The 144,179-nt window shown below is 34.9% G+C and overlaps 2 protein-coding genes across 2 annotated transcripts in view; one reads left to right on the top strand and one right to left on the bottom strand.

The window, feature by feature from the left end:
- The first annotated feature begins 8,157 nt into the window (after nucleotides 1–8,157).
- LOC150105608 (sodium-coupled monocarboxylate transporter 2-like) lies at nucleotides 8,158–84,916 on the top strand. Its single transcript, XM_090393996.1, has 5 exons — nucleotides 8,158–8,454; nucleotides 75,450–75,794; nucleotides 79,708–79,862; nucleotides 80,828–80,968; nucleotides 84,736–84,916. The coding sequence occupies exons 1-5, from the start codon at nucleotides 8,158–8,160 to the stop codon at nucleotides 84,914–84,916; spliced, it is 1,119 nt and encodes a 372-aa protein (XP_090250122.1).
- A 36,658-nt stretch (nucleotides 84,917–121,574) lies between these two features.
- Nucleotides 121,575–144,179, bottom strand: part of LOC150105609 (putative sodium-dependent multivitamin transporter) — a 40,184-nt gene continuing 17,579 nt past the window's right edge. Inside the window, exons 4-12 of the mRNA XM_090393997.1 lie at nucleotides 142,741–142,895; nucleotides 138,517–138,657; nucleotides 137,194–137,329; nucleotides 136,653–136,857; nucleotides 134,699–134,853; nucleotides 130,350–130,564; nucleotides 124,431–124,528; nucleotides 122,592–122,676; nucleotides 121,575–122,252 (exon numbers count right to left, since the gene is read on the bottom strand). Of these exons, the coding sequence (XP_090250123.1) occupies nucleotides 122,249–122,252; nucleotides 122,592–122,676; nucleotides 124,431–124,528; nucleotides 130,350–130,564; nucleotides 134,699–134,853; nucleotides 136,653–136,857; nucleotides 137,194–137,329; nucleotides 138,517–138,657; nucleotides 142,741–142,895 (1,194 nt within the window). The 3' untranslated portion in view covers nucleotides 121,575–122,248. The remainder of the gene's footprint in view (nucleotides 122,253–122,591; nucleotides 122,677–124,430; nucleotides 124,529–130,349; nucleotides 130,565–134,698; nucleotides 134,854–136,652; nucleotides 136,858–137,193; nucleotides 137,330–138,516; nucleotides 138,658–142,740; nucleotides 142,896–144,179) is intronic.

Below are 144,179 nucleotides of genomic sequence, written 5' to 3' on the forward strand. Positions count from 1 at the left end.
CTACCGTTTTTTATTATTATTAATTATGGGAATCTCCAGGGAGTTCATAGAATCATAGTAGGAGGTCCAGTAACATTCCGAAAAACCAAATAATATCAATCATTTTCATAATGCCTGTCATACATTTCATACTTGACTTTGAAATCATTTACCCATACAACACAGATGAATAACTCTGGGATGCTACTCACGCCATCCAGGCAAAAGCTACATTTCTAATAAAATGCTAACTTGCTACCTAAATTCTTTCTTAAACTGCAGGGAGTATACCTCGTTCTTCTTACACTCGTCATGTACCTCTTTATCAATCCTTTAAGTAAGTGAGTTCTCTATTATATCCTTTCTTCCTTTTTAAACCTAACAGCCAATTTTTGAAACCAAACCAATAAACGGTGATAAGTCTACGGGATTCTCCCAGAATTAGAATCCTGTAGACATATCACCGTTCGGTCACTCGACCCTATATCCTTTTCACATCTTCCGCATTTGAGGAAGAGATGAAATCTTTGCACATTGATATTGGGCTACTTTTTCAGTAGAGCATCTGAACTTTGACCTAGAGTTTAACATTAGCAATCCCCCAAATTCCTGTTAAACAACTTTATAATGTGTATGCATTTATCACCGCAAAGCTGTATAACTGAGAGGAGACCTCCACATAGCCTTTAAACGAATGCGGAGAACCGACCAGGGCTTCTGACCTAATGTCCAATTCTCACCTTATCGTGGTGCACCGTTGGGTGTCTACCTGGATACTGAACGAATGAGGATGGGCTGGCAATTTGGAATTTAGCTGACCAAATTGTATTCTTATTGGCTTAAACCAATATATTAAAATGATGGTACAACATAACAAAATTTCATGCCAGCTGGGGCGTCGCCCGGTTAAACAAGGACCCAGTTGTTTTTGCCAAGGAACCAGGGGGAACAGCGAAAAGTCAGTTACTTCAACAAATCTGAAAACACACCTCAACTGAACATCACCAGAGTTAAAGATCCGTACTATCAACATAAGAAGCCTGAATGGCAAACAAATGGAAGTAGCTGAAGAATTAGATAAATACCAGATCGATATAATAAGGGTGACTGAAACAAAAAGACAAAAACTGGTGAGATCTTTCTGAGCAATAAATACAAAATGTTATACTCAGGAAATGACAATCAAGGAAAAGAAGGAGTAGCCATAGTATTCAACACAAAATACGAAGTTAATCTTCTTGAATGGCAGGCAGTCTCAAGTAGAGTGATGTGGGCAAATATCAGAATGGGGAATTGGACAATGAGACTTATTTGTGCCTATGGTCCCACAGAAGGTTCTACTAAGGTAGAAGTGGAGGAATTTTTGATGCTTTAGAAAAAGCAACTGACACAGTGAAAAAGGAAAAGTTGGTACTTGTTGGGGATCTAAATAGCAGAGTAGGAAATGATTGTCAGACATACAAAAATAATTTGGGAAAATTTGGAGAAAAGAGCAAAGCTAATAATAATGGCAAATATCTGTTGGATTTCTGCTTAGGACAGGGACTGGTTATTACTAACACCATGTTCCAACATAAAAATGTGCACAAATTTACATGGAGAGAAGAGGCAAGGAATAAGAAAAGTTTCATTGACTATGTTATTGTTAATAGTGATGTTTTCTCCCTGGTGCAGGACACCAGAGTGTACAGAGGATTTGAAATTGGAAGCGATCACTATTTAGTCTTGAGCAGGATAAAATTGAATTTCATATTGAAAAGAATACCATGTGAGAAAGTTTCAAAGCGAATAAAAGTTGAGCAGCTCTCATATTTGAACTGTAGACTATAATACACGAAGATTATTGAAGAAAAAATGAAAGAGTTTGAAAACAGGAATCAAATTTTGGAGATTCAGTGGCAAGCCTTGAACAAAACCCTGATTAATTCAGCCAGAGAGGCATGTGGTTAGGTTGTCTGTAAGGATAGAAAAATCAGAACTCCATGGTGGACACAGGAAGTTAAAGAGGCAGTGAAGGAAAAGAAGAAAGCATATCAAAAGTTCCTGGTAAATAAGTCAGCTTGTGCTCTTAGAGAATACAGAGACCAATGTAAGAAAGCTAAACACTGTGTAAATGTAGCTAAACAAAAGTCATTTGAGGACTTTGGCAAGAACATAGAAAATAAATATCAAGAAGGTGGTAAGATATTCTGGAGGTTGTTAAAGAAGCTTAGAAATGGAGGAAAGAGTGCTGTAAGAGGAGCTATAGATGATAAAGGTGATATGAAAACGGTAGAAAAAGATATCCTTAAAGTATGGAGTAATTACTTCCAAAAATTGCTGAATGAAACAAGCAGAGATAGCACAGTGGTAAAAAACACTCAACAGGCATACAGTCAGGAATACATAACCATACTTGTAGTAGAAAAAGCCATCAAAGATGTGAAATGTGGAAAGGCAGCAGGAGTAGATGATATTCGACCAGAAATGCTGAAGTATGGTGGTATAAAAGTCTTACAGTGGCTGAACTGCATTGTTCAGAAGGCCTGGACATAGGGTCGAATTCCTGATGATTGGAGTAGAGCTCTAGTAGTACCCACATACAAAAAGGGAAATAAACCTGAATGTGAGAATTACAGAGGTATTTCCCTACTGAGTGTCCCTAGGACAATTTATAAAAGTATACTTGGGAAACGGTTGAGAATTATGGAAGAAAAGCTTGGTGAAGAATAAGCTGGATTCAGGCCAAATAAAGGCTGTCAGGATCAGATCTTCACTTTACGATAAATAGTTGAGAAAGCATGGGAATATAACAAAGATTTGTGTTTATGTTTTGTCTATCTGGAAAAGGCATATGACAAGGTGCTAAGAGAGAAGCTATTGAATACGCTGCAGTTATATGGTGTCAATGGGGCATTATATAAAACAATACTTGGTCTTTATTTGAATTGTAAGTCAGCAGTTAGAATTGAAGGAAATACATAAAGATGGTTTAATGTTAAATCTGATGTGAAACAAGGATGCACGTTATCCCCTCTGTTATTCATTATCTATATGGATCACATTATGAAGGAAAGTGGTAGTAAACATGATATCAGAATTGGAGATGCTAATATCAGTCCTTTGCTTTATGCAGACGGTGTTATACTTCTAAATAAATCCGCTACGAGTTTGTCTCCTTGAGTAAATTGAATAATTGTAGGTATGAAGATAAGGTATGAAGGTCAGCAATAAAAAGACAATGAATATAGGTAGATTCATTGAAAATGTCAACTGTGTTGTGAACGGAGAACTTGTGGAACAAGTAAAACATTTCAGCTACTTAGGCACGATGTCTAATGAAGATAGTAAATTAAAAATGGAAATAGACAACAGAATCAACAAAGCTGGTATGGTAGGAAGTCAACTGAATAAATTTATATGGAGTAAGAAAGAGAGAAATTAATCGGAACACTGAATTAGCTGTATACGAGACAGTGTTCAAACCAGTTTTAACTTATAGATCTGAGAGCTGGGTCAGAAGTAAAACACTTAACCAAAGACTAAAGACCGCAAATATGAGAGTCCTGTGAATGAATAGAAGCGTGAACAGATGGCAGAAATGGCAACATCATATTTAAAACAAGGATATTAGGAAAGAACGTGACATTGTCAGCATCCATGAGTGCGTTAGCAGAGCTGATCTCAGGTGGTATGGTCACTTAAACAGAATAGGAGAGGAAAGATTAGCAAAAGAAGTGGTCTCTGCAGCTTGGCAGGAAAAAGACCAAGAGGAAGACCAAGATATAGGTGGATTGATACGGTACAAAGTGCCTTAGACGATAGAAATATAAGATCTTATAATGTTGGAGTCTTGACAAGTAACAGACTGATTTGGAGGAAAATTGTGGATAGGAAGTTAGTAATGATGTAATTTTTTATGCAGTACTATCATATCCTGTACACCCCGTGAGGGTAAATGTCAAGAATTTGATGATGATCATCATCATCTACGGCACTTTCTTCTTCTGCAGCTTGTGTTTAATGATATTACTCACCCATTTAGCTCCTATTCGATTAACCCTCCTTACCGTAGGTTATACAATTTAATATTGATTCTTCTAGATGCCCCTTAACTATTTCCCATGCACTACTAACATCTTTCTCTTCCACTGTTTCATTGCAAGGCACAGATTCAAGATTTCTCCTAAGCTTGTCATTATTACCTGCGTGTAGTTTCACAATTACGCGTTCCTGACAGAATATTTCTCATGTTTCAATCTCCCAAGTCAAGACCGCATGGTCAATTTCTACAATTGGAGGCAATGTTTTTCACCTTGGTTGGATTAGCTCCTGATCCTACGACCAAGTCCAATACTCTCCCACTCCTAGTCTCCATCACATGCTGCCTCACGTAATTATCTCTCAGTAGGTGTATAAATTCCACTTCCTTCCTACTATGTGATCTTTCTTCCTTGCATTCTATATCTCCATCGTGAAAGTTCCATCCTCATAGAAATCACTTGAACTGCATTCATTGTACTAATTTGGTGATGCATGTCTTCCAGATCATCTGTGGAACTTCCTGGCCTATAGCAAAAACGAACTGTATATTTTGTTTTACTGGCCTTAATCTCACACTACTGCTTCAAATGAACAGCCACCCTTTCTCTCCTATCTCCTATTCTTTTTGGCTGCAATTCATCCGCTATTACCATTTTCTCTATCTTCCCTGAAAATACTAAACCTTTCATATTCAATCCCTGTAACTACATCATCTGCTGTTAGCCAAGTCTAACTAATGCCTATAACTTTTGGCAAGGTTGCATTAACAATGCCAAAAACTCCTCATTCTTCTTCCTGATACTTCTAGCATTCGTATGTATAGAAATTGCATCATCCCTTTAGGTTCCCAATCAACTTTAATTCCTTAAATGACTACCCTGTGCAATATTTTCGCTTGAGAGACTAGATTCCACACTTAGTCATTCTCTCAGTCACACGCCTCATGGGTGCCTTCACACAAAGTCACTTGCTTTCACCCTAATTGATTACGTTTTCCTGAATTTGTGTTTTAGCATGATCGGGTAACAAAACTCTCTCTCCAGACAATTAATACCAAAACAATTTAGATGCAGTCCATCAGCATTATACAAATCGTTCTTTCCATCAATCACAGATCAACAAATCCTACATCGTTCCTTCTACAGAACCTAGGTATTGATTCTTTAGCTACCAACACCCTCCTCCGCCTTCTCAGTTCGTCTCTGTCATAGCGTGTCAGGTTACATACAAGTTTTCAACTTCTCGCTGTACAGTTTTCCTGGGACTAACAACCCCTTTATATTCTCCCTCGTAGAATACCTCTCGCCTCTCAGATCATTTGTGCAAACCAAAAACTTATTTTTTCTTGCCTTACGTTTTTTTTGCATCCGGTTGGTTTGACTAATGTGAATGTTTGCATCTGGAAAACACTATGTTGTTACACTTGCATTAATTATTCTCGTGATTATTGTATCTTCGTACATAAGTTTCTCCTCTAATTGTTTTTCTTGTTTGTTTGCTCTGTCTCTACTTCGAACTACCTGCTTCTTTCTCTTCTCAGCCCTTTTTATAGCAAATTTTCCCTATAAATACAACTCATACACGCTGCACTACACTGCCCAAAATTTCGATAAAGTAGTGTTCCCTGCCATTGTTCTACCATAATCACTGGCTCCACACCGATATTATCGTATATAAACATATAATAATAATAATAAAAATACAAGGCTTACTTACAAACTGAATAACTCAGTCAATAACTCACCCGTTTAAAACAATAGCTGAAATAAGTTAACTATATATTATCAACTAAAATATGCAAACAAAAAACTTAACTTTCAATTGCGCTGATAACTACGCCACACACACACACACACACACACACACACACACACACACACACACACACGCACTATGTCATTTAACGGCGATTATTCAAAGATATCGAAGACATCAGTTCATTTTGACTATTCTGAAACGACTATGGTTAAAATAGTTGTGGTTTAAATGGTGGTTAATTGTTATTTAAATGGAAATGACAACTTTTAATTGACTGAGAATAGCAGCAGTAACGGAATTTAAATTTCTTCAATTTCTTTCATTTTTTTACTTTAATTGATTTTGTAGGATTTATCATCATAATATGAGGTTTGAATATTTAGTACGAAGTTAAATAGAAAGGTGATAATGTAAAGTAAGTGTAAGTAATAAATGTACTTTTCCTTTTTCAATCCCCACAATTAGGAGGCGCCCTCTCACTAGGAAAATTCCGATTTGGAACCTCCTCCACTTAGGTATGAAGTTGAAAGATGAGTTAAGCAGCTTAACACCAAAACGTCCGCGGTAAATATGGAATCTCAACAGAGTTAGTTAAAACCACAAGAGATGGTGGGATAAGAGTGTTTCATAGATTGAGTAAAAAGATATGGGACAGAGGATCATGGCCTAGTGACTGGAAGAAGTCGGTTTTCATACCACTGCATAAAAAACAGGAGGGAGTTATGAAGGCTTGCAAGAACTATAGAATTATTAGTTTAATATCTCATGCAATAAAAAGTTTATTGAAGATAATGCTAAATAGGATTGATATCAAAGTTGAGGCAGAGATGTTCGAGGAACAAGCAGACGTTAGTAAAGGTAAGGACGCCAGAGACCAGATCCTTTGCTTTAGACCAGGTTTTCCCAAACTGTGTTCCGCGGAACGCCAGTGTTCCGCGGAAGGTGAATAAGTGTTCAGCGAGAAGTGGTCCTGGAATTTTTCATTTTAGTTTTCTAAGCAGTTTTCATGAATAAATATTTTATAGTGGAAATATTCTGAGGAGAATAATATTCGTGAATATGTCGAAAAGCTCAGACCCAGAACGCCTAATAACATCTGTGTTGCAAGTTAAACGTGGAAGTATTCATGAATTATCGTTAATTTTCACACATCGAACCTTTGAACATTTGAGAAAGGGAATACCGTTGTTGATGACCTATCATAGAAATTGTCTGCAAGCGGATTATAACAATGGGCGGCGCATCCTCTGTTCTCAAAACTGAAGGAAATGATATCTGTGTAGTAAATGTCAGTGACCAAGCGGCATATTTTTAAACATGGATATATTCATGAATTATCGTTATTTTTCACACATCGAAATCTTTCAGCAATCGGGAAAGAGAATACCGCTATTTATGACCGATCATACAAATTGCCTGCAAGCCGATTATAACAATGGACGGCGTATCCTCTGTTCTCAAAACTGAACGAAATAACATCTGTGTTGCAAATATTAGTGACCAATCAGCAAGGAAGTATAAAGAAAATTTTTCCACTAAAATTGAAGATCAAGGTAGTCTGAATTCGGTTCTCAAATCTAGTAATACTGAATAATTGCTTCGCAAGTTCGTATTGTAAGGTGAAAAATCGAAACAGTAGTGCCGTGATTTTTTAAACGTAATAGGCGTGAAGATTTAAATTTTAATATGAATAAGAGACAAGGGACATTATTTAATTTGAGAATTAAGAAATCTCTTATTGAAGGTGTTGTTTGTGATGCAACAGATAGTGAGTCATCCACCACCAGCCTACAAAGCGATCTTCAGGATGTACAAAAGGAGGGGAAAACTCCAGCACACAGGAGAAAAAGTCTACATTCACTCTTAAGTACTTATAATAATATTATAAATTATTGGTGATAAGATGGAATATGCTATTGAAAATCAGCACAAATGAATTTAATATTGTTTATGTTTAATTAATTATTAATTAATAATTAATGATCAATTATTAATTAATTATAAAAATCAGCTAAATTAACAATTAATTATTAATTAATACATTACAAAATAACCAAGGTGTTCCGTGAAAATTTCAGGATTTGTAAAGTGTTCCGTCGTAGGAAAAGTTGGGAAAACGCTGCATTACACAGATCATAGAAAAATATACAGAATTTAGACCCCCTCCTGTGATGTGTTTCTTAGACTACTTTAACTTTTCGACAGCGTTTAGCATGTGAAACTGTGCGAATTAATGAAAAGAATGGGTTTTCATCAACATACTATCAGGTTGATATCCAACTTGTACCGGGAGCAAGAAGCCACGGTTATTATGTTAGATTAACTGACTTGCTTCAGGTTGGAAAGTGAGTTAGGCAAGGATGTTTACTTTGTTCTCACTTGTTTACGGAGGACATTATGCTTGAAGCATTAGATAAACCCAAGACAGAAATTAGAATTGGAGGTAGATTCATCAGTAATCTGAAGTGTACTGATGATACCGTACTCCTCTGTAATGACAAGGAAAAACTAGGACAAATTATTGATAAATTAACAAGATCAATCATAACAGAAGGCTTCAACTCAATCCTAGCAAGACAAAACTTATGGCTCTCAAAGGTAATACAAACAGGGACGTTCTTGAGAAACAAATGTGCCTTAACGGAGAAAGAATTGAGGAAGTCAGCAAGTTTGACAGAAGAAGATCAAGAATGGGTAAGACAACAGTCAGAGATTTGTTTAAAACTGGAGGGATGGATCTATCTCCATGGAAACAAAGTTCAGGATTTTGGATGCAGTTGTTTTTCCAACAGCGACATATAGATGTGAGACTTGGAACCTAAAGAAGTCTGATAAGAAAACATGGCTGCTTTTGAGATGTGGTGTTACAGAAGGCTGTTGAGGGTATCACACACACTGAAAGCTGTACAAATGAATGGGTGTTAGAAAAGATCAGTAGAATTTTAAGACTCCTTAACACTTTCATTGCCAAGCTGAAAATTGGAATTTCATGTGGTGGCCAATTTTTTTTTTATTTTTTTATTTAGTTAGCGAAGTCCACGCGATAACGCGTGATCGGCCGTTTGGTGAGAACTAGCATCGCGTGATCGCGGGATATCGTTCATTGCCAAGCTGAAAATTGGAATTTCGTGTGTTGGCCAACTTTTTTTTTATTTTTTTATTTAGTTAACGACATCCACGCGAAACGCGTGATCGGCCGTTTGGTGAGCGCTCGCATCGCGTGATATCACGTGATTGGCAATGAACGTGTTAAGGATGTTGACAGAAGAAAGTTAACATAACGTTTGGAAACATTGAAAGGATGGAAGGAGGATTTCTCAGAACAATAATAGAAGGTAAAAGTTCCTGGAAAAAGAGGAAGGGGGTAGATCTTCAATGAGATGGATGGATGGCGTGCGTGGAGTGACTGATCTTCAGAGTGTTGCAGCCTCCAGAAAAGCATACAACAGGACTACATGGCGAGGCCTAGTGTGGCACATCACCGAGCATCGGAGTGACCATACGGCATCTGTGGATGCCTATTGAACAAATGGATGGAAGTCTTTTTATCCCTAAAATGTTAGATATAATCAAGTAGGCTATTTCCATTCTTATTACATCGGTATTATTAGTATTATTCTGCGAAATAATGCTAAAAAAGTTCCACGGTAGACGTTTCCTCAGTTTTTCAGTTAAAATTTCACGTTTCAGGAATAAAAATCGCATTTTGTGCAATAAGGGCTGCCTAATTCGGAGGCCAGAGAGAAGGAGAGAAGAAAAAGTAAATTAGGTAACCTTTATGATAGCCAGGAAATAGAATCGATCCTATATCGGTCTTTCTCCTACCGTCATAACACAATAGAGATTGTTACAAATGCATGAACAAGCATTCTTTAGTTTAAAATTCAAGACTGCCTTTTAATTTATATGCAGTCAAATAGAATATTTCTTGATAGATATATCTTCGAAATGAGAATTACGTATTCTGTCTGATTATAATATAAATACATACGTTAAGCTTTAGTGGAAAATTTTCGGCTATATTCAGAAATATGACAGTACATTTATTGACTTTGTTAGACCTTAACAAGAGTTTAATTCCTCTTATAGGATGCTTTCAACCATGTCTCCAAGTAGATCTTTCATGAAACAGGAGCATTTGCGTACAGACAAACCGATGGCAAATGCATACACATGGGTAATATATGGATCTCTTAGCCTTAGTTGCCGTGGATGTTATTTTAAATAAACTCTCTTAATTTTAACAATAAAATGATCAAATATATTTCAAGGGAAGAGCGAGAGAAGTTAACAACAACAACAACAATAATAATAAACTATGAATAGTCAAGATATTCAAGGATTAGGTAAGATGTGATTTCAAATAAGCAGCTTAAATCCTCATTTTTTGTAGAGTTGTTTAATACTCCTTCGCCAAGTAATCAGAAGACTTTCTTTACTGGTAATGAGTACGGACTAGAATAAAATTATTCGTTTCAAAGTTATACTGATGATAAATATATCTCTTCTTATCAACCGATATATGCATAAACAAAGATGATATAGGATTACCTGCGCCATTTCTAATGTACAAAAACCGTCCCAGAAATACCATAAGATTGCTTCTCAAGAATCTGTACAGTTTTAAAGAAGACTAATTGTATTAATCTTAGGGATAGTCGGAGAATCAGTTTACCAATTTGACATGCTTGAACATAATACTTGTATTCGTGTTATTAATAATCTTAATCATAAAAGAAAATTTAAAAATTTAAAAAAACGCAGAAGAAAATAGTTTCGTGCTGTGTAAATAATAATTATTCTTATTTAATTTACAATGACGATGTCACTTCTGGTGACTTTTGTTCAAATTATGTACATCTAACTAAAGAAAACTCTTACCTTAATGCTTTGCTATTAATGGCTATTACATCCCTCAAGAGTGTCAGAAGACGTTTCTTTTATCAATCCAGAAGTATCGTCAGCATCACAATATTTAAAATTTGTTTTGTACGCTCATGAATGTGAACGATTGCGTACAAAAAGCTAGTAATAAATGTGACGTCTTGATGGAAGAGGGTGAATGATGCTGCACGAAATAGACAAAACGATGGGCAAATGACGCTGCATGAAACATGCCTTTCTTTAATTTGAAAGGCGTATTACCGGTTGCTTAGAAAACTGAGGAAAGCTATTAAGTGGAGTACTAAATCACCTTGAGTCAGCAGTTATAGTGTGGTGGTGGTGGTAGTGGTTCATTAGTAAGGAAAAAAAATAGCTACGCCTACGATGCGTTTTTATTACATCTATATCATGCATCTAGGGCTCTCATTACATAAAAATTTCCATTTCTGTAATTACAATGAACTTTAATTTATTACGACTTTACTTAGTAGAATGCTACAATAAGCATTTCGCATGTTCCTTTAATACTTATTAAATATAATTAATACGACACGGAATATTGTTTAGTTGTTTCACGTTTTGCAAAGTCAATAAACTATGAATTAAGATAATGCCCTGCCATTCCACCAATTTGCCATATTTTAACAAAACAATTATTTGTACGAATCACATACTCTTTTTCTATTAAACACGTCACACTGCCAGTGGTATCATACTGCCAGATATCTATGTTTTAAAGCATATAATTAAAATATCCTTCACGTTATGTATTTAATTATGTTGTCCTATTTGTAAGTGCAAGTCATTCTATGTAAGCAAAAGGATAGACATCGTGTGTTATGTTGTGTATATCGATTGCGTCAGATTACTTTGTCAATAGTCAATGTGACAGTCTGGATCCAAGGAAGCTAGATCTAAGAAACGTTTATCTGATAACCCGCTTGTATATGTATAGCAACATTCCATCTTCCCTTTCTTTTTTTCCCATCCACAGTAAACATGATATAGGGTTTATCATCATAAGGAACAGCATTGTTGAGCTGTCTTGCCAGTTGGTCTGCATTCCTCACTGTATGGAAAAGTATCAATTAAACAGCTGATAATCTGGTATTCAACATTAGTCTAATGTGTGCAATTTCATGTTAATGGACTGACTCATATGCATTATCGAAAACAAGATCGATTGCATTCGGTAGTCATACAGAATAATTTCCTATTTTGTTCTGTAGGAATATATCCATAAGAGCTGTACTGGACAAGATTAGATACTCCATTACATACAGTATAATACTCTGATATCAAAACCTTTTCCAGCAGATGAATATTCTTGCAATCTGTTAACCATTCGGCGAACTGTAGTGTAAAGCAGGAAGCCTTTCGTTCTCTGTTAAAAAACGGTTCGACACAGTTCCATCCTGTAACAATTTCTGCATAAGGTCTCAATACTTCTAAACCTCCTTTAGTTTTGAGAGGATGGACCCAGGATTTACGAGAAAATACATCAATCATAATGAAGGAGATATAAATCTTTTGATGTTTAACTGCCAGTAAGCGAAACTCTAAGAACTCGGACTAAGATCTATGAATTTCATATCGAAAAACTATCGGCAAATCCAAGTGTAAGTAACCACTTGGTAGTACAACACCAAGGCAACTCGTATCAAAGGTGGTTCAAGCTCCCTCACCCCCCCTGATATTTTCTCCTAATGTAAAAACACAGCCCCTAGGGGATGAATACTGTAATTACATTATTAAGGAGAGGTCACTACCTAGACCGGTTTCAACCTTTTTTTGACGTCTCATCAGTGAGTAGGTAGATCTGGAAGATAACAAGGTTTAAGTGAAAAGAACTTACATACCTTCATTATACGAATGCCATAAAGGTTGCTTGTATTATAACATAGATTAAAAGCCAAACGGCTATTTTTCTGGCAACCTTAATAATAATTTTTCTAGATATACAGCCAATCTCGATTAAGCTCGAAAATGTTCGAATAAGTGCAACTAGCAAATCTAATTTCTGTCTAAACTCATACTTAGTTTAATATAGATTTCCTTCCCACAGTGAAATGTATATGGTTACAAGGTCACGAAATATTATCAGGACATTTTCCCTTTCAGCACAACCAGTCATCTTTTCGGAAAATAGACATCTAAAGATTATATTATGATACAAAATAAAGCATTACCAAATCTAGATGAAAAATAGCATCAAAAACATCCCAAACATAGTCTGGAAGAATGAATTTCTTTAAGACAAAGAGGTTTACTTTACAAAGAAATATGAATTTGACAGTTCACGTGTCAAGATCATTGTTTCTTTTCGACGCAACTGGAATTGTCAAACCGCGAATTTGTTCCTGAGGACACCACAGTGAACGGTCAGTATTATTTAGGAGTAATTCAACGTCTGGAAGCCCGAATGCCACGCGTTAGGAAAAAAAACGGTTTCACAACAATTAGTTTTAGTCGCAGGACAACACGCCTGAGCACTTTGTGCTGCTTGTGAAGTAGTTGGAGACTTCTAGGTCGATCGAGCCAGATTTGGCTCCCACAGACGTTTCCTCTTCCCAAAGATAAAGTGTGTGCCTTGAAAGGGGAGCTTTTCAACTACACTGAGGACATCCAATGCTGGGCGATCAAATAATGAAGGAGGTGCCAGTTCAGGACTTTCACCATGCCTGCGCAAACTTATAAGACAAATGAAAAACATGTGTGTGGAGTTGGAGAAAGATTATTTTGAATCTTTGTAACTGACATTTCCAAATATAGCTGTGTTTGTTTTGATATAATAATTGCTGTCTCGTTGCTTAACGGACGCACTGTGCAAAATGGCTTAATTCACGAAATAGAAAAAAAAAATAATCGAAAATAATTACTGTCGTTGGATTTACTTTATGCAAATAAGATACACTAGCAGGTTACACAACACTTGTTTGCTGTTCCTGTAAATGCTTTCTTATTTCACATGCATTACATGTTAAGGTACTTGAAATGTGTTGCAACGCAAGACCCTTCATGTCATTCAACATTTCATTTCAGACATAACATGAAATATTATGTCTGAAATCATGTAAGAAACGCAGGATTTATTTCTTCCTTCAAATGATGCTGATTCACACATTTCTACGACTAGATATAAGTTGTACACCTACAAGAAGACGTATGTGAAATCCCACTTAGTCTCAAAGAATTCTGTTTATTCAGTAGGTGATTGAGTTTATAATTAATACGATTTAAAGCCCAAGTAATTCGAAAGGAACGCTAATTTCATTTTCTATCCGTTAGGAATTTCACAGTGTTCAAAGTTTGTATTATACTTTTATTCAGAATTGCTTTTTTGTTTCAGATTGTTATGAAGGAACCTGACACTTATCCACAGCGACATTAGAAAGGGGGAAAATAGTTAATAAGAATATATTTAGTTTATTTAAATAAATTAGTTATATTATTTTATTTAGTCAACCCTAAATATTCGTTTGTTTTGCCTAAATAATTTTTATGTAATTATTTCCTTGTATGAGATCATAAGGCAGATCATCTCTAGTATGAATTGAAAAGTTAGTAATTTCATAGAACATTACACATATTTCGGATATCACAAGTGAAATTATGGCATACGAACACTAAAAACTTTAGACTTCCTTCGTGCAGAATACGGAGATGAATCTCCTTGTAATACCTGTTCTGTCTTGTTAGCAACCTAATGAATTTTCCAGGTCAATATCTTCAGTATTGTTGCATTTAGGCCTTTAATTTCTTTAAAGCTGTTTAAGTAAAGGTATTTTCATCATCCATTTATAGGTGATTCCAGACTTCTCTAATTCTGTTCTAAGGAAAACTTTCAATTTCTGTATATTTCGTCAAATGTGTACATCCTCCAGACATCTAATAACCATAAATTAGCTTATTACTAGACTTCCATTTCCTCAGATCAATAGGATAACTTATGTTAGGAATATATCGACATGTGAAGGCAGTGCCGTAGCTAGAGCTTTTGCCTCCCAGGGCGGTCCCTGAGTTTTCCGCCTCTCTCAATACACATCAGATATACTACAAAATGTCACAACGACATATAGGGAAATAAATTAAAACACTATGTTTATTGTTGAAGTAAAACTTTAATTCCAACATTCTAAAATGTTATTTTTCTTGCTTTTCCGTTAGCAAAATTGTCGACAGCATTATCGAAGTCTATTTCGTCACTCAGTTGCTGTTCTATAGACAGTATGGCAAGATTTCGTAAACGCAAAGTTACGCCCGGGGCGGACTACCCCCTGTAGCTACGCTCTTGTGTGAAGGAGAATGTCGACAACGCTTTGAAGATCTATGGACTCAAATATGTTATGTGGTTTGTGGGCATTTAAAGAGATCACAAAAACTGATTAAATACTTTTGATACGCAGGAAGAAGAATAGTTTCAGAATATAATTTTAATTCGTTATCAATAATATATAAATTTTATTCATCGCACCACAAATATTCGCATTACAATTTGATCATATACTTTATGCTTCTATCAAAGAAAATTTCTCGAATCGGATAGTGTAGAAGAATGACGATCTAATATTTTTGATAGCTGCAATCTTTGTAAGTGTTCTCCACTCGCTGATGTAATGGACGACAAGATGAATGTTTCTTCCATATACTACGGATGACATCAATGATGTCAGACTCATATCTCCTAACTGAAGGAAGCACACTGTAAAATTACAAATCCTGTCAGAAACAAACCAGGAAATGGGAACAAAGTTTTACTGTAAAATATCACTGTATCAAATTAGTGGAAGTTTCTTTGCTGTCTGATATATATATTATTTTATGCGCTTCTTCTGTCCAGCTTTGAGCCTGGGTGAAATGGTCGTGAAATGTAAGATGAAGCGAAAGACGAATGCATGTGACATTGAGTTTTCAAAAATGGTCAGATGCCATGAATGCAGGATGTATCCTTCGGCAGATATTGAAGATAATTATATAGAGAGATTAATACAAGAGAATAGAGAGAGTCTGGGTGTATAAGAAGTGCAGAATACTTTATTATATTTATTCCTGTGTGGGTTTCCCCCGTTCTTCGACTGACCTTAGGACTGGTTGAGCCCTCCTCGTGAGGGATTAAGTATGTGTTTTATTAATGTAGATCCGTGTGTATTCACGGACCACAGTTAGCGTCCGTGAGGGTAAGACAGCGAATATCCAAGGTACTGAAAATGCGATTTGCGTAGATGACACTGAAAAATTAATTCAAGATATAAAAGCGGAATTGGTATAAATGAGAAAAGAGATCAAATTCATGAGAAATGTACTGAAGAGAATTATCGATTTGCAGGAGAATATGAGTAGGATGAAAGATTTGAAACTCATGGAATGATTTAAGAGTGGCAATGTATGGAGATACGATGTTGAGAAATGTGGTGAATGAAAAGGTGCACAAGATCTGTTTTCCGGATGGTAGAATGGTTGAAGCAGCATTATATAAGAGGAGTACGCAAGCAAAACAGTTGAGGAGAGTGAACGATAACAATGTGGTTAGTAAGTTAGTCAGCGTATTGCTTAGGTATGATAATGATAAATTGAGAAGGCAAGCGAAGATTATGAACTGTATCCAGCAGAGTTGTGTGAGGAGAAATGAGTTCATTTTCTCCGAAATACTGTTGGTATAAGTGAGACATGGATGACCGAAGACGACATTCTGACAGGAATAAAGATGGAGGGATGTGTATTCTTTCAGACAAAACAATAATGGATTAGCAGTGTTATCAAGGATGAAGATGCAAGGATCAAATACTCTCAGTGGTTTTGAAATACTGCCAGTGGTTTTGAAACAGTGTGAGAGGTGGACAGGATGAAATATTTAAGAGAGTGTTGCTGTAGACCTGGTAATGTGGATGACAGTGAAAAGGAAATGTTTAGACAAATAGTTATGGCTAATAAGGAAACGGTGCTCATTATGGGGCGATTTCAATTATGGTAATATAGACTGGAATGAAGAGATAGCATCAGGGAAAACAAAGGAATGAATGAATGCTGCGAGGTTTCAAGGGATATTACTTTAAGCAGTACCTGACAAAGGACACGCGTGGGTCGAGTGTCTTGGATTTGATTATCACATCTTCCTGCAGTTGGTGAAAGTGACCAAGAAATGATCATTTGGTTGGAGGCCCGCCATATTAGGACTATTTTGAGAGAGTTACATTTAGAACTAGAAAAGCAGGCGATTATGGCAAACTCCGGTGGTGGCGACTTGCAGCGATATCGTGAAGTGAGGAATCGTGGGAAGTAAATTACTGCAATTTTATCTCTATTTAGGAAATACCTGACAGAGGATATCACTGAGTGTATTCTAAAGTTCAGAAGATTAAATAAAGTAAGCATAAAATGGATGATTGAATAAGTGAAGCGTGGAGGTTGGAAAAATTGCATTGTGGAGGCGGCACAAGATGAGTGGAGATAACAGCTTCATGAGGAGTACAAAGAGCAGGAAAGAAAGGTGACTCGATACGAAAAGCAAATAAGCAATATTAGAAGCAGTTACAAATTACGCTAAAAGATATTTTGTGGAGTTTTTTGTATATGTGGCTGGAATAAAAAAAATTATAATGGGACGATGATAATGGGCAGTGATAATGTGAGAATGAAAAACACTGAGGAGAATATTGTAGAGGTGTTAAATGAGCAGTTTGTGCAAGTATTTGATTCTTGTGATTTTAACATAATGCAGACCATGAGAGTAGTGGGAATGGGGAGGTACCACTGACGGAGAGTGAAAAAAAAGGTATTTGAGGAATAGAATAAACGAGACGTCAACAAGGCCATGGGACTTGATAGAATATCACTATGTGTCGTGAGGAAATTTTTATTCATAGTTAACAACAGCTTTAACATACATTTTCAACATGAGTATTAGATTAGTCCGGGTCCCAAAGGAATGGAAAAATTGCAACATTTTTCCGTTTCATAATGGAAGTGATAAGTTTAAAGTTCAAATTATGGGTCAATTGCTTTTCTGGAGTTGGTCAAGGTGTTGGAGGAGACATTGAGGACAAGGAATCAGAAGTGGGTCAGCAGTAGAATTCTCTTTAATGGGAAGCATGGGTTTTCTAAAGGAAGATCGTTATTTAATAGTCTTCTTACTTATTATAGCAAGGTGATAACGTTGTCATCATTCGTAACATATGTAGCACAGTACCTTCATCTTTAATCCATCATTGTGCTCCATTATACAGTGCAGTTTTCAACACTTTTTTAATATTGCAACAAAAGTATAGGAAAATACAACATCTGCATTTTGCAATATGAAACGGTAACTGCCGTTTCGCTGACTTTTATTAAAAACAGTACAAACACGTGTTTTTCTCATAATTATGAGAAAAACACGTGTTTTATGAGAAAAACTGCAAAGTATACTCTATTTAGTCAAAAGAAATGAAGAAATTATGAAAGAATTAAACCAGGAATCAGTGATAGAAGAAATTAAAAAATATAAACATATAAAATAAAAAACATAAAAAATATAAAATATAAATGGATGGAACACATTCAAAGAATGAAAACAGAAAGATTACCAAAACAAGCCTTAAGTTACAAACCATTAGTAAAAAGAAAACTAGGATGTAAAAAAAGATTGGACAATGACTCCTAAAGCCGGAACAGGCCAGGCCTAAATCCCTGATAGGCATGATGGTGATCATAATTGACTAAATAAATTTATTGTATAGTTTAAGCAAGTTTTATTGACCTAAAGATAACAATTGCATCTAAAATGTTTTTAAGTAAAATAGTGATAACAAATTCCATGTTATTAACTTCTTATCACTCATTTTTACTTTTATTCGAATAACAAAATTGGATATCTGAATTATAATATGGATAGCATGCATTTTAATTCGGTGCTTTAATTTTAATCAATTCAAAAGATCGAGGTGTAATGCGCTTCTTACTGTCCCAGACAGCAGTTGTTTACCAGGAAAATCTGAAGACCTTCACTGTTGCTATACAGACCAGAATAAACTTATTAATTTTGAGGTTATATGGAAAATAAATATGACTGTTCTTATCAAATAACATCCGAATAAACACCAAAGTTGACTCTGGATTAGATATGATGTAATTTCTATTCCTTTGTGTTCATTTGTAATGAGTCCACAACTATCCTGATATTAATAAAATTATTGAAGCGGTTGTCTTCAAAGTACAATGATGATTTGGGAAGTCTACATTTCGCAGAAATTAACCAGATTGTGGATATTTCCAAAATCGCTGAGCTTTAAACACAACTGCAAGAATAATTGTCTAAACGTGATGACAATTATAGACTTACTATGTCGACCTGACATGTTATAAATGATTATTTTCATTCATATTTTAAATGCATAATCTAAATAATGAAAGATTATGAGAAACTGGCACAATAAAACCTTCTCCTCATATGTAAAAATGGTTTGTAAATAAGAAAAGGCTTTAATCAATTTTATAAAGATGAACTACGACATCCCATTCCTTACATTTCCAAATTATGCACTTCTAATTGAGGAGAAACATACCTGAATGTTTTTCTATAAAAAACTGAGACACCTCTCAAGAGTTACAGAGATCTCATGTTAGTAGCAGCAAAAAATGTAATTCCTATAATTGCTTTTAAAATTGTGAAAAGCTGTTAGCGAGAATACAGACCGGAGACTCATATACGTATAAGAATGTTTGGCATTTCACTTTATGCTGTAAATGGAAATGTAGTAAGATAAAACGAATGAATTGAGTGTGACGTTTCTAAAGAATGACATTGCACGAAATTTCTCTGCGGGTTTGAAATAAGCAAAGCATTTTGCCACGAAATATGTTAATACGTCTGAATTAAAGTCTGCAGTGTTGCAACGTCGGGTAACTGATGAGACAAGGTGACCTTGTCTCATCATCAAATAACTACAAATAACAATCAAATAAGTACACCTACGTGTACTTATTTGATTGTTATTGAGGCACTACTGCAAACTTGTGACCAACACTAAGCACAACAACGGCTATTTATCAGAGTATTTTTGACGACAGTTTATCTTGTGACCGTTAGATTTGCAGCTGAGAGGAACTACGAAGATTATTAATGCCAGTTAATCAGCGACCATTAACTGATTAACTGGCATTAATTGATTAACTGGCAGTTAATGTTCGCTGATTAACTTCAATTAATAATGCCAGTTAATCAGTGAACATTATTCTCCTCATAATATCTGCAATGGAAACGTTTCGAACTGGTATTGTGTTCCACCACCGATTGTGTAATAAGATGTCCAGTACTTCTCTGCACGTTGGCTCCGATAGACAGCTAGTTATTCACTGTTGACACACGTCGTGAGGCAGTTGATTAGCATGCTTTTCTACAGATTGTAATATTGCAATTTTCTGGTCAAGATGAAGTTGCCGGATATATGTATGAGTTTCAGGTCGACTGCAGAAAGCTGAATCAACACTTGCTACCTAGCTGTCTACGGCGCCAACATACAAAGATGATCTGGACATCTGATTACACAATCGCTGATTTACCACAATACCAGATCTAAACTTTTCCATTGCAGCTGTTCGGGGGAGGTTAATGATCGTTGATTAACTGGCAAACCTGTTGTCTGCCGGTTGAAAATGAATAATCTTCGTAGTTCCTCTCAGCAAAAAGTCAACCAAAGTTAACCCTCTGAGCCCTAGTTTAAAAATCGTATGCTATATAAAGTGTGGCTTGCGCAGTTTACCACATAATGTTTCCAAAAGCATCTGGCTTGACGTAACTAGCATCTTATCGCAAGCGTCACCGCCCAAAAGAAATATCGCCGATAGCCAACTGCATGCCAACTCCGTTCCATAATCATAATTATTACTAGAGCTGACAAAGATGATGCTACTGTTTTCCTCAATTCCAATGATTATAATAGGAAAATATACAGTATGTTCTGATCAGAGACTGCACCACTGATATAGCGCTCAATTATGATCGTACTCTCTCAGAAAAGACATCGAAATGGTTTCTATAACATTTCATGTCTTGCCTCCTGAAGTTGTTAAAAAAGTAAACCTTTTATTTAAAGCTCCCCTGGATATATGGATCCCAAAAATTCATCCCAACAACCCTCTCCGTTTCATAATCGACCCTACTGACTCTTCCCCTCTCCTTTAAATTAATCAAACAGTTCGCTAAATCTTTAATTACACTTACTGGCCACACTTCTTCTTATATAAAATATACAAATTTCAAATCCTTAATCCAGAATTTTGTTTCAATAATAACGATATCATGGTGAGCTTTAATGTACCTTGCTTACTAAGAAATATCCCCTTTCTTATAATCTAATTTGAGTGAAATTTTTTTGCCTACTCACATTATTGTTCTTTATAATTTTGCTATCCATACTGGTTACGTCTCTTGGAAGAACCTTTATATAAACAAAGGGAATGTATTTCCATGGGTTCTCCTCTCTCCCCACCCCTCCTGGACAATTTCTGTATGGAGCATTTTGAAAACATGCTCTTCCTACCGTCATTCTCAAATATTCTATTGGGATAAGACATGCTGATAATGTGCTCTGTATTTGGAAGTATGGCCCAGACACATAACAGCAACCCAGAATCTAGTCGATTATTGAAAAAAGAAAATAACAAATTGCCTTTTTTTTATTAAATTCACCAGTCACTGCTCTGATTAATGGAATCCTTTCTTTTTTTTATATAAAGGTTTCTGAGGGGAACTTCAGCACTTACCATAAAATGAAGGTTATATTTTATAGTAAGTGCTGAAGTTCCCCTCAGAAATTATGAATTGCCTTCAAATTCACTGATGGGGCGAAAGATGGAGAAAAAAACCAAAGTTGTGCACTCCTGATACACCTTCATGTGATTCCAACATGGCATCGTAATCCACTAAACAAATAAAAAGTAGCCACTTTGAAGGATGGCAAAACAGGTAAAATTATAAGATAAAACGTGTAATTTTCTTTCTTTCTTTTTTTGTTGTATTTTAACTCTTTTCTTGAATTGCGGAAAGCAAAACAGTAATTGCATGGATCGCATATATCCTAACAACGGTTGCCAAATACGTGGGATTCTATAATGCACGGCGATTTAAAAGAAAGCAGTATACTTTTCCTCTATGAAACAAGCTATTTTTTCAGCAGATCCATTGTGATAACGTAGTAATTTCCCCACATGTTGGTGAAAGTTTTGCTGAGAAGCTGATGTTTATTTCTCAAAGAAGAATTACATCTACGTAATGGCATTGGATCTTCTGAAGAAATAACAGATAAAACAGGGACAGATTAAACGTGTAATTGATTCCCTTTATATGATTACTCGCGATACGTGTTGAGTTGCTTATTGCATTGTTGATTCATAGAGGAGAAGAACTTCTTAGTAAAAATTGAATGCAGGATATAATCCCGCATATATATCCTAACCGTAGTTAGGATATATATCCAATGTTCCTCATAATTGTTGTTAATTTTCCACGGTTGGTGGTTGATTGGTTGGTATCATGTTTTGACTCAGGCTGGTCTTCGTTACTGCCATAGTAGATGTGTACCTTAGGGTCTTCTTGGTGGCATTTTGAGTTAGGAAGTTTCTTCCTGCCTCATGTAAAATATGGGCAATGCTTTTTGTAATTGCACTTCTCGTGATGGAATCATTTTGATGAAAGGGACAGATAAAACGTGTAATTGATTCCCTTTATATCATTACTCGCGATATGTGTTGAGTTGTTTATTGCATCGTTGTTAGCGAAATACTTAATCGCTTTTCATCCATGGTCCTGATACCAACAAACTCAGGCTTATCTATGGCTGCTAATAGTTGTCGTATTTTTCCAGTAACTGAACGATGTTTTGTTAATAATAGTGGGAAAAGGTGATGAGAATTTCTGGAGAAGTTTTCAACGTAATTTGAGTAAGATCGGCAGTGATACGAGTTGCTTCTAGCAGGTAGAACCTATATCAATGCACCTTTGAAGCACTCTCCATGCCCCCATGAAAGTTTGACTAAAATATACCTGTATGGTACCAACTAAACGAGAAGCACTAGTGATGGGTTTTTCTCCCTCCAGTATGCTAATGTTATAATGATGATGCAGTACTACTGATACGCCGAAAAATTGTCTATATGCTCAAAGTCCATGTGATATTATCTACTTGCTATTAGTAATCGGAGTGTGTGTAGTCTGACACCAAGTTATGGTTATTTCTCAATAAATACCAGCACTTTTCCTTCTATAATATGTGAATCCCTATTAGAATCCTGTTCATACTGTAGTACAATATTGTTAAAACCAATCATCATATTCACTTGCTGAATAATTCATATTTAAATTCCGAAGTACAGCAATATGCTGAATTCATTTTTTTAATAACATCGATAGGAGTCATGAAATTAAATAGTGCTAAAACAGCTAAGAATTTTACGGTGTGAGGTACGAAACGTTATCTGATGGAATAACGGGTTCTAATAATAATTAGGATGTTTACATCCTTCGTTGGGTGCTCTACCATGAAAAGTATGCAGTCACATCATCCCTCCCAGACTCCCCTGTGGAACTCCTGCATGCATTTAAAATGGGATTGAGGAGACCTTGAATATAATATCGAAATCTGATGGGAGCCTGTTCAGATAAGAATTTCGCAAACGACCGTTCCGCCACACGGAGAAAATTTGTAATGAGTGCAGAATGCTATAAGGCAATTTTAGTTTCAAAATACTCCTAGGGTGTTATGGTTCGTGATTTAATAGAAACGTCTTCACTGCGCAATTGCTTAATTACAGTTATTCTCTGCAGTATAAAAGAGTTTCATTCACATGTAATGTAAAAAATGCATTAATATTTAACACAGTACCAGTTAATTATTTCTTTATTATTTCACAATTTATTTGAACCGACGATATAAACTTTCTTCGCTTTTTATTAACAAAAAGGAAGTCAGATGAAGAAATATCATGTGGACTGAAGGGGAAAAGTCTCTGTAAAATCAGGAATTGTTAAGAAATTTGGAGAGAAATGTTAAAAATGCTCATTATGGATAATTTTCAAATACAATGTTATCATTAGCATTTTTTAAAGAACTAATCAATATGATTAAAAGTAGATTAATCAGCAAAATATGTCTTTTAAAATACTACCGTGAATTGACTGTAATATATAGCATTATTACAAATATATAAAATGGGAAGTACAGTCACATCATAAGAAAATTTGCGAATAACTGAATATCAAGTAACTTACTTAAGAAATAATATTGCCAATTTTTTAAATGGTTCCTTTCATTAAACGAAAAACATTCTAAAGAATAGTAAGTGGAAAAGAATAAATCTAATAATTCTATTATTTGGATTATAAAATATGCTACATTGAGTATTTACGCATATAAAATAATTCTGTCTAGGAAATTGAATATTGAATATTTCAATATTTCACATTCAGGCCAACACTCATGAAAAATGCAGAGAATAGAAATGTATGTTTTATAAATGTGTAAATTTTTATGTGGGAGCAAAGTGTTGATTTAAAAACGAAGGAAATAAAACAAAAATTGCAGAAAGTAGAGAAATATGAGAAAACAAATTCTTTTAGATTAAATGTAAAATGAAATGAAGACAATCAAGACGGAATTTTTGACATCAGCCACCAATAAAATAATTAGAAATGCAGAATAAATGAATATATCTTAAAATTCTAAAAATAATCCCGAAATGATAATGGAATAGAGAAAAACCGTTTGCGAGTAATATATGGAACATACAATATATAACAAAAATTCTATAAAAAATCTTCAGAGATTCTATAACCACGTATAACAGTTGCTATATTTTAAAAGCACTTTAGAGAGAAAATTAGAATTTAAAGAGATTCGGAATATGAATGATGTCTCTTGTTCAAGTCAGTCACCCCCTAGATATACAACAAGGAATCTGAACCCAAGTACGCAAGTGAGAATGGGAGGAGTATTTGTCGAAAGAGAACACTTCTTCGTTCGTATTGCCAGAAGAAGAAGTAGATGTACTTCAAAAGAAAAGTTCCCTACTATCGACTCAGAATGCTATATAATAAAAAACGGAAGTCTAGAATGCCCGACAGACTCATTTTCTGAATTCTATGTGAAACAGACAACTATCAAGGAAATGAAGATTCAAAATAGAAGTATAAAAATAAGTGTCAAAATGCCTTAAAAGAATACTAAAAAGAAATCGTTAGTGTTAAATCTGATATACGAGACTTTTCCTATTATCATTAAAATAGGTGTTGGTATTCAGGTTAGTATGGAGATTTGGTTCCCTGAAGTATTTTATGTCAGTAGATGTGAGTTCAATGATCTCGTTTGCCTGTCTTTGATTAACGAAAATTTCTAGTTTCTAAGAGAAACCTGGAGAGATGATGTCTTCCCTCAATGTCTTTCCGACCAAAGGGCTTTCTTTATACCGAATCAGAGGTTCCTATTAAAAGCAGTTCATACTATATGATGAGCACGTTAGCATTTTAGATTAAATGAACAATTAAAATAGTGCACGAGCAAATGCCATTTCCCGAATTCTATTTGTATCGGTGATATGCTTTATTTCGAAAGGCTTCGGTTCGAATTCCATCTATGAAGAGAATATGATAATCCTGCAACTCTTCATATAAAATAGATATTAGGAAAGTAATCCCTCCCTTATAATCCATGTAAAAAAATCCTTTAAGTGAGTGATGTAAAAATCATCACTGTGCACTTTGGCTATCACAGAGTGAGCTGCTACATGCAGATCCCGAAATATTTAGTCTGATGTACAAAATCATCAGGAACAGCTCTGAAGAATGCACTCCTCAATCGGAGAGTATCTTTCAGAGGCTAAACAGGAAGCAGTTGAATAGTGCCAGATGTAGATATATGGGCGAAATAGGAAAGTTCGCTCCAGATTGTATTTACATCCCTTTTGCGCAAATTGGTGAGTTTCGTGTTTCTAGTCGACCAAATTTAAGGCTGGGTTATTTAAATTTCTAAAACGCATCGCTCTAAATTTATTGTTAATTCTCTGTCCAATATCTACAAACCAGATACATTCTTCTTCTCAGAACACCACTGCCATGTCTTCGCACTAAAGGCTTCTCCCTCAAGCTGTTCGAATTAATAGTCTCTATTTCGACAACGATAAAGTGTAAAACATTCATAGTCATTCGAATCGAAATAAAAAATAATAATGACATAGGTGTATTTTCATACCCTTAGATTTAACCGTAAATTGGTAATATTATGTAACTACCATAGGCCATAATAATCCTATGATGAGAGGTTGCAAAAGTTATAAATACACTTGCCAGTAACAAAGTGGCAATATATAATTCATATATTTCCACTTTGTTAATGGCATACATAAACAATTATGTTGTTAATATCGAATGAAATTACAAATATGCATAATATTTCTACTTGCTATATTTAACACAGTCCTTGAAACACTTGCCTTTGTAATTAATAACTCGCCATCTATTTCATTATGCGAAATATCACGCGACAGATTGTTTTATATCCAAAGAACCAGTTCTTATTTTTAAAATCATGAAAGCGATTTGACACTCTCTCCGCTGCACAAAGTAAGCAAGCCCTTCATGTGTTCTAATAAATAGTCCACCAAAATTGCTGTCTTATCTAGACAGTGATTTTGGTTAGTGTGATTTTTTAAATCAATTACCCCATGATTTAGATAAAAGAAAGTACTATAAAATTCATTGTGTCTTCAGCTAACAGCTAACACGTACATTTATATATTGCTACATATGCACTAGCAACGAACCCTCTAAAATAAACAAAAAAGAGTTAAAACAGTTTAGAGATGTTTAAAGTGAAAATTTTAATAAATCATGTATAGAACTTCGTCACCTGAACTTTGTTACCTGAACCTGAACTCAGACCACTTCATGATAACAAGCAGTCATGAAGTGGTCTGAGTCAGAATACCCTCTAGGTCAGCTGGATTGTAACAAAACCACATTAATTAATCAACATTAAACGAAATAAAAGTAACAAGCCTTTGATACGCTTGGTTATGTCCATTTCTGATAGGGGCATATCACTTCACTTCTGAACATATATTTCTCCTCTGCGATACTTTAACAAACCGCATTCATACTTTAATGAATATTAATCATTAACATTGGTAGTAGTAAACATCCTCATGGACTACTAAAATTCTTCAGGACAATAATGATCATTTCACATAACTTTCTTATGTCCGCAAAATATTATCTGTTATTTGTCTAGTGCAGATGTAAACATTCTGCAAAAGAAAAAAAAAAGGTTTTATATGACAATTGTGAATGCGGACTCTCAATGTACAAATGTTTGAAAGAGAAGCATACATCTGCTTCAGATTGTGTGCTTTTGCATATCATGCAAAAGCACACAATCTGAAGCACACAACTGGTTGATCTCTCCTTTCCTGACTATGATGAGGTAGGAGTAGAAGCTCGCTGCGGAGACTTTCTTCTTTTTCTTCAGGAATAACTGTCTCTGGGGTCTCGCTGAGGCAAGGCAATGGAGTACCGATCATCGCCACGATAGAACAGGAGCGGATACTGCAGGGCGTCATACGACCTGTGGATCTCGCTGATGCGACGCTGTGTTGTTGCTGTTGAGGCTCTGAAGCACGATGTCTCGCTGGCCGAATTGTTGAACAACAATCGCCCGAGCTACCTAATTTGTTGCTGGTGCATTGAAGTGACCCCCATATACGTCAGCGGGATTTCTATCTGCATGGATGACGACTTGGAACTTCTTGCGGATTAAAGGTACAGATCTTCTCCAGCGCAGTCTTTAGGTCTTTATATAGCTGTTGATGTCGTGTAGCACCCTCTACAGTTGTTTGACCAATCCTGTTTGACGTCAGGAAAGTTGCTGCACCTCAAGCGCACATATCTTACGTGGTGGCCCCCAAAATAGATTTGCACTAATTGTGCTTCGTATTGAGGTGCTGACAGCAGATTTCCTATTAGGAGACAACATGCCACTGAACTTTGAATGTCGGAATAAAGCCGTCTCGTAGAATCTGCTTAGCCCCGGCTTCATGGACCGTGTACTTCCGAATATGGTCCATGAAGTGGGTGTAGTCGGTATGGCTTTCCATTACCAGGCTGTAGAGACTCTCGGGCAGGGGTTCGAAATGCAAGGCTGCACTTTTCCAGTGCTACAGCACATGCCTGGATCATCATTCCACTTGAGGATATTACAGTGCTGACATTTGTGGCTCATGGTACCTAAAGTTACAGTGCTGTCTGCTTGATAAGCCACGTCAGGATTGCATGCCATGCTTGAGTGAGCCTTGACCTTCCACAGAAGTCCTCATATTTCTACTCCTCTTCCAGGATTGCTTTGCTCATATCGAGACCGAGACTCTGCCGCTTTGTGCACATCGGGGTGATCGCGCTGGTACTGGTCACCGCTACTCTGTGCATCGCGTGGTTAGTTTGTTGGTACTTTGCCACCCCAGGTGGACTGCATAATTACTCTGCGCATATTTCTATGTCGCATCCTTAAGTTGCTTTCTCCTTTTAGCTTCGGTGTATCTGGCACGACGTATGCCGGAGGCCTTCTTGGGAACAAGATGAGTTGATGGCTGTGGGAGGTGTGGTGTATTGCACACTTTTCAGGTTCACATGGCAGATACGCATCGAAATGGCCCCTAGAAAGGACCTGCGCAAAGCATAGCCTTCTAACGGTATGATCTTTAGCACAAGACTCTAATAGAGCTAATCATTAGGCACGTGCTGGCAACTGGACGGAGTTCTCAATCATGTCTCACGACAGCGAGAGGGGACAACTACACCATCTGCGCTCTCGCTAACATATCCCGACCCTTTACGTATGGTGGATTAGGCGAACTGGTAGGAAGACTGGGCAATTGTTTGAATTCGTCTTCGACGTTTATCGAAATGATACATGAGATACGAGGGTGAACTGAAACATTCTCGACCTAGCAATGAAGAAACGAATTGGTAATTTCAAAACAATTTTTATTTTTCAACATAATTTCACTTAAGACTAATACATTTATTCCAGCGATGCTCGAGCAACATTATGCCGTCCCTGTAGTGGTTCTTAGAAAGATCTGCAAAATACCCCTCTACAGCTGCAATCACCTCTTAATTCAAAGAAAAACGCTGACCAGCGAGGAACAATTTTAGTTTTAGCAAGGGACGGAAGTCAGAGAGAGCCAAATCTGGGGAATAGGGTAGATGTTCCAACAATTCATAGTGCATATCCCTTAATTTTCCCACTGCCAAAACACCTTTGTGGGCAGGTGCATTGTTCACATCAACTATGATTTTTTTCTTCTGCAAACAGGGTCTTTTCTCACGGATTATTTTGTCTAGAATGGCTAAAAGATTGGAATAATATTTCCCGGTTATTGTTTTACCCTTTACAAGATAATTAATAAATAAATGTTTTACCACGCAAAACATCTATTCACACCTGCTGCTGGTGGAACAAACATCCTGCTGGTGGAACCGACTTTGTTTTCTTTGGCGCTGAACAACCGGTTTCTGTCCACTGTTTTGACTGCTATTTGGATTCTGGTGTGTTATGGTGAATCCAATTCTCATCCATAGTAATAAATCGATGCACAAAAAAATCACTTTTATTCTTTATAAAACGCTCCAAGCACTGCTCAGAGATTTTCATGCAAATGCATTTTTGATCTGCTGTGAGCAAGTGCGGCACTCGTCTTGCTCAAAGCTTTTTCATTTGCAATTATGCAAGCAAAATATATACTTCGGGTTCCTTTGAAATTCCTTTCGCCTCCGTAATTTCACACACTTTGATTGCCCGGTCATATCGTGCACTTGATCAATGATTTCTGGTGTTGTTACACTTTTTGGACATCCCTCACGTGGATCATCTTCAAGGCTGGTACGGCCAAGTTTAATCTAGGCAGCCCATTTCTTAATTGTCACAAAATAAGCAAAAGAGTGTCCATAAACGTTTATGAACTTGGAAAGTTTCTTATGGTCTTAAACCCTCTTTTACAAAGAACTTTATAACTGCATGATACTCGATTTTATCCATTTTAAGGGATAGACAACACTTTTTCTTCCGACAGCTGTATAAATCAAACTACTTGATAGAAGTGCTTGCAATTTCACACGATTGCTTAAGACAGATGTTCCAACTTAAAAAAAAAACTTGCCGATAGTGTTGCCATCTATGCTGGAGGTCGAGAACATTCAGACCACCTGTCTTAGGAGAGCACCGGAACAATAGGCTCCGTCTCCTCTGATGGGGACAATAGTGTGACGCACCATCTCCCCTATTAACATGTAAAAACTGAATTGCCAAAGCGAATTACAATAAAAAAATAGAAGGGACAAAACTAAATAAATTAAAAAAAATAATCCTTTCTTAAATATATGAACTAAAGTTTTTGGAGTCGTTGCCAAATTTAACGCAAATTAATTGCATAAATTTTGAATTACGCGATAACCTATTTAATTGTTCGAATATTAGTAAACGTTTTGAAAATAACTGAAACAAGAAGTAGTCCTAAGAACAGATAAGTATTCACAGAACACGCATATGTATCCACGGATTTAGTCCCTCAGCCACTCATACTCATTAACACAAAAGTCACAACTTCTCTTGCGAGAGCTGTGTCACTTATGTTGCTAACGTGCTGCTTATATGCCTACTCGCCACCTACCGGATACAGATGTAACTACAAAAAACAAGGAATGTGTACTTTTGGAGAATAAACATATTTCTTATTACAGAATGTATGAAGTAATGATAGGTAACTTTCCATACACATACTCACTTTTTTGTTAGTGTAAGTATAGCTTGTAAGTTTAGCGTATAGCTTGTGAACTATAATTTGTATATAGTTAATTTGTTTGCGTTAAATTTGGTGCCGAATCCAAAACAATTTAAATTCTTATATTTAAGAAAGGATTACTTTTCACTTTTAGTGCATTTTGACCCTTCACTCTCTCTCTCTCTCTCTCTCTTTTTTTTTTTTTTTTTTGAAGTCGGTGTTATTATTATCATTTTTTTTAGTTTCTTAGCTTCGTTGTTTCATTACTATAAAAAATATAGAAAAGCCTACAAAAAACTGTTAGAGGACCACCAGCAGTATCTCTTAGTAGCACTACAGGAATACCAAGTTGGGTATCAATAGTGATAGTAGGATTCGTGTGTACAGTTTATTGCGCAATTGTAAGTATTTCTACCATTGAAAAACTTGTCAATTTAAATTGTATGCCACTGGTTTAAATTTGAATACTGTAAAAACCACATCTACTCTATAATATAAAATGGTAAGCCTTTTTATGTCACGTTTTTGTGTCACGGTTTTTGTCAAGTTATTTGAAACGTTTTGAAACTCAATTTGCTACCCTGAGTGTCGAGTCTTCAAAATTCGAGTCACCAGAATTCAAAAGGAACTGGCCTACCTGTTCGGAACTCGGGGGGTTGGGAGCCGTAGGCGCCAGGGGACGAAGCCACCCCCTTTTTTTTTTTGAACACTCGACACTCAGCGGCTACTCTGAGGTTCGAGTCATCGCAATTCGAATCATCAGAATTCAAGGAGAACTGGTCTACCACCCCGGAACTGGCGCGCCGTAAGCGGAGCTCCCTTGTAGGCATATGAAGTTTTAATTGTTGAAAAATAAATTGCGACTCACTATTATGACAAGACGACTGCAGGGAGATGTAGTGGCAGGTTCAGATTTCTGTAGCTTGTGCAATGGTTCAGGAACAAAGCCTACTTGAAACTGGAATAACTTAATTATTTAATTAAGAATGTGTGGTCACACTTCTCCAAGATAGCATTATTAAAGGAACGTCAGCGTTAAACGATCCGAAATGACCGGAAACACTAGGAAGGAAATGAAATGACCTGGCAACAAGAACAGTCACGTGTTTGGAGGACGGAAGTGGCGTTCTTTGTGATAACTTCAGTTATCAATGCCAATCGCAAATACGTCGGTAGGCCATCACCTATGGTAGGTTACATCATTTCCTGTTACGATTCACAGGGATTTTGTAGAACTTGTACCGCGAGCAGAAAGAGATTTGCTAATGTAAACTCGAATTAATTAAAAGCGATGGTTTTCTTTCATTCACTGAAACGATTATTCTCCAAAGCACATTGTCCTATCCCTTTTGTGATTGTATACCGGATGACTGTGTTCTTTTTGCTGATCAGGGTAGTCCCTCCTGTGTTTCCAAAAGATTGAGTTCCACATCGGCAGGAGGTGCTGCAAACCAGTCCTTCCCAAATGTATGGATGCCCCAAGGCCCCCTTTGGAAAAATTGAAATATTTCTCCCCCTCTATCGAAAAAAAAATCGCAATACAGACATATATTATTATAATATTTATTGTATTTATATTCAATACAATTTATATTCAAGATTTTGGTTTGTAATCTTTTTTGTGTTTCTTATCAATACCTTTGAAAGGAAACTTATATGAATAAGCATATATTTACAAATATTCATTAATCGCCGAAATACGCAAGAAGCAAAATTTGTTACCCATCACCAATGTGTGATTGTTTCCATTAAAATATAAAAAATAGCAAAAAAGAAATAATAAATAATAAAAATAAAATACGTTTCTTTTAAGATTAAGAAAAAAATCTACTTAGTCTTAAAACATTTTAAATTTGTTTTCATTATTTCACGCCCCCCCCCCTCAACATAACTTACAGTCCCTACGACGGCCGAGGCCCACAGTTTGGGAAGCGCTGCTGCTGCTGTAGACACATAGGAAATAGAGAGGTGGGAAACTTTAGTTCAGAAACCCTGCATACTTTTCTAACTGATGCTGTTTACGGAGAGAGAGAGAGAGAGAGAGAGAAAGAGAGCGTGATATGAAGTGACATGCAGACAATTATCTGGATGTGTATCAACTTTCGCTTCTCTGAAGGACTGCGAAATAACTTTGCTCTTCAAAAGGACTTTGCTCCTTTAGTAGAGATAGGCTAGTCTATCTCTACTAAAGAACACTTGGCGGCTCTTTATGACCATCTCTTGAAAACGAATCCAAGGTGTGGCATAAACAAATGTCATAAACAGTTGACAGAACACTAATGAAGGTTGCTGCTTTTGACAACAAAAAATGCAACAGGTGGCGCCAATATTTTCTTCTATTTTCGAAAAATTCGGTTTCTTTTTGGACAGTGGGTGTATGTATTGCGGTAACCTGTGCCCTTACACAATATGACCTTTGATGTATTTGCCCCATAAAATAAAAAATATATAAATAAAACTGACGCTAGAGTGCCGCGGTTTCTTTACTTGTACATACCACAATCGTTCTCAAGTCCTATTCAGCATTTTTTGCTAGCTTCATTATTCCTGGTTTGTAAGAGCCTACAATACTCAACCAGTCGAAAAGTATTTTTTGTGCATTACATAGCAGTATCATTCAGTGCTTAGTTAACATATAGTATATGTCTAAAATTGATTATCATGCTCTGTTCAACACTTATCTTCAATATTCGTTAAGATTTCTGACAAAAAAGGGAGCTATTTCTTGTGAAGCATTATGTCTAAAAGACATAATGCTTCACAAGAGGCGCTCTGGTCCAACCACTCTGCTCTAGAAGGCAAACGTTTGTTTGTCTTCTGGAGCAGAATGTTCGGGGCAGGTAAAAATGAATAAATAACACGAATATAAAAAAATATAAAAATCGTTAACAAATCGTGAGTCACAGTTATACAAATGTTAGTTTTCCATTTTCAATTCTTTTGTACTTTAGAAATATCGCTAATATCAACTTATTAAAATAAGTTAATAAATAATTAAATTGACAAAAATAAATGCCGATCCGATTTAAATTCTATTAACAAACTAAGTCAGTTTTTAAACTTCGTTCTTTAATAATTTACAATCAGTTAAAATCAAATACGGCTAAACTATTAAAATTGTTTTATTTCTACTGACATTCTTCTTTATTGATTATAAAGATGGAAAATTAAAATTGTAATTTTACACTTTAAATGTCAATTTGATTTTACTACACGATACCCTGTTTGGAACATATTGTTCAAGTTAATTCAAAATATTTTGATCACCAATTCCTATTATCATGCAAAATGGAACGTGAACACTAAATATTTAATTTGATGAAACCTAATCGTTATGAACAAATTTGAACTGAGTCTAGTCCTTTTAAAATGGATTTCACCATTGCTTAACCCACCGTTAAGGGACATTTAGGATAGATAACCTTCGCTTTCTCTTTCTCTACTGTTGCTGATTAAAATATAACATCTCAACCTATTTCTATAGGGATGCTTCTCGTTTTTATTTTAGATATAATATTGTTTCGTTTGAATTCTTCACTAAAATTGTGTTACTTTAAGTGAGGTGACGTGTAAATCACAGTATTCTTCTTACTAATTTTAACATAATACAAGAATAGATTGAACTAAGTGGATATCTAGTATCTAAAGCGACATCATAGTAGCATTACATTTTAGACTATAGGAAAATAATTCCTTGTATATATTTTAATATAAATAGGTTCGGTGTAATAGAATTTCACAAAATACGTTGCTCTCAGTATACGTACCTTTTTCTGTCTATTCGTATAGTATTATTTCTTAGGGTAAAGCTTTAAAAACTATAAGACTGAAATGTTTTTCTAAGACACTGAGTAAAGAGTATTTTCATCATAGTCAGGATTCATAATTTTTTTTGAAATAAATGATTAAATTACTAAATTAACAATAATTTGCAAGTTACACAAATATTGAATTTCTGACGATCCATCCAAGTATGCATTGGAATTCGATCCTGCACATTTTGCTTGGATAAAGGACCGGCTGGCGTCCAAGCAGGCCGGAAAATTTGTTTTAATAAGGAAATACCGTGAGCAGACATATGAATTCAAAAATATAATCACGGAATAGCTCACGTTAAATATTATTTAATATTTTACGTGAGATATTCCGTGATTATATTTTTGAATTCAGGCCGGAAAAATTGTCGCGGTGACCAGGCCTACTAATGTAGCTGCCACACGATCCAAAAACGAAAGAATGAAAATGTATTATTTTTTTCATACAAATTAAACGTTCTGAAGTCAAACTTCAAAGCATCAAAAATATCTAGAGCTCTATAGAAAGCGTGCATAGGGTACATAAAACCAGTAACTAAACGTCATAGTTCGGTCTCCTGGCTTTTGCACTATAAATGGCTAATAGTGAAGCTCTGAGCCGCATTTGCTAATATTCCAAAATATCCCATGTTAATGAATTCACACGAACGGAACACAAACTGCAACATTAGGTTGTTGAATACTATTCAAACACCTGATGCTGTTGTTCTACAATATATACAAATGCTCCTAATTACATATCATTAGTAACGAACGTAAGCTTTTCACGCCTGTCATTAAATAATTGTTTTATTTGTTTAAGGATATTCTGTTGGGAGAAGATATAACATCTCTTTTTTATGTGTATGTGCATCATTGACTTAATCTTATATGCGAACTCTTATGGATTCGACCCACTACAAACACCTGATGATCCCGTAACAAGACCCGGAATTTAAATCAAAGGGAATTTAAATTACGGCCTTCTTTTAGCTCATTCAGACACTGAATGTTCAATTATCAGTTCTATTTCCTAACGGTTTGAATAAAAATAAAAACTTTTATGTAATCAAATATCGTTGTAAGAATACAAAAGCTAATTTATTTAATTCTAATTAATTTAAGTAATGTTTTCATTGCCGAAATGAAGCTTATTAGCTCTTTATACTTAAGTAACTTAATGGTTGCACCTGTTTGGAAAACTCGTTCGCAGAGTAAGTTCTTTTCGCTATACACTTTGGTATTAGATCTAGCTACTCACTGATGAAGCCTCAAAAAAGGCTGAAACCGGTCTGGGTAGTGACCTCCCTCCATAATGTAATAACAGCATACATTTCCTAGGTTTTTTATGTGTATTTTTTATGTGTTTTTACATTATGGAAAATACCTAAGCATAGCGATCTGAACTTCCCCCACCTTTGCAACGAGTCGTCCGGTATTGTACTACGTACTAGGATCACTTGCATTGGCTAACGCTAGTGTCGCCGATACTTTATAGTTTACTATATTCGGCAAGAAACTCTCTGATTCCAATCTTTGAGTTTCTTATTCGGTTTTGAAACTATGTGGGATTTAATATCCCCTTAATTTAAGTAATGTTTTCATTGCCGAAATGAAGCTTATTAGCTCTTTATAGTTAAGTACAAAAGCTATATTATTTAAATACATTTAGATTTAATATTCATTTAAGTCCAACGATAAGGCGTCTTCTACTTCATAATGATATATTTAAATTAATTTTTAATTTTTTGCAGCGCTTTCTTTACTTTATTATGGAAAGATTCAATGCGAATCTTGGTCTTCTTGGGTGTGTGTGTGTGGGTGTGTGTGTGTGTGTGTGTGTGTTTCCGAGATATTTTGCTGCTCCCTAACTACCGTTTCTTTTTCCGTGAATTTCTTGGCTGTAGTGACAATGAAGGATATTATCCCGCCTTGCTATTCCTTTCTAAGTATCTTAAAGCATACTGATTTAATATCAAAGTTACTTGGTAAATATCAGCGCCTACTTATTCAACTAAGTTACGTAAATTACTGCTTGATTTTTACCAATACCTTAGGCTTTAATTTTCCAATACTATATTGCAGTTTTCGATTGTCGTAAATTGCATTGCAACCTCGTTTTCCATTTTCATAAATTTAGAATATCATATTGCGTTTTATGAGTTTCCATGGAAAATTTATAACGTAATATAATTAGATTCTTATTAGCATTAATACACGTGATCCAATACAAGATGAGACAAAATATTCGACAAAATTTACAGTATGAGATTACGCAAAATACAAGAAAAATTAACAGCATGAATTCAGATCAAACAGAAGAAAATATTTACAAGATGGGATCATGAAGATAAAGTAGAGCTCAAGATATATTTTGACAATATCGATTATACAAAATGCATGACTAGCTTTAAGACAATAAACCTAAATATATGTGTCTAAATAAAGAGGAACTGTATTGGTTACCTATCTGTATTTGTGAGTAGTAAATGACAAATCATTTGACACACTTTTTCATGCACGCAATTGTTTTATCAGTTAACACTCTTAATTTGGATTAGAAATATGTTTCAACAGGATTTCCTGGTATAATTACTGAACTTTTTTAAAATATATAATGCCTGCAAATGTTATATCGTCAGGTACTATTTCATGGCCCTTAGTCGCTATGTGTTGAAAATATTTCGGGAATATCACCACCTTGCTGGTTTCTGTATTACCCAGGAGCGTTTGTTCGAAGGCGCAGATTGTAATCCACATTATATCCGAAATTTTTTGAATGTTTCTCCTGTCATCTAGTAAATTGTAGCATAGGCAGAGTTTTCGTAATGATAAGATATCAAGGAAGTTATTTAGTTCTTCAGTGAAGTAGAACACTGGATATGAAGTGACCATAGCTGTTATTGTTTTGTTCTGAATTCTTATTAGGGAAGAAGGTTATTATAATAATCTCCACTCCAGCAATTGGTGCCAGTGGACTTAAGAAGTTATCCATTAATAGTATTGGAATTTCAGGAATCCTATACTCACAAATTTTAACATAATAGATTTTTTTTTTTGATGACACATTTTGTGTTATTTTTCTGAATCGTTCATATGACAGCATTGTTCAGGCAACTATCATTATCTTGAGCATCGTAGATGGCCCCACTTTAGGAATATTTGTACTTGGTATATTCGCTACCAGAACAAACGAAAAGGTATTTATCAAAATTGTTTACTGTAGCACAAGAAATTAGTTATTACAAGTATACTAAAAAAAAAATCAGTGTGCGAACATTTATGAATGATCACAGGTCCTATGATTTCATAAAAGCTCAGACTATGGGATATTAAGTCACTCAGACTATGCATCTTTCATGGACCCCCCTTTCTGCAGACTCCAGTTGATTATTGTCGAACAGTATATGCAATATATGCTCAGCTAAGAAATGTTCATTCGCTGTGTTCTCTGTGTTCATCATCTATATAACAAAGGAGATGGCTGTCAACCAAAAGCATGAAATTCATAAGATCGACTTTTCTGCAGTCGATCTGAAACACATAAATGTAACCGGCAACTTCATCTGTACTCTTGACCACAAAAATATATCATAATCTATAGAAAAGCACGCTAATCAGTTATTAAATAGCTGTCTATTGGTACCAACATGCAGGAAGATCTGGACATCTTATTACACAATCGGTGGTGGACCACAATATGATGGAGGTCGAAACGTTTCCATTGCAGATATTTTGAGGAGAGTAATGGTAACTGATTGTTCAGCCTCCATTATGATTATGAGTTTTGCTCCCATCGTCTTTATTTTGTGACACATTACTCCGTCACTAACAACCGATCCACTCTGTCTGTAACAACGCTCTACTATATATTCGATCTTGCAAACCCTCCACCGCAATCAAGATGTCTTCGAACTCATTGGTAGATGAAACACTCTAGTATTACATTCACAGGTCTTAATACTAAATGGATTAAAATAATCCAATGTCATTAACAGCACGCTCCCTCCTCTCCTAACCTTTCTATCCTCTCTAAATACACTATACTATACCCTTTGCACTAGATAACAGTTAGTATGTCTGCTTCTGATGCCTACAATATTAGATATCAATACGCTGATATCTTATATTTCAGGCTATATTTCCTCTTTTGACAAAGACAACAAAGTTTTAACATTTTCTGACACTCCTAAAATATTTGTACAGACCTAATAAGCTATCTGCATGTTTTTTGCATATTGTTGTATGTAGTCTGAGTGACACAGGTGGAAAACTTACGGGTTCTTACCTGAAATCTTATTTATGCAGTCATGGTTTATGCACATGCAAAATATACGAATACAAAATCAAAATCGTTCATTCCTCATAATCATTTCCATAATAACAACCATTCCCATTATTTATACAGTTACCTAATATTATCATTCTTACATACAGATTCTCACCATTCCTCTGATCATAATATAATTTCCCCGACTCTGGGTTAGGGCTATCATGAACATCATTATCATCTACTATTATTGACATTTTTCTGTCCTTTGGATATGAAAGCACCACACCTTGATGATTCCAAATGTCGTACAAAACACAAAAACTAAATTCCCCGAATCTCCTTGTTAGGTCTCAAACCAATTATTAGTTTTTCAAGACTCCTGATATCAAGCATATCAAAATAGGCCATCTATTTATTTCTCACTCCTCGCATCCAAACGCTCGCATCAAATCCTTCTACATAGCATACCCATCGACCTCTTTGCCACCATAGCCCTTCTTAATTCAGTTTTTAGCATATCTAAGAAATATATTTTGAATTTCGCTTTCTTAGTCTTCACTCTCGTTCTTCCAACACTTCTTTCATATCCTCTCTCTCATAGTGAACGTCTCGCAAGTTACGTCATTAGTGCCTACTACATTTACGATCTCTTTTACTTTTTGTTTCTGTCCTAGCAGTTTTACAGTCCTAGAATTGCATTCAGACTAAATGTATTGTCTTAATTCATCGGTATGTTAGATAAGGGTAATACATAAATTGCCTAAACTTCCTCTAAATATATATGTTACATTTAGGGGAAGTGCATATAATGTATATTTTACATTCTCTGTGTGTGTGTGTGTGTGTGTGTGTGTGTGTGTGCGCGCGCAAGAAGGATAATCATGTCTGATATCAACGAATTGTAAGGAAGGATGATTATTACATTTTCTAAAAAAAGTTACGACGCATTTTATAAAATGAAAAATACAAGGGATAATGAACTGCATTTATTTTTTTTAAGTACAGTAATAAAGAAGTGTAAAATTCAGATTTGCTTTAAAACGGTGTATCTTTCAATTATCAAAATTAGTCTGTGTTATTATTCTCTGGAAGGCTAATGAGGCTCTGGTTTTTCATCTATTGTTAATTTGCCTGTTTAATATGAATATGTGATGGCGTCATGGAAATAAATGGACACCGCTTACTAATATGATGTCTTTTTTATTAAAGAGATCGATGGATTAAAAAAGAGAAAAATATTAATTAATGAACGGTAATTATTACACTTGTGTGTTTCTATTCATTCGTTATCCTTTTTATTAAAATATAAACTTTTCTTTAGTACAAATGACTATTCTTAACTCCGTATTTCATAATGTTATGCAAATTTAACGTTATGTAAATTTGAAATAATATAATGTGTCTTAATGTCTTCACATCGATTGAATGTCTTTGAGAAAATCAAATAGAGGAAAGACGTATTCTTAAGGACGCCCTAGGTTTATAAAAATACTTGTGCGCAGTCATTAGCCGTGGTGCATATCCTAATATAAACTCTTTTCAAATTAAATTAACCCTAAAATGTATTTTTATTTATTTTTTAAATAGTGTTTTGGGTGAATACCAGAAGAACTTTTACCATTAAAGATGTAAAAATAGGTGCCGCTAGTATTTTCACCTGTTTTGCCATCAATTCAAACAACCCAACATAACACAAGAAACTTGTAACTTACGAGTTATTATCCGATGTCTTATAAAGACATCCGATGTACCGGGTTTCGTCCGACAATCGGACAAATACAAAATCGTAATCGGTCTCTCCTCACAATCATTCCCATGATATACCCATTCCCATTCTTCATACCGTTACCTAACTTTGTCGCCCTTACACAAGATTCTCACTATTCCTCCGATAAGATTTCCCTGAATCTGGGTTATGTATATCATTACCATCTACTGTCATTAATATTTTCTTCCCTTCGGATATGTAAGGACGACATCTCGACGATTACAGGTGTCTTATAACACACAAACCGACTTAATAGAATATGCAAATTACAAAAAGAAACTCATTATTTGTCTTCCATTTATTAAGAAACAGAATTCATAAATGCTATCCATTTTTTTCATATTTTGTTCTCAAGTTAAGGTGCAAACATTTTGGTTTAATATCATTTGATATATTATAATAATCACAAATGTTTTCAATGAAATATGAATGAGTTAAATTTTTTTCATAATACATATCGTCTATTAGTTGTAAAACAAATCATCTGCTTCTATGAAATTTAACATTGTGATGTCTCTCATGAATTATTTAAAGTATCTTATTCTACTATCATATCCATTTCTTAAAAATCTATTAATAACAATATAATAACAGGCTTCATCATCATCATATTTCATTTGCGTTTTCTTTATTTGTTTCATTACCTTTTTATATTTTTCGGAAAGTGTAACTTCTTTTACGGAGGAGGAGAAGGTATACGAAATATAAGTAGGTTCCTAAATATCATTAAAAGTTAGTATCCATTTAATAAACTTTACAGAATAAAAAATAAAAATATTTAAAAAACATTAAAAATTAGAGTGATGAAATTTATCACCCTAGATTAATTCCAAAAAGATAAAAATAAATAAAGATAAAAGTTATTCATCTATTTGTGTTCATAATTCGCATTTATTAAATATTTAATTTCTTCTCTAGTTCATTAATTGTTCCTTTTAACTCGTTAATTTCTTCTTTTAGTTTATCAATTGTTTCTTTTAGCTCATCTATTATTTCTTTATGCACATTTAATATGTCTCTTATACCTTGTTTCATATTCTTAATTTTTTTTATCTCGTCTTTTAATTGTTTTGTGAACAACTACGAGGAATCTTTGGTCTTCCATTTATATAGGATTATTTTTATAAGTACTTTTAAACTTTAAAAGAAGCTAGTCGTTTAATACCAGCTTTTAAATCTTCAATAGTATGATCATTAGGGATTTTAGGATGATTCAATTTAATTTCTATGTAAGATATATTTTCTATAACTCTGTTAATAAATGAATGGCATTTGGATTGTATTTTATTTCATATACTATATATTTAAATTTGATTATCTAGTTTTCAAATCGTCTGTAGTTTATATCATTTTTTCTCTTCGACATCGAATTACATAATAACAATAATCTGAATCAGATTATTATTGTAAACATGTTAGAATTGACAATTTTAGGCGTTATATCTTCTTCAACTTCTTTATATTTTTCAACTTTTAATTTTTTCTTTTTATTTTTTCTTCTTTTTTATCTTATCTTATTTCTTATTTTGTTTTTTTTTTGTTATTGTATTTTTAATTAAATTCATAAACATAAAAATATATAATGATTTTATTAACTATCATAAAAATCATTCGACTCCAATGAGGATATATTTAAAATTAATTCATGTCTAACATACATTCCATTAAAGATATTCTTTCCAGTTTCTTCCCTTACTTTATACGTTTGATAATTTTTATCGTGGCAATAATTCTGGCCGCCACGATAACAATAATTATTTTTGATTTGTTCATAACATACATCTTTTCATGAAGTCAATGTTTAGAATCACTTTTATTAAACAACACAAATCATTTACTTTCTAAGTTGAACAGCTGTTTATTACATAATAACTGTTTAGTTCTTATATTTCTTGGCATCCTGCGAACAACTTCCTCTCCGAACAGCTATATCATAGCACTAAACAACCACTGAGTTGGATGAATGCCAAGCTCCTCAGATAGGAGGACTTTCTAGGAATAAAGAAAAAAAATATCAAAATTGATATGATAATAATGATATCAATTCATTAGACTCACAAAGCAGGAAATACTATATGGGTGAAGGTCTTGATATTTTAATAAATTGACTGATAAAAATGTAAAGGAATTAAGAGTAAGAAAGTATATATTCAAGAAGTTAAAATACTAGATTTATTATTAAGAGAGGGTAAAATGGACGACGAGCAAGTAAAACAATAGTATTCAAAGTTTCTATCTTAATAAATGAGTAATTATATTAAAACTAGTTCATTTGAGTGAAGTTCAGATAAATAAATTAAAATCGGCATTGAAAAAAGATAAAGAAATTAAATTACAAATTGATAAAACTAAAACCTTTAATCATGATATGTATTCAACAAAAACTCAGATTAATCAAATTAATAATGGATAAAGAATTATTATAAGACGCAATTAAAGAAGACTGATTCTTGTGATTGCAATAAAATTAGAAAAACGTATTCAATGACATCGTTTACTTTTGGATGCTTTGGATACTTACAAAGATACAGCTTGAAAAATTTGGTGGATTTCTTCCGTTTTTAACTTCTGTTCATACAGGTGTTCTATCTGCGGGTTGGGGAACAAAAAAATACTAGATAAGTTTTGGGTGTCTGGATATCCAAATATTTTGCAAGATTTATCATCTGATATAAAAGACTAATCTGCTATTATAAAGATTTGAAGTAGTATATTCCTTTACTCAGGAAAAAAGTGATTATAATGAGGAGTTTATTAGCTTTTCAAGTTAATAGGAAACTGATGTTGTGATCCTCGGTTCTGAATATTTTATGTAGATTCGTGGTCCAGTCGGTGCCCGAAACTCTGTTTTCAACTTTTCGCCCGACGATGGCATTTTTTCACTATATGCTCGCGTAAGGTGCGGGTGGTGGGTTTTACACTGCGGATAGCTCTTGCAGTTGATTCGCTGAGCTTCCACCTGACTATGGTATCACTGATTGTTGACCAGGGATGGCCTCATTTGTTGACAATTTTCTGAACAGATAGGCCTGCAACATGGGATTCTCTAATAACTGCTCTTTCAAACTCTGTCAGTTTCTTTCTCGCAACGATTTTACCTGGGCACAGTCGCAACATCCTTCAAATTATACCGGCTACAAACATCTGACTATTTACATGGCATTATGCAGCTTGCCCATGTGGCCGTCTTTTGGCTTCTTGGCAGGCAGCGTATCTTTCACAACAAAAAAAAATTGACTCGTTTAATTTCTGTCAGTTTAACTTCGAATCCTTTAAATTCCAGGTGAAAGACCATTTGAAGAGAATATCATTGAAACTTTACTTGGGATCACAAATACATTTTTGTTCATGTTTTTGTGAATATCAAGACTACAGTGATGCAGCCATAGTACTTAAAATTCTCAAGTACATTTCTATGTGACAAGGGATGTTTTGGTCGAAAGGTCTTCAGAAAACTGTTTTCTAAAGACAGTTTCATTATTGAACAGGCATCAATTAGGTGTATCTGAAAAACTAAACGATGACTGTTCGTGTACTTAAGGTATTGCTTATAGTTTCTTTCCTTTTTACCAATCTGCAATATTTGCTAAATTGCTTTTAGTTGCTTAGAAATGTATCACCTTCAATCTTTTTAAGTGTTTCTCTTTTCCAAAATACTTTACAACTCAAACACAAACGGGGTATGATTCTCTATTTACAAAACCCCCGTTAGTGTATCAAGAAAAACCTTCCAGTACAGAAACAACACAAGAGTCGAGATCTTATACAATGCAACTCTTTCTTTAAACAATGGATCAGTAAAATAGTCTTGTCCCATCCCCTTTGTTTGTCAAAAAGATTTCATACTCTACCTTATACATAATAAGTAAATCACCAGATGAGATTAGATCTGTCTTCTTGGACTGATAATTATTTCTTCCCTGAAGTGGGAAGTAGGTGTCCTCTTTAACTCAACATTTCTTTCACCCAACCATCTACACGTATTAACTTCGAACAAACCCCACATCTTCCCAAATTTAGAATACTATTCGTATGTGTGGAGTTGTGCACTGAAACGATTCTTCAAACATTTTATTCTGTCCAAATGAAGACAATTTCACAATGATTCGGTATCAATCTTTCCTCTCATTTCCTCAACAAATAGCATTCTTAAGATTTTTATGGATTTTTAAGATTTATAATGGAATTACGAATAACCTGTGTTTCATAAAGTGCAGATATTGTGTAGATATCAAGAGTTTAATACCCCTCCCCAAAAAAGTAACACATTTATCAGACATAGCAACTTGTCCAAGCGCAAAAGTGAACACTGTCTACAAATTATTATTTTGTACTTCAAGAACAGAATTTGTATAGAAAATATGCCTCCAGCAATGAGCCAACTGTGTTATTTAATTTGATAACTGAAGCTAAACTTGACCGCTGCTTAGCGAACATTATGAACAAGAATGTATTGACGTATCTGTAGAACATTATTCTGGTGGGCATGTCGAGTTATTGTTGTGTTGGTTGTGGGTTTGATCCACTGATTCTGAACGAAACAACTACGAGCATAGATTTACATCCACGATATGGATAAAACACAACTGAAATAACGATTCTACAAAAGTTCTCTGCTACACATCAACTATTCTTAAGCAGTCACCAGCTCAGATTCAAGACACAAAACAGACTTTGAAAGGAAGTACGTGGAATTCTCTCTGAAGGTAAAATTCCACTGGCAGAACTGAACATACTGCTGGGTGAAAAAACGCTGAGTGAAAAAATTTCCCTTAAAACTGTCGAAGCGTAACTGCCGATTGGTCGCCCAGTTGTAAAGATACTGTCATGCATGCCAAAACCATCATCTTAAAAAAAAGTGATAAACTGCTTTATCTTTCCATTTCTTTAGTAATGGTAGTGAAATATTAGAGACATTAGTGTTGTAAGATATTTTTGTTTACTCGAACTGTATAATTGGTAAGAACTGCTGAATATAAGCAGGTCCACAGTTCAACTTTCCGTTGGAAGTCTACTAAAGAGAGTGTTGCAGACTAAAGCAAGAGTGAAATCTCTGGAACATTAAAATTCGGTATAAATTTTGCAACATGGTATTCTTCTTAATCCGCAGTGTTATTTTCCTCTCAGGAATTGCAATTAACAGTTGCATTTCTAACTATACTGAGTGCAATTTGCATTGTAGAATGTGATTGTGAAGTTTTTTTTTCTATTTCAGGTATGTTTTTCCGTTGTACAAAGTGGCTTTCATGTGGTTCTATGCTATTTCATTTGTAACTACTGTTGTCGTTGGTTATGCATGGAGTCTGATATCAGGTATTTTTTTCCAACTTATTTACTCAATTAAGCGTTAAATTTCCATTTATGATCTACATATATCGAAATAAATTAACAAGTAAACTGCCATATCACTCAAAGGAAGGGTGATGCATTTCAAAATAACAGCTCCATCTCTCATTCACCAGTAAGTGGCAGTGACAATGCATTTGCAGAATAGCCCATAATTTACTGAGCAGTAGATGTCGTATAATGATGCATTTTTGTTAGCCTCCAATCCAAAAAACATTCTTTCAGAGGTTTTACTTGACAAATAGCTTTTCATTATGGTAATCAACGTGTTAACGGATGTCAACTTCCATGAAAATCAATAGTAATCGGATACCTTCGTGTTCTAAAAATTGAAAAGAGATGTATCCAGAACAGTTGCTCAGAAGCATTCCGACATTAATTTATTGGTATTAATTTAGAACAGTAACTAAAAATGATAGCTAGTCATTATTGCGAAATGGTGACTTTCTATAGTGTTTCAACTTAACTATTTGATTTTTTAAATTTAATTTAGAAGTAAAACAGGACCGCATTCTAAAATTGAACCCATTTGATAAGTGCTAAACGTTTTCGGTATTTTACCTTGGTAATATTATTAGCAAGCATGTTCGAATAACAAATTTAAATTAATAAAAGATAGAATAAAGCAATGAGATGCATACTACTTTAATTGGTCGTCTAATCCTGTCTCCCTTCCAAATACACAATTTCAGAAATAGTACACATTGAATTCAAATGATGCCATGTAATATTTTACTTGAAAGACACTTTGCAATGGGTTGGAATACGTACTACTTTTTGGAAGTGCATTCATATTCTAAGTTTCTTTTAATCAATGTTCTCTTTGTAATCAAATACGAAAGAGGACTTTTTTCAACATATTTTTCACCTTTCAATTTGAAATTTCGACAAAGAGTGTTTTTGCCCCAGACTCTTATTAACACGCCCAAAATATACACTCTGTTATTCCCATATCCTCAATTTAAAACATTATAATAAAGAAAACCTTATTTTTTGTCTTTTCCTGCATGTAAAAATCTAGGAATCATAGGTATAAACATACATTAACGAATCAAGGTTTTGTTTTTTGATTTTACATTGCTATATTTTTTGGCCTTCTTAAAATACTGTATTTGTATAAAAAATGTTAAAATGAAGAGTATGTCAAAGTTAACATGAATATTACTAAAGGCTTTCGATATAACATGTTCATACCACGTAGAAATAAGGTGATGCGGGTGACAAAATCTTGAGATATGAAGAGACCACTAAACATGAATTTATCGTAGGCACCGTGTAGCTCAGAACACGAGCTGATAGTTTTGTACGAGTCCCTCACAAAAATAAATCCGAACTTCATTGGTAAACTCTATATGGCAATGGCATTACGTGCACTCAATGAAAGATACGTTCAGTGACATTAATTTATCATAAAGGGGAATTTCGAGTAAATTTTATGAAATTGTGATTTATTTAAAGAATTGATATTTTTACTCATGGACATAAAATAAAATACATCTTATTATGCATATATCGTATTACACATCTTATGTTATAATTATTTTGAAACAATTTAAATACACGAATGAAGATAAATGACGATTCTACACAGTTTTGCTTTAGGAAAGGGCTATCTCATTAATTTCCATGAGAATGTATTTATTTATTTTTAAATAGATATTGTAATTAATGATTTCTGTGCAAAGATAACATGAATTTAAATTGTGAATACATCCTTTCTAGGATCACATGAAGAAGTTCTTCCGGATGTGTTAAGTCCATTTATTACAAAGACATCTAAATATATAGTGTAATACTTTATGAAATTTATTTCGTTCATATTTGCTATTTTTCTCGACATAAAAAATACCGAAGGAAAAAATCCTGTGCGATGATTATTCTTATCAGAAAGGTTATAATATTAATATCAAACTTCTTTCTTTTACAGAGACACGAGGAATACTGTTTAACCCCTTCAGGCGTAGTGATGATTCTTCATGTTCGGAGCAAATAATAACACCTGGTTTATTCTGTGTTGTAATAAACTTTTATGTGCAATCCGTTTTATAAAGTGTCTAATAATAACACTAAACAAAAATATTAAATGTTAGTGCATTTTACAAAATACGATGTGAATGAAATACTTTGTTTGATTAAAGTCAGTAGTATGGGTGACGGTTTGAACAAGATCAAGATCAAGATAAGATAAGGAATCGTGACGTGATTGGTTGATGACGTCATTGTGTACGTGGCTTCATGGGTGTGGAATGTTTGGAATTTCCATGTGGGCAAGTGTGTGAATGGCTTCAGTTCTTGTGTTTTGGTTCGCGTATGGGATTATGGGGGATTTTTTTGGTTCGCCTATGGAATTATGGGTGATGATAGAGATAAGGATTCGTGTTGTGATTGGTGGGACATTTTAAACCAAATGCTTCCGGTGTGCGTGGCTTCCTGAGTCAGAAATTTCCCTGGGAGCATATGTGGTCACTGGCTTCAGTTCTTGTGTTTTGGTTCGCGTATGGAATTATGGGTGATGGTAGAGATAAGGATTCGTGTTGTGGGTGTGTGTTGTTTTCAGATGTAGATACGTGACGTCATTTGTTATTTGTAAATAAATATCGTCATTTGTTATTTGTAAATAAGTGACGTTGTTGTTTTGAATGGAAAGGATGATATTAGTGGATAAGAAATCGTGTCGTGATTGGTGGGACACTTCTGACCAGATCAAGATCAAGATAAGATAAGGAATCGTGACGCGAATGTTTGTTGTTATTGAGTTTGGAATGATAATTTAATTTAACTATATTCTTTGTCACACAAACATACAGTTTTTTTTTCTTCTCTAGATGGTTGTACTAATTTTCCAATACATTTTGGGTATTGGAAAATTGGGTGATGGTAGAGATAAGGATTCGTGTTGTGGGTGTGTGTTGTTTTCAGATGTAGATACGTGACGTCATTTGTTATTTGTAAATAAATATCGTCATTTGTTATTTGTAAATAAGTGACGTTGTTGTTTTGAATGGAAAGGATGATATTAGTGGATAAGAAATCGTGTCGTATTTCAAAATAACAGCTCCATCTCTCATTCACCAGTAAGTGGCAGTGACAATGCATTTGCAGAATAGCCCATAATTTACTGAGCAGTAGATGTCGTATAATGATGCATTTTTGTTAGCCTCCAATCCAAAAAACATTCTTTCAGAGGTTTTACTTGACAAATAGCTTTTCATTATGGTAATCAACGTGTTAACGGATGTCAACTTCCATGAAAATCAATAGTAATCGGATACCTTCGTGTTCTAAAAATTGAAAAGAGATGTATCCAGAACAGTTGCTCAGAAGCATTCCGACATTAATTTATTGGTATTAATTTAGAACAGTAACTAAAAATGATAGCTAGTCATTATTGCGAAATGGTGACTTTCTATAGTGTTTCAACTTAACTATTTGATTTTTTAAATTTAATTTAGAAGTAAAACAGGACCGCATTCTAAAATTGAACCCATTTGATAAGTGCTAAACGTTTTCGGTATTTTACCTTGGTAATATTATTAGCAAGCATGTTCGAATAACAAATTTAAATTAATAAAAGATAGAATAAAGCAATGAGATGCATACTACTTTAATTGGTCGTCTAATCCTGTCTCCCTTCCAAATACACAATTTCAGAAATAGTACACATTGAATTCAAATGATGCCATGTAATATTTTACTTGAAAGACACTTTGCAATGGGTTGGAATACGTACTACTTTTTGGAAGTGCATTCATATTCTAAGTTTCTTTTAATCAATGTTCTCTTTGTAATCAAATACGAAAGAGGACTTTTTTCAACATATTTTTCACCTTTCAATTTGAAATTTCGACAAAGAGTGTTTTTGCCCCAGACTCTTATTAACACGCCCAAAATATACACTCTGTTATTCCCATATCCTCAATTTAAAACATTATAATAAAGAAAACCTTATTTTTTGTCTTTTCCTGCATGTAAAAATCTAGGAATCATAGGTATAAACATACATTAACGAATCAAGGTTTTGTTTTTTGATTTTACATTGCTATATTTTTTGGCCTTCTTAAAATACTGTATTTGTATAAAAAATGTTAAAATGAAGAGTATGTCAAAGTTAACATGAATATTACTAAAGGCTTTCGATATAACATGTTCATACCACGTAGAAATAAGGTGATGCGGGTGACAAAATCTTGAGATATGAAGAGACCACTAAACATGAATTTATCGTAGGCACCGTGTAGCTCAGAACACGAGCTGATAGTTTTGTACGAGTCCCTCACAAAAATAAATCCGAACTTCATTGGTAAACTCTATATGGCAATGGCATTACGTGCACTCAATGAAAGATACGTTCAGTGACATTAATTTATCATAAAGGGGAATTTCGAGTAAATTTTATGAAATTGTGATTTATTTAAAGAATTGATATTTTTACTCATGGACATAAAATAAAATACATCTTATTATGCATATATCGTATTACACATCTTATGTTATAATTATTTTGAAACAATTTAAATACACGAATGAAGATAAATGACGATTCTACACAGTTTTGCTTTAGGAAAGGGCTATCTCATTAATTTCCATGAGAATGTATTTATTTATTTTTAAATAGATATTGTAATTAATGATTTCTGTGCAAAGATAACATGAATTTAAATTGTGAATACATCCTTTCTAGGATCACATGAAGAAGTTCTTCCGGATGTGTTAAGTCCATTTATTACAAAGACATCTAAATATATAGTGTAATACTTTATGAAATTTATTTCGTTCATATTTGCTATTTTTCTCGACATAAAAAATACCGAAGGAAAAAATCCTGTGCGATGATTATTCTTATCAGAAAGGTTATAATATTAATATCAAACTTCTTTCTTTTACAGAGACACGAGGAATACTGTTTAACCCCTTCAGGCGTAGTGATGATTCTTCATGTTCGGAGCAAATAATAACACCTGGTTTATTCTGTGTTGTAATAAACTTTTATGTGCAATCCGTTTTATAAAGTGTCTAATAATAACACTAAAGAAAAATATTAAATGTTAGTGCATTTTACATAATACGATGTGAATGAAATACTTTGTTTGATTAAAGTCAGTAGTATGGGTGACGGTTTGAACAAGATCAAGATCAAGATAAGATAAGGAATCGTGACGTGATTGGTTGATGACGTCATTGTGTGCGTGGCTTCATGGGTGTGGAATGTTTGGAATTTCCATGTGGGCAAGTGTGTGAATGGCTTCAGTTCTTGTGTTTTGGTTCGCGTATGGGATTATGGGGGATTTTTTTGGTTCGCCTATGGAATTATGGGTGATGATAGAGATAAGGATTCGTGTTGTGATTGGTGGGACATTTTAAACCAAATGCTTCCGGTGTGCGTGGCTTCCTGAGTCAGAAATTTCCCTGGGAGCATATGTGGTCACTGGCTTCAGTTCTTGTGTTTTGGTTCGCGTATGGAATTATGGGTGATGGTAGAGATAAGGATTCGTGTTGTGGGTGTGTGTTGTTTTCAGATGTAGATACGTGACGTCATTTGTTATTTGTAAATAAATATCGTCATTTGTTATTTGTAAATAAGTGACGTTGTTGTTTTGAATGGAAAGGATGATATTAGTGGATAAGAAATCGTGTCGTGATTGGTGGGACACTTCTGACCAGATCAAGATCAAGATAAGATAAGGAATCGTGACGCGAATGTTTGTTGTTATTGAGTTTGGAATGATAATTTAATTTAACTATATTCTTTGTCACACAAACATACAGTTTTGTTTTCTTCTCTAGATGGTTGTACTAATTTTCCAATACATTTTGGGTATTTCTTTCCTGTTAAAGTGTGGGAATTCTTAGAGAAAGTCGTGATGGCTCTCGTGTTTCGATCTTTTCTGAATAATTAATTATATACTTAAAGTATCTGTCCTTAAACACACATTAGACATAAAAAATCGCTAATGTGTCCATGTTGATACTCTAATATATAACCTATGATTATTCTTATGGAAAAAAAAACTATTCAGTATTAGAATTACGCTTACCAAACAACATGCAATCAGTTATGTTTAAGTTAAAAAAGTACTTACAGCTTTCCACCCCCCCCCCCCCCCACCCCCCCCCCCCCCCACCCCCCCCCCCCCCCACCCCCCCCCCCCCCCACCCCCCCCCCCCCCCACCCCCCCCCCCCCCCACCCCCCCCCCCCCCCACCCCCCCCCCCCCCCACCCCCCCCCCCCCCCACCCCCCCCCCCCCCCACCCCCCCCCCCCCCCACCCCCCCCCCCCCCCACCCCCCCCCCCCCCCACCCCCCCCCCCCCCCACCCCCCCCCCCCCCCACCCCCCCCCCCCCCCACCCCCCCCCCCCCCCACCCCCCCCCCCCCCCACCCCCCCCCCCCCCCACCCCCCCCCCCCCCCACCCCCCCCCCCCCCCACCCCCCCCCCCCCCCACCCCCCCCCCCCCCCACCCCCCCCCCCCCCCACCCCCCCCCCCCCCCACCCCCCCCCCCCCCCACCCCCCCCCCCCCCCACCCCCCCCCCCCCCCACCCCCCCCCCCCCCCACCCCCCCCCCCCCCCACCCCCCCCCCCCCCCACAAATATATTCTCAGTTAGTTGGATCTTGATGATTCCACTGGCTTTGTGTCACAAATATTAAGGAAAACAATTTCTTCAGCATGATCCGTGTCTTACAACATGGCAAAATTGCAGTAGTATTCTGCTTGTAAGTATATTTTTTTTATCAATATGACTGAAATTATTTGGGTATCTTACAATAAGCGGCTCGCTCCTGACTTGAGTCCTTATCCTCCATTATCTGTATCCCTCATTTCCTCCAACTATTGGAAAGAACATGTTCACAATATAGTTAGTACACAGTTCAGACATTTATCAAACTTGAAAAAAATCTCGGAACATTTCTACAACATACCCGTTTTCACCTGCAATCTTGCAGATAGATTTCCTTCATAAATGGCATTGATATCTATCAGATTATCCCATACCTAAACTACCAATTGACTATCGCTTCCCATTATCCTCAATGCAGTATCAATTCATCATTTTATTTCAAAGGAAATTTAACTGCGATATCACCAAAATATTACTCATATATGCCTAGAGAAAATGTATCTCAAATTTCATTCTTAATCCTCCAAATTGCTGTACAAACATCAAGTTCTCCTCGATCTTCATTATAGAAATGTATCAACAAGACTTATCCATACTCATCATTAAGAGTTGCGGAATTTGGAAAAAAAAACACTCCAGATATGCGTGGATAAAATGAATGAAACACATTTTGCAACTTATGATTGTGTAGTCACTTAGCCATCAACAGCGTGATCATTCATTATTATTTGCAAAATTTTGTCATCATCTCGAACACTATCCGAACTGTGTTGAACGTAATCAAGCTTAATTAACCTCATGATTTCTCTGATGAATTTCCTCAAACCAGATCAATTTCTTACAACACTGATCTTCAAGAAGTGTACTTGAAATTCTACTCCAAGGAATGTTCTATTAAACACTTCTTGAAGTAGTTATTGCGTCTTTGAATAATGACTTTTTCATGCGCGGTTTTTCCAATCAGACATGAAACTAAACATTGTGGAGACTAGTTCAAAACCAAGTAGAAATTGTGTTTTGCTCGTAGTTTCATTAGAAAAATCCAGTTTCTATTTTGTTCATCTCTTCTAACTTCCTGAACGTGGCATATTGTAGAATAATTCTGTTTCATACGAACGGTATATTACTAGAACTGGAAGGGATATATTGCGATCAGAAATCCATCTTTCGAAGTCGAACCATTTTTCAGCAGTCTGGATTCATGGAATTTCCTTTTATGCATTAAAATGAAATGTAGTATCATAAAATAATAATAAAATATCATACAATAATCGTAATTAAGCGTGACGCTTTAACGAAAATAGCCTTGCACGAAATGTCTATCTTTGTTTTTCAAAATGAGAAGGATTTAGCGATGAAATACGTCTTGATATTCAGCAGTATTACAACGTTGGATGATTAAAGAGACAAGGACTAATTAACTTATGATGATTGTTTTTTTTTTGTAATTTGCACATGCTATTAAGTCGGTTTGTGTTTTGTAAGACACATGGAATCGTCGAGATATCCTTAAGAGGGCGTCCTTAAGAATACGTCTTTCCTCTATTTGATTTTCTCAAAGACATTCAATCAGTGTGAAGACATTAAGATACATTATATTATTTCAAATTTACATAACGTTAAATTTGCATACCATGATGAAATACGGAGTTAAGAAGAGTCATTTGTACTAAATAAAAGTTTATATTTTAATAAAAAGGATAACGAATGAATAGAAACAAACAAGTGTAATAATTACCGTTCATTAATTAAAATTTTCTCTTTTTTAATCCATCGTTCTCTTTAATAAACAAACATCATATTAGTAAGTGGTGTCCATTTATTTCAATGACGCCATCACATATTCATATTTAACAGGCAAATTAACAATGGGTGAAAAATCAGAGCCTCATTAGCCTTCCAGAGAACATAACACAGACCAATTTGGATATTTGAAAGATACACCGTTTTAAAGCAAATCTGAATTTTACACTTCTTTACTACTGTACTTAAAAAATAAATGCAGTTCATTATCCCTTGTATTTTTCATTTTATAAAATGCGTTGTAACTTTTTTTACAAAATGTACTAATCATCCTTCCTTACAATTCGTTCATATCAGACATGATTATCCTTCTCACGCAAACACACACACACACACACACACACACACACACACACACACACACACACACACACATAATGTAAAATATATATTATATACATTTCCCTAAATGTAACATATATATTTAGAGGAAATGTAGGCAATTTATGAATTACCCTTATCTAACATACCGATGAATTAAGAGCAATACATTTAGTCTTAATGCAATTCTAGGACTGTAAAACTGCTACGACAGAAACGAAAAGTAAAAGATATCGTAAATGTAGTAGGCACTAATGACGTAACTTGCGAGAAGTTCACTATGAGAGAGGATATGAAAGAAGTGTTGGAAGAACGAGAGTGAAGGCTGAGAAAGCGAAATTCAAAATATATTTCATATATATGCTAAAAACTGAATTAAGAAGAAGGGCTATGGTGGCAAAGAGGTCGATGGGTACGCTGTGTAGAAGGATTTGATGCGAGCGTTTGGGTGCGAGGAGTGAGAAATAAATAGATGGCCTATTTTGATATGCTTGATATCAGGAGTCTTGAAAAACTAATAATTGGTTTGAGACCTAACATCGAGATTCGGGGAATTTAGTTTTTGTGTTTTGTACGACATTTGGAATCATCAAGGTGTGGTGCTTACATATCCAAAGGACAGAAAAATGTCAATAATAGTAGATGATAATGATGTTCATGATAGCCCTAACCCAGAGTCGAGGAAATCAAATAATGATCAGAGGAATGGTGGGAATCTGTGTATAAGAGCGATGATGTTAGGTAACTGTATAAATAATGGGAATGGTTGTTATTATGGAAATGATTATGAGGAGTGAACGATTTGGATTTTGTATTCGTCCGGTTCTGACCTATCAAGCATGTGCATAAACCATGCCTGCATAAATAAAATATCACATAAGAACCCGTACGGTGTCCACCTGTGTCGCAAAGACTATATACAGGAATATGCAAAAAACATGCAGGTAGCTTATTAGGTCTGTACAAATATTTTAGGAGTGTCAGAAAAGGTTAAAAGTTTGTTGTCTTTGTCAAATGAGGAAATATAGCCTGAAATATAAGATATCCGCGTATTCATATCTAATATTGTAGGCATCAGAAGCAGACATACTAACTGTTATCTAGTGCAAAGGGTATAGTGTATTTAGAGAGGATAGAACGGTTAGGAGAGGAGGGAGGGTGCTGTTAATGACATTGGATTATTTCAATCCATTTAGTATTAATACTGGAGGTTTTGCAAGATCAAATACAGTAGAGCGTTTTTACAGACAGAGTGGATCGATTGTTAGTGACGGAGTAATGTATCACAAAATAAAGACGATGGGAGCAAAACTCATAATCATAATGGAGGCTGAACAATCAGTTACCATTACTCTCCTCAAAATATCTGCAATGGAAACGTTTCGACCTCCTTCATATTGTGGTCCACCACCGATTGTGTAATAAGATGTCCAGATCTTCCTGCATGTTGGTACCAATAGACAGCTATTCAATAACTGATTAGCGTGCTTTTCTATAGGTTATGATATATGTTTGTGGTCAAGAGCACAGATGAAGTTGCCGGTTACATTTATGTGTTTCAAATCGACTGCAGAAAAGTCGATCTTATGAATTTCATGCTTTTGGTTGCCAGCCATCTCCTTTGTTATATAGATGATGAACACAGCGAATGAATACTTCTTAGCTGAGCATATATTGCATATACTGTTCGACAATAATCAACTGGAGTCTGCAGAAGGGGGGGGGGGGTCCATGAAAGATGCATAGTCTGAGTGACTTAATATCCCATAGTCTGATCTTTTACCAAATCATAGGACCTGTGATCATTCACAAATGTTCGCACACTGAATTTCTTTTAGTATACTTGTAATAAATTATTTCTTGTGCTACAGTAAACAATTTTGATAAATACCTTTTCGTTTGTTCTGGTATCGAATATACCAAGTACAAATATTCCTAAAGTGTGGCCATCTACGATGCTCAAGATAATGATAGTTGCCTGAACAACGCTGTCATATGAACGATTCAGAAAAATAACACAAAATGTGTCATCAAAATAAAAATATATCTATTATGTTAAAATTTGTGAGTATAGGATTCCTGAAATTCCAATACTATTAATGGATAATTTCTTAACTCCACTGGCACCAATTGCTGGAGTGGAGATTATTATAATAACCTTCTTCCCTAATAAGAATTCAGAACAAAACAATAACAGCAATGGTCACTTCACATCCAGTGTTCTACTTCACTGAAGAACTAAATAACTTCCTTGATATCTTATCATTACGAAAACTTTGCCTATGCTACAATTTACTAGATGACAGGAGAAACATTCAAAAAATGTCGGATATAATGTGGATTACAATCTGCGCCTTCGAACAAACACTCCTGGGTAATACAGAAACCAGCAAGGTGGTGATATTCCAGAAATATTTTCAACACATAGCGACTAAGGGCCATGAAATAGTACCTGACGATATAACATTTTCAGGCATTATATATTTTAAAAAAGTTCAGTAATTATACAGGAAATCCTGTTGAAACATATTTCTAATCCAAATTAAGAGTGTTAACAGATAAAACAATTGCGTGCATGAAAAAGTGTGTCAAATGATTTGTCATCTACTACTCACAAATACAGATACGTAACCAATACAGTTCCTCTTTATTTAGACACATATATTTAGGTTTATTGTCTTAAAGCTAGTCATGCATTTTGTATAATCGATATCGTCAAAATATATCTTGAGCTCTACTTTATCTTCATGATCCCATCTTGTAAATATTTTCTTCTGTTTGATCTGAATTCATGCTGTTAATTTTTCTTGTATTTTGCGTAATCTCATACTGTAAATTTTGTCGAATATTTTGTCTCATCTTGTATTGGATCACGTCTATTAATGCTAATAAGAATGTAATTATATTACGTTATAAATTTTCCATGGAAACTCATAAAAGGCAATATGATATTCTAAATTTATGAAAATGGAAAACGAGGTTGCAATGCAATTTATGGCAATCGAAAACTGCAATACTTTGTTTCGGGCGTTGTTTCAGGCTCATACTCAAAACACCAGGTTTCATCACCAGTAACGATCGTTTCAAGGAAGTTTGAGTCCTTACGAGCGGTTTTAATGAGGTCCTTGCAGTGCTCAATTCGATACATTTTTTGGTCGTCGGTCAACTTGTGGGAAACAAATCGCGAATTCAATTTACGAAGGCCCAAACCCTTGGTCAAAAGGTTGTGCACAGTCGATTTTACAATCCCCAATTCATCTTCAATCTCAACAGCGATTTCGGGTTTTCTTTGAAGAAATCAGTCCAGTTTTTCGATGTCCCGGCTTTTTGTCGTCCTCAAGCGTCTCACAATCACTTTGAAATCGCTTAAGCCACTCGTAAACTTGAGTACGGGATAAGCATTGATATTCATCACCGCCTGCTTTTTGAAACATTTGATGCGTTTCGGTAAAACATTTACCAAGTTTAACACAAAAGTCAATCGAAGCACTCTGTTTGAAACTCATTTTCTGACCGTTCGTCAAAACACATTGTCACTCTTGGCACTATAACTCGGCTTCTTATGAACCAAATGTCATAAACAGATGACACAACACTACTGATGGTTGCCGCTTTCGACAACAAAAAGATACAACAGGTGACGCCACTAGTTTCTTTTATTTCCGAAAAGTTCTGTTTCATTTTGTACAGATGGCGTATGATATTCGGTTAGTAGGACAATCACAAGCATCCATACCTTTAGTGGGATTCGGACCCTCTTCTCCGCTAATACAAGGGCCAGCCTGGTTGGCCGAGTGGTTAGCGTATCCGCTCTCCACATGAGGCTTGAAAAAAAAAAAAAAAAAAAAAACCAAGAAAAACTTTTCGCTTTGTTATGAATAATATTTAGACGAACTTTCCTTACATAAAGAATATTGAAAGAAAAAATAAATTATATAATGTATACTCTCTCAGATTGAACTTTACATTTACACCCATACCGATTTGACTAGTCGCTTACGTCACCATTTGTGAGAAGAGCCGAAACGAGTACAATCCCGAGTTGTTCATTAACAAAATATTAGTCAGTGAGTTATATATATAAAAAAATAAATTTTGCTTGTATATGAACATAGACCATATTCAGATACTTCAAACTCACATGTATACAGCTCAGTGTATTTCTTAAAAATAATTTTTGGAAGTAAATTTTCATATGTCAATGTAGTTCTGAAGAAATGTCTTTCTATTCGTAGGAATAGGAAGGCCAAAGAAAGGATTTTAAATTTTAGTCTAGTTACGGACTAGGGAAACATTTTTCTGAGCATTTCTTCAACTTGTTCCCGAGATAATGCATTCTGACAGTGCACGTAGTGTCATTCTTCTGGAAACTTTGATTTTAATTCCGATACACAAGAAACTCCATCACAGTCAATAATATATAATGTTAGATTTACATTTCACCAGATGGCAGCAGTTGTCTACCCGTTCTCTAGTCATCGAATGTCAATGAAAAATAGTGATAATCTTGGACCATCTATCTCTTATTGGCGACTGATGGAAACTGGATATCCTCCAGATAAAAAAAGTTAGGAATAAATGGAATCACCTTCACCAGTAGAAAAATACAAAGCGTTGATGGATTTTTGCAATATTTTCAAACACACACACACACACACACACACACACACACATATATATATATATATATATATATATCTTAAGGATCTTCCTCAGCCGTGGCCAAGTTAACCGGTCTTGGGCGTGGACAGCAGTATTTTTCCCCCAGTTTATCTGGCGTTTTTCATCCCGCAAGTAAGCAAACCGGCCCTGTGAACACACAGGCTACAGTCATAGGATATAGTACGGCAAGGAAGGCTACGGAAAACCACCTTGATCCTAGTCATTTCTCTAGATGGTGGCGAAAATATCTGCTATTAAACTGTCAAAAAGGCTATAACCACCACCACCACAACAACAACAACAACAACATACGTTTAAAAAACACATCACATATCAGTTCTTGACTTAGCTTGAAGTGTTTCATTATTTTCAGAAATGTTTAATAAGATATCCATTGAATTGAAACAAAATTAAAGATTGCAAACACAAGACGACCCGCAGAGATATCTACCATCAAGAAGTCATGTCGAAGATTCTGCAATTAATAACTACGTTCAACTGAAATTAAAAGAAAAAATGACTATCTAAACTTAATTATTTCTAAACCAACATTTCGCCGGCTCGAGCTAACATTATTAGAGGCACTTTAATAATACACAGTTAGTGAAGACAGATTGAAATGACCTCCGAAACAAGACAGTACCGATCTTAGTAGTAATTTGTTATTAATGCTGAGAAGAAGATAAGGAGGCGTGCTAAATTCTATGCCAATCATTGCATCAGTTCTGTTATAGTTGACCGGGTTTTGTAGAACTTGTACAGCTTCCAGGATCAGGCCTTCTGATTTAAATTAGGATTTGTTATATAATCTGATTCACTTCCATCTGATGAAGTGATCGTCCTACAAGAGATATTGTGCTAGTCCGCTTACTGGTTTTCAATACCGGAGTATTTTATTTTGCAATCTTCTTTTCTGACCAAGGTGATCCATCTTGTCTATCACAAATACGGAGTTCCAACACAGACGAGGTAGCTGTAGACACCTGAAAAGGAGAGAAGATCTTAAAAATCCTTTTGTCTAGGAAACGTGGAAACGTTTTATCCAAGCTATGTGTGTTGTTCTAATTCTATGCTGTTTTTGGAGCGGTCCCATTTTTATCGGTTGTACCTCTGATGTTAGGTACGATACTGAATCTGCATTCTGGATGAAGGGTTTCATGGATTCTGTTCGAAAAACCATCTTATTCGAATATTATAAGTGGAGCTTCTTGTTGTGGTGATATTTCTAGTTCTGAAGACTGCATAAACTGAACATGTGAGGGAGTCATCTGCTTGTATTTCAACTACTAAAGTATCCAAGAAGGATAGGGCCACTTCTTCCTCCTCTAGCATAAAACTAATTAGGGGAAGGATATTGTTGAAGAAATATACAAAGTTAAGAGATTGTGGGACATGTAGCAAAATTCAAAAAGATCGATATATCTACCATACTCTGGGATTGAGATATACAGGTGACGTTCCACATTCCTTAGTTACACATAGACTCCTTTGAATCTCAGGCGTTTATTTGTGGTTCGTCCAAAGCTCGAAGATATACAAACAATTATATGTTTAAGTTAGCAATGAGATGAAAGTATGGAGCCTATTGCCACACCTTGGATTCGTTTTCAAGAGATGGTCATAAAGAGACGCCAAGTGTTCTTTAGTAGAGATAGACTAGCCTATCTCTACTAAAGGAGCAAAGTCCTTTTGAAGAGCAAAGTTATTTCACAGTCCTTCAGAGAAGCGAAAGTTGATACACATCCAGATAATTGCCTACATGCAACCTGATATCACGCTCTCTTTTTTCTCTCTCTCTTTCTCCCTAAACAGCATAAGTTAGAAAAGTATGCAAGGTTTCTGAACTAAGTTTCCCACCTCTCTATTACCTATGTGTCTACAGCAGAAGCGCTTCCCAAACTGTGGGCCTCGGCCCTCTTGGGGGCTGTAAGTTTTGTTGAGGGGGGGGGGGCGTGGAATAATGAAAACAAATTTAAAATCTTTTAAGACTAAGTAGATTTTTTTCTTAATCTTAAAAGAAACGTATTTTATTTTTATTATTTACTATTTGTTTTTTGTTAGTTTTTTATATTTTAATGGAAACAATCACACATTGGTGATGGGTAACAAATTTTGCTTCTTGCGTATTTCGGCGATTAATGAATATTTGTAAATATATGCTTATTCATATAAGTTCCCTTTCAAAGGTATTGATAAGAAACACAAAAAAGATTACAAACCAAAATCTTGAATATAAATTGTATTGAATATAAATACAATAAATATTATAATAATATATGTCTGTATTGCGATTTTTTTTCGATGGAGGAGGAGAAATATTTCAATTTTTCCAAAGGGGGCCTTGGGGCATCCATACATTTGGGAAGGACTGGTTTGCAGCACCTCCTGCCGATGTGGAACTCAATATTTTGGAAACACAGGACGGACTAACCTGATCAGCAAAAAGAACACAGTCATCAGGTATACAATCACAAAAGGGATAGGACAATGTGCTTTGGAGAATAATCGTTTCAGTGAATGAAAAAAAACCATCGCTTCTTAACTAATTCGAGTTTACATTAGCAAATCTCTTTCTGCTCGCGGTACAAGTTCTACAGAATCCCTGTGAATCGTAACAGGAAGTGATGTAACCTACCATAGGTGATGGCCTACCAACGTATTTGCGATTGGCATTGATAACTGAAGTTATCACAAAGAGCGCCACTTCCTTCCTCCGAACACGTGACTGTTCTTGTTGCGAGGTCATTTCATTTCCTTCCTAGTGTTTCCGGTCATTTCGGATCGTTTAACGCTGACGTTCCTTTAATAATGCTATCTTGGAGAAGTGTGACCACACATTCTTAATTAAATAATTAAGTTATTCCAATTTCACGTAGGCTTTGTTCCTGAACCATTGCACAAGCTACAGAAATCTGAACCTGCCACTACATCTCCCTGAAGTCTTCTTTTCATAATAGTGAGTCGCAATTTATTTTTCAACAATTAAAACTTTATATGCCTACTAGAGGGGGCCTATACAGAGGGCCCCTGGCGCCTAGGCGCCCAATTCCCCCCTCCCCCGTTCCGGGGTGGTAGAGCAGTTCTCCTTGAATTCTGATGATTCGAATTTCGATGACTCGACACTCAGAGTAGCTGCTGAGTGAAGTGATGTAACCTGAATTTCAAAACGTTTCAAATAACTTGACAAAAACCGTGACACAAAATCGTGACATATAAAGGCTTATCATTTTATATTTATAGAGTAGATGTGCGGTTTTTGCAGCATTCAAATTTAAACCAGTGGCATACAATTTAAATTGACCAGTTTGTTTTCAATGGTAGAAATACAATTGCGCAATAAACTGTACACACGAATCCCACTATCACTATTGATACCCAACTTTGTATTCCTGTAGTGCTACTAAGAGATACTGCTGGTGGTCCTCTAACAGTTTTTTGTAGGCTTTTCTATATTTTTTATAGTAATGAAACAACGAAGCTAAGAAACTAAAAAAAATGATAATAATAACACCGACTTCAAAAAAAAAAAAAAAGAGAGAGAGAGAGAGAGAGAGAGAGAGAGAGAGAGAGAAGGGTCAAAATGCACTAAAAGTGAAAAGTAATCCTTTCTTAAATATAAGAATTTAAATTGTTTTGGATTCGGAACCAAATTTAACGCAAATAAATTAACTATATACAAATTATAGTTCACAAGCTATACGTACTTACACTAACAAAAAAGTGAGTATGTGTATGGAAAGTTACTTATCATTACTTCATACATTCTGTAATAAGAAATATGTTTATTCTTGAAAAGTACACATTCCTTATTTTTTGTAGTTACATCTGTATCCGGTAGGTGGCGAGTAGGCATGTAAGCAGCACGTTAGCAACATAGGTGAGACAGCTCTCGCAAGAGAAGTTGTGACTTTTGTGTTAATGAGTATGAGTGGCTGAGGGACTAAATCCGTGTATGCATATGCGTGTTCTGTGAATACTTATCTGTTCTTAGGACTACTTCTTGTTTCAGTTATTTTCAGAACGTTTACTAATATTCGAACAATTAAATAGGTTATCGCGTAATTCAAAATTTATGCAATTAGTTTGCGTTAAATTTGGCAACGATCCAAAAATTTTAGTTCATATATTTAAGAAAGGATTATTTTTTTTAATTTATTTAGTTTTGTCCCTTCTATTTTTTTATTGTAATTCGCTTTGGCAATTCAGTTTTTACATGTTAATGGGGGAGATGGTGCGTCACACTATTGTCCCCATCACAGGAGACGGAGCCTATTGTTCCGGTGCTCTCCTAAGAGAGGTGGTCTGAATGTTCTCGACCTCCAGCATAGATGGCAACACTATCGGCAAGTTTTTTTTTTCTAAGTTGGAACATCTGTCTTAAGCAATCATGTGAAATTACAAGTACTTCTATCAAGTAGTTTGATTTATACAGCTGTCGGAAGAAAAAGTGTTGTCTATCCCTTGAAATGAATGAAATCGAGCATCATGCGGTTATAAAGTTCTTTGTAAAAGAAGGTTTAAGACCAAAAGAAACTTTCCAAGTACATAAACGTTTATGGACACTCTTCTCCTTATTTTGTGACAATTAAGAAATGGGCTGCCTAGATTAAATTTGGCCGTACCAGCCTTGAAGATGATCCACGTGAGGGACCTCCAAAAAGTGTAACAACACCAGAAATCATTGATCAAGTGCACGATATGACCGGCCAATCAAAGTGTGTGAAATTACGGAGGCGAAAGGAATTTCAAAGGAACCCGTAATATATATTTTGCTTGCATAATTGCAAATGAAAAAGCTTTGAGCAAGATGAGTGCCGCACTTGCTCACAGCAGATCAAAAATGTATTTCCATGAAAATCTCTGGGCAGTGCTTGGAGCGTTTTATAAAACGCTCAAAGTGATTTTTTTTGTGCATCGATTTATTACTATGGATGAGACTTGGATTCACCATAACACACCAGAATCCAAACAGCAGTCAAAACAGTGGACAGAAACCGGTTGTTTAGCGCCAAAGAAAACAAAGTCGGTTCCACCAGCAGGAAAGGTTATGGCATCGGTGTTTTGGATGCTAAAACATTTATTTATTAATTATCTTGAAGAGGGTAAAACAATAACCGGGAAATATTATTCCAATCTTTTAGTCATACTATACAAAATAATCCGTGAGAAAAAGACCCTGTTTGCAGAAGAAGAAATTCATAGTTGATGTGAACAATGCACCTGCCCACAAAGGTGTTTTGGCAGTGGAAAATTAAGGGATATGCACTATGAATTGTTGGAACATCTACCCTATTCCCCAGATTTGGCTCTCTCTGACTTCCGTCCCTTGCTAAAACTAAAATTGTTCCTCGCTGGTCAGCGTTTTTCTTTGAATTAAGAGGTGATTGCAGCTGTAGAGGGGTATTTTGCAGATCTTTCTAACAACCACTACAGGGACGGCATAATGTTGCTCGAGCATCGCTGGAATAAATGTATTAGTCTTAAGGGAAATTATGTTGAAAAATAAAAATTATTTTGAAATTACCAATTCGTTTCTTCATTGCTAGGTCGAGAATGTTTCAGTTCACCCTCGTATCTCATGTATCATTGCGGTAAACTTCGAAGACGAATTCAAACAATTGCCCAGTCACCCTACCAGTTCGCATAATCCACCATACGTAAAGGGTCGGGATATGTCAGCGAGAGCGCAGATGGCGTAGTTGTCCCTCTCGCTGTCGTGAGACATGATTGAGAACTCCGTCCAGTTGCCAGCATGTGCCTAATTAGCTCTATTAGAGTCGTGCTAAAGATAGAAGGCTACGCTTTGCGCAGGACCTTTCTAGGGGCCATTTCGATGCGTATCTGCCACTTGAACCTGAAAAGTGAGCAATACACCACACCTCCCTCAGCCATCATCTCATCTTGTCCCCAAGAAGGCCTCCGGCATACGTCGTGCCAGATACACCGAAACTAAAAGGAGGACGCAACTTAAGGATGCGGCATGGAAATATGCGAAGAGTAATTATGCAGTGCATCGTGCTGGGGTGGCAAAGTACCAACAAACTAACCACGCGATGCACAGAGTAGCGGTGACCAGTACCAGCGCGATCACCTAGATGTGCACAAAGCGGCAGTGTCTCGGTCTCGATATGAGCAAAGCAATCCTGGAAGACGAGTAGAAATTTGGGGACTTCTGTGGAAGGTCAAGGCTGACTCAGGCATGGCATACGATCCTGACGTGGCTTATCAGGCAGATAGCACTGTAACTTTAGGTACCATGAGCCACAAATGTCAGCACTGTAATATCCTCAAGTGGAATGATGATCCAGGCATGTGCTGTAGCACTGGAAAAGTGCAGCCTTGCATTTCGAACCCCTGCCCGAGAGTCTCTACAGCCTGGTAATGGAAAGCCATACCGACTACACCCACTTCATGGACCATGTTCGGAAGTACACGGTCCATGAAGTCGGGGCTAAGCAGATTCTACGAGACGGCTTTATACCGACATTCAAAGTTCAGGACAGGTTGTCACTTAATAGGAAATCTGCTGCCAGCACCTCAATACGAAGCACAATTAGTGCAAATCTATTTTGGGGGCCAGCACGGAAGATATGTGCCCTTGAGGTGCAGCAACTTTATTGACGTCAAACAGGATTGGTCAAACAACTGCAAAGGGTGCTACACGACATCAACAGCTATATAAAGACCTAAAGACTGCGCTGGAGAAGATCTGTACCTTTAATCCGCAAGAAGTTCCAAGTCGTCATCCATGCAGATAGAAATCCCGCTGACGTATATGGAGGTCACTTCAATGCACCAGCAACAAATGAGGTAGCTCGGGCGATTGTTGTTCAACAATTCGGCCAGCGAGACATCGTGCTTCAGAGCCACAATAGCAACAACACAGCGTCGCATCAGCGAGATCCACAGGTCGTATGATGCCCTGCAGTATCCGCTCCTGTTCTATCGTGGCAATGATCGGTACTCCATTGCCTTGCCTCAGCGCGACCCCAGAGACAAAGTTATTCCTGAAGAAAAAGAAGAAAGTCTCCGCAGCGAGCTTCTACTCCTACCTCATCATAGTCAGGAAAGGAGAGGTCAACCAGATGGTGTACTTCTGCTCCCTCTTCAGTCAATTTTTGTTTGAAATGTACGCCAAAATAGAAACGAAGAGGTTGAACTACCTTAGGAACAACTAGGCGCAGCTGAAAGCAGACAGCTACATTTCACGTATGGGGCGCCGTGAGGAAGTAGGGGAAGGGACCTCAGAGTATCTTCTTGTACTCTGAGGTCGCTTCTTACTTTGTGTGGAAGAAGTTCACGAGAAGGAAGAGTACAATGTCGATGGCTGGCCAGGAGAGGACTGAGCGCTTGGAAGGATATACACAATCACCCAAATAACACCGACTGTTATCATCTCTGCCTGCTGCTGCATGCGGTATGAGTCCTAACGTCCTGTCCAGAGCTGAAGACTGTGAATAATGTCCTATATCCCACATTCCGGTCTCCATGCAAGGTATTAGGTTAGCTAGAGGATGACAAGCACTGGGACGCTACCATGGAGGAAGCTGCACTGTGTGATTTTCCTTTCAAGCTGCAGAACTCTTCATAATGAGTTGTTGTTTAGTAAACTCTCTGATCCTCTGAGTCTTTGGGAGAAGTACACATGGCATCACGCTGAAAGTAGAGAGGGAGTTGCAAGGCAGTGCGCAGCATGTGATGGATAAGGTGTACAACAGACGCCTAGTGCTGCTTGAGGACGCAGTGTTGGCTTTGGGAGGACAGCAAATGCTACAGTACGGCCTGCCTCAGCCAACAGGTCTGGAGGAGACTTGGGGAACGGGGACTATCTGAGGGAGACCTGCAACGACATGAACGCCTTGGCACAGGTAGTTTCGAATAACAAGGGTTCATTGACGGATGAGCATCTCACTATCTATCTGAAGGTGTTTTTCTTGGATGCTCCATTTGGTACTGGGAAGACCTTCCTCATCGACCTTGCTCCTGGCGAAGGTAAAGATTGATCGTGGCATCGCTGCTTCACTGTTGGAGAGAGGCAAGACGGCCTACGCTGCCTTCAAGCTTCCCCTCAACCCCAATCAAATTCTGCGGAACCGTAAGCTCATTGCGCACAACTGGAGTTCTGAGGCACTGAGCATAACCATCAAAGCCATCATGGGCAACGATGGAGTGACGGGGAAGCCACCGTGCTGCTGGCTGGAGACTTCCGGCAGACTCTCCCAGTAGTGCCAAGGGGAACTCGACCTGACGAGGTTAACTTTAAGGCGTGCGTCAAGCTGTCATATTTATGGCCGCTCATCTGGAAACTCTCTTAGAAAGAACAGGAAGGTCCACATGAGATACCCTGTCTCCGCTGGGCAATTATCGAATCTCCTATTCAAAATAGGGGAAGGAGAGTGTTCCGAGTACTAGGGAATGGAGACCATTCCTGTAGGCCTGGGCTTAATATTCTCGACCCTAGCAGACCTCACAGCCAGGATATATCTTGATATCAAGGAGAAGTCCATGGACACGCTGTGCGAGCGTGTCATTCTGACCCCCAAGAACGACAAGGCGGCCATCATTAATGACACTCTAATTCGTTGTTCGAAGGGGTAGAAATGGAGTACAGGTCTGTGGACTCCTTGGTACAAACGGATGACGAGGTACACTACCCAGTGGAGTTCCTTAACACTCTCAACCCTCCTTGCTTCCACAAAGTGGGGGTTCCAAGTGATGTTGCTGCGGAATCTCTCTCGCCCAATCTCTTTAATGACACCAGGCTGCAAGTGAAAACCCTCCATAGGAACACATCTTCGAGGCCACAGTATTCACTAGCTGTGCTCAGGGGGGGGGAGGAGTCGGTGTTCATACCACTGATACTATCAGAGTAATCCTTCTAGTGCAAGACGCTGCAGTTTCTCCTCTCAAGGTCTGCTTGGCTATGACCATTCCCAGAAGCAGTCGCTGAAGGCGGCAGGGATTGATTTGAGAGAGGATCGCTTGTAACGTGCGCAGTTCTACGTGGTCTGTTCCACATTGAGCTCAACCAGCAGCCTGGTAATCCTATCACCTGAGGGAATAACAACCAATGTGGTCGAGAAAGAGGTCCTTAATTAGAGAAAAAAAAAGATGATATTCATTTTTCTAGTTATTTCTTTCTTTACAATCTTCTCTTTTTTATTTCTTTTTATTTCGAATTTCACTTCATTTTTCTGCATCAATACGCTTCGCTTTATTCAAACTAAATATTCTTTATCTTTACTGGCTTTCATTTACTTTTGAGAACGCTTTTGTGAAGCACAGGTGCTATGTCATTATATCACAAAACCAATTAAAAAAATAAAAATAACAATTTATAATATTAAATTTGTTATATACCCAGAAGTATTATAATTTGATTTTTTTTAAAAAAACAAACAAATATTTCGAATTCTATGTACAAATATCTAAAAATATAATGTGAGGTATGAAATTAAAGGGAATTTCAACTTGAACATGAATGTTGTCTGACATGGGGTAGTTGTACGAAATTTAAACTGTTCATTGCAATCAAAGCAAAGTTTATTTGAGTCAAAATGGATTTATAGTAGTTAAATACCGTTGCGAAGCACATGGATATCAAGTTAGTGAATAATAAAATATACGACATCAGGAAAATAAACTCAAAAATCCATTCAACATTAATATTTAAAGCCAGAAGGTACTTTGTTTATCCGGAGCACTAAAAGCCCTTCTTACTCATGCCTGAAATCGACTAACTCATTAACCTGTCAAGAAAGGCTTAGCAAAAACGTCCTTTGTTATCGGCGAATGGAATTAAACTTTGCACTCTCGTATTTCGGAGGCCTAGCTCAACGTATGGAAAGCCATTTCCATAGAGGTAATCTTTTGTTTAAAACCATGGAATCCGGTGCTAATTTTGGAGGCTGAATCCACACTATTTTTTCCTATGAGAACAATCGCATCATAGGCATACAAAGTTCTCTTCATTGATGCCAGATGAAGTAAATGTTTCATTTTCCAAAAAGATATTTGACTGTCAGTTACATCTGAAACTTTGCCAAAATTTTAACTAGAGAAAGTTTTTTTTTCGTGGATATCTTGAAGTGATAAATTGTGTCTGACTACGGTGCTTATCTTTGACTAATATATTGAAATCGTTCACTTCTTCTTTTCTGAAACCTATGAATCAAAGATAAGCACCGTAGTCAGACACAATTTATCACTTCAAGATATCCACGAAAAAAAAACTTTCTCTAGTTAAAATTTTGGCAAAGTTTCAGATGTAACTGACAGTCAAATATCTTTTTGGAAAATGAGACATTTACTTCATCTGGCATCAATAGAACGTATCTCTGCCAATCTTGTCGAAAGAAATAAAAGTGCTCACCTGCTGGTTCCCGAAGATTGAGTGTTTCCTTTTCTTATATTCTTTAAATGTGAACTGATGTAATGGCTTGCTTTTCATACCGATTCATGACTAATCAAATTTTAACTTTGTTGTTCGCCTTGTAGGAGAATAAATTTACAACTGTACACACATACATGGTTCATCGACATTAAAATTTTCTATTAAGTCATCAAGTATAAAAAAAAATTAATCACGATGTTTGTAACACGAAGTACAGGTTAAGTGTTATCATTTTCTGTCTTGTCTTGATGAACAAACCCTATTCTACACAATTCCTCATCATTTTTATCAATTATCCATATCCATGTGATCTAATAATAATAGAGATACAGGTGACTACGATGATTATCTACAGTTATAATTAACGTTTTATTGTTTATATGCAGTTATAATAATTGTTTTATTAATTACTTGCAGTTATAAGTAATATTTTATAGCTTCTAGGAAGGTTTTTCTCATTCATTACATTATGTAATATTTTACTTTATTCGACCAAATTAATTCCGCTTACCCATTTATGTCACTTAAACCTACCTTCCAGTTATGCACACCACAGCCCTAAGTTGACCCGCTACCCCTACGCTTGTTCACACTTCATAACTCTTAGTTACCGTTCCTCGTAATGATTTCCGTTAGTTTTGTATCCTTTGATTTTCATGAAAGCAAACTGCTCACAGAAGATCGGGTTCACTGACATTGTCTTACATCATTGTACAGTTGCATTAGCATCCAACTTAGAAGTTTATTTGAAAACCTTTTCAAATAAACAAGTTCTAAGCACGCATAACTTCGGTATGCGTGCTTAGAACTTGTCTTTTATCAACCATTATTCAGATGCCTGATTACCTATAGCTTTTGGGGAGTATGCTTTATTATAGTACCAGGAATTATTTACTCTCTGACTAAATTGCAGAAACTTTATTGTTGCAAACCTAGAACAAATAATCTCCCTTCATTCAGCCCTACCAAACCACACTATTTATATCATCCAGAATTGAGAGCATTAGAATTCTTTTCCTTTCTCCAATTTTTGTCATGCAATCCGAATATTTCCAAACTTGAGTATATCAAGGAATCATTCTGCTGCCACATGCTTATTATATGTGACTTTTCATCTGTATCTTTCGAGACTTTGCTACGGTTTTCATAGATTGCTCATGTTTATCATGCAATTCATCCAACACCTCATATATCAGTCAGCTATTAGTTTCTATTCTCCTCCCTACAGTATCAATCTATTATTTAGTAAAATGAATTTGAAAATACAAAAAAACTTGCAGTATCATGTTCGATGGTTGTGATACCATCCACCAAAATGTAACTCTATTACGACATTAATGTAATTATATTAATATTACAAACTCATCAATATTTCATCCCATGCAACGATTAGAACACATGCTCAGAATATATAATTTTATTGCAAACTACTTCTGTTTGTTACTTGCAGCTGCTGTGGGCCTTGCGCAAAGAAGTTCCTGATATTTTCACAAAAGCAAAAAAGGGAGGTACTGCTCCAATTAACTTACCGTTATTTTTTCGTCCCTTATGCAATGAAATCTATTAAACGTAAAATATCATTATCTAAGTATGATGGAGACTATTTAACCGCTAAGAGAATAATAAATTATTATTATTACGTGCTTACTGTACAAGGAAAATAAACTTGGAAAATAAAGTCCAAACATTTTTTGTTAACCTATGGATAACTTGTTTATCAGTTGCAAACAGCGATGATGATGTCATTCTTTAATTTCCATTTGTAGTACTAAAATGAATGGAGCATCGTATTTCGTTTGTAATTACACGATATTAACTTAAAAGAGTTATCACAACGCCAAGTTATTTAATCATAAATCAGATCTTGATACGAAAAAAATTTCAGACCAGAGTTGAAACTAATTCTTTAAAAAAATACATCACAGTTCTTGCTCAGTTCACACTAATTGAAATACACGCGAAATTATGACGATACTAGCTTTATTGCAAGAGACTAATAAAATGTAAAAAAAATCCTTAACCAACACATGGTGCGGTATACGGCCCTTCATTAGTAGGAGTCGCATAAAATATTAAGGTTGCTAAAATTTGTCTAGAAAGTGCTAGAACGAACGTGTATAGCTTCGGGAACTAATAATCAGAATATAGAGTAATCTTCCCTGTAAACATATTGTATATTCAGCACTGGATAGTTACAGGATTATAGCTATTTGACGTAGCCTTTGAACTATACCATTCGTCATTTGCCGCTTACAGAATCGCTTGTGGATTCAATCTGAAATAAAAGTTTTTTCTAACTATAAACATTAAATTCAGAGTGTTGTCACATAGCGGGCAACTAAGTTAGGTTTCTTTATTGAGAAGCACAAATTCTGTTGAGCATAACAGGGGTTTGATTTTGAAATTGACTCAATGCAATCAGCGGTTGTTGCGTAGCTATATAGTGAAATCATGTGAGGGTAATAACTTCTATGCGTGATTAATTGGTCTGCTGAAAGTATCGTCTTACAGGTTACATTAAGTACAATGCCTTCAAGTTAAATTGCGCAAATATATGATTGTCTTACTTCTAACAACTCAGCAACCTTTATATTCCTCATTTGTTTCTAGTACAGTTAGCATTTCTCTAACTGTACTAGAAACATATATGTGTGTGTGTGTGTGTGCAAAGTTTTTTTACGTTGGGGATAATATCTAGTACAGTTAGCATTTCGCTAACTGCACTAGAAACACACAGTGTTTCTAGTGCAGTGTTTCTAGTGTTTCTAGTATATATGTGTGTGTGCAAAGTTTTTTTACGTCGGGGATAATATATATTAAGGATACCAAGTAATTTTATAAACTTGGTTTTTTTACTCCTTCTCCCAAGTAAGCTAAACAGTTAAGTTTGCGCCTGAACGTAGTTCAAGTCTAAAGGTAGTGCAACATCAGGACAACTCATTGTAAAGGTGGGTAAAGTTCTGATCACTATTCTTAGTATTTCCCATGATGTAAAACACAACTCACTAAGAGATGTATATACTGTTATACATTATGGGGGGGGGGGGGGGAAGGTCACTACCCAGACCGGTTTCAACCTTTTTTGAGGTCTCCTCAGTGAGTAGCTAGACCCTGAAATACCAAATACCTGAAACATTCACTGAGGAGACCTCCAAAAAGGTTGAAACCGGTCTGGGTAGTGACCCCCCCCATAATGTATAACAGTATACAACTCTTAGTGAGATGTGTTTTACATTATGGGAAATACTAAGAATAGTGATCAGATCTTTACCCACCTTTACAACGAGTTGCCCTTGTGTTGCACTACCTTTAGACTTGAACTACGTTCATGCGCAAACTTAACTGTTTTGCTTACTTGGGAGAAGAAGGGGAAAAAAAAAACAAGTTTATAAAATTACTTGGTATCCTTGTGACTGAAAACTTAAATGACTTAATTTTATGTACTCAACGCCATCAATGCGTGTATATTCATTAATTTTGCAGATCTTGCTTCGTAATTTGCCCACCTAAGCTTTTATTCAATTATATTTTGCAAATCAAATCCCTTTCTATTCACAGATTATGAAGCCACTTGTGTACGCATCCTGTTTGCATAAAGCAATGGAATATAATAAAATCGTTTTCCATTATAATCAATATATATTTTCTATTAGGGAGATTCGCACCATTTTGTAATTCTGGAGGAGAATCTCTGACTTTCCTAATCTTTAATTTCTTTCCGACTTCTAGTTAGTGTGCAATTAGTTTTAGCACACAGGAATGGATGTTCTCAAGAGTATTTTTGAGAAAAAAATACCATTTGAGAATATTTTTTGCTTACTGAATAGGAGTGTGCATAAACTCTCGAGGAAGAATGGTAATAAGGATGAAAGACTTCGGAATGACACTTTCGAATAATAAGAGGCGTGGTTTATCACCAACCTGTATTTAATTATTCACATTATAAGCAATGACTTTATAGAAATCAGTGTTTTAATGAACCTTATTTACATGCAATATTGCAAACTAAGTTGTACCAAAAGGTGTAACACACAGATAAGATTTCTGATTAGTCATGAACAGTATTTAAACGTAAGTCATTAAATGAGTTTTTATTTCTTGATACGAAACATTAAAAGGATGTAAAAAAAAACACCGAAAGTATTCAATTTCGAAACGATTAGGTGAGCAGTTTTTGTTTCTTAAATCGAATTATATAATTATTCTTTCAGTTGACTTTGTTAAATTTAATACATGTAGGATTTCGTAAAGAATAGTTTGGCAAAAATGATTTAGTTAACAGCTCTCAGATGGCTATATATTTGACGTCGTGTAGACGTTGTAACATATTATAGACCTGTGTGATGTAGTCTGTTTTATGGTTTAGTAATTCGTCGTACGCACGACCGCGTTGGTGTACGGAACACTGTTATCTACGAAGCAACTGCTTGATGTTTATTGGACACGTAATCCTGTTTTCCCATCAGCTGTCGGTCAAGAATTAGCTGCGTTAGTATCTGAAATCACAAACATAATGACACATCCGAGCATGGTGTAATAATTTATTAATATATTGGAGTTATTCAATGGTATGGAAAGTATGTGTGGGAGACGACGTTTGCTCCATTATACTGCGCGTTATGTGATGTTACCCATGTTTTGTCATGTTTATAAGAAATTCGAGAAACAATGGAGCAGCTTTCTATGAAAATACACTATGAAAAGGAAAGGTGAAGAAATTCAGCATCCACTGCAATACTGTTCATTGTACAATACTAAAAATACTACTTAAGATATTACTTTTATGACTTTTCTAAGGTACGCAATCAGAAAATTAATGATAGAATTGTATCGTGGTACCGTGACTCTATGATTGAGAATCGCTGGCTGATCATTCCGTTTTCAATTTCTTATTGGTCCTGTTATGCAATTAATGGTGTCTAAGTAATTGTGACGTCATTATGTACCAGTCAAAAATCATTTAGCTGATATTTGTAACAAATCAACTTTGTAACAGTCAAATAAGGCAAATCATTATTTTGTCTGTACGTTAGTTTGTTTGATGGTATACAGGGTAGAAGAGGACTTTAAGATTGTTCTGTAAATAATTGTCTCCTTTTGTAGGTCTATTACAGTGATATGCATATTTGATGGATTGTTTTTTAAATGCGTAAGATTTTTATTTGCTTACAACTAAAGTTGAATACCGGTGGTGCTTTGCTACTTTAAAAAATTACCCATAAATTAACAATGTTACAATGTTAGCTATATTTACAAAAGCGATATCAGAAAAGTGGTATTTTACTTATTTCACTTAAATTAAATTTTACTTAAAAGACCTTTCGTAAAGATTCACCGTCCTACACGGGACGACTCGAACTCAGTTTTTTTTTTGGATATTTTTTTCCAATTGAAATTATTAGTACAGACTGAGATACCAAGGTTTTACTGATCTCATAATGAGAATTTCTTTAGTTATTCTGAAAATGTCACTCCAAATCAGTACAAACATTTGTAAAATGCATAAGTTACATCTTTGGCAGTATAAAATTCGAACAGCAGTTCCACATTTTTATCCACATGGTTTTATCCACATGGGTACAAAATGTTTATGTTCACATGAGAGATCCAATATTGCTGTCCACAATTTGCGAAGCAACACTATTCACCAGATAAATTCATAATATTTGTTGTATTTGACTAGAAATTATGTACATTGATGACATTAGTCAAAATCTAGCAGAAAGCCACGCTTTCGAAATCGTTTCAGCGAACGATAATATTTCAATATTTTGAATACAAATATACATACTTTCTAGTACTGTGCTTATTGTCACAATTATAATTAATAAATTAATATATTATTAATTTATTATAATTAATAAATTATAATTAATAAATCAGCATCATTTTAATTTTATTAATTTAATTAAAATAAAAATAAAATAAAATCTAAAAGCAAAAAAAAACAATAATAAAACAGTTCAACATAAATAAAATGTTCTTTAAATTTAAAGATCTTATTAACACTGTTTCTGTTTTTTCAGATAACGAAGATAGAAATGCAATATTCTTTAGGAATAACAGATTATGTTGTCATAAGCCTAACGTTAACAATCTCGGTTGCCATTGGATTTGCTTCCAGAATCAAGAGAAAAGAGCAAACCACACAGGGCGTTTTATTAGGTGGAAGAAGCGGAATTTTTCCTCTATCGGCCTCCATCATGGCAACCTTTATGTCCGGAACCACAGTGATTGGTGTTCCTGGAGAGGTGTACAGATTTGGCACTGAAACCTTAGCATTCTTTTTTTCACTAGAGACTGGACTTGTAATAGGTGCTTTTCTTATTTTACCAATATTCTATAGAGTTATTACCCACACGATTAATGAGGTAAGATTTAATTCGAGCGCGTATTTAATTTAACTCCATCAGGATGGACTAATAGCAGTGTTATAATAAAATATGACATTCAACATGACACTACTAGAACCTCTCATTCATGAATGTTGAGTGAAAGAAAATAAAAAATAAAAACTTATGATTGCATATGCTGTTCACATAGTCAACATTACACGTTTCTATTTTGGAAACGCGTAAAAGGAAGGAAACGAAAAAGAAGTACATGCAAAACAGCCACATGTTGTCCTAATCTTGACCACCCTATCTGGATCATCTTATACATCTGAAGACGTAATATTTTATAAAGTAGCGTTTTGAGTTTAATATTAACAATAACTTTCCTTATATGATTTGAACATAATGTAACGCGTTCATGATTTCTTAAATTTAATATAATTTTTAAGGCTTTAAATAGGATTACTAAGAAAATTCTATTTTTTTCAGTACCTAGAAAAGAGATTTGGAAGACGCCTTAAACTACTGTCATGTTCTGCTTTTATTTTACAAACCGTAAGTACTGTTTGTGAAATGCATGAGCATTACAACATTCTTTGTTTTCATTTATTTTATGATATTCACGACCTGCACATACAATGAAAACTAATCAGAAACACTTGAGTAATGCTCCAACTGCTTAACATTTACAGTATTTCAAAATCCTACATATTTAGCTCATTGTAATCAATCAATTAATTATTATCCTTCAGTCGGAATACGATCTGATGCTAAGAGGATTTCTATTATCTATCTTAAAGTGAATTTGAATTACAAGCAAAATATGTCCACAAATAGATTCTATCCATCACGAAAATTGTGTTCTTTGTTACAATCTATTAACACTATCCTTACCTTATCAAATAACCTATTCACATAGACTTTTGTGTTTTAAGAAAAATAGGCTGTTCTGTTGAGATCAGAATCGAAGAATATCGAGATTCTGCATATGAATTCTAGAATCATAAAGTTCAGGCCATCTTTATGGTGCCATAGACACCAACATAGTCCTCTAAAATCAGACAGTTATTACACTATTTTAAACTCGATCATGTATTCCTTGAAACGTGTATAAAACTACATTATTGTTCTATTCTTAATCGAACAGACTACATGCCTATCCCAAGATTTGGAAAGCAATCGCCATAAAGCGTTCATATTTATTTATTTATTTATTTTCTTTTATTATTACTATTATTATTGTTATTTGAATTTCGAACAATACCTTTCAGTATTCTTGGAAAATTCAAATTGTTGTCTGCTGCTAAATCAGCTACGAGTGAGACACGAGGATGTGTTTGACTTATTCTTGTGTAAATATTTTTGAATATTGAAATCAATTCGCTTATTCTCTCCAAGAATGCTTACTTTATATGTCTTTTGCGTTTGTTTAAAAAAGTTTCATTATGACAACGATAAGTTTCTATAAAACATCTAGTATACCTAATTGTTTATTTCAAATATAAACATGAAATATATCAAGTGAAGTGATTATGATTTATACGAATGATAGTCATGCCTCTTAAAAACTTTGTGAGATCTTTATACACACACATACGTTTTCAGCATGAATATTTCAGATCCAAGAAGCTAAGTTTTTTTCTTTATTTTTCATCCAGACAATCCCATAAATCATTAAGCCTTTTATTGTTCATAAGGTAAAGGCAATTATTTTCTTATACATTTAAGGCTAACATATAGAGATGTCTAGGAAAAATGTCCTTTTAGGTAATTAAAGGGAAAATAAATAAAATAAACTGAAGGCTTTACTTTTCTCATCCTATTTTGACAATTTTAGTTTTTTGAAGTGATGGAGGTCATCAACTGTATCCAATGGAGATTTTCTCCATTCTTGCAGTGTGTCTTGAGATAAAAAAAAACCTGCAAATTCGCCTATCTCTAATTATAAACGGAATCCGGTGACGAGAGGCAGATAAGTTTCTTTGTCATATTGTCTGAAATAATTTAGTTCTGTGAGTTCACAAGACGAAAAACCCGTGTTTCCGGTAGTAAAAAAAAACCGTTCGTACCTGCACGAGATCAAAATCGACAATCGGATCGATAAAGGAAAAAATCCTCTATTCGGTAACTAGATACGATCTGAGAATGGCTTTCTTCAGGATGCCTAGATCTATGGAATCAAACATCACTTGCACAGAGTTATGCAAGCTTTTTTTTTTATTTACATTGGACATAATGACAGGTAACTTCATAACAGGAAAGAAAAACAGCAGAGATAACAGTCATGCCATTGGCCACATTGAAATGGAAAACATGTCGAGTGCAATAGATCGAGTCGTGCTTTGCGTTGAATTTATTTTGCACTTATTTTACTTGGAATTTCACTTTTAATTTCTCCTTTCGATTTTTTCTACATCCTTATTTTTTTATTTTACTATATATTTTTGTTTTGTTTTCCACAGATATTGTGGTATGAATGACAGGCTACTACGAATGACTGAGTGTGTAAATAGTTACCTTGAGTTTTCTACTTAAGAGTCATTAGACCTTGTTGCAAAACACAACCATTTATGGTTACCATGCATAAATATTGTATTACAATTTTCTCCCAAGAGCAAATAAATCCTACAATGAAGCATATAAAGAAATAAAACGTAGTGAGGAAGGAGGATGTTAGCTAATATTATTTTGCTGATTTTTTTTAATATTTAATAATTAGTGACAATGTTAGAATTTCTCAAAGATTAAAGCCGTAATATAAATCACTTGCATTTTTCTAATTTGCCTGCTCAATACTTACATCTTCCAGTTACAGGTAACAGGAAGATGTAAGTATTGTACCCATGCGCATTTTTGCTTCTATGCAGCTATTTTTTTTTTCAAGGCAGAAAAGTATTAGAAACAGACCGCACTTGAAAATTTGAAATGGTTTCAGAAATTAAAACACCTCATTAAACTATCATATTGCAATTTTTGTAACTGAATGTGTGTATTCAAGAAACGATAATATTTTTGCTAGTGTTATTACGCAGTTCGTTTTTGTACTGCAAAATATTCAACATTCCTAACTTTCTTTGAAGTATATGACGAGTTGATCTATTATATTAGGCTAGAGCCATCACAACTATGAAGGAAATGCATATAAGTTTGCGCTTCCAGTCAATGTTTTTGTGTTTTGAGTAAGGAAGACCCTTCCTATTAGACCGATTAATTTTCAAGTTTTGATTTTCTTTACAGTCAAAGCAAAGATGCTACAGTTGGCACTATGTGTGTCCTTTGACAATTAAAATGTTCATCAGAATATAGTAGAAATAATTATCACCTTAAACGTTTACCAACCAACTACAAAAAATTTCACTTTAACAACACTTACTGACTTTTTAAAATCAAAATGTAATTTCACTAAACGCTTTTTTTTTTTTTTTCAGAATAAGTATTTTCTTTTATTATCATTTTGCAGCTAATGTATACAGCTACAAGTCTCTATGCCCCAGCAGTAGCTCTTCGCAGCACTACGGGAATACCAAGTTGGATATCAATAGTGATCATGGGATTTGTGTGTACAGTTTATTGCGCAGTTGTAAGTGTTCTTTAATATTTCAAACATGTACAATTTATTTCACTACTATATCTATAATTTTCGATAGTATAACATGCATCATTTGTAGCAGACATTATTTGTTACGAATCAGTTTTCATTTCAACGTCTTTTAATAGCCTATGTCTACTGCAGACATATTTTCAGTGCATTAGTTTCCAGAGAGAGAGAGAATGCCTAAGTATATGTGACGAGATAACAGCGGAATATCCTATCATGCTTCGAATGATCCGGAACTATAAACAAGAAAAGCATTACAACACAATATTCAGGTTCTATCAGTATATTTTAGCGTTATGTATATACATTAGCATAAATGTTTTCGCTAATATAACATTTTTGTTGTTTTAGGGAGGAATTAAAGCAGTTTTATGGACTGATGTATTTCAAGCTATTATCATGTTTACTGCTGCGTTTCTTGTCATATTTAAAGGCGCTGCTGACAATGGAAGTTTCACCAATGTGTTTGACATTGCATATCAGGGGGAGCGACTACGCATTCCAGGGCAAGTGTGGTATTTATTTTCAGTAATAATATCTTAAACTTTCATGAGTAAGTAAACTTTTTATCTTCGCCTCCCATATCGATGAACTCTCGAGTTACGCTATCTGGTAATAGAAAAATGGTTGGGTTATCAGTTTGTCAACATATCCAGCTACTAATGCTTTCTATTAAACTTGGCAACTTTGGCGCTAACATTCCATATTTCAAACTTATTGGTAGGACTATATGAAGAATAGGCGCCGTAAACACACACACACACAGGGCATAATAACAATATATATGCACGCATTACTTCTAAACAATCTTTTATATAACAAAACCTGTGGTGAATTCATCACTAAAAAAACACACGTAATAACCACAGTAATGACTATTTAAATCGTAAATATTTTATCCCAAGTATAACACTACTGCACGCGTATTGAGATTCCATTGTAATCACGCGCCCTAATTGCATGTTATTCCTAGTATTGTTTGAACTACTGTACTGATGATGTCCCAAGACACTTGCGATGAAATATTTACGAATTAAATAGTCGTGGTTATTACGTGTGTTTTTTTACTTCTAAACAATATTTTTAAAAAATATGTTTAAATGTACTTTAAAATATTAGTTGCAGTTTCGCGATATGATCTGCTCTATATCTAATTTTATATGACTAAATAAAAAGGATTTTATACTCATATAAAATTAGGTTTTGGTGTGCTGTTTTGTGTTTTTTCTCGATTATCAAGTACAGGATCAGCTTTAAACTGATTATTTTTAAAAATAATTGTAAATGGGACCTACTCTTGGGAAATCCTGCATATCTGCAAAGAATCTACAAAACATTTAGTTTTGCAAGTTCATTTATTTTGCTGCTTTATAAATAGATTAATGAAAAACGTTCATGCTAAGAACTATTAAAATAATTATGCATATTTATAATGACCAATTTTTCTTTACTATTGTGGTTTTTCTTTCAGGTATCAATTTGATTTTACCACTCGATACACCATTTGGAATGAGTTGTCAGCTGGTGGTATATTGGGCACATCATTGTCAGCTACAAATCAATTGTTAGTTCAACGTATTTTAATAGCGAAGTCCTATTATCATGCGAAATGGTAAGTAGATAATATTTAACGAGATGCAGTTGATCAATTGTTATATATATATAACTTAAAACATATGTAACAGTCTTCAGTTATAAATTTTCCCTAAAATGATGTAATGAAAAAAAAAAGATGGTTTGAAAATAACAGTAGAGATTCTTAATACTAAACATTATTAAATGCCATAAAACAAGACTAGAAGTATTTATTTTGGATCATTTTGCTAAAAGATGTTCATAATGAAAGCAAAATATTAAATTATATTAAGTTATTATACTTTTATATAGACGTTTCATAGGGACATGCGCATTAGACATAGTATAATGTTTTAAATAACGGCTTGACACATGTAAGATGAAACTAAATATAATTTATTACTCCTATATATTTCTTTCAACATGTCACGAGATTAATTCAGGGAGAAGGCAGAAGAACTGGCTATAATATTTAAATTATGAACAAACGAACGAGTTACACAGTATGTGTATAATATCAAGTGTCTGTCGCAACTGTACAGCAGGAAACACTATATGTGTTCAGATTCGTGTTATATTGTATAATTAGCCGACCTGGTTGGCCGAGTGGGTAGCGTATCCGCTCTCCAGCCAAAAGACTACGAGTTCGAATCCCACCGTGGACATGGATGTTTGTGATTGTCTGTAAAAGTAATAGTGGTGGTAGTCGGCAATAGATGGCGTTGGTGTTAGATAATGAAGGTTTGTGGAGTATAGAGAGAGAGGAGGAGTTGTAGAGTAGATGCCCTCCCTGGAGGTGTGATGTAATAGTAATAATTAATTTAAAAAATATAACCAGTTAACAACAGGCAGTTTCCATAGCTTAGAGAGATGCATACGGTCTGTCCGATTAAGATTAGTTCGGTGGCGTCGAGCTTCACACAATTAATAAATAGCCGATCAAATTTGAACCTTCTGTATTTTACATCAAGTAAAATAACCGGCACTGATAGTAAACTTCAATGTCATCAGAGGAAACTTCTTGTAAAAGTAGCAGACTTTCTCGAAGTTGTATATTTGTTAACAGTGAAACTACTTAAATGGAACCCATCATTTCAGATACTTGAATAGAAAGATCTTTAATTGCGTTCTTTGAAATCAAATTTATGTTTGATATAAGAGATAATTTTTCTAATAAAATTTCGTAAAAGTCCTGAAAGATATTTGGTCATATAATAAGTAGGAGGTCTTATGAAATCAACTGTTGAACGTAATAGATAACCAGATTAGTGCACTTTAGGAAGGCGCTGAATACCTGGGGGATTAGCCTGATGAATTTTTAACTTTCAGTAGTGTCAGTATCTATGGTTTGTGTTTGATCTAATAATTTATTTAATTTGTTTAGCGGGTTTTGTGTAGGATCTCTATCGAGTATTCCCAAACTTAATATTCTATTACGAGATAGACCTATTTAGAGTATAATCGACAGAGATCTCTATCCAATATGAAGTTTTAATAATTTTTATGAAATAATTTTATTCAAATATTCATAGGGATTCGTCGAAAAAGAACTATATTTAGATTTCAGCAGTCTTAAAAAGTTTAAAAAATACTGTTATTAAATCATTTAATGACCTTATTTTACTTAGTGATTTAAGGGGTCATATAGTGTAATGTAAGTTATGAATCACATTCGAGCATGGGTGTTGAAAAAAGTATGTAAAATGCATTGTGTTTCACGGCTTTGTATAGTGTTAGATCTTGAATGCGGACTCTTTCAACTAAAAAGTCATTCATTCATTAAAGATTTAACAAGAAACACAATTCTGAGCTAGAAATCCTTGGAGTATTAGTTAAGTAAGAAAAATATAAAAGCAAACCTGTTACAATTACCTTAGAAAGAACTAAAGTTGAAGAGAAAATTGTATGTCTAAGTAGAATTATATTTTTAAAATTATTGATGTCAAAATTATACTGTGTAAGAATGTAAATCTAAGTGCAAACAAAGGTTCAAAGGTTGCTAGCTAGCTGCCTACGATGACGTAACGCTGTAACGGAAGCATTCGTGGAAGGCGAGCTGAACTCGCGTTCGGCGAAATGAGCGCTCTTCAAGGAGCAGAAGTGTGATGCATTCGCGTAGGGGCGAATAGGAGAGCACAGTGAGAAATCCTCCATTACGAAAAGATGGCGCTACAAAGAAGAATAAAAAGCGAGTTCACTCGGGTTTGACGCCCCGTTTTTTTCTGTTCCTGTTTTTTCGTGTGGACAAGCAGAGTGCTGACCGATCGACGGCGCCGGAAGTAATCTCCTTCCCAGTTGCTAGCTGAAGGAGTCGGGCATGCTATACGTGAGCTCACGGCAGACACCAACTAGGGCCATCGGTAAAAGTTTATCGATGCGAAACAGCGGAAAACGTTCCCCAAAACAGGACGGCCGAGATGATGACATCGATCCAGTAGACAAGCGTTTGTGCGGCAAAGTGCAAGGAATGGCGATTTGCGTCGATCAACGTAACCTCCACGTGGACGCGACTCGATAAAGCAGAAAGACATCTGACTACAAAGGACGGATGATAGAAGCGCGATATCCACTCAGGACACTGGTAATGTATAGAAAATTCCTTATTCTTGTAACAATTAGTATTGGGGGGCAAAGCCAGAAGAACATATTTCTAATTGAGAAGAAAGACAACTCTTTAGTGACTTTTGTGCTCAGTAGCGTGATAATCACATTGGACTAGTAGTTTGAAAGCCTGAGAGTATGCAATACTTAGTTGAATGTGAATTGATCTTTGTTAGCAAGTTTTACTTAGAATTTTGATCTAGTGTTTTATGATGAATGTGGGCTTATTTAACCTAGAGATGTAGAGTATTTGATAATTAGAATGTTCCGTATTGTTTAGCTAGTGAATTAGAATTTTGATATGACATACCTTTGATGTGTGGAGGTTTATTTTATGTAATTTGATAATTAATAAACATGTTTTTCCTATGTAAGTCTGACTTTGTCTGAGCATGAGACTGCTTTTTCCACTCACTAAAGTTCGAACCTGTGAATAAGGGAAAATTAAAGAAAGTTTAGGCCATGACTGCAATGTTGAAGTTTCTATAGGCACTTAATACTTTAACAAGATTAGGTAATACTTGAACGCTGGGAAGGTTTCTTCTGCACTAGGACTCTGGCTGGCCCAGTTACAATTAACAAATTTTGTCAGAGTTCCGAAAGGAGAAGCGGCCCCAGAAAGAAAGGTTAGGATTTCAGGCTTGGTACGTACGACAGGGATTTAGGATAGAGAAATAACAGGAAAGTGACGCCATAACCAAGGTGCACAGAGACAAGATATATAACAATAGCGATGCTCTACCTAATTTTTAAATGATGAAATGCCAATGATCATATATCAAACAACTAAAAATGCTGTTCAATAATCGGATGGAAAATATTGATAATTTAAGATTATCGAAGATCCTCTTTGTATGTTCAGCCAGATTTATTAAGGTACCTAGGCCTACTTAATTTGTTTTTCTGGTAGAAAAAGCCAGTCACCTCCATTGCCGCTCGGATAATGTTCAATTACAACATAAACCTTTTCTTATTTTGCTTCACAGACGTCAATTATCTTGAATGTAAGACGTTTTCAATGCTTTTGAGAAGCGAAAACCGCGTGCAGAGCACACTGATATTAAAACCGCTACTTAGTATGTACCATCAACTCTTGTCTGTCGCAGATTACTGAAGTGCTTTCTTATAATTATCGCCACTAATAAATTTAAGCTTTAGGTATCTGTTATTATAAAACTGATTTTTTTTTTTTTTTGTCTTTAGGGCGGTTCTTTTGGGAACACTGATAACCTGCATGTTTTATGTGTCGATGTGCGTCGTTGGTTTAATTTTATATGCGAACTATTACGGATGCGACCCGTTGCAGACACCTGATGATCCTGTAACAAGACCTGACCAAGTAAGCAAACTTTTATTGATAATTTTCTTTTCTTCAAATACATGAAAGTATATTTCAATACAAGAAGTTAATGAGCAGTGCTATAAACTGGAAATACGAGCGATGCAATGAAAATCTAGACTTTCGCTCAGAGATTCTGATACTTAAATGCTTCTATATTCATTCAGTGAGTTTGCTTGTTAATTATAAATAAGGCAAGTTTTTATTTAAGTAAATACCGTTGTAAGATTAATACTATAATATTAGTGAATATTAAGTCCAACTATCAAGTATCCTCTTCTTCATAATCAAATGTTTAAATTGAATTGTAATTTATTTCAGCTCTTTCCTTATTTTGTTATGGAACTGTTCAATGCGTATCCTGGTCTTGTTGGGCTGTGTGTGTCAGGAATATTGTGCTGCTCCCTAAGTACCATTTCTTCTTCCATAAACTCCTTGGCTGTAGTCACCATACAGGACATTCTGACGCTTTGTTGTACATTTCCAAGTTTCTCAAAGTATTATTCTTTATTATTAAAGTTGCTTGGTAAGTATCGGCATCTAAATATTTAACTGTATAACTTAAGTTTTGTTTGTTACTAAAAATTTTACTAGAGTTTGAATTTATCTGTTTGTGTGTAAGCCTAATCGCCATATCGCGACGATACTTATTTTACGCTAAAAACGTCCTACATTAGTTCAGTAGTTTAATGAAGCAGATGCACAATATAATGCATGTATTGGAATAAGTACCGTTTCACGATATTTATTTTATTTTTATCTTCCAGCTTTATTCTACGGAACCTTATGTGTTGCGGTGACGTTTCTGATTGGCTTATGTGACGGGGTTTTTCAAGCAACTATGATTGTCATGAGCATCGTGAGCGGCCCAACTTTGGCAATATTTTTACTTGGCATACTAACTACAAGAACGAATGAAAAGGTATGTATAAAAGGTCATTACTGTAATACATAATTTATTGCAATTTATAAATGAATTCAGCGAATAGTGTTGTCCATTTTCGTATCACAGATCCAATGGTTTACTTAAAGTATCTCATAGAGGAGACAATATCTGCAGCTCAGCTGAAAGTATAACAGGACATTGCATCCTTTGAATGGACAAGATACGAGTTCCTCTCATCGTGACAAGAGGAATGTTTATATGGGAGTTTTTCAATTGAAGATGAGTTAGCCGATCTCAATGGTGGTAGCAGGGATTTTCAACCCCCATACAAGTAAATAAGCCAACAGAATACAAGCAATTTATAGACACATACCGTACATTGTTGGTAATGATGACAGGCAGTAGGTGGATTGTGTGTTGATAGTATTAGTGTCGTAGTGTGTAGCACGAGAGTCACGAGTAAGTAAAGGAGACAGTGAGATGTACTGTAGTATATGGAGCTCTCCCACGAGAGTCTAAAAACTTCTTTGAGGTGTCAAGTAATAATAACGATAAGAAGAAGACGAATGAAAGGTTCTCGGATCCGCTAATTTTATAATCAATATGAATGCGCAGATTAGAAAAATTTTAAATTTACCAGCGCCCAAATCCTCTTTTTAAAGTGATTTGTTGTTTAACTCTAAATTAGAACATAAAAGAATTAATTATTGGGCAAGCAGATTCCTCATTTGTAGCACATAATTACTTTACAGAATGACTCAACCTAACATTATTATATCCAGGTTAGTTTTACTTAGTTGCGAATGTTCATAGACTGAGTTGAGAACATGTACAGAATGTTTATATATATCATTCTTCGATCACACACACATATATACATAGGATCGAAATATAGTGTATATACTCCTATTTATAAAAATCTAGACTACTGTATAAGTAGCGTCAGTAGATTATATTAAGGCTGAATAATCGTGGAAAAATTGTTTTCAAACAATTTATTTAGTATCTTTATTTCTTTATTATCTGGATAATTTAGCAACATCATACTGAGACGAAAGACGTTCCCTCTCAAAATTTCTTATTTTTTCTTTTAAAGAACGCTGCTTGTAGGTACTCTCCTCAATAAGCATTAGAACACTTTGCCATTTATTCTTTAATATTATCGTGTTGAATTTTGATACTGTTTCACACTAAGTACTATAAACAGGATCACCAACAATTCTAAGAAAACATGGTTTCGGGTGGTACTGCCATCTAGCGTAGGAAGCAGGAATTATTTTGTTTTCAAAGGGGAATGCTCAGGAAGCAGGAATTATCTTGTTTTCAAAGGGGAATGCTCTATTAAAAAATTAGTGTTCGCTACGAAACTTACTGTTTTAAAATTCACCGATATAAGGATTTCATTCATTTAAGCTCATTAGGAATTTCACTGCCCATAACTACAGTTTCAAGTTTACTTGTTCTTAGGATGCCAGGAAGTTATATAATGCATTTATTGAGGTAACTGTGTGGTTGAAATCATAAATATTACAAAAGATCATATAAAGCTTTAATGTTGCATCGTAATTTTATATAAAGAAAGCTGCAGTATGATGATGTTCACACACACACACACACAATAATAATAAGATTCTTCGTATAAGAAATTTATCAAATTTGTCACTTTACTTTATTAGGGAGCGATTATTGGAATGATTACTGCAATACTGTTTGCTGGATGGATCGGCTTTGGGATCGCTTCAGTTCGTCAGCAGCTGGTGTCACTTCCACTTTCCACAGAAGCATGCAACACTACATTGAACAATTCATCAGATATTCCTACACCATTTCTGGAACCAAAAGAAAAGTAAGTAAATATCAATGTCTTAACATAATGTTAAGACAGCCCCTCATATGACTAGAAATTATCTTCTTTCTTATCCATTAGATCTTTGCTATGTGCGCTATATCTCTGGCCATTTCTTTCATCTCTCTCTCTCTCTCTCTGAATAATTGTGACCATTCCTTCAAAGACAGTAACCAAGTTCATTTTGGTCTGCCTCTTAATCGTCATTCTTCAGTAATTCTATTCAAGGATATATTTAGTAATCTCTGAGAGGTTCATTCTCTGGAGGTTTCCAAACCATCTTAATTGTTGTTTAAAAATTATATTGGTGATATATTTTCTTGGTTTAGTTCGTTTCGTTTTTGACTTGCTCATTTGTTTTATGTTCTGACCACGGAGTCTTATCTTTCTTAAGCATTTCATTTCGAATGCTCTGATTTTCTTTATATTTTCTGATTTAGGTTCAATGTCTCGGCACTATATGTTGACGTAGGTATAAGAATGAGATTATAGCGTTTATGTTTGAGGTTTTTTGAAGTGTTGTCATTTTTCCATATTTTGTTTATTTTATTCATATTAGACCATCCTATGTTAAGTCTGTATTTCACTGTTTGTACGTTGTCGAGGTTATGGGTTAGAACTATTTTCTGTTAAATTTATTTGCCTTTGTGCTTTGACTTAAGAAGCACGTACACTGATTTAAAAAGCGTTTTGAAAAGCCACTTTTTAAGGAATGTTTTAAATTGTATAAGTGAATTTATTCTTCGGTCATGGCAGAAAGTTACATTTACAATATTTTAACATTTTAATTCTTAGGACGAAATTATTGAATAATATAGATTATGATGCAAAATTGATGAATATACCCGATATCTCTATGATATCTTGTGTCAGCGAAACCCATCGTAAAAATCATGATAACAACTGTTATCAGAAGCTGTTTATTAATTGTCGTTTCAATTAGTAGTCGATCTAAGCCTTCTACAGTATTAGATATGAGATGATGATAATCTCTTTAAACAATGAAAGTATGCTGAAAAGAAACTCTGAAACTAGCATCTACAACAACCCCCAGTTGAGGAATAACGATGTCTTTCAACTGATGTTCCAACGATCACGTTTCTCTTGCCATGTAGCTGCAGATTCTCTCATTTAGATGTTCTCGATGTCCGGAGCTATAGAGATTTGTTCCAGATAATTTCAAACGGCAAGTCCAACGTTTCTAATATCCATTAAAATGCTGAGACGTATATACTCATCACCCAAAGAAATGTTTAAGTACGATTTTGGGTGATGTGCACTGCTCAGTATAATTAGGCAGCCGATCGTTTTAAAGTTGTGGTGTAGGTAGCCTGATGAAGATAAAAATTTTAGATCAAACGTGTTAGAAAACGAACTTGCTATGAGAAAGATAGTTACGAGAATATCACACAATTTGATAAAATGATATGAGGTGTGGGCATGTACTTTTACCTATCTTGTTTGGACCTAAAAACTCTTATAGCAGTGGCTGAGTGAATAAATTCTTCACATCATAATGCATTTCTGAATAAGCTGTGTTCCTTAAGACGTGGAAATTTCTGTAGGAAAAGTATTGGTTCCGATATCAACATTATCAGCTAGAGTTGAATCCCCTCAAAAAATTACCTCATTCATCGGACATAGCAATATGGCCAATCTGAAATAAGAATCTCGACGAAGGCTTCGAGAGTTTGGATTAGGACAGAAACAAAAATACAAAATATTCGCAGAATTGAATATTGTCTATAAATTAGTATCTGTTACCGTATGAAATAAATTTACATAAGCAAAATTCCTTTAACAATGAGGCACCTGTCTTATTTTATCTGATTAATGAACCTAAACCTGAATGCTGCTAGGCGAACATTATTAGCAAAAAAAAAGCATTGCCATATTTGTAGACCGTTATTGTAGTGGGCAGTTATTTTGTTCTGTTCGTGAATAGATTTGGTACTAGTTCTTATCGAAACATCAATGAGCATAGATTTACATCCACGACATGGATAAAGCATAACTTCATGGAACCCTAGTTCTAACAGTTCTATCAAATTCCTTGTCACACGTTAACTATTTTTAGCTCAAATTCTCTCATCATAGATCCAGAACAGAAACCCAAATGGATATTTTGAAATGAAGTACGCTAAATCGTCTCTGAGGGAAAACTTCCACTGACAGAATTGAAGATAATGCTGGGTGGAAAAACTCTGCAGAATTTCCCATAAAACTATTGAAGCGTAGCCAGAAAGATCACCGATATGAATAGATTCGGTGATGTATGGCAAAGGTATCATCTAAAAACGAATTGTTTATCTTCCTATTTCTTTGGTAAGAGTAGTAAAACATTCCAGAAATTAGATAATTTTTTCATTCAAACAGTATCTTTGGTAAGAGCTGCTTAATATCAGCAGGTCCACAGTTTAAATTTCCGTTGGAAATCTACTAAAGAGAATGTTGAAGGCTAAAGCAAAAGTGAAATCTCTGGAACATTAAAATTCGGTATAAATTTTGCAACATGGTATTCTTCTTAATTCCGCAGTGTTAGTTTCCTCTCAGTTATTGCAATAAACAATTACATTTTAAAATATGCTGAGTGAAATTTGCATTGTTGGATGTGATTGTGAAGCTTTCTTTTTATTTCAGGTATGTTTTTCCGTTGTACAAAGTGGCTTTCATGTGGTTGAATGCTATTTCATTTGTAACTACTGTTGTGGTTGGTTATGCATCGAGTCTGATATCAGGTAATGTTTCTAACTTAGTTATTCAATTAAGTGTTAAATTTCGATTTATCTGATCCACATATTTCGGAATAATTTATTCAGCTGACTGCCATGTCAGTCAAAGGGAGGGTGATACGAAATCTACATAAGAGCTCCATGTCATTCGCCTGTAAATGGCAATGTATTGACACAGTAGCCCATAACTGATTCAACAGTACAAGTCGAATATTGATTCATCGTTATTTAGTCTCCAGCTGTTAACGGATGTCAACTTCCATGAAAATCAATAGTAATCGGATACCTTCGTGTTCTAAACATTCTAAAAGATGTATCAAGTACAGTTTCTCAGAAGTATTACGATATTAATTATTATTAAGTTAGAACAGTAATTAAAATACTAGTCAGGCATTATTGAGAAATGATGAGTTTCTATTGTTTTTTCAATTTAATATCTTCTTTCTCTTTTTATTTAGAAGAAATTGAACCCTCGTCGATGCTAAAGGTTTTTGGTATTTTAACTTTTAATGTTATTAGGAATCGTATGATTATAACAAACTGAAATTACTAAAAGTACAAGCAGAGAGAATCGTTAAATTTAGCTATAAAGTATTTTTGATATAACTGTTTTGCTTACCTCAAATTTCAGTCTTAAGTTATGCACTCAGATTCAACTAAATTTAAGTAAATGCAAATGATAATTATTTCCTTTCTGAATGATTAAATGTGTTGAACAAATATTTGAAAGCTGCGACGTACCCTATTTTCATACGCTAGTAATTAAGAGAAAATGGTTGGTCATTAATACTAAAATATTTCGTTATAACTTGCTCAAACCAAGTATAAAATAAGGTGGGGGGAGTAAGAGAATCGTTAGGTATAAAGATTACATTTCACATGAATTTATCATAAGTACCATGTAGATCAGAACCTGAGTTGCTTATTTTGTACGACTCTCTCATTAAATTCAGCCCGAACTTTATTGGCAAACTCCTTATTTGGCAATGGAATTACATGCACCTCACTGGAAGATGCATTCAATGGCATTAATTTATCATTAAATGGAATTTCGATTAAATTTATGCAGTTGAGATTTATTTAAAGGATTAATATTTTAATGTGGACATAAAATAAGTACATTTTATTATGAGTAAGTACAACTTAAAATTATTTTGAAAACAATCTAAATATAAATAAAGATAAATGACATATTCTATACAGAGTCGCTTGACGAAAGACTATCACATTATTTTCTATGAGCAATCTATTTTTTTTAAACTTAAACTGTAAATTAATGATTTACGTGCGAAGTTGAAATGAATGTAAATTGCATATTAATCCTTTCTAGGCTCGCCTGAAGAAGTACATCCGGATCTGTTAAGTCCATGTATGAGAAAGACATCTAAATATAACCCGGTGGGAATTAATCTGAGGTACGAAAATGAGCAATGAGTAGTTTTGTCCCATGCGTTTCAAAGTAACGAACCGTCACAATATTTTCTAACATACGTAAATACCAGTCTACTAATTATTGATTTATATATTAAAAAAAAATTCACAGAGAAAGTAAACACGATCACACTTCTGAAAGCTAAATATGGGATTCTTAAAAATCAGTGTAATTAGTTGAAATTGTAAAGTCGTGTTAATTTGAATATTTTAAATGATTATTCTTCAGATTATATTACTATTAAAAACTTAGAAAATTTTAAGCTTAGAAAACTAAAAGCTTAATTTTACTTACCTACTGTTTGTGAATATCATATGGGAAATTTATAATAAAGAAAGTTTTGAGGGAATTCAGTCAGAAGAAGTTTATGTATTATGTTAATTTACGGCGTATGTTGTGTGTTTAAGCTAAGAACTGGAGACGTTCCGAAATTTCGGGTGAGTAAGAAGTTATCAGACTCCCCTACAATGATATGCTGTTTGGAAACAGCATATCATCCTAAACATTTAAATAATAACCAACGAAACCTGCCTGAATACATCCTAGACTCCATTAATCAAGAACTTTCAAGTGAATGCTTTCACATGCAGAACATTCGTTCATCATATTTCGCTTGTTAAACAATTTCTATATAAATTCCAAACTAAAAACATTTGGAACAGCAATATACTAGAAATTCGCTATTTTTTCTTTAATATCAACAATAACAATAAAACTAACAAGAACTAAACCAGTCAAGGATTTTTAGGGGAGTGAGGGATGAAATGTCAAAATTCATCCCTCACTCCCCTGAATGAGGGATGAAATTTGAAATTTCAAAAGAAATACTAGCATATGTCATCATCTAATAGAATTGTCGTCATCCTCACTATACGGACTTGAACAGTTATTATCATAGCTGTTGCAACTAATATCTACAATAAAATTTCATTGACATGTAATTTAAGCAAAATCATTAACAATTTTTATATTTGTAGCTAATAATTTACAATTTACTTTGTCATTAGTTTGCAGTTGATAGACGAGATTGCACATCCAATTTCATCACTAGTCAGAATTAAATTAGGTTAGATGCTCTTCAGAAGAATATCTTCATTTGGACTAAAGAAATAGAGTAGAATTACTGTAGTCACTTTAAAATAAAGAATTTTTGATGCAAATGTTAAAAATTATTTACTAATAATGATCTTCATTTGGTATTTTATAATCGGGGTTTTGTTTTATTTTGAAAGAAGCTAATTAATATATGAGAGTAATCAAATATTATATTACTGAGCAAAATATACATATTGATTGCAGTTAAAGGTAACATTTTGAAAGGCTGTAACTGGGTATCTACTGGGCGGAACGACTTAATATTTAACAGGATGATGTGTGAGGGAATGGAATTTTATTTTGGGCAGAAAACAACGTTACTTCGAAATGTTGCCACGAGGGGGATACATGGCGCTGCAATACCATAGTGGGTAATTCGAAACTTCAAAAATGTGAACGTTGTGTGGTTACAAAAAAAAACATGATCTGTATGCTGACCTCCGTTATCGGCAACGTGCTGAAATCACAAAATCGCATGCTCAGACACAGAACGTAGGTTTTCACTCGAAACGTTGTGGATATGGCGTATAATGTTGGTCTTTAGGTCCACTAAATTGGCTATGTGCCCACGTTAATCAATGTCTTTGAGATGGCTCTACAGTTAAAAGTCGCAAGAGTTCAGACCCAAAGGCGAGCTGGCCACGTTGTACGAAAATGGTAGCTGATGACTCGGTAAAATGTATCAGAAGAATCCGCTTGAAAGGGATGGCGATGTGAGGAGGAGGCACCATCATGCATGAAAACTGTTGATTCCTAGCACTAATACTGTTGAAGTGTTGCAATCACCTGATTGGCTAGGAGAGAGAGATGCATATCGCTGGCCATTAACAGTGCAGGTAACGAGACCAGCAGGACCGAGCTCCTCAAAAAAAAAAAAAGGCCCTATGATGAATTCTGCCGTATAATTACATCAAACGTTGTCCTTCGGGTAATGAAGTGGAATTTCTCGCACGATGTGTTGGTTTGGGGTTTGCCTAAATTTTGCAGTTGTGCAAAATTTAGGCAAACACCGTCCAGATGGAAGTGAGCTTTGTCAACCCAGAAAATGTTCGATGGCCAGTCGCTGTTCCAGTTCAGTCAGTCCAAGCAAGAAACTGCGGAGCAATGTTTCTCGAGCACACCGGTAAGGATTAAGAAATTGCTGAACGTGGGAAATCTTGCAAGGATAGAAGCGTAAAGTTTGCCTAATTTGGCGAAACTTATTTTTAAACTTATCTGGCGAAACATGCTTAATGCGTCATGTATTAAATCTTTACTTGATAAATGCTGTATGTTTAAATGGTTTCGTACCTCAAATAAGGACCGATATCTAAATTTTTATACTTGAAAATAATTTAAAAATTATGAGTGAACCCAGATCCTAATAATAATTTATTTATCATTTGTAGTACCGCAGAAGAAATCTCATCAACTAAGCCGGCTTGTAAGAAAGTAAGACTTTCCATATAATTGAAGATCTCCATCATTCACTGTACAATTTCGCCGTTACTGAGTAAGACCCGTATGTCTACCCGTACATTTCTTTACTCCGATGTGTAAGTTCTTCGGGAGATTTCTCCATTGAGGAGTGCATTCTTCAGAGGGCATCCGAGGTGTTGCACAATTTATATATTACTGAATTCATGCAACTCAACTTTGTTAATGAGCTGCATAAATTCCACTGTTGATTCTAATGAGCATATAAAGAAAAATGTCAATGTTTTCGAAATTACTTGCTAGTTTGGATACAATTATTGAATCGATTGCCATTGTAATTTATAATTTTCCCCATCTAATTCATTAAGATAATAAAGATCCAGACTGTTTTGATGTTATTTAAAGAAACAACTTCCATCTTTAAAACCATGAAGATAATTTCATAATTTGAAACTTAATCAACAATACAAGGCAGATTTTCATGGTTAAATTCACCTTTTCAGAAATTTGAATACGTAATTACACTTAGGATTTAAAGTTGAAACAACGTATTGAAGATTATTTCATTTTCCTCCTTTCTTTACAAGTTCACAATCCCTTAATAAATAAAAAATTTAATGGAATATTCAAACTCTGGTTGGTGGACCGCATGAAACATACGTCAGGTTTTAAAGTATTCCTTTTGAGAAATAATTTTGTAATCTTAAATTTGAATTGTTTAGACTGATTTTCTAAGGATATTGCGTGATTCGTTGTTTCGCATATATTTAAAATCCCATTAAAATCCGTGTAACTTCTACTATTCATGAAAAAGAAACTTACTCAATTTCCTTTTCTTCATAAAGGTTCAAACTGTTGCTTAGAAACAAACTCACGAGCTCTGTTTGGACATTCTTGCTTGAACCTCATTAATTAATCATTTTGGATGAATGTTTACCTTTCAAGATGGCTGCATCAGTATACCGCACTACAGTATACCGCACTACAAGTTGATTTTAACCATATATCCTAATTAACATGTTCATTGCCGATCACGCGATATCGCGCAATGCGAGTTCTCACCAAACGGCCGATCACGCGTTATCGCGTTGACGTCGCTAACTAAATAAAAAATAAAAAAAAATTTGGCCACCACACGAAATTCCAATTTTCAGCTTGGCAATGAAAGTGTTAAAGAGCATTACATGCAATGAAAATAAGAAGTCTTTATTTTTTATTGCGCTAAGTTTATTTATGAAAGGAATACTTAGCTCCATTTATTATAAACTTGTGCGATACCTCACTGCTCACATACTTTAATGAATATTAATCATTAGCATTGATTGTGCAATAACTTCGTTATCGTACTATCAATGTTATGAGTCCTGGTTCGCGGCTATTTACGTGTGGGCGTGTTTTCGGGAAGATTCTATAAAATTGGTGATTTTTTTCTGATTTATTGATTTTTCCTTAATTAAATTGTATATTTAATTAAGGAAAAATCAATTCCTTTCATAATTGTATAACATACTAAAAATATATTATTTTAATCCTTAGTGGATTTATTATAAGTAGTGCGTTTAGTAGTATAATCCGTAATTACGTAATATGAATACGTAATTACACTTAAGATTTAAATTTGCAACAAAATTTATATAATAATGACATGTATTCGTAGATATATAGGTATTGTTCAGTGGTCGGTGTCATTAACGCGTAAAATTGGTGATCTATTTATCTCTTTAATTGTTCTTCCTTTTATTCTTACTCCCCAGTCATAGGTCTGATTCATCAGCTATGCCAGTTCCTCAGTCATAGCTGACGGAATAAGCAGTCAGGAATACTTAAACTCCAGGCATAGGTCTGAATCGTCAGCTATGCCGTAAAAGGGGCCTCACGGGTGTTATATCATCATATGCTAAATAAATAAAAATCCCTTGATTCTTGTTTTATTGGTCTTCCTTGTAATTAAAGAAGGGTACGGTATCATCAGCATACCTCAGATATTAGTGATCAATCTACTCCTCCGAATTGCTGTCTTGAGCTTATTCAATACTTCATGCCTGATGTCCACTGCATAAATACTAAACAAGTGAGGAGAAAGTAAACATCCTTCCCTAACTCATTTTCCAACCTGAATATAAAGAAAAAATATCACCAATAGGATAAAGGACAACATGTGAGAGCCGATAAGCACAATGCTCAGTGGTCACATGAGGTCAAGTTCCAGTTAGAAATTCATCCATATACTCTAAAACCAATAATAATCTCAAACGAGTATAATGAAGTCGTTATCAACAAGAATATGCAAAACAAGGAAAGATAACTCATATCTTAGGAGAACGCATGAGTAGTGTTTATTTATTATGACTCATCATTTAGACACCATTGCCCTCAAATAAAGATAACCCTGGTCTCAATTATTATGTTTGGAACTTATAACAGAGGATTTAACAAAGAAACGTATAGTATACTACCAGAGCTACTATTTAGTTGCAATAATAATAAATTCCTATTTATTTGAGTTGGATAAATACATAAAACATAATAAGGATGACGAATATAGAAAACCATACGAATGCAGATGAAAAAAATACGAAATTTCAGAAATGACTAGTATTATAGATGCAGAATTTCTTTACGATGAAGACTTAACTTTATTTTCTAAATAAATTTGTATTTCATATGGAATTATCGTAAGATATACCAATATCTTACAATTAGAACCACCTTGTAGGTGGAATGAATCACCAGAAAAATTTTAAAGGAGAATTCTTGGTTAATGAAATACAACCACCAACTGAAATGGGACATTGGTTCTCTTTTTCTGAACAAACTAAGAGATTGATAATACAATTAATGTAAATATCAAATATTGCTTGCCAGTGGTAGAGAAAAATCGATAATGTTATCGAAATTATTAGGCAGACCTGTTCTTGATTTAAATGATATTAGTTGTCCAAAACGTAAAAATATAGGAAATCATGTTACTGGAAACATAACGAATGATTTTGTGCTTATATCAATGCTCAAGAATATATGTATTGGTTTTAAAGAAATAAAATGTACTTATTACTTTTACTACAGTAAAAGTTTTGGGATGAATAAGAGATGAATAAGATTTTCCCTGATGACATCACAAGGTAGAATGTCACTTCAAAATCATATCCAGAAGCATGCGGAAATATGCACATGACGTCATCTGCATTAATGTAACAATTTGAAAGAAATGGACAGGGTAAACGAACCTGTAAATAACACGAGTCGGTTGCCTTTCAGTTTACTTCAGTCCGTTTATTAAAGCCAGATTGTTTTGTGTTGTGTTCTATGTATAGTAAACTATTATAATGGGTCAGCTACAAAAGGCATTGAAAAATTCTTTCTTCAGGAAAATAGCACGATACAAAACAATCCACAGGATGGAAACCGATTGTTATTTTTTTTAATTTATCAACACTATATGAAGACCGCTTGTGTATATTTAGCCACAAAAGAATGCCTGGTTAAAGATTGTATGTATAAGGAATAATGGAATCTCTGTCACTAAATGTAGAATCTTTAAATAATGCTCGCGGATCTAAAAGAATCTTTAGATCCGGGACCATCCTCATTTCACAGCTCTGTATATCTGGTATACACTTTCCAAGCTAACACCATACCAGATGTAGGCAGCTGTGATTAAGATGGTCCTGGATCTAAAGATTCTTTTGCATGACCAACTATTTTATTGTATTCTACCAAATAATACATTCAGTAATGAACAAGTTTTGTTATTACTCTTTATGGGTATGTTTTTTTTAATTTGGAAATGTGAAGAGTGTAAGCTAAATCATGTGAAGTAATTGTAAGTAAATACATGTTCCATCATTCTCTGTGAATATACTTCTAAATAATATTTCATTCAAATAAAATGTGTATGCATTTATAAAATTAAATGAACAAATTTTGGTGTCATTAATGTGTTCACATATTTAAGTAACACCACATCTAAATATGAAGTCACGGTGAATTCACACGCAGGTTTTGTGTGTGAATTCACTGTGACATTTCAGTTATTCTGCTTAGATTTTGTAATAAAGTTGACATTTAATTAGACAAAAAGCAATGAACTTTTAAGATTTTTAAAAATGACATAGAAGCACTTGATTATAGAAAAATCAAAATATTAGGATGAGTTATATAAAATTATTGGAAACATACAGATTTCTGATAAATTATGCATGCATAAATTACTTGCGATTGCAAAAAAAAAAATCGTAGTGCTATCCATTGTCAATACTGTGAAATTAATGCAGGAAATGAAAAGAAGAAAGCGTGGGGAGGACACTGATATCAAGTGATTGATTATTTTAGAAAAATGTGTACTGCTACCTATTAATAAGAAAATGTCAAATGTGATAAAAACAATCCTAGTGCCACCTCTTGACTCTAAAATAAAAATTCCCATAGTTAACATTAGGAATGAAATACCACATGCTTAAATTATTGGAAAACTCGTGCTCGCACCTATAAACAATATTCTCCCCATAATTTCACACTTGAGCCAAAGACACCAACATGTAACCAAATATCCTCACCTAGAATACATATGCTGTATGTTTTGGAATTATCCATAATGCCAAAAGGAGCCTTGTACCAAAGGCCCACGTGACATCATTGAGAGATGGGGCACATCCCAGAATTCCACACTCTACCATTTCTGAGAATTCCATGCGTGAACCTGGCATCTGGCCTCAACAGGACGCCCAGAATTCCAAACTCTCACTATTATCCAGAATTCCACACTTGTACCAAAGAAAAAACGTGATGTCATAGATAGCTGGGTTCACCCGGGCAATTCCCAGGATTCCATACTCTAAACATCACACATAATTCAGCACTCTGCCCAAATAAAAAGAGGATGTTCTTACAACTCATGCATCCAGGATACAGATGACATCACCGACAACTGATGCACGCTACAATGACGTCACGAAACTACATCAGATAAATGATGTCACTTATTTACATCTGATGAACGATATCACAAAGCTACATATGATAAATGACGTCACTTATATACATCAGCTCAATGCCATCATTTAACCACATCATATAAATGACGTCACGTGTTTACATCTTATAAATGACATCACTTACATACATGGATAAATGTCATCACTTGTCTACCTCAGATAAAGGACATCACTTATTTACATTTGATAAATGATGTCAGTTATCTCAAACTGATAACAACAGACAAGGACGTCAATGATGTCACATCCGCCATTTACCCTACCCCTATTTAATTCTTAGTGACCGGTAATCTTAATCGTTGCAGATGAAGCTTTGATAATATAATCCAAGGCCTACCACCATCACTTTTAACACTGAAGCTTTCAAAATGCTCGCATTGCTAGAATCCAACAGGAAGAGCTCTCATCAGTTATGAGAGCGGGAGACTACAAGACTAATGTAGAAAGTATATGGGATATCTTCAAGAAGGCTGTGCCTGAACTAGTTGGTCTGCATTACGGATTACAAAAAAACAAAAGAGAATTATATGAGCAGTCCAATTAACTGCTGAAAGAAAATAATGTAGAAAGAGGCTGTTGAACCATGCAAGTAAAGAGAAAAAAAACACGGTGTAGGGAAATCAAGGAACAAGTAAAAGCACAACAGGAAGCAGATAAGTCCTTCTCTAAAACCAGGCATGGAATGCTGATAATGCAGCAAGAGAGAATAATCACAAAGGACTATATTGCGTTATTAATAAGATAAGAGGATGTTATGAAAGGTTCTCGGCCTCGAGCATAGATGGCAAAACTATCGGCAAGATTTCTTTTTTACGTTGGTACATCTGTTATAAGCATCCATGTGAAATTGCAAGTTATTCTATTAAGTGGTTTGTTTTATACAGCTGTCCGAAGCAAATGTGCTGTATTCCTTGAAATGGATAAAATTCAGTATCGTGCTGTTATAAAATTCTTTGTAAAAAAAGGTTTGACGCCAAAAGAAATTCATAACATTTTAGGGGCACTTTTCTCTTTCATTCTCGATAATTACGAAATGGGCTGCCGAGTTTAATCGTGACGGTAATAGACTTGAAGATGATCCATGTGAAGGACGTCCAAAAAGTGTAACAACAGCTGAAATCATTGATCAAGTGCACGATATGGTATTGGATGACCGGCGAGTCAAAGTGCGTGAAATTGCTGAGACGATAGGAATTTCTAAAGAATGTGTAGGATATATTTTGCATGAAGAATTGCAAATGAAAAAGCTTTGTTCAAGATGGGTGCCACGCTTGCTCACAGCAGATCAAAAAAGTACTCGCGAAAACCTCTGAACATTGCTTGGAGCGTTTTAACAAGAATAAAACTGATTTTGTGTGTCGATTTATTCCTATGGATGAGACTTGGATTCACCGTTACACACCAGAATCCAAACAGCAGTGAAAATAGTGGACAGAAGTCGGTTGCTCAAAGAAGACAAAGTCGGTTCCATTAGCAGGAAAGGTCATGGCATCGGTGTTTTGGGATGTTAAAGTAATACTGATTATTAACTATCTTGAAAAAGGTAAAACAATAATCGAGGAATATTATTCCGATCGTTTATCCAGATTAGACGAAAAAATTCGTGAGAAAAGACGCGGTTTGTAGAAGATAAAAATCATCTTTCATCAGGACAATGCACCTGCCCACAAAGGTGTTTTGGCAATGGAAAAATTAAGGGATCTATATTATGAATTGCTGGAACACCCACCCTATTCCCCAAATTTGGCTTCCTGTGACTTCTGTCTGTTCCCAGAACTAACTCTCTGGTCAGTGTTTTTCTTTGAATCAAGAGGTGATTGAAGCTGTAGAGGGGTATTTTGCAGATTTTACTGAGAACCACTACAGGGAAGGGATAATGGCGCTGGATCATCGCTGGAATAAATGTATTAGTCTTAAGAGAGATTATGTTGAAAAATGAAAATCATTATGAAATTATAAATCCGTCTTTTCATTGTTAGTCCAAGAACTTTTCAGACCAATTTCTTACCTAGGAAGATAGAAAATGGAGCGAAGTTATTAAATGTTCCCAGAAATATCACTAGAAGTATGATAGTGCCCATATTTAAGAACGGAGATTGGACAAAATTGAATATCAGAATTATAGGAGAAATCAGATTATTGCCTATTCCAGATAAGATCCTCTGCATTATTATAGTTATAGGATAAGAGACATCATTGACAAACAACTTAATGACGAACAAATTTGATTCAAAAAAGGAAAGCAGCTGAACTGATTTCAAAGAGAGTTCGATTAATTTCAGTGTAGCTCAGTAGAAGTGGCGTTTGCATTCTATGGCGCTTGACCGAACGAAGGAAGGATTTGTTTGTTCAAATCTAGTCACCGACTAGAGGAAATTTTTCTAAGCTTTTTTTCGACCGGTTCCCGAGTTAGTCGATCTCTGGCACGGGCTAGCGGGTTTTTTCTCCCGGAAACTCGAGTGTTTCGTCCCGTAAACTCAAGAAAATCGACCGTCGAACCCACACTATTTTCAGACATTAAAAATATTGTGTTAGGGACCACGCGATGGCGACACTAGCTTGCCGCCTTCTTCACTGCGTACCGATGAATCAGTGATAGCCTCGGGCCAGCTATCTGTCTGATTGGCTACCAGTGGAGATTGAAATTGAACTGCCCACTCAGTCTCCAAACGTTAGATAGGGTAAACGTCCTCGCCTACTCCCTATACGGGAACAAATAGGCGTTAGCTGATTTATTTTTTATTTTTGAAAATTTATGGAAGATTGGAAGATCCTATAGAATAAATGACTATCTTGTTTACATTATGAGTAGTTTATATGATTACAGTGAGGTTTCTATTAAAGTTTTTGAAATATATATTGAGTGATTGAAATTAACAACTTAAGGACAGAAATTTGCCCTTTTGCCTTTTCTCTTTAGCCATCTAATTTTTTTTTAGAAGAACAAGGCTCTTTAAGGAAAGAAGTTTTGATTAAAATGCTCTGAGAATCTCAGAATATTTCATATAGAATATGTTGATAACCTGGCCATATTCGCGAATAAATATATTCATGTTGGGAGTCAATTAGGCTGGATTATCAATATTGAGAAAACTAAGGTAATAAAGACAGGTGAGTCTTCTGTCTTTCAGGAAGAATGTGAGAAAGAGCAATTCTTTTATTTCTGTTAACTTGGTATACCTATACCTGACATGAGAAAAGTGTGGAAGGAAATGGGTACAACACTAGAGATGCTTCAAGATTGTTCAAAAGTTACAGACAGTTTGGTAGAACAGCGGAATATCAGTAAAAACAAAACTTTAAATGAGCTGCAGCTTAGTACTGCATTATTCAAGGAGATGCCACGTCAGTAATAACCTGATAAACAAACACGCTTGCCATTGCACAAATGTCCGTTGATCATCATTGACTGACAATCCTACATCACGTTAAATGAATTACAAAAATGAGAAGCAGATTGACTAATGTGCTTCTCATTTGGGAAATCGCACTAATGTTTGAAATAATAGTTCTACTGGGAGAGTTAATGATCGGGTAAACAGAATAAGCTCACCAAATTTGGAATTAACGTGGGATGCATCATTACTACATCTCCCTATATATTAATTGTAGCAAGTAAAGGCTGCTGATTGCAGCGTTTTTTCGTTTGCAATCGAAAACTGTTCTTCAAAAATCTTTTGTAATAAGCACATGATGCAGTTCATAATAGAAAGAAAACAATCAAGAACGTCAATGCAGGGGGGTCTGCATCAAGGAGAATATGTAGACTTCGCATCATTAGTTAGTGTATATTTCAAATGAATGTTTTTTTCCTTCAAGAACCTCTCCAGTGCTGAGGAAACTCGGGAGGAAAAAAGGAAACCTGTTTTGGTTTTCACAAAGCAGAAATTGTATACCAGTACGGTATTCAATAAAATATAGGCTATGATATTCTCTGCCGTTGATTCCTTACTTCGTAAACGATTCTATTCCTGAAAGAAGAAAGTTGTTTTGAGTTACGGCCGAAGCAGCTAAGGGTATGAGACCATCATTCAAAAGAATTTTTTCTTTCAGGAATAGAATCGTTTACGACGTAAGGAATCAACAGCAGAGAATATCATAGCCTATATTTTATTGAATACTGTACTGGTATACTATTGTTATTTTGTGAAATTTCTAAATTATGAAAATTTGTATCACCCATATATATGTACGAGTACCTTTATCCCTTAGAGAATACTTAAGACTATCACTGTATCTCATTGAGGAAGAATACCATTTCGGAACCAGGAGAGTCGCTATTGTTATTCTCAGTAGTTTAGTTACCTGTGTTTTACAACTGTCTTTTATATTTCATAAACTTTCTTGCAGCTTTATTTGTACTTCTCTGGGATATCTCGTGATCTGAATTTCCTATAGCGCCTGGGTTCTGTGGTTATGGACTCGTCAGCTCCTGGCTGAGTACCCTTTCTTCAAAATCAGATCATTGACTACGGTAACACTGAAAGACTTATCAAGGAATTACTCCTGCTTGAAATACATTTCAGAAGACGATTCATTTTTAACCTAAGGAGTAATTTTTTGATAATATAAACATAGAATTTTAGTAAATTTTAGTAGTAAATTTCTAATATAAGTTGGATTAAGGAAATTCTATTCACTAAACATAAAATCATTTAATTTATTAAATGATTTTATGTTTAGTGAATAGAACTTTTTATTTGTTATTTTTATAGAAGCACATAAGAAGGAAAAAAAACAATCCATTTCTTTACAAAGGAGTAGTTTTATTACCATTAGGAAATAAAAGCATTCTGGTAACACAGGAAGAACATATAAAAACGTATTATTTTAAAACTTCGTTTCGTAGTACTCTTCAACAATTCGGCTGCTCGAAAAATAAAGCGTCCTTTTCATAGTCTTCTCTTCTGTTAGTCATTGTACTACAAAAAGTTTATCACACATTTTATTTCTTTCATTTATTTCTTAGTTTTGAGGTGAAAACTAAGTTTCGCCTAGTATGCAAAGAAACTTTTTAAAGGCATACTTCCAACAGGAATCTCAAGTTTTCATTCTACGAATGTAAGAAACCAGTCCAACGAACACACTTGATTAAGACAATACACGCAGCCCTCACACAACATTTACTGCTTCGATACGAATGTAATCGAAAAGACAGTTCATTTTAACGTGAAAGCGAATTAGGAAAATACATAATTAGAAACATCAATGTCAACATTGATGTTTCTAATTTTTAAGTCTTCTTTAAAATTTTTAATTCAATGTTGTTTAAGTCATCATTGTGAGAATAAAATATACGAAAGGATAACGATACGACTGCTTATTATATCATGGGGGATATAATAAGCAGTCGTATACCAATAAGTGTCTCGGCGCTATGACTTAATGGTGAGGTTCGTTGATTAATATCCGATAATTTTTATAACACCTGAACCTAAGCCTACGACTACAGGTCGTCTAACTTTGCACACTATATCATGCATGATGCCTTCTGTAGGAAGAGGTTATAATTCTTTGGTCAACTCTCGTATCACATGCCAAACTTCAACTGGAATCTCCTTTAATTAACTACTTTGGGTGAAGATATCCTAGAATCAATTCTTTGCCTTCTCTTTTTTTCAGTTCTTCATCCTTCTAAATAATCTCAGCCTCGTACCCTATATGACCCTATAAGGGTCAACTGTAAAGACCTTCGGGACATCCGTGCGTCTTTCCATCGTCTGATTACTAATTTTGCTTCTAATCTATTCACTTGCTCCGTCATTTTGAATGAATTGATTCGGTCTTTATTTTCCCCTCCATTAAATATCAACTTCTATTTTATGGACGAAAATGCTTATCAAACTTGTTCTAAACAAAGGGAGATAAAAGTTAGCTCTCTTATCAACGCTGTTGTCAGGTCACTTCAATTGCGTCGAAAATAACGAAAAAGCCCATTAACAGGAACTATGCGGTTACTTGGAGATCCACCAATTAGCATTCGAAAGCCAGGTATGCATTTTGCCACTTGAGCTCAATAACAGATTTCACACGACATATCTTCACAATAGAACCCACCTTTTGTCAAAAGCAACCGATCTTTTTAGTGGCATTAACGTGTATTCTCTTGATATTTCTAAGGAATTTGGATCTTCACCTTCTTAACAAATTTTTATCTTTTATCCCCGTCCTAACATTTGAAAATATTGGCAGCTTTCTCTGTCTTCATTTATTACATTTATAAAATATATAGTGCTAAATGACTCGCACTTCAAGATCTATAACAGTGATCTCCTTGTTATTTCCAAATTTGAAGAAGATAAGCTACTGAATTTTTAATGCTATAAAAGTAAGATCCTGTCTGATTTCCGGTAGGAAAACCATGTCGAATCTCGACCTATTGTTAATATCCAGCTCGCAGAGAAAGATCAGTTTTGCAGTTTGGTCCATTTTCTCATCTAACCTCTCCTAGCACAAATTCATCACAATTAGTGTCCCTTTTCAGGCTCCAAAACGTTTGCCACTATTTTTCGTTCATAAACAATATTTTTGTTCTGCTTAGCAATGGACAGTTTACTAGATTTTGAATCTTATTTTGTTATTCATGGCAACGAACTAAAGAGTACGTTGCTGAAAATACTTGAGTTTACACAGAAGACTCTTAGCTTTGATGATCCATTTCTCATTGTTCCTTCCCAATCGCTTCCCTCTAACAGAAGCAAATTCAATCAGTGTTTCTAGATAAATGACAAGATGAAATACAGATTAAAAGGCATAATTTTAGTAACATCCCCAAATCCTTGATATCGCAAAACAGCAAAAAGAAGCTGCTAACTCAGTGATTTGGTGATTCATAAGAATAAATGCGAGGATAATATGCAATGCCTGGATTGACGAGAACGAACACCTCCAAGGGTGATGTTAGTCAGGTGTTTTTAGCCGGCATAAATTGGAGGAAGATGATGTTCTCATGTTCTCAACACATGATGTGCAAATGTGTCCGGGTGCAGTGGCTGAGAAAAAGGCGACTGACGGAGTCTGAAAGAGGCGTTGTGATAGAATGCCATCTATTCGGCAAATTGGGCCATCCCGGGTAAACAACCAGTGATACCATACTGAGATTGAACCGCAAGGCGTCAACTGCAAGTGGACAACCCACCGAATTCACCCAACGTGACCGTAGGATGCTACGAAGGATAATGTAAACCCGATATTCGTTGGCCGACACGTTGAACGGTCGTCAAGTGGAATCAGAATCTGCGCAAAACCATTTGTGGGCCTCAGTTATGAATGGTTTTGCGCAGTTCTGATTTTTGAAGGTAGGAACGCAATATGCATGTCCCACATTACCCGAACCAATATGCAGCTTCCAATTCAGTGGTGTTGCAAAAGTAGGATGTGAAAGCTTGGATCTGTATTGGGGTGTGACGAATCACGGTACGCTATCTACCGAGCAGGTAGATAGCGTACCTTGATTGTTTTGGTGGTAGGTCCTTTTTCACTAGTTTCTCCTATAACCTCTGTTTTTCGTGCCACGAACACGGATCTCCGAGAGGTATGTGAACATTCTAGACCATGTAATGTTTTCTAGTTTGTGGTTTTTCTACGGAAACTGATGATTCTATCTTTCAGCAAGACAACGCATGGTATCATAAGGCTTCTGCTGTAACTGTTTTATGGACATGAACGTCACCACACTTGACTGGCCTCCAAAGAGCCCTGATCTCAATATTGAACATCTGTATGATGAACTAGAGGGTCGGCTGTGTTCATCTTATTAAGGTGGGCGCTATGGCTGTTTGTTCTTCACACTATGGTGTCTGTTAACTTCTTTCCAAGCAGTGTATCTTCTTCCCTCTAAAGAAGAGTCCTAGTGGTGAGCAGATATGCTGGTGTACGTTTGCTAATTTGCTTATTATTATGTTTATGTCACAAGAATAACACACGTACTTAAGCTATCACGTAATTTATTTAGATTTAAGCAAAGGCAGGGATAGCGTTCGGTATCCCTGGCTTTTCTTAAATCTAAATATGATATCCCTGATTAAATTATTCCAATAATTTTATGCTATTCATAAAATTCATGATTTTATGAATAGCATAAAATAGCATTTGTGGTATTTAAGAAATGTCCACGTATAAATGCGAATCTTCATATCGCACATAAGTCATCTGGTTGAACGCTAATAACAATAAGAAAAAAAAAGGAATAAACTGGTTGAATGTCAATTATCACAAGTAGCTAGCTAAGTAACAACTGTGATACTAATCGGTTTCTATGTACATATTCGACTAAAAATCCGTAGTATATAGAAACAAAATAGTTTCCTATTCGCTATATAACAGTATGGTGTCTTTTATTTTTCAGCCTTTGTTTTTGGGATATTATGTATCGCCATGGCGTTTGCAGTAGAAGCATTTGACAGTGTCATCCAAGAAGTTTATCTCTTCTACGGAACGACAAATGGAACATTCCTAGACTAAACACACCTGTTAGGTGTGTTTAGTCTAGGAATGTTCACCATCTGAACAAACCAAAAGGTGATTATCATTAACAGCTTTCACTAGAAAATTATGCAGTAACCAAGAAACTAAACGTTTAGTTTAAATCTCAGTAAATATAGCATTTCTAATTGCCGATTTAGTTTCCATTTTAAAAAATACGTTTCATTTTGCCACATCTTTCAAACAAAATCTAGAAATCTATATTTCTAATTGGTCGATAATCGGAACTAAGATTTCTTTAAATATTTATATTTCTAGCCCGTTTTTTTTTTCCATAGCGATCCTCACAATAACCATAAATAGCATAGAATACTAAATAAGAGTAACATTAAATTTTCATTAAAATATAAATGGATTTCTTTATTCTTGGATTTACCTTTCTACAAGAATCTTTTTCTTGTTATAATTGTTTAAGGGAGCGCTTATAGGTTTGCTTTCGGGAATCATATTCGCAGCATGGATTGGAATCAGGATTATATCTTTGAAAAAGAATTCGCCATGCGATTTAGCATTACATACGGATTCCTGCAATTACACCGCCACGAACAGCTTCGTTTCTGACAATGCGCTAACAAACAAACCGTGGAAGAATTGATCGCAGATAGCCACTGGAGGACTCGCAGAAGAAGGGTAAGTAACGCAATCTGAAATCCCTAAAATATACATTCTATTCTGTATATCATCGAAAGCCTCCGTAGTTCAGTCGGTTTCGAAGATACCCGTCGGTGGAAAGACCTGGTTTGAATCCCGTCTGGGACGATAAAAGCCTTTTTAACTGAAAGCGAGTTAGTCGGTCTCATGCTGATGTTGAAGGATCTCTCAGAATCTCTGATTTTTCATCCCGTATGAAGGCCATCTGGGTAGGAGAACCCACGCAATTTACATGCAAGGTACATTTATAGGCATACAACTAACCACCTTATCCTGGAATCATACATATGAAATCCAAGAATATATTGGATGGCTATGGGCGATTAAGTACTCATTAATAACCTTAAAAGAAGAAGAATTCTGTACATCATGAGGAATAACGCATGCATATTTCGATTGTAATTCTTTCATTTCAATGAAGAAAATTATGAGGAAACGTTTCGAAACATACAAGCGAATAATTATTATCAAATTATTATAGGTGTTAAAATTGGAAATTAATATTTTGTTATAATAATACGGAGTGTTTAACCGAAGTTTTTTTTTCACTATTTAAAATACAAGTGAAATCGAAGTATTATTATTTTTAATTATTTGTACATGTCACAGACATATTAAATGAATTTCCGTACGACACAAATATCCTAACATTATATGTTACCCTAAAAACGCTTTATTATACTCAGTATACCTGAGTATGCCTGAATATAACATATATCCCTACTCAGTATACCTGACAATTAATTATGTCTCACATTATTAATTAGGTACATTGTTCATTCAGTTAAATTATGTCATACTCGTATTTCCAATTAGACGTTCTTGTTGTTTCTATTTATAACGAAATGGTCTACTTTTCAGAAACATTTCGAGTATTGCTAGAAAATTTTCTTCTTACTCCAAATTTATTAATTACACAAAGGGTTCACAAATGGATTTTCTAACGGTCTGATAGTGTTATTACTTAAGTATAGCTATATCCTTCACATTTCCTAGAATTTGTCGAACAAATTCTAGAAATGTGGAAGTTATGGCTGTACGACTTTCATGTCTATTAATAAATTTTACATATATTTTCCCTTAACTTAATATGGCAATTTTAGTAAATGAAGTGCATAGTTTTTTTTATTTAGGGAAGTTTTCGGCTGTGTAAAGTGTCAGCTGTATGGATCGCTGCTTTCGGATGTTTTTGTAAGTGCTAGTTGGATATCTAACAAGTTTCATAACAGGTAAGATTCACTCGTGGAAAAGACTTCACTGATTTGTCCTTGATTATATTCCATATATTACTTGCAAAACGTTTTTCTCTATTCCATTGTCGTTTCGGAGATTCGTTTTAGAATTCTAAGATATTTTCATTTATTCGACATTTTTACTTATGATACTGGAGTTTGATTCCTACTTGATTATGTTTTCATATCATTTTACATCTAATCTGAAATAATCTGTTTTCTCATATTTATCTGCCTTCTGCAATTTTTTTTATCTCCTTCGTTTTTAAATCAACGGTTTGCTCCCACATAACAATTTACACTTTTTTAAAAGTTACATTTTTAGTTCCTGCGTTTTTCATGAGCGTGTCCTAAATATGTGTTATTTAAGATTCCATTTCCTACAGATATGATTTAATGCGTAAATACTCAATATAACATATTTCATAACACAAATAACTAAAACTATTTACTTTAATATTTTCCTCTTACTATTTTTTTTTTTCGGATTGTGTTTCGTTTAATGAAAGGAATATTTTAGAAAATTTACAATATTATTTCTTATGTAAGTTAACTGATATGTAGTTCTTCACAAATTTTCTTATGATGTGAGTGTGCTTCCAATTTTATTTTTCATATTTTTTATAATGTTATATAACACAGTCATATCACTGTAGTATTTTCAAACATATTTTGCTGATTAATATATTTTTGATTATATTTATTAGTTATTTCAAAAATGTTAATGATAAAATTGCAGACGAACACCATTCTTAATGAGTAGTATAATGACTTTTATATCAAAAATTCGACTTAAAAATTGCTTATGTTAGAGACGTTAGAGAAGCTACTTTGCGCCTTCAGTCCACATGATAAATGTTCGTCTCATTTTTTTCCCGAATGTCGCTGAAATTTTATATCCAGTCGGTTTTATAAACTGTCAAATAATAAAGAAAATTATTATCTATTACTGTGTTAACTGTTAAGGTATTTTGCTTACATCACATGTGAATGAAACTTTTTATTAAAGAGTTTAACTACAATTGGGCAATTGTGCAGGGAAGACTGTTGTATTAAATCACGAACCGTTAACACGCCAGGAGTACTTCGAAACTATAATTGCCTTAAAGCAGTTTGCACTCATTACAAATTCTGCAAAATTCTTATCTAAACACGCTACTATCAGATTTCGATATAATATTCAAAGTCTCCTCAGTCCTATTTGAAATGCATGGCGGAATCTGCGTAGAGGAGTCTGGGAGGGCTGGTGTGACTGCTTACGTTTCATGTTAGAGCACACAACAAAGGATGTAAACATCCCAATTATTATTAGAACCCGTTCTTCCATCAGCTAACGTTTCGTACCTCACACCTTAAAATTCTTAGCTGTTTTAGCACTACTTAATTTCATGACTCCTATCGATGTTATTAAAAAAATGAATTCAGCATATTGCTGTACTTCGGAATTTAAATATGAATTGTTCAACCAGTGAATATAATGATTGATTTTTAATAATATTGTACTATAATATGAACTAGATTCTAATAAGAATTTGCATACTTTAGAAATAATAGTGCTGGATATGTATTAAGAAATTACCTTAACTTGGTATCCAACTACACATATTACTAATAGCACGTGGATAATAGCATACGGAGTTTGAAGCAGTATTATCACTAAATACTAGTACCTTATTATCACTAAATCTTTGTTTGAAGCCGTATTATCACTAAAATTTAGTACTGATACTAAATCGTTGGCCTATCACTAGAACTGCATCATCAATATAGAATAACCAGATTTGCGGAAAAAAACAAAAAACAAAACAAAACCGTCACCAATGCTTCTCGTTTAGCTGGTACCATACAGGTATAATTTAGTCACACTTTCAGGGGCATAGACAGTGCTCCAAAGCTGCATTGATATAGGCCCTACCAGCTTGTAGCAATTGGTATCACTGTAGATCCTAGTAAAATTATATTGCAAACTTCTCCGAGAAATTCTCATTAGCTTTTTTACACTATTATTAAAAAAATATGGTTCAGTTACTGGAAAAATACGAGAACTATTAGCCGCCATAGATCTGCCAGAGTTCGCTCGTATCAGTAGCAGGGAAGATAAGCGATTACCGGTAATTATTTCGATAACAGCGATGCAATAAGCAACTGAACACATATCACGAGTACTGACATAAATGAATAATTACACGTTTTTTCTGTTCCTTTCGTCACAATGCCTATCACGAGTACAGCAATAACAAAATGAAGTGCCCATATTTCACGAGGCAAGAAGAAACTTCCTAACTCAAACTGCTACCAAGAGGACCCTAAGTTACTCAACTACTATCACAATAAATAAGACCAGCCTAAGTCAAAATATGATCAAACAGAAATCCTAACCAAACTAGAAACTGAAAAGCAATCAAAGGATCATTCATCTAATTCAGTCTAAAAAAACCAGCGAACAGTGTCTTCTATAACAGAGATGAAACTGATAAACAACAGTCAGTTACCAGAATATTAACAAGGAGGCATACTTCAACAGGGTGAAGAAGCAAAAAGTGAACTTATACAAAAAATTATCCCCCTTACCATAAAATTAAGGTTATCTATTCTAGTAAGAGTACGCAAATTCCCCTCATTATTTATGAATTACCCTCAAATTTAATTCACTACCAAAATCCCGCAACACAGCCATGAATTACATTCCAAACTGAAGTTGCAAGGAAAGAAATGCAAATACATAGTCAATGGGATATGTTTACCTGATGGTACGAAAGCTGAAGAAACCAAAGTGGTGCACTTCTTTTCCACTACCATACCATTCTGACAGGTCATCGTAACCCACTAAACCACTAAAGAGCAGTAAGTTTGGTGGACGGTAAAACAGGCAAACTTCTAACTCAACCAAAACCTCATTTTAATCTTTTTTGTTAATTTTCCCTATTTTCCTGAATTGAGGAAAGCAAAATAGTAATTGCGTAGGGACCGCATATATCATAACAACGGTTAGGATAAATGCAGGATTATATCCTGTGTGATATTGTTCCATGTACGAAGATATGCTTCTCCTCTATGAAACAAGCTATTACTTCAGCAGATCCAATGCCATTACGTAGATGTCATTCCTCTTTGAGAAATTAACAGCTATCAGCGAAACTTTCACTAAAATGTTGGGAATGCATTCCACCATCGTGCTGGGATCAGACAATGCATCTTCCATGGAACTCCCCACCCCCCGTCCTGCAGACTCATCTGTACTCTTAATCATAAAAGTAATATATTACAAAATATAGAAAAGCACGCTAATCAGTTACTAAATAGCTGTCTATCGGTACCAACATGCAGAGACAATCTAGTCATCTTAATACACAATCGGTGGTGGACCACAATACGAGGTCGAAACTTTTCCATCGCAGATATTTTGAGGAGAGTAACGGTCGCTGGTTAATCAGTCTCCATTATGATTACTCGTTTCGCTCCCATCGTTTTTATTTTATGATGCATTACTTCGCCACTAACAACCGATCCACTCGGTCTGCAACAACGCCATACTATATATTTGATCTTGCAAACCTCCACCTCAAACAAGATGTCTTCAAACTCATTGGTAGATGAAGAACACTAGTATTACATTCACAGGTCTTAATAACTGGATTGAAGTAATTCTTTGCACTTGATAACAGTTAATATATCTGCTTCTGATGCCTACAATATTAGATATCAATACGCTGATATCTCATATTTCAGGCTATATTTCCTCTTTTGACGAAGACAAAACACTTTTAACCTTTATTTCTGACACTTCTAAAATATTTGTACAGACCTAATAAGCTACCTGCATGTTTTTTGCATATTCCTGTATGTAGTCTTTGCGACACAGGTGGACACCGTACGGGTTCTTATGTGATATTTTATTTATGTAGGCATGGTTTATGCACATGCTTGATAGGTCCGAACCGGACGAATACAAAATCAAAATCGTTCTCTCCTCATATTCATTTCCATAATAACAACCATTCCCATTATTTATACAGTTACCTAACATTATCGCTCTTATACACAGATTCTCACCATTCCACTGATCATAATTTAATTTCCCCGACTCTGGGTTAGGGCTATCATGAACATCATTATCATCTACTATTATTGATATTTTTCTGTCCTTTGGATATGTAAGCACCACACCTTGATGATTCCAAATGTCGTACAAAACACAAAAACCAAATTCCCCGAATCTCGTTGTTAGGTCTCAAACCAATTATTAGTTTTTCAAGACTCCTGATATCAAGCATATTAAAATAGGCCATCTATTTATTTCTCACTCCTCGCACCCAAACGCTCGCATCAAATCCTTCTACACAGCATACCCATCGACCTCTTTGCCACCATAGCCCTTCTTCTTAATTCAGTTTTTAGCATATCTAAGAAATATATTTTGAATTTCGCTTTCTCAGTCTTCACTTTCGTTCTTCCAACATTCCTTTCATATCCTCTCTCATAGTGAACTTCTCGCAAGTTACGTCATTAGTGCCTACTACATTTACGATCTCTTTTACTTTTCGTTTCTGTCCTAGCAGTTTTGCAGTCCTAGAATTGCATTAAGACTAAATGTATTGCTCTTAATTCATCGGTATGTTAGATAAGGGTAATTCATAAATTGCCTACATTTCCTCTAAATATGTTACATTTAGGGAAGTGCATATAATGTATAATTTACATTCTGTGTTTGTGTGTGTGTTTGCACGAGAAGAATAATCATGTCTGATATCAACGAATTGTAAGGAAGGATGATTAGTACATTTTGTAAAAAAAGTTACAACGCATTTCATAAAATGAAAAATACAAGGGATAATGAACTGCATTTATTTTTTTTAAATACAGTAGTAAAGAAGTGTAAAATTCAGATTTGCTTTAAAACGGTGTATCTTTCAATTATCAAAATTGGTCTGTGTTATGTTCTCTGGAAGGCTAATGAGGCTCCGATTTTTCACCCATTGTTAATTTGCCTGTTTAATATGAATATATGATGGCGTCATGGAAATAAATGGACACCACTTGCTAATATGATGTTTTTTTTATTAAAGAGAACGATGGATTAAAAAAGAGAAAAATATTAATTAATGAACGGTAATTATTACACTTGTTTGTTTCTATTCATTCGTTATCCTTTTTATTAAAATATAAACTTTTATTTAGTACAAATGACTATTCTTAACTCCGTCTTTCATCATGTTATGCAAATTTCACGTTATATAAATGTGAAATAATATGTTTCTTAATGTCTTCACACCGATTGAATGTCTTTGAGAAAATTAAATAGAAGAAAGACGTATTCTTAAGGACGCCCCCTTAAGGACATTTCAACGATTCCATGTGTCTTACAAAACACAAACCGACTTAACAGCATGTGCAAATTACAAAAAAAAAAATCATCATAAGTTAATTAGTCCTTGTCTCGTTAATCATCCAAAGTTGTAATACTGCTGAATCAAGACGTATTTCATCGCTAATTGCTTCTCATTTTGAAAAACAAAGATAGACATTTCGTGCAAGGTCATTTTCGTTAAAACGTCACGCTTAATTATTAACTTTTATGATACTATATTTCCATTTAATGCATAAAAAGCAATTCCATGAATCCAGACAGCTGACTTAAGACTTCTATCTTCGCTAATATCTTTTCACAATTTCAAAAGCAAAAATAGTGATTTCAGTTTTTACAGCTTCTAAATTTCAGAATGTCATATATCACTACGTCTCTCTCTCTCTCTCTCTCTCGATATGAGAAGAAAAGACTAACTCTTCAGAGTTGTCTTAGTCTTTTATAGAAAAACTTTCAGGTATTTTTCTCCTCTATTAGAAGTGCATACTTTGATAATGTAAGGCATAGGACGTCGCAGTTCATCTTTATAAAGCTCATTAAAGTGTTTATTCTTTGCAGACCATTTTTGCCTTCATGGTAAGGTTTTATTGTGCTTTTTCTGATAATCATTCATAATTTAGATTATATTTTTAAAATATTAATAAAATAGTAATTTAGAAGATGTCAGCTTGCCGAGTCCACAATTGTCAGTACGTTTATACAATTATACTTTGCAGTTCTGTTTAAACTCAGGGATTTCGATAATCAACCATCCCATTAATTTCTGAAAAGCTTACGCTTCCGGTATTCTCGTGCTTTGAAGACAACTGCCTCAATAATTTTCTTAATATTAGGACAGTTGTGGACTCATTACACCTGAACATAAAAGAATCGCTATTACATAATACCCAATTCAGCATCAACTTTTGTGTTTACCCCTGTGATAAGAACAGTCATATTTATCTTCGACATAACCTCAAAACGAATAATTTCATTTTAGTCTGTAATCCATAGTAGTAACGGAATTTTTTTGTAATCGTTATAGTAAGCAACTCAATATGATCTCGACCTTTTGGGTTAATTATAATAAAAGCATGTGTCTAAATTGTATGATTTACATATTAAAATTCATTTACCCAATTTTGATATTCACGAAAAATAAAAATGCATAGTAAACAGTTAATAATATGATCTTTATTATAAAGATTTTACTTAAAACGTTTTTAGATGTACTTTTTATCTTTAGGTCACTACGACTTACTTAAATTATACAATAAATTTACTTAGATCAGAGTCCGCGCGGTTATCCTAGTGGCTTTGCGCTTCGCAACCATATGCCTGGGGAAGGAGTGTCCTGGGTTCCCGTCGCCGACGTGAGTAGCTTAAGGATCCTCCTCAGCCATAACCAAGTTAGCCGGTCTTGGGCGTGGACAGCAGGGTTTATCCCCCAGTTTATCTGGGGGGGTTTCATCCCGCAAGCAGGCAAACACACCCGTGAACACACACAGATCTACAGCCATAAATACTTAACCCCCATGAGGGGGGGCTCAATTCGCCCCAATAGGGACGGGGGAAAAAGGGAGGAAACTCGATATGAATAAATAAATAAATAAATAAACTTAGATCAGATATTTAAAAAATAAATATTTGTACTGTTTGTGATCTTTATGACAAACGTTTCAAACTGTGCGATCAGTGCAGTACAGAGAAAAGCCAGTTCCCGCTCATATTGCCAAAGGAAGATGTTACACTTTCCGGTAGTGTTTGTTGCAGTATTAAAATATGTCGAAAACTGCACTGTTTTCGCGATTTGAAACGAAATGCAGATCACACTGATCAAAGTGAAATAAGTAATGGTGGAGACAAATGATGGATTGAAGCTGAAACTTCTGTGCTATATGTTCTACGAATGATGACAACCTAATGAGGCGTGTAAGGAATCAGCAGCCCGATGGAAAGAAAGCGAACACAGCAGAAAGAGAATTGTGGCAGTTTCTGTGTTCTTGACAAACTTTAAACTTAAAAATGGAAGAAAAGTAGAAACAGAAGACTGATGGACAGAAAATTCGAGAGATAAATTAAAGTGCAATTATTAGTCCCTGTAAGATTATTAGTCCCATTTAAAACCGAAAGAATCTTTATTGCTTCCAAGTTTGTAGAAGTGGATCCATTAAATATTATGAGTTAAAAAGTGAACTTTTAATTTTATTCACGATTCAACTTTAAAAGAGGTCAATAAATTGATATGGTTTTAGTTAATTATTCGATAAAGTATGCTGAGTTTGATTAGAGAAACTGAAGTAAGTTATTGAAGTATTTTGGATGAATACAAGGTATTTCTATTCAATATTCTGTGATACGCTTCTGGAAGAATATAAGTTATACTGCTCTTATATAAATAGTAAAGTTATCGTTTATCTTCCTCCTGTGTAAATTCGAGAGAGAGAGAGAGAATGACAGAGAGAAAATGAGTGAGTTAGAGAGAGAGAGAGAGAGAGAGAGAGAGAGAGAGAGAGAGAGAGAGAGAGAGAGCTCACTTTATTTTTCTCAAACCCTCCAGAAAAGCTTATCGATACTGATGCTCAATATATAGCATCAAAATGCCGTCGCCTGAAAAACTCTCGAAAATCTAGGTATTTCGTTTTAGGGGTTTTCTTTTTTTTCACGAAACACTAAAATACAAGTAAATACGTGTAGCTACACGTATTCGTCCTGTTAGTTTCTGTGCAATTTGTAACACGTTTTATATATATCCTAAATACCAATAATAACTTATACTAAATTAACACTTCCGGTTTGTTAAGGAATTTTTTTTATTTAAATTTTCAAAAATCTCTATATACAAAACAGAAACCCCATACAGGCCAGTTTTTTGGTATTATGTTTTTTAATGATGTTTTGGAATTCCAAAACGTCATGACGGCTATCGTACTTCTATTTGAACTTTGAATCACAACGCTCTGAACATATTCCCGCATTCCATCAGGCACCACACTCCAAGTTCAGACACACACACTTCCTCAGTTTCTAGTGATGTGCCCCTGAATCATTTTGTCAGATTTCTCACGGCGCTAACGTAAGCACTTCTAAAGTTATCCTTCTATGTTCATTCTTATAACGAAAAAACTGTTCCGCTGAGTGTTGTACAAACCTCTGAGCGTTGTACTTGTCACCACACATCTCATTAAATATCCACCTCAGCAATTTTCTCTTAGGCAGTTGCTATTAATGATACAACTCATCCTTCTAACTGCTAATTGTTATTTTACCTTTCGTGCGTTGTCTTCAAAATTAAGTTGCTTATTGTGTGAAGTTTTTTTTTTTTTTTTTTTTGCTGTTATATTTTTCACAGTGGTGAACGTTCGTAGGATGTTAGTGATCTGCGGATCGTAACAAAAAAAAAAAAGAAAAGAAAAGAAAAACATTACACTTAAAATATTTTTATTGATAAAAGAACTGGAATAAAATAAAAGTCAAAGTTGCGAGTAATTCTAAAAATCAAACCTTTAACAAATTGACTTGCTACAAATTTACTTCCGACGACTTTACTCAAAGACATGAATTAAGAGGAATTATAAAGAATGCTACGCCCTCTGTATGTGAAGAATGGTCACGCACAGAGGACATATTTTGAGGCTAATTACTCATTATAATGTATTTTTATGTAAATGGAGAAAATGTATTCAGTTAGCTCCCGCAGTTCTCGATGAGAGATTTTTTGAAAACTAAATTCTTTGCCTTTCACGAATCAACGAAAGGGCTCGGCGGTGTGCATTTACCGCATGTGGATCGGCAAAGGTCAACATATAAATCTATGTACGTATATTACACGTAGGCTTGCATTTATTAATTACTATTACTCATTTCAGGGTCGTATTCATTTATTCCTCTTTATTATTAATTATTACTAACTTGTAAATGTTACGATTTCATCCCAGGGAGGGTATTTAATATGCTTGAAATCCCATTCATAACATGGATGACTTCACTCTTAAATTTCAGAAACTAATTTTTAATTTACTCTTAAAATTTTGACATTTTGGTGTTAGTTGAAATCATGGCGAAGCAACTAAAACAACAAACAATGCACATATGTATTAATTAATGCATACCTCCGTCTGGTTTACGGGAGATTAGGGTGGATACCTGCTGTCTACGTATTAGAACTTTGGAAGATAAAGGAATTGATTCTGGAGATTGAATCCAGGTCTTTCAGTTTTAAAACCTAATGGCAATATTTAGTATGCTGTAAGGATTCAATATGCTTTATCATATTTACCATCTCAAGAAGTACTCTGAACGTTCTTTCCACAATCTGAATTTAATATAACACCAGTCTGAACTTGGGCTTCAAACACAGTTTATTAGAGGTATCAGACAAACATTGAGATGCTTATTTCACCAACACCTACGCCATGTTTCCTGTCAGAAATGCAATTTTGTCTATTCAGGTAATCATGGACAATTACAATCAAAAATGGTACGACTTCGAAAGATGGATTTCTGATCGCAATATATCCCTTCCAGTTCTAGTAATATACCGTTCGTATGAAACAGAATTATTCTACAATATGCAACTTTCAGGAAGTTAGAAGCGATGAACAAAATATAAACTGTATTTTTCTGATGAAACTACGAGCAAAACTCAATTTCTACTTGGTTTATAACTAGTCTCCACAATGTCTAGTTTCATGTCTGATTGGAAAAACCGCGCATGAAAAAGTCATTATTCAAAGACGCAATAGTACTTCAAGAAATGTTTAATAGAACATTCCTTGAAGTAGAATTTCAAGTATACTTCTTGAAGATCAGTGTTGTAAGAAACTGATCTGGTTTGAGGAAATTACTCAGAGAAATCATGAGGTTAATTAAGCTGGATTACGTTCAACACAGTTCGGATAGTTTTCGAGATGACAAAATTTTGCAAATAATAATGAAGGATCACGCTGTTGATGGCTCAGTCACTACACAATCATAAGTTGCAAAATGTGTTTCTTTCATTTTACCGACTCATATCTGGAGTGGTTTTTTTTCCAAATTCCGCAACTGTTAATGATGAGTATGGATAAGTCTTGTTGATACATTTCTATAATGAAGATCGAGGAGAACTTGGTGTTCGTACAGCAATTTGGAGGATTAAGAATGAAATTTGAGATATATTTTCGCAAGGCATATATGAGTAATATTTTGGTGATATCGCAGTTATATTTCCTTTGAAATAAAATGAATTGATAATGGGAAGCGATAATCAATTGGCTGTTTAGGTATGGGATAATCTGATAGATATCAATGCCATTTATGAAGGAAATCTATCTGCAAGATTGGAGGTGAAAACGGGTATGTTGTAGAAATGTTCCGAGATTTTTAAGTTTGATAAGTGTCTGAACTGTGTATTAACTATATTGTGAACATGTTCTTTCCAATAGTTGGAGGAAATGAGGGATACAGGTAATGGAGGATAAGGACTCAAGTCAGGAGCGAGCGTCTTATTGTAAGATACTCAAATAATTTCAGTCATATTGATAAAAAAAAATATACTGACAAGCAGATTACTATTGCAATTGTGTCATGTTGTAAGACACGGATCATGCTGAAGAAATTATTTTCCTTAATATTTGTGACACAAAGCCAGTGGAATCATCAAGATCCAACTAACAAGAATATATTAATGAGTGTGAGTGAGTTGAGAGCAAGTAGACTTAGGGACTTTGGTTTCTCTAGTTTGTAAAGCAGGAACAGCTCATAAGATCATCCCATAAGCAATAATGGTAAGAGCATGGGGAGATTTTTTTTACGTTCAGCATGTAGATGCATTGAATCACTTGACAGCGGGTAGAGTGACCGACGTTAAGAGAATTCGGAAGCCTCTCTGGCGACTGACTCCGTCAAGGCCTAGGCATAACAAAATGTAAATTATACAGATAAATAATGTCATCTGTCATTATTATTAGATGACACGTATAATTCTCACCTTCTGAGTACACCATTCCACACTACCCACCATGTACGCTACTTAATTATCTATTTAATTTATTCACAACCTAAATATTATTTAGGATTTTACTAAATACATGCTTACTTGGATGTAATAGTGAGTGGTAACATCGTGACCTGAGTGATATGCAACAGTCGAGTCTTCAGAGGAAGACAAATTACATTGTTAGTAACTGAAGGATTTCACGAATTTTCCAGTTCTCCATAGTTTGTACTGTTATCAGTTAATCTAAATTTTCTGCAATGCTTTTAAATATACGTAATCACACGTATTTATAGTTAAATCGATCTTTCCTCTACTTCTTTTTGAAAACGTTCAATTTGTGTATTTTTTTAAGTGAGTACGGACTTCTGATATCCTAAGTATTCATTAGCTTCTTACGATCTCGCTTGACAGCAGGTAGAGTGAACCGACCTCTCTCAGATCCCAAGAGTACTTACGTTAAGAACATAATTTGAAGGATAATTTGGCTAGTATTCATCTGAGAAACTGGCTAGTATTTCAAAACTTTCTGCACTCAGAGATTTGTTAAATGATTGGGTTTGAGTGAATATAAAGAGTTTATAGGAATCGATGTAGTACTTACTAGAGAAAAAAACTTCAAAATATCAATTTATTTCGTTGCCAATAATACAGTATGTACATAATGATCGTATAACAAATGTTTCTATACAGTTTTAGATTTCAATACATTTTCTTTCGTTTCCGAATATTTTTGAAATCGAAGCGTAGAGAAGTATGAGATATCTCTGTAATAGTACTTCGCTCTTGGATGTAACCTGACACCAGAAAGACTTGTCACATTCTAAAGCTATTACATCACTAATGGAAATAGTGGCATAAGTCACATACAACAGTATGAATATTCCTGTGCTGTAAATCCAAAAATGTGTGTGGACGATTTTCCCTGATTTACAACAGAAATTATCAAAAGTTTAATTGCTATATTCGTAGGAAGCGACAGAAATCGAAATTGAGTTGAGTGCTAAATCTCTTTGCACCGAATAAGTAGATGACTTTTACTGAGCACTCGTTGCGTTTTCTAAGAAAACATGTTTCTTGGCTTCAAGAAAATGATACTTTAATTCTTTTTAACATCCGTAATATGTTACAAAAACCAAGACAAGTAACCTAGTAAGCTACGTGTGTATACGTTTTTTGTCATGTATACACCGGCAGATTTTTCCCGTTTTGTGGAGTAAATATACTGCCTTCTTCATATTAATGTGTGGCTTCATAGATCATCTTATGTTTATGACCTGTCCATTGCTTACCTGAAATAGAGAAGACACTTCATTAATTGATGTAACGCACATTTTCTTAAGAACCGACGTCAGTAATATATTAAAAATAATTTATATTAGGGATACCCTATTTTGGAAGTCTAATGCTTGCTTTAAAATTACTATGACGTCCCAATGGGGATAATTTCACTCATAACAACCTTAACATGAATCCGCTATTAAGCTTTCCCTCAAAAATGTGATCGTGTTTACTTTGATTTTTAATATATAAATCTTAATCTGCAGTATTACCTCCATTTATAGTTTAGAAATATTCATTAAGGTTGACTATGAAAATCTTATGAAAAACTACACATTATGTCTTCTTACCTCAGGTTAATTTCCACTTGGTTATATTTAGCTGTTTGTCTTATTAATGGACTTAACAACTCGGGAAGAACCATTTCAGGAGACCCTAGAATGGAGGTATTCGTGATTTTAATTAATTTCTTCTTCGTGTACATAAACTATTAATTGTATCTTAAATTATAACAGAACGGGCGGGTTCAACTTTTCCAAAAATATTAGTTATTTCAACAAATTCTGTTGGTATTAAATAAAACTTGATATTGCTTTATTATTGGCAATGACTTTGTCTTTCATTCAGATCATTTCTTGCTGTGTCGTATAAAATGTGTGCCAACATAAGGGACTAGTATAAAATATACAACGCGGGTCCTAGACACCCCACGATTAATTCGTCTGAGTATCCCCACCGTAGCGCACGACTGCATTCCCCACTTCTAATTAGTTTGTACATATCATACGGGAATATTTTGGTAATAATGACCTACCAATTTCATGTTGATTATTGACAGTTGAAAATTGTGTGCGTAGTTTTCAAATAATCATTCAACACATCAAATTGTCATGAAATTTGGCAAGCTTCAAGTCATGTGAAACCCGAACATCAAGTTAAGACCTGTATTTTAAAGCATTCAGGGATACTATGTGAAAGCAATACTTGATGTGTTTGATGAATCGTAAATCCTGGTACCACCTTTCTGTTATAGTAAAGATTATTCATCGTTAACTTCTTTTCGATATTCCCAAAAGGAAGCCAATGAGAATTACATTTTTACTGATGCAAATACATTCAAAGAAGACCAGAAATTGATGTCACGTAAGAAACCTAGTTTGTTCACACTAGTATATGCTTACATTAGTAATTCCTAGCTAATTACATTTTGAAAAAAAAAACAGTAACGATTTGTTAGATTTTATAATGAAATACACAGTCTGCGCATATCGCTACGAGCTTTGGCCAGGAAAACGTATATTCAAATTCCAGCTTAAAACTAATATATGTGGAAAAGGAAGAAATAATTAAAAGCAAAGATAACACCGACAGAAATAAAACGAATCCGGTGATTTGAACCCATGCACCTTTTCTCAAATGGACCATTTTGAAGAGAGCAACTGAAATATGTTTGTCTGATTGTACTACGATAGCGATTTATTTAAATTTCCGACAACCGTCTGATTCCTAACACTATTATCAGGCTAAAATACCAGAAAGAAATTATTAAAGGGGAATATGTTTAGCGTGCAGGTTTTTCCTCCTAAAAGCAAGTCGACACACCACGAGGGTGTGCTGAAAACTTGTGATAATCACAATGAAGAATTGGCATGTGTTCTCATAATGTATATCCTAATTATATTCGTTCGTCTGGTTTTATCAGTTGTTTTAATATCAGTTTTGTTCCAAGTGTTTATCAGAGCTTTTCAGCCCCGTTTCCCCTCGTTTATAGGATGAGCATTATTTGTTGATTTCACAGAAGTGAGCAATTAGTATTTTTAGTTTCCGGTTTTTAACACTGACATATTTTTTCTTTACTTTAATAACACCAAGGTCTCCAATGATATTTTCCTGAAAATTAGCCTTCATTAAGTTGTCGACTCTCATCATATCGAGGATTTGATAAACACAGCATTTGAAATCATGTTTTATTGAATGTCAACAGTGTCAGTAATTGTACTTCTATTAAGCAGTCAGTTATGGATCTATTCTGTCAATCCACTCTACATTTGTTGAAGTGACAGCGGTGTAGAGTTGATGACACCTCGATTCAATGACATGGCAGTCGTCTTAAATGATTCAGAGATATGCGCATTGGATGAATAGAAATTTAATACTTACCGGTAATTAACTGAGATAGCAAACATTACCTGACGTTAGACTTGATGCATAACCAACCACAATAGCAGTGAAAAATGAAATAGCATACAACCACATGAAGGCCACTTTGTACAACGGAAAAATGTACCTGCAATAGAAGAAACAGCTATAGAAGCATTCAACAATGCCAGTGACACTCAATATAACTGAAAAATATTTATTGCTATACCTAATAGGGACAAGACACTGCGGAAGTAACAATATACACTTTCCGCAAATTTGTATTAAAAAATTGGAAACATTATATCGATATCCGAATGCTTCACAGATCTCGCTATTCCTCGAGTCACGATTACACTCTCCTGGAGAGACGTTTTACTGAATTATAATCAACGAATGTTGCATTGGCCTCGCTCTGCACCTGACAGTGTTCATATCTTTTTAAAGATACGCAGAAGTTGGAAAATTACTGTCTGCAAAAAAAAAATTCTCAAATGCTTAATACTGTTACCGAAGAAATACAAAAATCAAACCGTTACTTTTCGAAAAGGTATAGGGCTGACCTATAACTTTTCGAAGGTCTAATTTATATCGTGAATATAAGCAGGCCAATCGACTTAAAGACATTGTTATCCTCGAACCACACGTTGATTTCTGTCTATATAGCAAACTGTCCACTGAGTCGAATTGATACCAGTATGAACTTCCACTTTACGCAGTTTCATACATAAACGAAATCTCGGAATACCCATTACTAACTTCCACGCATTTTTCAGTGGGCTGTGTTTCACTGGCTGGAGAGAGAGGTTTAAATTCTTCTGTTACATGAAATAAAAGTAGTGACTCACTGTTGCAAGACCGGGTTCGTTACGAAAGTAAAAGTTTCAGGTTTTTGTACTTTAAGTACCACTATAGTGTTACTGATCATGAAAGTTTTGAAATCGAGCTTGGAAGTAGGGATTGCAAAAAAAAAAAAAAAAAGCATCCCACCTATGTAACTTCGGTTCTTTTAGTTGTACGAATTAGTATTCGCTCGTACACGCGTTTGGATTTTGGCCCTGGAAGAAAATCTACAACTTTTCTTGAAAACATTTTGTTCCCGCTCCTCTATTTCTTAAATCTGTGAAAAGTTGTATCTTCGATCCCAGATTTTTTGCGTTTCCTTCAGATTAATTCCAGCTAATGCAATGTAAAAACGCAATGTTTATTTCCTCAACAGATGCTTCAGACTTCTTCCACAGCAGAAAATCAGTTTACCATAACACTGCCTATTTAATCAAACCAGACGAGATACTGGTAAATATCATTGTTATTTTAAATGCCATTTCCTAAGTCGCCAGATCTAAAATATGCATCTTGAATAGCCATTTCATCCACAGCTGTCATACGATACGGTGAGCTCTGCATCATCCAAATCTAACCTGAACATTTCTTTGTAAAGAAGTGTTACTGAACTCGATGTTTTAATATTCTTGAACAAATTTCAATTGTGAACATGAAAACCACCTGTCTGAGGGTATTCCCTGCTAGGTGACGAGAGGAACATCAGCCATGAGTCCACAGTTCGATGAGAATCGAGTCGAGAACAGCCTTCCTTAAATGCTTCGGTCAGTTTTCGGTCAATCTAAGCCGGCTGCACACAGGAAGGTTCCGTTTGTCGGTACAGGCCTTCTCAGACAACAGTAATCTCGTTCCTGGTAGACTTCTTAGAACCACAGTTACGCCTTTGAGACAAGCAATATCTCAAAGTGTAACTTAGGTTAAAATATAACTTAGGATATTTTTCCACTGATTAAACAACCGGTATATCTCATCTTTTTAAAAATCAATCAGCTCTGCTGATTTTAAAGTTGTTCGTCCAGTCAGACGGCCATCCGAAATAAGCCATTTATCGACCTCCAGCAGCATTCTTAAATAGTTGACTAAAACACGTGGCCAAGTATTTTGTACATACGCCATCCCACGTCCATCTTGCAAAAAATTACCTTCACCTTGATCTTTAATATTCAGGTCGTCTTAGATCTTTCGAAGAATTGATGATATAAGTCGCCGTTCCTGATAAACAGAGTGTATATTTTGCCTTTATAAAAGACGAATTTTTTTTTTTTTGTTGAGTCACAAATTTCAGAAGACTGGTTTGGGAGAAATTGTATAAATAATTGTGCATAGTAACCTGCATGATTCTATTGGTCTGACGTAAAATTTTACGATTGGCATATGGAAATTCCCCGTTTGGGGACACCTGTAAACCCCCCCCCCCTCGCGCGCGTCCCCTGGTTGCGGATCGGGGAATGCTCGTCATAGTTTACTATGAAGGATAGGAAGGAAATAACCCCCGGGGGGGGACCAACAGGATAGCACTTCTCTCATAGGTCGGTCTTGGGGCCTCGAAGGTGGCAGCCCCACCACCAGACTAGGATGCTGAACGCTAAACCCTTACACATCTTACATTTTCACCAATTAAAAGAAATAACAAAAAGATAGCTGAACTGCCTAAATGGTTAACGACAAAGCGAGGGAAAAGGGTACATGAGATACGGAACATTAAAAGTGTACATGGAAAAGAAAACAAATTAATAGATGAACTTGAAAAAATCGAGATTGGATCTGCGAAAAACAAAAAAAGAAAGGTCAAGGTTGCCAGAAAATGAAATATGGATATATACTTTTCTATTCAGGGGTAAACCAAAGAGAATGGGGGAAAACAAGAAGGTAGCATGCATAATTAAACCAGATCTCAAAGAATGTATTACTAAATGGCAACTAATAAATGAAAGGTTTTTGACAATCACTATAGGTTTTAAATCAGATAACCAAGTATTCACTGTAATTGTTGCAGATGGTCCAAATGATAATGCTAATAAAGAAATTAAAGATGAATTCTTCGAACTCTTACAAAAAACAATTGAAGAAGTTCAAAAGGCATATTATACTACTAGAGGACCTCAATGGTCGGGTAGGGAATCAAGTAGACGAGGAAACGAAACAGGTGTTGGGATCACAAGTAGAAATAACCCGAATAATAATGGAGAAAGAATAATAAATCTTTGCCTTGTAAATATTTAGTAATAACGAATACTATGTTTAAGCATAAAAAATCCATAAGTTTACCAGGTAAGAGCCCAGTAGAAACGAAAAATCTATAAATGACTACGTCATCAAAAGCAGATCGTACTAGAAATATACAAACAACGCAAGAGTCTATAAAGGTCCTGAAATATGCAGTGACCACTACTTATTAGTATTGGAAACATCCATAAAATAAACTTTTAACAATGTAGAAAAATAGCAAGGGAATAAATGTTAAGATAAAGAACTACAAACTAAAGAAAGAAGAAACATCCATTGAGTATAAAAGTACAACAGAAGTGAAGATTAAAGAAGTAGAAAAAGAGATATATATGAAGACAAATATGTAGAAAGTCTACTTTATAGGTTCAAAACATTTCTTCTAGAAACAAGCAAAGAAATTTGTGATGTATCATTAAACAATTAACAGAAGAAACATAAAACACCCTTGTGGACTGAAGAACTAAAAGAAGAAATTAAACAGAAAAAGCAATTGTGGAAGCTATACAACCACCAACGAAATAAAGTTAAAACCTTAGTGAAAAAATAAAATGCTTGGAAGACTTCGGACATACTTTAGAACAAAATTTTAAAGGACACCAAAAACTCTCCTGTACAGTTTTAAGAAGAAGGAAGCCAGAGAAAGAATGCCCCCATAAAGTTAATCAAAAATAAGGATAAAAGTTACAAATTCCGAAGGCATCATGGAAAGATGGAAACAGTACTTCCAAGAATTATTGGAAGATTCAAGACACCGAAAAGAATAGAATCCTAAGAGCAACACATGCAAGCAAAATAGAAGATCAAAGTGAGAAATTCATGCAAATGAACTGTTAGCAGCAATAAATAAAACAAAAATGTGCAAATCAGCAGTATAAGACCAAATAACATCAGAAATGGTAAAGAATTTAGGAACAAAAGCCTAAAATATCTATTACATCTTAGTAATTAAAATGAAAAGTCAAACGGCTAGTTTTCTGGCAATTTAATAGATATTAAAGGGATAAAAATCCTATTTTGTTATATAGCCAGTAAGTGAAACTCAAGATCGAGAACTACGATCTATGAGTTTCAATGCCGAAAAAAGTTCGAATTGCCTTCGCCGATAGTTTTTCGTCATTGAAACTCATAGATCGTAGTTCTCGATCTTGAGTTTCACTTACTGGCTATATAACAAAATAGGATTTTTATCCCTTTAATATCTGTTACATCTATTCAATGTCGTATAAAATGAGAAAATTATTCCCAAAGACTTGAGAGTAGCAATAATAATCCCCATATTTAAGAAAGGAGATAAACGTGAGTGTGAAAACCATACAGGAATTTCGCTTTTAAGCGTTCCAGAAAAATTGTATGCCCGTATTTTAGAAGTGAGGCTTAGGAACCAAATAGAGGATACACCGGACGAAATGCAATATGGCTTTCGAAAAAATAGAAGCACGCAGGATCTTATCTTCAGTCTTAGACAAATATCAGAGAAAACATTGGAGTACAGAAACGAACTATTCATGTTTTATAGATTTCGAAAAGGCTTTTGACCGAGTTCTCAGACAATTAATATGGCAAACGTTGAAGAAAAACAAGCTACAACATAACTTAATATTAGTCATACAAAGCCTCTACAAAAGTAATAGAAATTATGTAAGAACCCGTAATAATAGATCAAAGGAATTTGAAACAAAAGTAGGAGTGAGGCAACTGCATCTTCAGCCCTCTTCCTTTCATTATAGTAAGTAATGGATTAAATTTTAAAGGCATGCCAAACAAAAACAAAACATTTCCACCTAGGATACAGGAAACTGAAAGAAACATGGATTTCACACAATGTCGTTTGCGGATGATCTAGTGATTCTAGCATATACAGCTGAAGTATATACAGCTATACACTAGCATATACAGCTGATGCAGTACATCAACATTGGGTATGAAGAAACAAAGAAAAGGAATATGACCATAAATATAAATAAAACAAACAATGATCATATCTAGAAACCAATCAAAACACATAATAAAAATAGAGAACCATCAGCTGAACCAAGTTCACTCCTTTAAATACTTGGGATCATATATACAATAAGATGGTAGGCTAGACAGAGACATTAATAACAGAATAACTGGAGAAACAAAGCTATTCTATGCAATGAAAGGCCCACTCCTATTTATAAGAAAGAAGTTACTGAGAATACCAAAATGGCAGTGAACTGTTCAGTGTTTGTGCCAACATAAACATACAGTTACGAGTCTTGGTGATTAACAACAAAAAACACAAATAAACTACAAACAATTGAAATTAAATATCTTAGGAAAGTTGCACAAAAAACAAAACCCCTTCAAGACTAGACCGAATAAGAAATCAAACCATAAGAGACAGCCTTCAAGTTGAACCTCTCAACCAATTCATAACACAAGCCCGTATGAGGTGGTTTGGACATCTTAATCGAATGAAAGAAGGAAGAAAATAGCAAAAACTGTATATGAATAGGAAAACGAAACATAGGCAGGATCAGGAAAGGTTGGCAAAAGGAAATTAAAGAAAGATTGTAAAAGAAGGGAATTAACTGGAAAGAAGCAAAAGAACGAGCATTGGACAGGACTGCATGGAAATCTCTTTGGCAAAATCTCGACCCTTAAAAGCACAAGTGATCATCGACGAAGAAGATGTGGAAATTCTGACAGTCTACCATGACCGAACAGAAAAATTACTGATATAATTGAATAATAGATGATATTCATCTAAGTGGATTTTCAAGAAAATATTAAATCGTGATGTCGAACATAAACCCCTTCACAACATGTAAAATTCGATTTTTTTCTGAACTCGAAATAAAACTCGCAAAACCTTTAAAGAGAATAATTGGTACATTTTGCCAATAAATTTTAACACAACGAGTTTTACTTACTCTTCTTTTTGTTCCAAAATAGGTGTAAACATATCTGATGAGTTCCTCCACACAAGATTATCCACCAGAAGATTGCTGGTGGAAGTGCTGTTCAGTGTATTGTTGCATGTTTCTGTAGACAGCGGAAGAGACGCCAGCTTTTGTTGTACTGAAGCAATTCCAAATCCAATCCACCCGGAAAACACAATGCCAGCAATCATTCCAATTATAGCTCCCTATGAACAAAGAAAAGTAATTAATATATTTAAAAAATCCTTATATAAAGTATCTTATTATTATGGGGGAAATAGTTATGTAGCGTAATGCCCGTATTGTTGGCTTTTTTATTATTATTTGCATTTGAAAAACAACTTAATCTTTCTTCGTTGTTTTCTGATGCTGTGTGGATAATTTCATAACACCTTCTATAAAATTATAATACTGAGAGCTATGACTTCGACAATGCAGTTACTTCAATAAACGCGTTGTACAACTTCAAGGCATCTTGATAACGAAACCTTGAAATGCTGTTATCAAGGAAGTGAACATGATGATGAACTAGTGAATGAAATCCTTACACGAACAACTTTTAGAAAAGCAAGTTTTTTAACTAAAACTATTTTTTTTTTGGATATTTTATGCAACTTTGAAAACAAGATAATTTCCTACCCCATACGCTAGATGGCAGCACTTTACACACGCAAACGGTTTTGTATACATTATTATTATTTCGGGCAACTCCAAGGAGTCGACAGACTCATCGAGGGAGGCCCTAACATCATGTCAAGAACAACTATTCGACATTCACACAGTATCTATCATACCTCGCCTTTAACTCATTCACAGTCATAGACCCACAACAGACTCTGGCTGCCTATTCCACTCATTCACCACTCTCCAAGCAAAAAACCCAGGTCTAACACCCCTGCTAACTACATTCTTGCCCAGCTTCCATGTATAGCCCCTCGTCCACCCCACCACCATTCGTATTCTCAAAAATACCTTCTGGATTAATCTTATAGAACCCCTTCAGTAATTTGAATGTCTCAATCATATCACCCCTCTTCCGCCTATCAACCAATTTTTGCAACCCACAAATCTTCAACCTGTTCTCATAAGGTTCATTCTATAGACCTGCTATCATCTTCGTCACTCGTCTCTGGATCCTCTCCACCTCCTCCCCATCAAGAAGATACCCTGGTGCCCATATCTGGGGACAGTAGTCTAGATGGGGTCTTATCAAGTCTCGATACAGAGGAACAATAACTTGTTTCTCTCTGCTTGTAAAAGTATTTTTCAGCTACCAAGTGATTTGATGAGCTGATTTAGCCACTTTGGCGATGGGCCCCCTAAACTTCAACTTCCAATCCTCCCAAATCCCTGGTATCATCAATCTCCTGGAGTACGGTTCCACCAATGTGATATACTGCTGCTAATCTTTTCACCCCAAAATGCATATCCTTACACATTATTACATTAAATTGACATCCATTTTTCTTAGCCCAGTTCTCCAAACAATCCAAATCATCTTACAAAATTTTGACATCCTGTGCACTCACTATTGCTCTACCCAACTTTGAATCATCAGCAAAGAAGTGAACACTTCCTCTCAGATCCTTTGCTATATCGTTAATGAACAAGTTGATAAGTAGTGGTCCAAGAACAGAACCCTGCACACCACTAGTCACAAGCCGTCTTTTGGACTCTACTCCAGAACAAACCACTCTCTGATATCTCTCTATCAGCCATCCTCCTATCCATCTCACCAACCCTATATCCATCCTCATTTGCTGCAGTTTACTGATTAGAGTTCCATGTGGTATCCTGTCAAATTCCTTAGCAAGGTCCAGTAGAATCACTGTAAACCCATTACCCTTATCAAGTTCAGCCGTCACTGTGTTATAAAATATGAGCAAGTTACTGAGGCATGATCTACCCCTTCACAAAACCATGTTGTCTCCCCATACAGTATCCCATTTTCATATATGCAATCCTGTATTCTTCTCTTGACTAATTTCTCCAAGACCTTGACAATGATTCCTGATATGCTAAGCGGTCGGTAATTTACAACAGCAGTCTTGCAACCTCCTATAAAGGAGGTTCCAAGACTGCTGTTGTAAATAATAAATAGGGGAAAATATATATTAATAAATATTAATATATAAAATTGATATTTTATGCAACTTTGAAAACAAGATAAATTCCTACTCCCTACGCTAGATGGCAGCACTTTACACACACAAAACCGTTTGCGCGTGTAAGGTGTTTTTGTGTGTGTGTATATATATATAAAATATTAATTAATAAATAGGGGGGAAATAGGTCCACTGCATAAGCAGTGGACCTATTTTCTCTTCCCCCATTTTATTCTCCCTGTCACTCCTGAACACACCATACCCCTCACATTCAATCCCACTAGCTATATCATCTTCTCTCAGCCATGTTTCACTAATGCCAATAACCTGGGGCCAGGAAGAGTCAACCAAGGTTAAAAATTCTTCCTTCTTGTTCGTAATACTTCTGGAATTAGTATACATGAATTGCAGAAGCCCATTTGTCCCATCCCAATTTTGATGTCTTATACTAACTATCCCATTCTGATTCGTGGTCTTTCGTACTCGCATGGGCATATTACACACATTCGTACACTCAACTGTCTCCCTATAGTCTGCATATCTACTTCCCCCCCCCCTTTGTAACTCTAGTTTCCCTGATTCTGCACATCCACTTCATTCAACAGCCACTTTTCAAGTCTCCGTACACCAAATCCATTCAAATGTAAATCATCCATATTATATAAATCCTTTCGCCCATCGAACTCACTCTACACATCCACAAATTCCACACTACTTGTCCTGCGTAACGTAATTCACGAATAAAGTCATTAGCAATTATGGCCCTCCTTCTATACTCTTCATTGTCATACCGAGACAACAGACTCGTCATCCTAACTCTCAACTCTTCTCTTTTGCTACCTGAAGCAATTTCTTCACATTCTCAACTCATAGCCATTTTGTCTCCTTTTAGATCATTTGTACCAGCTACCACTATCAATTCTTTCACCCGCTGCTCTTGCATTCTAATTAACAAAATCGCACCGGGTTGGTACGATTTTGTTAAACTCTCAACTAACACACCTCTTACTAAGGAATCTCCGTACAACACTCGCTCTTTCATTTTGTTTACACTCACTATCATACTCTTATTTTTTCTATCATACGTTTGCTGTTTATTAGTCGGTACGCTTGGTAAACATTTTTGCCAACGCTCCAGCTGCCGATTTACTCCGTGTATCGCTCCGCGTAACCGATCGATCTCGCTCATTGCATCAGTCTCATCATTTGCATCCTCCGGTAATTCATTCATTCGTTCTGTATGTTTACCTTCATTCTCACTTTCAACGCCACTCTCACAGCTATCAGGTACTACCTCGCAAACATCCCTATTCATACCTCTAATATCACTGTTGTTATATCATTCAGTCTAATATCACTGTTATCTAGATTCTCACTTTCAACAACGATATCACTCACACAATCTGAAACACACTTTAAATCCTCACATTCTTTACACTTTCTGCACACATTCACTCCACTATCGTTGTTTAACCAGACTCCAACCGCTCTCCTCAATGCATACATTTCGCAAACGGCATACTGAATCAAATCCTTTACATTAAAATTTTTAGACAAAGATGGCGACCTGGTCGCCATCTTTGTATTCTTCTTTATGGAGGCCATGTGCACAAATAATCGTATCTATCAATTTACAATTTAAAATACTCAGAAAACACACAAAAATCACCCAGATACGTTAAAATACAAAAAGAAAACAATAGTATGTAAATATTATGCAAATTCACCAATTATTACTCAAAATAACACATCTGTTCGGGAGCTATCCGCAAACACTACACACCATGTCGCCCTCTAGTGGCTACCTCATCGTTAGCGATCCCCTTCGTGGTACTTAATACGAAACAGTTCAACATTCAATTCCATATCAAATATTATCTATTTTTTTTAATCATCTTGTTTTGAACATTGGCTCTTAAAACTTTGTTTCTTTTTTCTTTAATTTTTTTTTAATATTGTAGCTATCGAGGGAGAGTGAGCACGTTTTGCTTATGTTTTAATTCTTCTGTCCATTGTTGGCATCACTGCTAATTAAACTGTTTCAAACATAGTTTAATTAGCAGTTACTAGATTATTGTTAGTTCTGATATTCCGTGTTACAAATGAGCCGGATTTGAACAATATACTGTATTCTTTTCATTCCTAATTTACTATTAAAAGCATGGTTTTACCTTAAAATTGCATTTATGTGCAAGCCAAATTAACGGTTATTTTAGATCAATTTTAGATAAATACCTTTTCGTTTGTTCTGGTAGTGAATATACCAAGTACAAATATTCCTAAAGTTGGGCCACCTACGATGCTCAAGATAACCATAGTTGCCTGAACAATGCTGTCATATAAGCCAATCAGAAATGTTACTGCAACACATAACATCCCATAGAATAAAGCTGGATAGAAACAAATAAAAGAAAATTAATTATTTGTACTTAGGAATATTTTAAATAAATAATATTGCTCATCTGCTTCACTAAAGTATTGAAACAATGCAACAGTTTTTAGCGTATTTATAACAATGTAAGTTTTAAAATGAGATGCGTATCAGTACCGGCATAACATGTATGTTTGAAATTCAAATTAACCTCTAGTATACATAGGTAAACAGCTAAATAAACAACTCACTGTTCCAGACAAGTGATGTCTGGAATAGTAGTGAGTCGTTGTACTGTGGAAACAATATCTTACTTTATTATGCTTTGAAGTACGTTGTATGAATGTCAATAAATGAATATATGTTCACTAAATTCAAAATTAGGAATTAATGGTTATCTAGCAGATGAAAAGAGTCGTTTTCGTCATTGTGTAGACCTATATAAACCACCTCTATTCTACTGCTGTAATCGAAGAATGATATCAATACTGTAGGAATATACTGCTTAAAACGTGAAAATTTGTGATCAACAAATTCAAAATTAATAAGACAAAATGCATGCAGTTCAGCTGAATAATTTAGATCGTAATCTATTAATAAAATGGCACGACTTGAATGCGATGACACGCAAATATGTTGTTTATGATTTAAAAATAAAACCCTCAATGCGATATTTCGCTCTATACTGACAGGAACTTGAAACAGAACGACATATTGCCTTGTTTTACAGACAAGGTAAGATGTATCATCAAAGGAATCTATTATTTTAAAATTTGTGAATATAGGATTCTTGAAATTCCAATACTATCCATGGATAAATTCCTCACTCCACTAGCATCACTTGCTAGGATGGAGATTATTCTAAGAACCTACTTCCCCTAGTAAGAATTCAAAACAAAACAATAACAGCAATGGTTACTTCCTATCCAGCGTTATAATTCACCGAAGAACTAAATAATATCCTTGATATCTCACCATTACGAAAATGTGACCTGTACTGCAATTTACTAGATGACAGGAAAATAATTCAAAAATGTCGGATATAATGTTGATCATAATCTGCGTTGTCGAACTTTCTGCATTACTAAGAAGTAATGCAGAAACCAGTAAAGTGATATTCCAGAAATCTTTTGAGCATAGAGCCACTAAGATCCATGGAATATCACCTGGCGATACAACATTTGTGAGCATTATATTTTTAAAACGTTGCGTAATCATACAATAAAATCAAATCAGGTTAAAATATATTTCTAGCACAAAATAAGTGTTAAGCGATAAAGCAATTATGTGCATGAAAAAGTGTGTCAAATGAATAATGATCACAAATAGGAGTAAACAATACAGTTCCTCTTTATTTAGAAATATCTGTTTAGGTTTATTGTCTTAAAGCTAATCACACATTTTGTATAATCAATATTGTAAACATTCGTCTTGTGCCCAACTTTATCTTCATCACCCCATATTGTAAATATTTCTCTGTTTTATCTCAATTCATGCTGTCAATTTTTCTTCTATTTTGCGTAATCTCAAGCTGTAAATTTTGTTGAATAGTTTGTCTTATCTTGTATTGGATCATGGTATTAATGATAATAAGAATGTAATTATATTACGTTATAAATATTTCATGGTAACTCATAAAACGTCGTATAATAGTTGAAGTTTCACTAGCTAGGATCTAACATTGTGGCAATGAAAAACCCGAGCGCATGACAATCGAAAACTTCAATATAGTATTATAAAATTAAACCTTAAGGTTTTCGTAAAACAGTACGCAGTAATTTACGTTATTTAGTTGAATAAGTAGGTTCTGACACTCACCAAGTAACTTTGCTATTAAGTCAGTATGCTTTAAGAAATTTGGAAAGCAACAGCAAGGTGGGAAAATATCCTTGATGGTCACTACAGCCAAGGAATTTATGGAAGAAGAAACGGTACTTAGGGAGCAGCAAAATATTCCGGAAACACACAGTCCAACAAGACCAGGATACGCGTGGAATCTTCCCATAACAAAGTAAGGAAAGAGCTACAACAAATGAAAACTTAGTTTAATATATTATGAATTAGAAGACAGTTATATTCGAAGTTAAATGAATATTAAATCTACATTTATATATATAATAAATAATATAGATGTACTATTCTTACCACAGTATTTGATTATATAAAAAATCTTTCTTTGTTTTCAAACAGGTAGAAATAGTACTCATACTTGAGCATCAGTTTCTGAGCTAAAGAAGGCCATCTTTGAAATTTCCGGTGATTTGTCGTATTTCCAATTTATATTTGTCATTATGGCTTAGAATTAGAAAGCATCCATACGTATTCGCAAAAAAAAACCCCCTGAAATGTTAGTGCTTACCTGGTCGGGTCTTGTTACAGGATCATCAGGGGTTTGTAGTGGGTCGCATCCGTAATAGTTCACGTACAAGATTAAGCCAATGATGCACATACACACATAAAAGAAAACTGTTATAACCTCTCCCAACAGAATGGCCCTAAAAAAGAAAACAATTATTTCATAACAGTTACAACAGGCTTAAGTTCGTTATTAGTGATGATTATGAGCATTTGAATAAAATAAGAAAATAGCATCAGGTTGTTTATTAGTATTCAATAACTTAATGCCGCTGTTATTGTTCCTTGCGTATGAGATCATTAATATCGGTCGATTCGTAATATTAAGGAATGTGGATCAGAGTGTCACTACTATCCTTTTATAGTGCAAAAGCCAGGAGACCTACAGCTTTTAGTACTGATGGACGCACCCTGTAGGGCTCTAGATATTTTTGGATGCTTTTGATTTCAGTCTTAATCTTGTATATAAAAAATAGTCGATTTGATTTTCATTCTTTAGTTTTTGGATCGTGTGGCATCAAGTTTAGTTATGCCTGGTCACAGCGACAATTTTTCCACTCTGCTCAGACGCCAGCTGGTCCTTTTTCCGCCTAACAGCTGCTGGATCGAATTCCAATGAATACTTGGATCAATCTTAAAAAATTCAATATTTGATCTTCTTTAGAGCAGGTTCACATCAATTAGATATGATCACTGTATTATAATTTAATAAGTTATTTAAACAAATCATGACTCTTAACTCTTAGAAAAGCATTTGACTTTTATAGTTTTTAAAATTTTACATTAAGAAATAACACTGTCGAAATAAAAGGGAAAAAAATGGTAAAATAGGTTCGCTGTAAATTATATTACAATGAGATGTATACGAGGAATGCTTTTCCTATGGACTAAACATTTGATGTCGCTATCACTTGAGATACTGTGAATATCTACTTAGTTCAACTGTATTCGTATATTATAAAAATGCGAACAGCATCAATATAGAAGTACGTTCAGATATTAATATTTTATTCATGAACAGGAGGCAAAATTATTCCTAGTCTATCCTCAAAGCATCTCTCTCTCTCTCTCTCTCTCTCTCTCTCTCTCTCTCACACACACACACACAGAGAGAAGGCTAACTATCCAGTTATTCTAAATGTTCAGTAGTTAGCAATTAGACCATGTTGAAGTCCATTAACGAAGGACTAGACCCAGTTCAAACTATCTATATATATATATATATATATATATATATATATATATATATCAAGCGTAATATACACATACCCACAGTATAAAGATTGATTTTCCTGATCACCTAATTAAATATTAATTGTTCACTTACCATTTTGCATGACAATAGGACTTGGCTATCAAAATTCGTTGAACTAACAATTGATTTGTTGCAGATAATGATCCTCCAAAAACGATTCCACCTGACAATATGTTCCAAACAGTGTAGCGAGTAGTGAAATCAAATTGATATCTGAAATGTAAAATTACAATTTTAATTTTCTATCTTTATGAAGTAATAACGAAGAATGTCACTGTAAATATTACAATTATTTTAATAGTTTGACCTTATGTTTTAATTGATTTTAAATTATAATAGAACGAAGTTTCAAAAGTGGCTTAGTTTGATAATTGAATTTGGATCGAATCGGATCTGGATTAATTTTTGTTGGTTTAATTATTCATTATCTTGTTTTAATAAGTTAATATTAAAAATAATTTTAAAGTACAAAAGAATGAAACTGCAAAACTGAGTTTTATGTAACTCTGATCTCCAATTTCCTAATAAATTTTTTATATTTTTTATAATTTTCAAAACTTTATCCTTTTTATAACAACAATAGAACGTTTCAAACCACTTCCAGTCTCCAATAATCTACACAGTGGTTTCATAGAGGTCGACAAAATTCATCATCATCCACATAAACACAATCACAAACATTCACGCACCAAGAGGAATTCTAATCCAAAGCCGGATTCGTTAGCCACTCGGATAACCAGATGGGCAAACATTTCTTATGACTAAATATTTTTTAATAAAGTTGCATTAATATTTGTTTAAAGAAATATATTTTACTGTTATTTGCAATTACAATTTAAACTTGAGCAAAACTCATTTCGTTAAATATTAACAGTCATATATGTGCACAGATTTCGGCAAGAACAGTCTAAAATCTCAAAAGCAAAATGTCAGGTTACGAGGTATAATCTCACGCCTCAGTTCCAGCGTTCTTACATGTAATGTATATTACTGGCTAAAAAGAAGTCAGTTCAAAGAGTTAAATCTTAAAATTTGATGGTTTATGACTTGCTCGATGTGGGAAATAACGTGTTTTTAGAAAGCAAACAAACTTGCCAAGAAATTATTTTAGACATAAGTTTTAGCAATTAAAAAAAGCTTGCTTTGTTGTCTGAAGACTTAAAGTATATCGAAGATATGCTTTAAGTCTTCAGACAAAAAAGTTGCATTAATATTTGTTTCAGGGCAGGGGAAAATCGTGGTAAGGTGGAGTAATTTCTGATAATTTTCCTTAGTATTTTCTATAATGTAAAGCACATCTCCTTGCGGACATGTATGATGCTATGCATTATGGAAGGGGTCACTACCCAGACCGGTTTCGACTTTTGTTGAGGTTTCGTCAGCTGGAACTAGACCCAGATATAAATACCCAGGTTGAAATGATGCAGAAGTCATTCTTTCCCATACGAGTTGCCAAAAGGTGTCGCATCTTAAACGGTACCAAGAATTACTGAAATAAAGAGCCAAAAGCTTCACTTTGGCGATGCGAAATTATTCAAATTAAGTGGATATTAAATTCAACATTTTTTCACAGCTGAATGGAGAAACTACAAGAGTTTCGTGCCGAATATAGAAAACATCATTCAGTTTCTTGGTAGGCCGAGTGGTAAACCCAACAGGTCTGAAAAATAAATCAGTAAGTCGTTCCTCCGTGATACGGATTTAGCAGCCTGTGTCAACGATGAAGAACAAACTGTCGCTTTCTTTTATAAATAATATTTAGACAAACGTTAAACGAATATTGAAAGCAAAAATAAATTATATAACGTATTATCTCATATATGATCATCATCATCAATTTTCTGCTATGTACCTCCCAGCGATATTCAGGTTACTATGACAGCACAGCACTGATTACGTTTCCATTATTTTTAATCTCCTATCCTCAATCAATTTGCCTCCACATTAGTCTATACTTGTCAGCACTTCAATATTGTTGTAACATTTCGTGCTTCTAAGGCACTTATGACAATCAATCTACCTAGACTTTCAGCTTCCTCTGGATTTCCTTCCTGCCATCTTGGCATCAAACAACTGTTTGGCTAACCTTTCTTCACCCATTCTATTAGAGTGACCATACCACCTTAGATCAGCTCTGCTAACACATTCATGAATGCTAATAATGTCACGTTCCTTTCCAATATCTTCATTTTAAATATGATTCTGCCATTGATGCTATCGGTTCACTTCTTTTTCTCAGAACACTCGTATCTGCGTCTCTAATCTTTGATCAAGTGATTTACTTCCAACCTAACTCCCAGATCCATAATTTTAAACTGGGTTAAACACTGTTTTGTATACTGCTAGGTTGGTGTGTTTTCGAATTTCTCTCTTACTCCGTATGAATTTATTCAGCTGGCTACCCAGCATACCACATTTGTTTATTCTATCATCTACTTCGGAATTTAACTTTCCATCTTCTCTAAAAACGGTGGCAAAATAGTAGAAATATTTTCCTTGTTTAGGATCCCCATTTAGAATACAGTGACGTTTTCTATGTTCCTGACTATTTTCATAATTTTTTATCGCTGATTTTCATGTCAAATTTGTTACATGTACTATTCAATTTAGTGAATCCTGGAGACTTGCACTAGATGTGTTTAGGAGTACAACAACATCATCTGCATAAATCAAGGAGTAGCTTGACATCTCCAATTCTAAACTCAGGTCTAATGCAACTTTCTTTCATAAAGTGATCCATACAGATGATGAATAAGAGTGGAGATAACGGGAATCCTTGTCTAACTCCTGATTTCACATCAAATTACCTTCCTGTATTTCTTTCAATTCTGACTAACAACATAAATATAATGTTCCATTCACCCTCATATGGTAGTGTTTTGAAACACGTTTCTCTGGGCACCTTGTCGTATTCCTTTTCTAGATCTACAAAACTTGAGGACAGATCTTTGTCATATTCCCATGATTTCTCAACTATTTTTCTTAAAGTGAAAATCTGAAATTGACGACCTCTATCTGACCTGAACGCAACTTGCTGCTTTGTCTCCAAGTTTCTCTTCAACAACCTCTTTTCAAGTATGCTTGTATAAGTCTTACTTGAATACTTAATAGAGAAATTCCTCTGAAATACTCAATTTCATTCCCTCGTTTATAGATGGGTACTATAAGAGCTCTCCTCCAATAATTGGGAATACCTCCTTCTGAAAAGGCCCTCTGAGTTACACAAGAAAGCCACTGCAAAACGTTCATACTTCGATACTTAAGCATTTCTGTTCGAATATCTACTCCAGTTGCCTTTCCACATTTCATGGTTTTGACTATATATATATATGTAGAACTTAATTACATCACATTTACTCTATTTGTGTGTAGAGCAGAAAATAGTACAAATCTTAACGAAATGTTTTTTAATATCAAAATACCACTGTCGACGTCATTAACAATAAAACAATTACATTTTTGATTGTATATGAACATAGACCTTATTCAGTGACTTCAGCCTGACATTTGTACAGCTCAGTAAATTCTCTAAAAATAATTTCTAAAAGTAATGTATTCATGGGTGTGTGTGTGTGTGTGTGTGTGTGTGTGTGTGTGTGTGTGTGTGTGTGTGTGTGTAGCACTGAGGAAATTGCTTTTCTGTATTCCTAGGAATACGAAGCCCGAGGAACGACGGTTATAAATTTTAAATTCTAGATGATGACTAGGGTAACTTTTTCTAAACGTTTCTTGGACGTGTTACCGAGACAAACCATTCTGACACTGCAAGCAGTGTTATTCTCCTGGAAAGTTCGGCTTTTAATTTCGATATACAAGACAATCCATGATTGGCAATAATACATTATGTTAGCGCTAGGTTTAACGAGATGGCAGCAGGTATCTGCAGTACTCTATTCCTAGAATGTCAATGAAAATCACTAATAATCTTGGACGAGCTCTCTGTTATTGGCGACTGATGTAAATTGGCTATCCTCCAGATATAAAAGTTATGAATAAACGGCCTCGTCTTTACCCTTAGAGGAATACAAAGTGTTAGTGGATTTTTCCAATATTTTCAAACATTATATATATATATATATATATATATATATATATATGCGTGTACAATAAATGTTCATCATATAACCTTACCGATGAAGTGAAATATAGAAATATGAACTTGGAAACATTTATAGAAAATATCTTCCCACCTCCGCACAATTGTAACCGAGAGAGAATTCTGTATGTGGTGTAATCATATAAGGTTATATGCTCGAGAATATTCAATTAATTATTCCGAATATATATCATACTTGCCCTGGCATGCGTATTCGTTCCCCCTGATATGCAATGTCAAACACATTTTTGAAACCTCCGTTATCAGCAACTCCTTTAAATATGACAAGCAATGCAGCAGTAAACATAATAATGGCTTGAAACGCGTCAGTCCACACAACTCCTTTCATTCCGCCCTAAAGAGAATAAACAACGATATTAGTCACAAATAAATAAAAGTAAATAAACAACCTATATTTCTACCCACTGCAGGGTGAAGGCCTCTACCATTGCAGGAAGTTTTCGGGTTTATTACTCCCATGGTGACCCAGTCCATATTGGAAGAGTGTCACAAACATCCATGCCCATGCGGAATTGAAACTTGCAGCCTCTTGGCTGAAGAGCGGATACGCTAACCACTCGGCCAACTAGGCCGGCACACACACCCCCACACACACACACACACACACACAAGGTTTCAAAAATATTACTGAACAACTTTTATTCGTTATCACTGTCAAACTGTGCAATTCAAGCTTCCATTATAATGCATATTTTCATCTTTATTTGCTTTTTAGTAATCCTATCTGTTTAAAAACACATCAGATGTTCTTCACTTAGCTTAAAGACTTATTTCATTTTTTTCATATACCGCATAACATTTGTCAAGCATAATTAATAAGATATCCTTTGAAACGAATCAAAATTAAATGTTGCAAACACAAGACGAACTGCAGAGATATCTACCCTCAACAATTCATGTTGAAGATTCTGCAATTTATAAGTATATTAAACGAATGAAAATAAAAATGACTGAAGTTAATTATTTTCAAATCGACATTTCGTCAGCTCGAGTCAGTATTATTAGAGGCATTTTAATAACACAATTAGCGAAGACAGAATGAAATCACCTCCGAAACAACACAGTAGCGGTCTTCCTCGTAATTTGTTATTAATGGTGACAGCAAGATAAAGCGGCGTGTCAAATTATATGCAAGATCACGCCATCAGTTCTGTTATAGTTGACCAGGTTTTGTAGAACTTCTTTCACTTCAATCTGATGAACTGATCGTTCTCCAAGATATGTTTTTGTAGTCCGCTTACTGGTTTTCAATACCGGAGTATTTTATTTTGCAATCTTCTTTTCTGAAGAAGGTGAATCCATCTTGTCTATCAGAAATACTGAGTTCCAACACAGACGGGTTAGCTGTAGACACCTGGGAAGGAGAGAAGATCCTAAAGATCCTTTTGTCTAGGCAACGGGGAAACGTTTTATCCACCAAGGTTTGTATGTTGTTCTAATTCTATGCTCTTTTTTTTTTGAAGAGGTCCCATTTTATCGGTTGTACCTCTGATGTTAGGTACGATACTGAATCTACATTCCGGATGAAGGGTTTCATGGATTCTGTTCGAAAATCCATCTTATTCGAATATTATAAGTGGATATTCTTATTATGATGGTATTTCTAGTTCTGAAGACT

Source organism: Typopeltis vanoorti, chromosome 6 (assembly GCF_054136105.1).
Source record: "Typopeltis vanoorti isolate ZY-2024b chromosome 6, IOZ_Tvanoo_1.0, whole genome shotgun sequence".
Lineage (NCBI taxonomy): Eukaryota > Metazoa > Arthropoda > Arachnida > Uropygi > Thelyphonidae > Typopeltis > Typopeltis vanoorti.

Excerpts from the sequence above, each read along its gene's own strand:
- LOC150105608 (XM_090393996.1), top strand. The coding sequence starts at position 8,158 with ATGCTTGAAGCATTAGATAAACCCAAGACAGAAATTAGAATTGGAGGT. Across the intron at positions 8,455-75,449 it reads CAGAAGAAGATCAAGAATGG|ATAACGAAGATAGAAATGCA; the intron begins GTAAGACAACAG and ends CTGTTTTTTCAG. Across the intron at positions 79,863-80,827 it reads GAGCGACTACGCATTCCAGG|GTATCAATTTGATTTTACCA; the intron begins GCAAGTGTGGTA and ends TTTTTCTTTCAG.